This window comes from Pan paniscus, chromosome 4 (assembly GCF_029289425.2).
Source record: "Pan paniscus chromosome 4, NHGRI_mPanPan1-v2.0_pri, whole genome shotgun sequence".
Lineage (NCBI taxonomy): Eukaryota > Metazoa > Chordata > Mammalia > Primates > Hominidae > Pan > Pan paniscus.
Genome location: NC_073253.2, coordinates 49,943,768 through 50,087,946, shown reverse-complemented (window position 1 = coordinate 50,087,946; position 144,179 = coordinate 49,943,768). Strand labels below are relative to the sequence as shown.

General features: G+C 36.5%; 1 protein-coding gene and 1 long non-coding RNA gene across 3 annotated transcripts; one reads left to right on the top strand and one right to left on the bottom strand.

Annotated features, from left to right (window-relative positions):
- The first annotated feature begins 70,617 nt into the window (after positions 1-70,617).
- LOC117980283 (uncharacterized) lies at positions 70,618-122,825 on the top strand. The gene is made up of 3 exons (XR_004671541.3): positions 70,618-70,735; positions 112,136-112,259; positions 114,924-122,825. It is a non-coding gene; the product is annotated as an uncharacterized LOC117980283 (long non-coding RNA).
- Positions 122,826-123,162: 337 nt separating this feature from the next.
- HTR1A (5-hydroxytryptamine receptor 1A) lies at positions 123,163-126,999 on the bottom strand. Of its 2 annotated transcripts, none has more exons than XM_034960040.3 (2): positions 124,984-126,999; positions 123,163-123,295 (listed from the first exon to the last, which is right to left on the bottom strand). In XM_034960040.3, exon 1 carries the CDS (start codon positions 126,997-126,999, stop codon positions 125,731-125,733), a length of 1,269 nt encoding a protein of 422 aa, XP_034815931.1. In that variant the 3' UTR covers positions 123,163-123,295; positions 124,984-125,730. The 2 variants fall into 2 exon arrangements, with proteins under 2 accessions (XP_034815931.1, XP_034815930.1); XM_034960039.3 differs by having other exon boundaries at positions 123,164-123,295; positions 123,934-126,999.
- Positions 127,000-144,179: the final 17,180 nt, after the last annotated feature.

Here is a 144,179-nt window from a genome sequence, read left to right as displayed (position 1 = left end):
GTCTTGTAGGTTAAGGCACTTTTATGTACTATAAGAAGAGAAAAAGATGGATAAGCTGTGATTCCTGCCACTTAGAACTCTCTTCTACCTCCAATAGCTATGCCAGCACATGCATATATTAGGCCTTCAGATATGGTCTGGGTAATTGATACTGTGCTGACACACATGATTAAAAGGTTTTATTCTTCTTTGTCCTCATTTTTTATAATAAATATACCACAACCTGTCAATTTCTCTATGAATTTGATGGAGTTTGAGTATTTTAAGTACCTGAAAATTGTCATTGGAGATTGAAAAAGAGAATGAGGGTACAGGATGAAGGCAAATGTCAAATTTCCTCCTCGTACATCTAAAATAAGGAGAACTATGAATTGATAAGGGAATTCACAGGGGGACATAGTTGAAGTTAGGAATTGAGAGGAAAAAAAACTTTTTCTGGGTTTAATTTATAATGTCTACCTGCTACTTTCTCTATGACCCCAGCCTTCCATGAATACTCAGCAAAGTCTATATGCAGTAGTAAAGATAATTTCTCCATTATCGAGTGATCAAATAACAACTCTTACAATATTAATTTCTCCATAGAGTTATTTTAGAAAACTCAGATGTCATAAACACCATCCTAATTTATAATAACATGCAGAAGTTGCAATCTTGCACTGACCACTGTATGTTAGCCTCCCAAGGTTGATATGGTCCTCAATATACATACTCTTCCCTTGAGTTCATTTTTTTCCACCCAGATAAACAAAAAGGGCAGTCTTCTTCTAACTTCCTCTTACATTCTTTGTATTTAATAACAGGCTGGCTATCTCATCTGCTATTGAGAAAATCATAGGAGATCTTTGCCAATTTGCAGGAATTTCCATTAGCTTGTACAAACACCCACATACAGGTATATATATACAGTGTGCATATACATATAGAGTCCATCTTTTTTATTTGCTGATTCCACATTTGTGGAATTCACCTACTCGCTCAAATTTGTTTGCAAATCCAAAATCATTATCTATGGCACTTTCAGTCATTTGTAGACATATGCATTCACAGAATGGTAAAAAATTTGAGTTCCCTGGGGCAAACATTCCCAATGAAGTGGAGGAAAGTGATGCTTGCCTTCTAGTTTCAGCTCTCATACTGGAAAAAAATAATGTCCTTTTTATGGTATATTTAATAACACATTCTTCACATTTTTGTGTTTTTTTTGTTGTTGTTGTTGTTTATTGGTGATTTCACTGTTTAACAGCCCCAAACATAGTGCTAAAGTACTGTTTAGTGTTCCTAAGCACAAAAAGGATGTGATATACTGCTATGGTTCGGATATAGCTTGTCTCCCCCAAAGCTCATTTTGAAATTTGATCCCCAGTGTAGTGGTATTAGAATGTGGGGCCTATTGGAAAATGTTCTGGCTATGGAGGCAGAACCCTCCGGAACAGCTTGGTGCTGTTCTTGTGGTAGGGAGTTCTCACCCTCACATGAGTCAATTAGCACTTGAAGGAATAAATTAGTTCCTGAGACAGTGGGCTGTTATAAAGCCAGGATGCTACTTAAGTTTGCTTCTCTTCACATGTGTCCACTTCCTCTTTGACCTTCTACACTGTGTATGATGCAGCACAAAAGTCCTTGCCAGGAGCCAGGGCCATGCCCTTGAACTTCTCAGCCTACAGAACCATGAGCTAAATAAACCCCTTTTCTTTATAAATTACTCAGTCTCAGGTACTCTTTCATAGCAAAACAAAATTGTCTAAAATATGTACCTTATGAAGAAAATATGTGTTCTAAATAAGCTTCATTCAGGCAAAAGTTCTAGTAGTTGGCTGTTAGTTTAATTTTTTTATTTTGAGATAAGGTCTCACTCTGTCACTCAGGCTGGAGTACAGTGGCACAATCATGGCTGACTCAAAAGACCCAGCCAGAAGGTACATACTAAAGGTACATACTAAAGCCAGCATCTTTGTTGTGTTCCTGATGTATGTACAGAACATCCAGAATGATACATGGCACAGAGTCTCCACAAGTGTTTGTTGAATGCTTAATGATCATTCCAATAGTGATTTACAAATGATCATCCTGAAATCCATGATTTACTGTTTTGCTTCTTATTTCTAGTCAGTGATAGAGCAACAGTCCTTTGTGGATCATGAGCATATCAGCAATTGGTAGATCTGAGAGTATTCAGTGATTTGGGGGTTTTATATATATATTCCCAAATCCAAGGACTAATCATCATGTCAACCTTTCTAGACACTAACGGCAAGACTTTGATTCTACATTTCCTAGGAGCCAAAGTGAAAAGGAGTCATGCCAGTTCCCCAGCTAGTTTTTGTTATTGTTATTGTTTTTATTCCAACAAGGATGAAACACTGCAATGTTTCTGGAGCAGCAAAACTTTCCAGCCCTTAACTCTAAAAAGAAATTTCTCACTCAGCATGCTTCAGATGGGGCATAATACTATATAGACATTGTCCTCAATAACATTTCTGTAGCAAGTATAGTAGTTCATTTCATGGAGTTCTTTCTTTTACTACCCTCAGTTAAAATCCAGATGTAACAATATAAAAATGCATCTCAATAAAATAAATCTTGCAGTGGGTGAAAAATAATACAGTCCAAGCATCTATAGCCTTCTCCTCATCAGAACCAATCCTCTGCCAGAACTTGGTCAGGCCAGAGAAATGGGTAGAATTCTTGGTGTTACAAACAAACTGCCTCTCCAATTGTTGGCTTTCGAAGCTCTCAATGCTTAAAAACTTTATGCCAATGATTAATTCAGCATCATTTTCCTACCTAATTGATTGATTAATTGGTTCTAGGTTTACCAGTTTGCTTCTCTGACTCCCAGATTGCTCTACTAAGAATCAAGACTATGACCATACCAGCGCTGGCCACGTGGAATTCTACTGCCCATACTACTTGAGCCACTGCCTGCACTGTCCTCCTTCCCAGGTAGGAGACATGTGAGCACAGGTCTCTAAAAATTATCTTTTCACAACCATACATCTTTATAAAAGTTGGAATTATAGAAAATTGAAGGCTGAAACATCTGTTGACAACCTGGAAAGCAGTTACTTTGAGTTGAAGGTAAATCTATAATATTTGACAATAATATAGTAATATAATTGATGTTCTTGGATATAACTGTATGCGCCAAAACAAAAATTCATCTGATTTGATTTTAGTTGCACTAAAGAATCTTGCCATTGCAGGAATTTCTTTTTTAATACAAATAAAATAAAAAATAAATGTACTTGTTTAATATAAAGCAAACAATTATTTTTCAACCAGAAAATCATTTCCATATGTGTTTGTTTTGCAGATTTTCTTAAGCAGGAAATACCCATACAGTAATTTATAAACATAGTTTAAAATAACTATTTTATGCTTTAATTAAAAAAAGAATAAGGCAAATTTGTACATGATTAAATCATTGAATACTCAGCCACTACCTCTAAGTCAACAGGCTCTTCTGGGAAGAAAAATTGCCAGCTCAATTGGAAGTAAAAACTATATACACACTTCAGAAATGCATCACACTCAGTGCAGGTCTATTGTCACACAGCACACGGTCCTAAGTAGCAATTAACCTTAACCCAAGCAAACATCAGCATTTTACATAGAAGGTGCTTACTGTTTTGCCCTGCTCAGATAAGGTCAACAAGCTGAGAGAGTCTTGTGTAGCACTGACCAATAGAGTTTTTCTGATGGAAATATTCTGTATTTGCTTGGTCTAATATAGCAACAACTAGCCATTTGTGGCTACTGAGCTCTTGAAGTGTGGTCAGTGTGAATGAGAGACTAACTTTTAAATCTTAATTTAACAAATACATTAAATTTAAGTAGCCACATATGGCTGGTGGCTACCATACTGTCAGCACAGGTCTAATGGGTAGAAACTTAGCCAAACTAGCCCAAGTATTAAACCATTACCTCTTGCTATCTCCATGCAATCTATCTTTTTCACCATCATGTCACAGTAGCTATCCTCTGTTTCAGATAGCATCTAAATAGTAAAAATCAACAAACCAATGTATTTGGTTCATGGTGTTTCATCTATCGTCTATGCAGGTAGAACAAAGACAAAAGCTTTATAAATCTATTAAATATGTTCTACTGGTAAAAGATATGGGTTAAAGTGCCACTTTCAGAAGTTATTATAGATGACATTAAATTCTCATCCTATCTACCCAGCATTTGAATAATGAGAAAGCTCTTTATGGCCTTTACAGTGGTTCCCCTTCCAGCAGCTTAGATACATTCATTAAAGGGCACCAACAAGAAAAAAAGCTTGTTAGAAAAGATTATTAATTTTCAGGCTCATTATTCCAACAGTAATTTTTCTCTGTTATGTTTCAATGAAATATGGAGACACGTCTAGAAGTGAGGAAGAACAAAAGCTAAGAGGAAAAAAATGTGGCAGCCACAGCAGTCATGTGTCAGGATCACAACAGAGCCAAGAGCCTCTTGCAGGCTGATGACAGATCACACATCAAGTAAGGTTGAAAGGCTGAATAATGATACGTGAAAGGTAGGATGCGTGGTGAGAAATTGTGTTTCCAAAAGCAGGGCAATAGGACTAGAATACCCACTAAATGTTCCTCATCTTAGAGCTTAGGAATGTCAGCCACATGATAAACATATTGTGTAAGGATTTTTAAAAAATGGGTTCAAAATATTTCGGGACAAAAATCTTTCTAAAATAAACCTTCCAAGATTAAAAAAAAAAACAGTTAGCTGTTACACTTAACTCCCAAGACAGCTTTAAATCCATAAATTTCCCATTCTTTGTTAATGACCACACTATAGGTTGGTGTTTCTCAAAGTGTGAATATGGACTAAAGGTATCAGAATTATTTGGGAGACTTGTTAAAAATACAGAGTCCTGAGACCTGTCCCAGTTGCACCAGATCAGAGTCTCTAGGGATGGGGACCAGAAACATATGTTTTCACAAGATCTCCAGGTGATACCTGTGCAAACAAAAATTTGATAAATTCTGTGAGAGATGACAAGGAAACCTGGAATCTCACAAAGCCCTCACCTATATAGTGGAAGACAAAAGAAAAAGGATTTTAAATGTATCCAATAGGTAGACACCAAAATTCCCAATGTTACCACATAGGCTGAAAAATAACCTATATTCAATATAGTAATTATGAATAACCTTATACTTTCAATAAAATCAGGGTACAAATCATTATTAGGGTGTCTGACCCTAAATGCTCTGAATAACTGCTTAAGCATCCATTTTCCTACTTGAACTTGTCTTTTTGTCAGGTAGCCTTCAATACTCCTTAAATAATACAATTAGGAGGTCTCATTACTGAATCATATGATTTGATTCTGTGTCTGTATTGGTTGGAACTCACATCAACACTCTATAAAGAAGGGTTATACTATTTAGGTAGGAATTGCAGGCTGGACAGCCCACCCCTGCTCCAATCCAACTCACTCCAGAATTAACTGTTTACTCTTCTGGGAAAGTTTCATTTAATAATGAGTCCATTGATTAAAATAAATTGTGAAAACCACTGAACTAGAAGTTTCCCAAAATGGTTTTTAATTCTAAAATCCAATCATTTGCCTGAAGGTGGTTTTGTTAGTCCATTGTAATTGCTATAAAAGAATATCTGAGACGGGATAATTTATTTTAAAAAAGAAGTATATTTGGCTCACGGTCTGCAGGCTATGTAAGAAGCATGGTATCAGCCTCTGCTCAGCTTCTCTTGAGGCCTCAAGAAGTTTTTATTCCTAGCAGAGGGGAAGGGGATCCAGGGTGTCACATAGCAAGAGATGGAGCAAGGAAGGAGGAGATGCTGCACTTTTGAATAACCAGCTCTTACATGAATTAGTAGAGCAAGAACTCACTCATTACTGCAAGGACAGCACCAAGCCAAAGAGGGATCTGCCCTCATTGCCCAAACACCTCCGATCAGGCCCAACCTTCAGCACTGGGGATCAAATTTTAACATGATATTTGGAGGAGACAAATATACAAATTATATCAATAGTGGTAATTTCTCATTAACAAAATATCAAGTGCATTATGGCATTCAAAAATAAACACAAGACCGGGTGCGGTGGCTTACGCCTATAATCTCAGCACTTTAGGAGGCCAAGGCAGGTGGATCATCTGAGGTCAGGAGCTTGAGATCAGCCTGGCCAACATGGTAAAACCCAATCTCTACTAAAAACACAAAAAATTAGCCAGACGTGGTGGCAGGCACCTGTAATCCCAGCTACTCAGGAGGCTGAGGCAGGAGAATCGCTTGAACCTGGGGAGGCAGAGGTTGCAGTGAGTCGAGATCGCACCATTGCAGTCCAATCTGGGCAACAAGAGCAAAACTCTGTCTCAAATACATAAATAAACACAATATAAAATTTCTTAAATGTCAATGCTTACTCTAAGTTGATAAGTCCAATGTATTCTGGATTAGTCAGACCATCTTGATCCACTATGACCAGATATGAGCACAAGATTTTAAGCAGATAATTAATAAACAACATAATCTGGAGAAAGTTAGTGAGAAGGGTGAGAATACTGTAAGCCACAAGGCTCTAGAGCGAGTTGTCCTTCAGAAACAGAAGACTGAAACTCAGACAATGCAGTGCCACTAAATACTTCAACAGTTGTCTCCTAGAAGAAAGTTTAAATAAAATTTAAATAAAGAAAAAAGAATTAAATTTGAGTAACACTAAAAATTCAGTTTCTTATCATACTAGCCACATTTCAAATGCTCAATAGCCTCATCTAATATGGTAGCTAATATGATAGCTGCTGGCTACCATATTAGATAATGCAAGATTTAGAACATTTCCATTACTGAAGAAAGCCCTGTGGACAGTGGTATTCTTAAGGGAAAAATTAGAACCAGTAAGGACTAAGAAGTTAAGAGAAGTCAGACTTTGAATCAATATAAGGAAGAATTTTTAAGTAGTTACAGTTATCCTACAATGGAATGGGTTGGACCCAACAACCTGAGGAGCTGCTCAAGCTGAGCAAAAACACGTGTATCATCCTAGCATTTTTGAAAGGTTGAGCAGAAAATTCCTGAAATGATAACCAAATTGATGGCTTTAATTATGAGGACTGCTTTATTATAGATATTTTTAGCTGATCAAAGGCTACTCTTTTCCCACTTGCAAGCTGCTGTTAACATATATCCCAGGGCCCATTAAGATTGAGAGCTTAATGCTTCCCATCATATCTACCACTTACGCACTAGGTTATTTACTGGCCTTTGAAAATATATTTCCTTGTTCTTGTTACAGAAATAATGTGCAGAAATAAAAACTCTTTTAAGATACAGAAACCAACTCACTCAAGTTACTTCTCAATCAGACACAACAGAGATATTACATGTTGCACTTGCAGGCAAGCTATGGTCAAAGTGTGAAATGACAACATCAGGCATAGGAGAAAGGACAAGGTATGACTAAAGCTTCAAAGTTATCATCTTACCAGGCTGGCAGGGTCTACTTGACTGATGGTGTTCTGTACAAAAATAATGTTCATGGGAACAAATATCCATGCATAGCCAAATGATGAAATTAGAAATATAGACATCTAATAGACATGTATTCATCTTCTCCTGATAAACTCAAACAGCAGCAAATGGACAAGTCAATAACTTGGGCAAAAATATTACCTTTGGATATTTTCTTGATATCCTAGAAATTTATAAGAGAGGGGAATGAGAGAGCAAATTCTTCATCTTAACTTTCCAGAATCAGAGACATTAGTCAAAAGGAAACAAACAGAAGAGCTCCTTCATATTTTGATGCATCAATAAGCCTCGATTATGTTAATATCATTCAGATTGAAATTTCCAGTTTCCTGCTTCAAGAAGGCAAATGTTTTCATTATGGCCCTGACAATAACTCTCTCTAATAATGGAAAAGATAAAGGCATACCACATTTTATTGCACTTCATTTTATTGTGCTTCAAATATACTATGTTTTTAACAAATGGAAGGTTTACGGAATCCTGCATTAAGCAGGTCTATTGCTGCCATTTTTCCAACAACATGTACTTGCTTCATGTCTCTGTGTCACATATTGGTTATTCTCACAGTATTTCAAACATTTTCATTACTATTATATCTGCTATGGTGATCTTTGATCAGTGGTCTTTGATGTTACTATGGTAATTGCCATATAAGATGACAAATTTAATCGATAAATGTTGTGTCTGTTCTGACCGCTCCACTGACCACCATTTCACCATCTCTCTCCTTCTACCTCCCTATTCCCTATGACACAAAAATATTAATATTAGACCAATTAATAACCCTATGATGACCTCTAAGTGTTCAAGTGAAAGAAGAATCACGTGTCTCTCACTTCAAAGCCAAAACTAGAAATGATTAAGCTTAGTGAAGAAGGCATGCTGAAAGCCAAGACAGACTGAAGGCTAGGCCTCTTGCACCAAATAGTTAGCTAAGTTGTGAATACAGAGGAAAAGTGCTTGAAAAAATTAAAGTGCTAATCCAGTGAACACAAGAATGATAAAGCCATACAGCCTTATTGATGATACAGAGAAAGTCTGAGTAGTCTGGATAAAAGATCAAACCAGCCACAATATTTCTTTAAGCCAAAGCCTAAACCAGAGCAATGGTCTAACTCCTCAATTATGTGAAGGCTGAGAGGTGAGGAAGCTGCAGAAGAAAACTTGGAATGTAGCAGAGGTTGGTTCATGAAGTTTAAGGAAAGAAGCCATCTGTCTCCATAACATAAAAGTGTAAGGTGAAGCAACAAGTGCTGATGGAGAAGCTGCAGCAAATGGTCTGAATAAGATAATTGATAATGGTGACTAAACTGAACAACAAATTTTTCAGTGTAGATGAACTGTCTTCTACTGGAAGAAGACGCTATCTAGGACTTTCATATCTAGGAAGAGAAGTCAATGCCTGACTTCAAATGATAAGTTGACCCTTTTGTTGGAAGCTAATGTAGCTAGATACCTTAAGTTGAAGTGAATGCTAATTTACCATTCCAAAAATCCTAAAGATGTTAAGAATTATAGGAAATCTACTCTGCCTGTGCTCTATAAATGGAGTAACAAAGCCTGAATGACAGCACATCTGTTTACAGCATCATTTACTGATGATTTAAGCCCACTGTTGAGATCTACTGCTCAGAAAAAAAGATTCCTTTCAAAACATGACTGTTCATTGACAATGCACCCAAGAGCTCTAATAGAGATGTAAAAGGAAATTAATGTTGTTTTCATTTCTGCTAAGATAACATCTATTCTGAAGCCTATAGACCAAAAAGTAATTTTAACTTTCAAGCCTTATTATGTAAGAAATACATTTTATAAGGCTATGGCTTTCATAGATATTGATCCCTTTGATGGATCTGGGTAAATTAAGTTGAAAACCTTTGGAAAAGGAGTCACCGTTTTAGATGTCATCAATAACATTCGTGATTCATAGAAGTCAAAATGTCAACATTAACAGGAGTTTGGAAGAAGGTGATTCCAACCTTCATGGATGATTTGACTTGGAGGGATCAAGACTTCAGTGGAGGAAGTAACTGCAAATGTGGTGAGAATAGCAAAAACCTAGAATTAGAAGTTGAGCCCGATGATGCAGCTGAATTACTACGGTCTCATGATAAAAGTTTAACAGATGAAATGTTCTTTTTTACAGATATGAAAAGAAAGGCATTTATTGAGATGAAATCTACTTCTGATGAAGATTTTGTGAACATTGTTGAAGTAATAACATATAATTTAGAATATTCCGTAAACTTAGTTGCAAACCAGCTCTAGGGAAAGATTGACTCCAAATCTGAAGGTAGCTCTAATTAGGTAAATGCTATTAAACGGTTACATGCTACAAAGATATTTTTCATGAAAAGAAGATTCAATAATGTGTCAAAATGTATTGTTATCTTATTTTAGAAAATTTCCAGAGGCACCTCAACCTTCAGCAGCCACCAGTCTGATTAGTCAGCAGCCATCAACATTGAAGCAAAACCTTCCACCAGCAAAAATATTACAAGTCACTGAAGGCTCAGGTGATTGTTAGTATTTTTTTAGCAATAAAGTATACGTACAGTTTTAGGTATAATGTTATTGCACACTTAGACTATATTATAGTGTAAATATGCATTTTATATACACTGGAAAAACAAAAAGCTATGTGACTTTCTTTATTGCACTATTTGCTTTTATTGCAGTAGTCTGGAATCCCACCCACAGTATCTCTGACGTATGCCTATTCTTCCATTTCCGGGAATGTATTATAAACCCAGGAATCTCAGTTTGGGCTTGGCGTAAGACATAAAATGCTGAGTGAAATTCTTGCTTCCAACTGGGGCTATAAAACAGACTAGGAAAAAAAATTTCCCACTGGCAAAAAATGATATCAGGATAGTTTTTCTGTCTTAGTCCAGTAACTATGCAAGGGAAAAAGTCTCCTCTGAAGACTCTGAACCAGAGTATTACTCTATAAGAGTTCAGGATTCAATTTTCACATCATCTTCAGGTGTCAAGAACCCAAAGATAATCCTTAGTATTACAAAGAAGTTCTGAAAATCCACTATTTTGAAAAAAAACGGTAGTTCTGGTCTCATAATAAGACTGTCTTAGTTTGGGTACTCCTGAAATAGTCTCTGAGTTGGTAAGTATTTGAGTGAGTAGGGGAGTATGTGAGTCAGAAGAGTAAAGGCAGCCAATAAAGGGTACATTATCCAGTGTGTTACCCCTGAGGGTAAGGAGATTTTATCCCCATGGGGGAAAACTGGGAGCTGATACCAGTCACTAACCTCAGAACTATTCCATCCAAGACACAAGAGAGCTATGGTATTTACACACCAACTCTGATCTTTCATTTGTTGAGGTAGGGAACATTAATTACCTTTCACTTTTGGCCTTCTGTGTACCTGGTAAGAGTGGTGGCCAGACAAAACTTTCAGGCAAAGAGACATGTATGCTGGCAAATAAAAGTTAGTCCTACATGCATAGAAATAATAAGGCATAAAAGAGTATTGGTAGGGCTACAACTCTATCTGCTATAATCTCTGAGGGACTTGCAGAGTCACAAAATAAACCTTGATAAAGTAACACATTCCAAGTTAGGCTGCACAGAATTATCAAGGGTGGCCACACCAAGCATGACATCCCAATCTGAAATTAGTAAGCACAGAAAACAAGTTATTATGAGCTGAGTCAACATAAAACATAAATAACAGAATTTGACTCCTAAGAATGTCAAGTGGTAGAGTTATAAAACATAGATTATGAACTCTATGTGTTTAAAATCATTAAATATATAAAAAATGAATCAGAAACATGAAAAAGCAAAATCAGGCAGATATAAAGAGAAATGATCATTGAATTTAAAAAATTCAGTGGGTTGGTTGACAGCAGATTAGACACAATTGGATATATAAGCACCAGAAGAGAGAGCTAAATAAGCCACCTAAAATGGAAAAAACATAGGGTGAAGTGTTAGTAAAGATACATGGAAAATAGAGGCATGGTCCATTATATTTCTCAAAAATCTTTCCAGAAACAAAGAGAGAATGCAGGGGAAGGAGAGAAGCATTTATTTAAAAGAATCAGGATTAGAATTTTAGAATTCTTCAGAGTTTGTTAAAGAATTCAATCCTTACATTTAGGGATCCTAGCACATTCCAAACACGACTTCTCAGTGTGGTGCAATCCTTTGAAACTGCTGTTGGTAAAGGCATCAGTAACCTCCACGTTGTTAAATCTTACAGTAAGTTTTAGTTTGCATCATTCTTGACTTATAAGCCATATTTACTTCAGTTGATCACTCTTTTCTCCTTGGTATGTTCTATTTACATAGCACACCTCACTCATTTGATTTTTTCTATCTTATAGATCACTTCTCAGTCCCTTTAGCTGATCTCTCATATCTGTCACCCTCTTAATGTTAAAAATTTCCTTAGTCCTCCTCTCTCTTCTTTCTACATACTATCAGTTATTGATTTCATCCAAACTCATGGCTTTAAATAGTACACAATTCCCAAATATATATTGGTAGCACACATTGTACTCCTGTAAATACAGACTCTTGAAACTGGACATGTTCAAAATGGAATTTATTCTTTTTCTTCCAAAAATGCTCCATCTATAACATTTCATATCTCAGTTCATGACAAGCTTATCTTTCCAGGTTCCCGTACTAGAAACTTTGAAATCATCCTTAACATCTCTCCATGACTCAGTAAATGTCTCTGGCTGTCCCTTCAAAATATATCCAGAATCCCACTACTTCTTCTCATTACCATAGTTCTGTGCATGGTCTGAACCCAAACCTCTTGTCTAAACTACTGCAAGAGACTTTCTGGTACATGGAATCACTAGCCTCACTTTTTTTCTCCTTTAACCATGCCTTCTATCGCCATGGAATTTTGCAGATCTTTTTAAAAAAGCAGAATTTATTTTCCTACCCCTTGATGTTGGCCATATGACTTGCTTTAGCTAATGGAATTTTAGAAAAAGTGACAAAAGAAGGAGCTTGTGCCTCTGACATTGCCAAGAGAATATACCTAGTTTGCTGGTCCCAAGAGGGGTATGAGAAAAATGTGGAGCTCAGCCACCACAGGCAAGTTCAACTTAAGTTTACAGATCCTCCAGCCAAACACTGCAGGTGAGTGATGAGAACATGAGCACAGTCAAGATCCACAGAGACACCTAGCCCACCCACAGATGTATGAAATATAAATGCCCTGTATGCTACTGAATTTCTATGATTTTTACTGTTATTCTAGAAATGGTAGATTGACACAGCTTCCTAACAGGTCTCCCAACTTCTCCCTTAGTCTCCTAAAATCTTGTCTAAGCATATGAGCCAGAATTTTTGTTGTTTTTGCTTTTAAATTATTTTTTTTCTAATTTTGTGTTACTTTAATTTCCCATAGCATATGGCAATCTTTACAGCAAAAATACAAATTTAAGGATGCATTTATTTTAATATTGTATCCATATGTCACCCATATTTTTGAACAGCTTTGACAACAAGCACAAACCTAAGCAATAGATATAATAGAAGCCAGATAACTGGTTTTGTTCCTCAACTCCTATCATTTAAGAGCGAGCAATCAAGGAACATCTTAATCAGATGAGGATCAAAGGATATGTGCATGTTTCTTTACATATATTAATTAGTGTTTTGTGTTTCGCAAAACTGAAAACAAAGCCATTTTTACACAGCGTGTTGATGTCTGAGTTGTACTTTTAGAAACTGTCAGAGATCTATAAAAAGGCTTTTCTTTAAAATCAAACTTTAAGTTTACTTATTAATAATTAGATGAACTTTTAAATAAGATGTACTCTCAATTGTATCTGAAAAAAATTATCCTTCAACTTCTTAAACTGTCCTTACTCAGATAAAGAAACCTCAAATGTCTACATATATTCTTGGAAGCTCAGACCAGGTATCTAACATACATCAGACAGATAAAGTTAATATTAACATTCACCAAATTATAAGGAAATATTAAAAATTAGGAATAAATACATCATATTTATCTGTTTACTGCGGCAATACATCCCTTCCTCTTTTGTATGATCTTTTTGTAAATAAACTGCTACATTTTAATATGCTTAATATGCCAACACAAATAGCAGACTTAATTCCATTGTTGCTCAACTGAATCAATGTAAAAGGGCATTTTACTATGTGCATTTAAGTCAGAAGATTAATGATCGAGGCCAAATTTAAAAAATAATAATGATAAATTAGAAAAAGTGTTTAGTAACTTTCTCTTTTTTTTTTTTTTTTTTTTTTTTTTGAGACGGAGTCTGGCTCTGTCGCCCAGGCTGGAGTGCAGTGGCTCGATCTCAGCTCACTGCAAGCTCCGCCTCCCGGGTTCACGCCATTCTCCTGCCTCAGCCTCCAGAGTATCTGGGACTACAGGCGCCTGCCACTACGCCGCGCTAATTTTTTGTATTTTTAGTAGAGATGGGGTTCCACCGTGTTAGCCAGGGTGGTCTTGATCTCCGGACTTCGTGATCCACCCGCCTCGGCCTCCCAAAGTGCTGGGATTACAGGCGTGAGCCACCGCGCCCGGCCGTGTTTAGTAACTTTTAAATGCTATTTAATACTATTGCTGTAACTGGCACAACCTACTACTTGTAATGTTTAGCTATTGTTTGATTGCTAATGTTTTCATCTTTTTCTGCCTTTTCTTATTTGTCTGCTTTAGGCAAAAGTAACCATTAAACACAAAGATGCATTTCTTCCATGGTCTCTGACCATGGTTAGAAGATCCCCTAATTCTGCTTTCCAGAAACATCTTTTTCAATGAAAACACCTACATTTCAGGATTTCACTGATTTTTCATGAGAGAGTTTGCCACTAAACCACGCTCTAGGAAAGTTACTCAGATCAAACAGTCATATCCAATGACAACTTCAGTCTGAATTTTTTTAGGAAAGAGACCCAAAAAGTAGGTACATGGGTTAAGACAACCTGAATCTGTACCTGCTGAGGAAGGATTCTCTCTTTGGCATCAACTCACTTTTACAATTATAATTTATCCTTACACCTTATACAAAAATTATATACCTAAAACCTAAAATTATACACCTAAAACCATAAAAACCCTGGAAGAAAACCTAGGCAATACCATTCAGGACACAGGCAAGGGCAAGGACTTCATGTCTAAAACACCAAAAGCAATGGCAACAAAAGCCAAAATTGACAAATGGGATCTAATTAAACTAAAGAGCTTCTGCACAGCAAAAGAAACTACCATCAGAGTGAACAGGCCACCTACAGAATGGGAGAAAATTTTTTCAATCTACTCATCTGACAAAGGGCTAATATCCAGAATCTACAAAGAGCTCAAACTTACAAGAGAAAGACAAACAACCCCATCAAAAAGTGGGCAAAGGATATGAACAGACACTTCTCAAAAGAAGACATTTATACAGCCAAAAGACACATGAAAATATTCTCATCATCACTGGCCATCAGAGAAATGCAAATCAAAACCACAATGAGAGACCATCTCATACCAGTTAGAATGGCAATCATTAAAAAGTCAGGAAACAACAGGTGCTGGAGAGGATGTGGAGAAATAGGAACACTTTTACACTGTTGGTGGGACTGTAAACTAGTTCAACCATTGTGGAAGACAGCGTGGCGATTCCTCAAGGATCTAGAACTAGAAATACCATTTGACCCAGCCATCCCATTACTGGGTATATATACCCAAAGGATTATAAATCATGCTGCTATAAAGACACATCCACACATATGTTTATTGTGGCACTATTCACAATAGCAAAGACTTGGAACCAATCCAAATGTCCAAAAATGATAGACTGAATTAAGAAAATGTGGCACATATATACCATGGAATACTATGCAGCCATAAAAAGGATGAGTTCACGTCTTTTGTAGGGATATGGATGAAGCTGGAAACCATCATTTATCAGCAAACTATTGCAAGGACAAAAAAAACAAAAACCACATGGTCTCACTCATAGGTGGGAATTGAACAATGAGAACACTTGGACACAGGAAGGGGAACATCACACACTGGGGCCTGTCATGGGCTGGGGAATGGGGGAGGGGTAGCATTAGGGGATATACCTAATGTAAATGACGAGTTAATGGGTGCAGCACACCAACATGGTACATGTATACCTATGTAACAAACCTGCACGTTGTGCACATGTACCCTAGAACTTAAAGTATAATAAAAATAAAAATAATAATTTTAGTGATTCTCAAACAACCTACATTTGAATCACCTGGGGTACTTTGCATTCAAAATAAAAGTTCCTGGGAGTCACCACAGACCACCTAAAGCAAAACAACTTGGTGGAGATTATGAATGTGTATTAAAAAAATTCTTACCAAGTGATTTGTGCTCACAAATAACTTCCCATTTAAAAGTCATTTCAATAGGGAAATTGATGCATTATTTGACAAGGAGGCCTAAAGGAGATAGCGTTGACTAAGGTAAGATCTACATCTGAACAGAAATAGACACTAAAGAATTGTTATAACTTGAAAACTAGGCACTGACGATAGAAGCTGATGCTTTTTGCCATGGTGTATAAAATGAAAATGGGGAGTTTGAACAGAAACTCTCCAGCTTTGGCTCATCCTGGGCTGCTGCCTCTAGAATTACATTTATACTCTTGTTCATGTTCCAGTAAAAATACAATCTATTTTACATGACTTGTTATTCTCTATAGTCTTGGCTGGCTTGCTCAGGCTAACTTTTTTTAATTGAAAAATTCAAGCATCTAACGTAAAATTATAAACTTGCATTGGCAACCAGTACAAAAGCAGACATCACATAAAACCTTTGAACATAAAAGCAATGAAGCAAATTTTTTAGAGTACGGAATTACTCCCCCATTCCTACAACCAAGGCAGCTCAGACTGTGTTTGCTGATGTTTTCTTTATTTCTCTTTTTGGCACATCAGTAAACACTAAGTAATTCATCCAGACACTATTGTGCATCTTTGAAATCAAATTTATTTGGCTTTTGTGAGCTAGTGTGAAGTCTCACCTTTAAAATGAGCAATGAGAGTTAATAAATAGCTATTGAACTGTACCCAATGGAAGAGGCAGAGCTGGGAGTTGATGGATGTCATTGTTTATCACTCAATAATTCATCTGAATGCCTATGACAGCGCCTTTAAGTATGGGAAAATAGCAATGTAGTTATTCAGAAACAGACCCAGTCTTTTTAGACTGGACTTCTGAAAGACAGACTCCGCTAAAAAAGCTGAAAAGAAGGGAATAGCATTCTGTCTCATTAAATGCCCAGCACACATGCAAAAACATAGATGCACACACAAGTTTTACACCCCACTTTCAAAATCAGATTTTATTTTATCTCCAAAACATGTAACTAAATAAAAGATAAATGAGTAACATATAGACTGAAATATATGAACATTTATTAAAATATTCATCAAGTAACCTCAAATATTTAATTTTGAAATGCTCCATCCATTGGTCTGTTGGATTAATAGCATGGTAATTCATGCAGAAGATGGTCAAAAATCATTGTAATCATGTGTGTGAGCTGTGTAAGCTACTTCATACTTCCCCTTCTACAAAATGGGAATAGTGGACTGGATTATAGTTTGATAATTTATAAAAAGAAACTATCAAAGTGAGATTCAGCTTAAAAATAAAAACTAATTATTTCTGCCTTTTTTATAAGTCAAAACATATAGATTCTGCATTTCCAGAGATTACTAAGTATACTTGAAAATATTTAAGATAAAATTATTTGGGTTATTATGATAAGAAATAGAAGGAAATGTAGCTGATTATATTTTACTGCTAATTTGTCAATATTGTATTCCAGAGGATGTATGTGTGTGCACATCTGTATTAACAGATAGAGACATATATAAATAGATCAATAGATGGAAAAATAGAAACAAATATAAATGTATAGATATAAATATGGAATCCTAGGTATATGTAGTAAAATAAAATTTTTATGGCAATATACATACATAATGAACACACATGTATCTATTTTATGGAATTAAGAGAAAATCAAATAATTATGAAAAATAATTGGCCAAGCCTGTAAGAGAACACCAGTGAAACTAAACAGCAATAACTTTTTAAATATTCAATAAACCAAAACAAGGAGGAGGTAGCATTACTGAATACAATGAAGAGAGACAGAAATAGGTATAATGGGGAAAACAAAGAGGAATAATTAACAGAAGCATAGAGTGGCTTTAAATGGTTATTTCCTTCACTTTTGTATTCAAAATTAAACTTTAGTGTTTGAATCGATACTTAATGTACTTCTTATATTTTTAGAAATCTCTACTCGATTATTTTTAACATGTGGAGCAGAGAATTGAGCAGAAGAAGTAGTAGGAGGAGCAGGGGTATGGTAAAAGTGAGGAAAGAAAAACAAAACACTCTGCCTTACTAACCTGAACTTCTCTGAAAACAAAGGGAAATAAATAACTTCTGATATAAAGACTGTGATAATATCCTCCCCTATCATTACCTCAACTACTCAGTGGAGTCCAAATTCTCTAAGCATTATTACCTTCAAAATAGATTTCGAAGCACCTTCAAAATGGACCATTGACTTTGAATCACTTCTGGTCAACACTGCAAGCCAGGGGATTTCTCCTCCATTCAGTAGACTACAAACACATTTCCAACAAAAAGTCTGCATCCCAGCCTTAAAGCCCATCCTTCCCTTTCCAAGTTAGTTTCCTCTTTAGGTAGTCACCTTCAGACCCAGAGTAGTTGTTAGAATCCTCTTTTATTCTCTCTTAGTTATAAATAATTGATTATTAGATAGATAAGAAAATATTTATAATTATCCACGTTAAACTTTCCTGTTTAAATTATTGTTTAGTTTTTGTCTCCTGATATGACCCTTGACTAATACAGTATTACAGGTACTAGTGGCAGAAACAGGTTAGCCTATTTCTAAGGATTAAAAAAACCCACCCAATCAAAATACTTCTATTAGAAGCAGAAATACATTAGTAATATTGAAAGTATGCCATAATCATTCTTTGTATTAAATATGGCTATAATTATCCATAAATTTAAAAAATTAAAAGTAATAAAATTTATTTTTAAGGTTTCAGTTATTTATTCCCACCAGTCATATCAGTAGGTCCACAAAGATGAATGTTCAGATGAAAGCATTTTCTTAACTCAGGAATAACTGTAAGGAAGCTCCTAGAATGTAATGCACTGTACATTATGCAATTTTTATGCATCATGTATGTTTCATGCACATTTTCCTTCATACATGTTGCCTAAATATAGCAAACACTCAATACAAATCCAGTTTAATAGGCATATTATAATGCAACCACAAAAATCAACCACTATACTACTTAAAGGGCTACCACTTCATTATCAAAGAACTCCAAAATGATCTATCAATTATACTAAACCAGATAAAACCACAAGGATGCTTTGTAGTAACCTTGAAATTTCTACATGTAAACAAAGCCATGCAATATTTTTTGCATGGTTTATTTTATTGTGATGAAAGCTACATTAATATTAAAGGTTTCCACCACATTTTCTCTGATGTCAGTCTAAATGCAGTAACTACTAATAATGTTATAGCAGAAAGCCATGCAGCTTAGCGTATGTTCCCGTAACATCTTCATATTTTTGTTAATTCCTTTAGCAAGTGATACCAGCTTCAAGGAAGATAAAATAAACAGTAATCCTTCCCTCAAGGAGACAAGATAATGAGAAGTCTTCATGTCATTTGAGCTGTCTTGAAGGCTTGTGGATGAGGACTATGAAAGGCCTTTAGGGAAATAATGAGAAATGTGATGGGGAGGGACTGATATGGCTTGGCTTTGTGTCCCCACCCAAATCTCAAATCAAAATCCCCACATGTCAAGGGAGAGACCTGATGGGAGGTGACTGGGTCATGGGGGCTCTATGCTGTTGTCATGATATTGAGTGAGTTCTCACAATATCTGATGGTTTTATGAGAAGCTCTTCCCCCTTCACTCACCACTCTCTCTCACCTGCCCCCATGTAAGATGTGCTTCTTCCCCTTCCGCCATGATTGTAAGTTTCCTGAGGCCTCCCCAGCCCTGTGGAACTGTGAGTCAATTAAACCTCCTTTATTTATAAATTACCCAGTCTCAGGTATGTCTTTATAGCAGTGTGAAAATGGACTAATACAGAAACTAACAGATAAATTGGCAACCAGTTGTGATATTCTTTACCCAGAATTTTTAGCAGATTCAATCATCATGAAAGAAAGCAGAAAAAATAATTTACTAGACTCATCTAGGATTGAGGAGGGCAAGGCAGGAGTTGCAGAAGTTCAAAGATTCTATAACACAAATAAGAGCACCATGAAAATTAGAAACAAAGATAAGATCCTTGCTGGGGAGAGACAGAGATGATGTCCAGAGAGAATTGATGGAAGAATAAAAGAAAAGAGTAAGTTTATATAAGTAAGAAATATATGGGGTTATGGAAGTGGTAGACAAGGGAGAGAAGATCTTAAGAGTTAAATGTCTTAGAAATCAAGCAGTGCTGAGTCATGACAAGGACCACGATGCACTCATCTTATGATTCCATTGCTTCAGCAAGTGGGCGGGTGGGGAGGAGGGCTGAGGTGCACGCAGTGGACCTACTATTCAATTGTTGTACTTAACCTGATAACAACCAGTATGTGGCCAAAATCCATCAATCGCCCTTGGGTTAGAAAAAGAAAAAAGGGTAGAGTTTGGAATTAGGCCAGAATAGCATAAATGTGATTTAGAATATTTAATGGAAGTTTGAGAAAAAAATATTCCATAGAGGAATTAAAATACAAGTTGTATCCCTCTCTTCAGAAATTCTTTTGTCACTTTAATTGCAGAATCTCTAGAACCAAGATCGTACCTCGAAGCAAAAACACATGGGGTTATGTGGTACAAGTTCATTTTATAGTTAACATACTAAATTCACCTCTAGTTGTTTTACAGAAAAATATGTTTTTCTTCCACAACCATATCATACACTCTGTAAAGAAAAAAGTCATATTCTCCTTTTCCTCTGGCCCATGGCTACTGAGGATAAAACTGTGTAGGGCACTATGAAGCAATGAAAAGAAAATGGGCTCAGAAGACAGAAAGTTCTCCATTCCAATCCCTGCACCTTTACTTCCTAGCCATGTGACCCTGAGAAAGTTACTACTTCTTTTGAAACTTAAATTTCTTCATCTAATGTAATGTTGATAATATTTATGCAATAGATCCTGTGAGCCTTTAGTGAGATAAGCACCTAGCAGAGTTCCAGGCATGAAGTAAATACTTTAAATGATTGTTAACTATTGCTGCTACCATACAAACAGACTAAGCTTAAGAAATATTTTTTAAATCAATGTAGTTCAATATAAGCACTAGTTTTTTAAAGAAAAATCCATATTATCTTATAAGGTCCTTATTGCCTTCAAATTTCCAGAATGTGTCTAAAAGGTGTAGCAGAAATGAATTATTTTTATGGACAGTATCATTGTAGAGCAAGTCAAGGCAAATCTTCCAGATGACAAAATCTGGAGATACCTGCAGAGCAACCTCCTGTCTCATAATGGCGTGATACGGTTGATTTCAGGATGAGGCTGTGAGCCAGTGTTGCCATTTGAAGTAGACAAGGCTGGTGAGCTGCTGACCACAACAAGAGGCTCTCTCTTGTACCCTGACTCCAGAAATACCCACTCTTTTTTCCAGCTTCTCTCTTGTGTTTTTCAAATATGCCTTAGCCCTGCTTCCTTCCATTCTGAAATATAAACCCTTGCCCTCAGAAAGGACACCAGCATATTTTGCCAGACAAATAAATTAAATTCAGTTGAACCTCCATCAGTGTGTTGACCCTGTACCATCCATGATTTAAAAAAAAGAGAGAAAGGAAAGTAACTATCTTAACATTCCAGAAGACAAATTGAAATATATAATAATATAAGAGTTTCTGGCACTCCCAGCAGCCAAATTCAAATGAAAGCATTTGTTTAACTGCATTTAGCAAAAAAAAAAAAAAAAAAAAAAAAAAAACACAAAAAGGAAGAGAGATGTGCAGAGTGTGTGTATTTCCATGGTTACTATATTTTGAGTAGCTTCAGGGTGGAATATATGAAATAATCAGTACACAGACTGTACTAAACCTATGACAGCTGAGCTTGAAAGTTAAAAAATATCCAAGAAACAGAATAATTATACAACTAAGATATCTCTACAGATATGTGTCTGGATTTACTATGCTATTAAGAAAGAAAAAGGTAGAGAAAAGGAAATAAACATTTACTTCCCTACAAATTAATAATTTTCTTGCCAGTATTACATGTACTAGAAGTAAAAGCAGATTAACCTGCTTTGTAGAGGTATTTTTAGAAACAAAATAACCAAAAAAAAAAAAAAACTCATCAAAGTACAAAAAATGCAACATTCATAGCAAGTAGCACAAAGAAAAGGGAATACCCCCTTTAGCTAATTAGTATTTAAAATGGACTCAATAGCAACAAAATATGACAATATGAGTCTAGACCCAGAAATTCAGTATTTTATCTAAAACTAAATCTTTTTATTTGAAATAGAAATGGCCTACTCTTATTACAAAAGATGAAATAATCATTTAATGCAGTAGAAGAGCATCAGAACTTAACCTAATAGGCAGTTTTTCACTTGGCCAAAGTCATCTTTTAATTTCTTAACATCATTTATTTGTATAATTCTTCTTGGTAATTACGAATGTACCTTACTTGTATGCAACAGATGTGGAGGATTTTTTAAAGCCGAGTAACTTTAAAAATGTATAAATTATATTATGTTTGCAATACCTCAGGAAGATTTCCTACTACTTAAAGAGATCCTTTTAGAATAAAAAATCATCTGTGGAATTAAAAACATAAAATAACCCCAATTCTGTCATTTATATAAATCATATAGTTTGGGAGGTTTTAAGTTGCATCTCTCAAGACTGCCAATTAGTAGAAGAATTTCAAATATTCAGATTTAATTATAGCTCTGAAGTATTCTCTGGAATATTTCTATTAAATATATACAAGATAAAATGTGTGAGAAAGCAGAAATGATAAAAGGATTTTTTAAATTTTAAAATGGCAATGTGTACAGGTGAGGCATGCAAACACATATATTACGAATAGTCTTAGAGAGAACAGACAGGTTATAATCATCACAGTGTCTGGGACAACATATGCATTCTACAGTTAAAACAACAGAGCAGGCCGGGCATGGCAGCTCACACGTATAATCCCAACACTTTTGGAGGCCAAGGGGGGTGGATTATTCGAACCCAGGAGTTTGAGACCACCCTGAGCAACATGGCAAAACCCCAGCTCTACAAAACATACAAAAATTACCTCGGTGTAGTGGCACGTGTCTGTAGTTCCAGCTACTTGGGAGACTGAGGTGAGAGGATGACCTGGGCCTGGGAGATCGAGGCTACAGTGAGCTGAAATTGTACCACTGCACTCAAACCCAGGTAATAGAGTGAGACTCTGTCTCAAAAACAATAAAACAACAGGAGGGGTACACAGTGACGAAAGCCATCTGGAGAAGGATATTGGGATGTGCCTAGACAAGGCAACCCAAATCTGGAAGAAATATAAACATCACAAAAATCACAAGCGGGTAAGATGAACAATGCACTATTTACGTCTGAATCAAATTGGCTTGTATATTTTTAGTTGATAATTCAAATCAGAAAAAAAAAGTTTTAAAAAAATCATCCAATGAATTATTGGTCAAATGGAGTTTTACAGCTGACCATGTTCTTTAAATAGAGAAATCATGTAAAACAGTTATTGAAATAATTGAAATCAAAGAATTTTTGAGATAGTTATTGATTGATTCCAAAATTTGTTTTATTGTATTGGAAAACCTACAAAACATTTTTTATTAAAAAGTTATTTCCAAAGAAATGCCTTCTAAAAACTAAAAATAGCATGTTTTTTACATTAAAGTGATATTTTGAAAAATTATATTGATTATTTGAAAGTGGCTTTGAAATTCTTAGCACATCACTTGCCCCAAGTGTAGCAGATAGAAAGAGGTGAGAAGACCAAGGAGGTCTTTCCTTCCTAAGTGACTGGAGATTTAAAAGAACCATTCAGAAAGCTTGCCACATGTTCCCTGGAGTTTGAGGACAGTTTCTGACCCATACCAGAAAAAGATAAAAGGTAAGAAGACAGCTAGGGTAATGTGTGGTAAGTATACTGGGAACAGCCTTTGCTTCCACAATTTGGAAAGCCAAGAAGTTTGTGTTCCATCAGCAAAAGAGGACCGTGAAAAATAGCCAAGTCTGAGTCATAGAAAAGTGTCTCAGATGAGAGCATTGATTCTGCAGTGGTGCGGGGTGCAGCTGGAGGACTAAGGGGAGAATCATAGGCAGCTGCTAGCTGGAGAAGATGTTGTCTGTCAGCAGACTGCAAGAGGAAGAGCCACTAGCAATGGGAATAGGGAAAAACCTCAGAAGAAATGACAGGAGTGTCCCACAGGAAAGAAACCTGCATTTGGAAATCTGCTATATACAGGGAGCAAAAACACTGATTCTTATTATCTCTAAACTTCACCCCTAGGCCTATCCGTGGATGAGACTAGAACCAGCATCTAGAAGGAGAACAGGAGATAAAGCAAGAAAAAAGATCTACCCTCCACACTTTTCATACAAGTTTTAAAGCCTGAGTCAAAGCAAAACTAAAGAATGTTTTAATTCAAAATTATTGAAGTTTTGGTAATAAAATTGTCTGGACTTTTTAATACCTGAAAATGACTAGAAAATCCATTGTCTCTGCCCAAGATTTTTTTTCTTTATTTCTTCTAAGAAAAAAAAAACAGCATACATGAGCAGAATGTGCAGGTTTGTTACATAGGTATCGTGAGCCATGGTGGCTTGCTACACCTATTGACCCATCCTCTAAGTTCCCTCCCCTCAACCCCTGCAACAGGCCCTGGTATGTGCTGTTGCCCTCTCTGTGTCCATGTGTTCTCAGTGTTCAACTCCCACTTATGAGAACATGTGGTGTTTGGTTTTCTGTTCCTGTGTTAGTTTGATGAGGATGATGGCTTCCAGCTTCATCCATGTCCTTGCAAAAGACATGATCTCATTCCTTTTCATGGCTGCATATATGTGTATATGTACTACATTTTCTTTATCCAGTGTATCATTGATGGGCATTTGGGTTGGTTCCATGTCTTTGTTATTGTAAATAGTGCTGCAGGAAACATATGTGTGCATGTGTCTCTATAGTAGAATGATTTATATTCCTTTGGGTATATACCCAGTAATGGGATTGCTGGGTCAAATGGTATTTTTGGTTCTATATCCTTGAGGAATTGCCATACTGTCTTCCACAATGGTTGAACTAATTTACATTCCCACCAACAGCGTAAAAGTGTTTCTATTTCTCCACAGCCTCGCCAGCATCTATTGTTTCCTGACTTTTTAATAATCACCATTCTGACTGGTATGAGATAGTATCTCATTGTGGTTATGATTTGCATTTCTCCGATGATCAGTGATATTGAGCTTTTCTTCAGATATTTGTTGGCTGCATAAATGTCTTCTTTTGAGAATGTCTTTTCATATCATTTGCCTACTTTTTGATGGGGTTGTTTGTTTTTTTCTTGTAAATATGTTTAAGTTCCTTATATATTCTGGGTATTAGACCTTTTTCAGATGAGTAGATTGCAAAAAATTCCTCCAATCCTGTAGGTTGCCTGTTCACTCTGATGACAGTTTCTTTTGCTGTTCTGCCCAAGATTTCATTTAGCAGCTGGGATGAACAATTCTGCATAATGGATTTAAAGATTAAGAAAGCAGTACTGAGATGACAATAAAAATAGTAAATTATTATTATTAAATGTTTATCTGGCTTCATACTGACTCATAGTCATTAAACCAATTATATATTAAAGTTTATTAAAATATTAAAGAGTTATTAATGACCAGGGCTTTTCCCCTCAAATCTTTTCTTAATATCACTATTTCTCAGATTGGGGCACTTGTTTCCCTAGGAAGTATGGCAGTATGTCAGAGTACACAAGCAAAGTCATAAGATTGTGACTTTGAAACAAAGAAATAATCATTTGTATCCAGGGAAGAATAGATTAGAAAAGAAACTCAGTGTTTGTCAGAGCCAAAGTGTGATAGAAGAAAAGTTTCTGAACATAATAGGAGAAACTAGTTCATGAAGCACTCCTGGCTAAGAATTTCACCAGTTCTTTGATGGAAATGTTTGGAAATTTAACATGAGAATCATATTATATATTATGACATTTCATGATGTCTATAAATATGTCACTTAGTTAAACTATTACACAACGCTAATTCCCGACTGTTTGTTTAGCCATTTTTATTTAATCTTTTTATTATCTATATAAAGTTGCAAACCAAAAAAATTTTCTCATATATTAATAAATAAACAATTATATTAAAGTCAAGATTCTAGTATCTTTTGTGGGCAAAGCCGATACAACACAACTCCTGAAAATGGCTTCTAAAAATACACCAATTAAGAGAGCTAAATGGGGGAGGGAGGCTCTGATAAAAATGTTGGTTATAAGTTTTGTCTTTGATTAATACCTTAGCTGCAAATCTTTGACAATGATAGACAAAATATCTCAAGAGCAATCTGAACATAGTCCAGCTCTGAAGCAAAATAAACATCTTTATGAAGCAGAAACAAACACAAAGTTGAAGGGACAAAGCCACAGGTCTGTGAGAGTTGGAAAATGGAAGCAGCAAGTGTTGGACAAGAGTTCACTGCTACACGACAACAGGCTAACTGGAGACAGGAGTTCTAAGTGAGATGAGGGGCAAGGACCAAGCTGACTGCATGAAGTCAGTGCTCCCTGACTTTGCCCAAGGGAAGATGGAAAAACTATTGCTAGTCCCTGCCTACACTAAGGTTTTTGAGAAGTGAAAGGACAAGGACATATAATTTTAATCAGAAACTAAATATATGCAATATCCTTAATATCACTAGACAATGTATGCTCTGAGCCACCATTATAAGTAAGACCTTGTTCGAGGCTGGGGACAGATGCCTGAGTGAAGTGACTGACTTCCAAACTACTTGACAGCCATTTAGTTTGACAAGCTGGGGGATAAATTTGGGATGGATTTGAGGAGGATAAGAACAGGGTAAAGGACTTGAGTTGTACCTAAAAACAACTGCAATGAGCCCATAAGCCTATTCAGTAATGTCTTAAATATATATTGTCTGTCTGTTTTCATTTTAGCCATTCTAGCATGTATGGAGTGTTACTTTATCTACAGTTCTGAATTTCATTCAAGTTTTGATGTTAAGCATCTTTTATTTTGATTGCTGAACACTTATTTGTACATCCTCTTTGGAGAAATGTTTATTCAAATCTTTTGTCCACCTGTTAATTCGATTATTTGTCTTTTTATAATCAAAGAGTTAACGTTAGTTTATATTCTGGAAACAGGTCCCTTATCAGATATATGATTTACAAATATTTTCTCTCATTCTGTGGGACATCTTTTCACTTTCTTAATAGCATCATTTTCCACAAAAAAGTTTTTAATTTTTCTGAAGTATAATTTATCTATTTTTCTGGTGACATACCAAAGAACAAACACATAAACAAACAAAAAACATTTTACTGTCTTTTATATTAATATTTACCTATATAGTTACCTTAACTAGATACAAGTTATGGAATATTGTGCTTTCATTTCAGCCTGAAGGAATGCTTCTATTTAGTATTTCTTGCAGAGCAGGCCTTCTAGTAATACATTCCTAATTTTTCTCTTTTTCGGAATTGTGTAATTTCTCTTTTATTTTTGATGGATAGTTTGCTGTACATAGAATGCTTGGTTGGTAGCTTTTTTCTCTCATAGCTTTGCATTTGTTATTCCACTACCTCTGACTTCCATTGTTTCTGATGAGAAGTCAGCTGTTTATCTTATTAAATATACCTTGTAAGTTATAAGTCATTTTTCTCTAAGTGCTTCAGGATTCTCTGTCTTTGTCTTACAATAGTTTGATTAAGATGTGCCTAGATGTGCCTCTCTTAAAGTTTGTCGTATTTGAATTTTGTTGGGCTGCTTGGATATGTAAGATAATGTTACTAATCTTATTTAGAAAGTTTTTGGCCATTTTTTTTCAAATATACTTTCTGCTCTCTTCTGTCCTCTAGGATTACCATAATGCACATGTTGTTTCATTTGATGGTATCTTATAGGTCTCTGAATGGTTCTTCATTTTTCTGCGTTTGTTTTTTATTCTTTATTTATTTTGTTTTTCAGACCTGTCTTCAAGCTGATTCTTTCTTCAGCTAGTTTAAATCTGCTGTTGAATCCCTCTAGTGAATATTTCATTTCAAGTGTAGTAATTTTTAACTCCAGATTATCTATTTTGGTTCCTTTTTTTATAATTTCTGTCACCTTAGTACTATTTCCTATTTAGTATGTAGTCTTTTCTCATACTTTAATTTTCCTAGACATAGTTTGCTTTTGTTCTTTGAGCATACTCATAATAGCTGCTTTGGAGTCTCTGTCTAGAAAGTTTTACATCTGAGATTTCTTAGGGGATGTTTCTATTGACTTTTTTTCTGTTTATGGGTCACACTTTCCTGTTTATATATGCATCTCATAACTTTTGTTGAAAATTGAAAATTTGAATAATATAATGTGGAAAGTTTGGAAATCAGATTTCCTCATTCCTTAAGGTTTGTTGTTGCTGCTGTTTGTTGTTGTTGCTGTTTATCTGTTTATTGATTTTCCTAGATTACTTTAATAAGACTCTATATTCTTTGTCATGTATAAACACAGAATTTTCTTCTTAGTTTAGTTGTCAGTTAATGATTGGACATAGGTTTACTTAAATGTCTTGAATCTTTAAGTACCCCACCCTTTGCCAAGGGGATCTGTGTGTGTGTTGGGGTATGCCTTTAATATTCCAGGCACTTAGCACTTTGAAATGACCTTTACTGTCTATTGCACAGAGCTTCAAGGTCAGTCATAAGGGAGAGATTGGGTCTTTTCAGGTCTTCTCTGAACATACACACATTCCTGCACATAACTGCATAAATCCCTAGAAATATATTGGAACTTTTCAAAGTCCCCTATGTACACCTCATTCCTAAATTTTTATGTTATGTTTTTTGGCAGCTTTTTGTTTTCCCCAATTTGTATTGCCACCACAAGTGGCTGCAATGTTAAACAATTGCTGCTGAATGTTTTTAACAAATTACTTGGGGATAGGATTTCCTCACTGATTGAGCTTTGAATCAGGTCAAATAAAGGCAAGACTGCTATCTTTTGTAAATGGGCTTTACCAAGAGCTACCAGATCGATCAAACTGTAATCATTCTCTGGAGATGGGGCTTTTTGGGGAGCTCCAAATCTTTTCTACCCCTACAGTGGTTATTAGATTGCTGATTTTTACATCTGCTTGGTACTGAGTCTGATGGTTTTTAAGGCTACAGAAGAGCTAGGGAGACGGGAATACAAAGGAAGCAAGTCAAAATGCCACAAAGCTCACAGATCTTACAAAGATTCAGACGTTTTTCCTATATAAATGTTTCTCATATTGTTGCAAGACTTTGGTTAATTTCCAGCATCCTAACAAATATTTTGACACCTTTTGCTAGTATTCTTATTGTTTTTATGGAAGAGTTTGCTTTTGGAAGTCCTTACTCTGTCATTAAAGAAGTGCTTCTCAGAGTATTTTTTAATTAAAAAAAGAATAAATTATATTATCTGACTCATAATTTTACGTAGTCACTTTGTATGTCTCTTAAATATTTTTCACTTCCAGAAAAGTTTTCTGTTTAAACAGTATTATCAACCTTTATGCTATTCCCCATGAGTCATTACATTGTTCACATTTAGAAACAGGAAAAGATTGACTAGCAAAACTTCATCTCACTGGAAAGCAAAAACTGTGATATTTGCAAAAATTTTACTCAACTCTTTCCAGAAATCCAATGTAATATATTAAAGCTATCACTTAAAATATTTAACACTAAGCTATTACTTTTAATATTTATTCTCTCATTCATACTTTTGTCAAAGCAATTTTAGAAGGCAATGGTTTCTCTGGAAACCTGCCACCTGTCTAAGATGAAGCATTTGCTATATAAATGAAAGGCTGTACAGAATATTATTTTAAAAAATTAATTACCATTCACATGGAGAAACTCTTGAGAAAAAAATAAAAGTATTATTACTACTTATTCTGTTTCAGTCTTGACTATGATTATTATCATGGCTAATGTTTGTTAAGCATTTATTTTGTGTAAGTAACTACACTGAGTGATTTATATTTAATCATCAAAGCATTAGGTGTTATTATTTGCATTTTACTGCTAAGGAAATTGATGTTTAGATGCCTTAAGTGACTTGCTTAAGGTCATAAAGGTGGTAAGCAAAAGAACCATCCCCATTTGCGGCTGAAGGCCACTACCGTCACCACTGCTGTAATTCTCAGTATACCTCCTTTTATGTAATTAATTCTAATTATCTTCATCTTAGAAAATCAATTCAAAAGTAAAAAATTAACATTGAAGTAAACAATTTTGGTTAGCCAATTTCAAATTAGATGTTTTCGAAAGACACCCTGGTAATAGTGGAATGGTTATTAAATTGACATGTTGCCTTTCTGAACAGGAAGCAGTAGCATTCACTGAATATTTTTTCATTCTAACATCCAATACAAATCTGAGTATTAACAGACAAAGCTTAAAAAGCATTGTAATTTTTGTCCAGACACTTATTTGGAAAAGTGGGCATAAAATAAGTTGGAGGAATTGTGTATCTGTCATATCAATTGTTACAATGATGTATTATAATTGTTCTTCTTTGGAAAACTGTAAATTATACCAGCTAAGATGTATCAAATATCAACATTGTGCTACTGATTATTATTGATGCCTACCCTTCTGCAAGACATTCAAGTATGAGCAAGAATAAAATGGCATAAGGAAATAATTATATATACAACAAATGTGTATATTATAGATACATGCATACGTACATACAGCCATATTCAGGCATACCTTAACCATAATCAGTTTCAGACTACTTCAATAAGGGAATATTACAATAAATCCAGTCACAAAAAATTGCATTAGAAGTGCATATAAAAGTTATATTTGCACTATTCTGTAGTATATTAAGTGTGCAATAGCAATGTCTAAAAAATTACATACTTTTAAATTCTTTATTGCTAAAAAATGCTAACAATCATCTAAGCCTTCAGCAAGTGATAATTTTTTGGCTGATATAGGGTCTTACCTTGATATTAGTGACTGCTGATCAGGGTAGTGGTTGTTGAAGTTTGGGGTGATGGTGGCAGTTTCCTAAAATAAGAAACAATGAAGCTGACCTCATAGATTGACTCTTCCTCTCATAAAAGGTTTCTTTGTAGCATGTGATGTTGTTTGATAGTATTTTACCCACAGTAGAACTTCTAAAATTGGAGTCAATCCTCTCAAAATCTATGGCTGTTTTACCAACTAAGTTTATGGAATATGCTAAATCCTTTGTTGTCATTTCAACAATGCTTACAGCATCTTCACCATGAATAGATTGCATTTCAAGAGACCACTTTTTTTTGCTCATCCATGAGAAGCAACTCATCAGTTCAAGTTTTATCATAAGACTGCAGGAATTAAGTAAACTCTTTAGGTTCCACTTTTAATCCTATTTTTTTTTTTCTATTTCCACCCCATCTGCATTTACTTTTGCCATTAAAGTATTGAATCCCTCAGTCATCCATGAAGGCTGGAATAATCTTCTTCAAAACTTCTGTTAATGTTGATATTTTGACCTCCTCCTGTGAATCATGAATGTACTTAATGGCATCTAGAATGATGAATCTTTTAGAAAAGGTTTTCAATTTACTTTGCACAGATTCATCAGAGATACCACTATCTTTTGTAGCTGTAACTTATGAAGCATATTTCTTAAATAATAATACTTGAAAATCAAACTTACTCCTTGATCCACGGGCTGCAGAATGGATGTTGTGTTAGCAGCATTAAAGAATAAACAATTAATCTTATATATCTCCATGAGAGCTCTTAGATGACTAGGTACATTGTCAACGTGCAGTAATAGTTTGAAAGACGTCTTTTCTTCTGAGCACTAGTTCTCAACAGTAGGCTTAAACGTAGTCAGCAAACCATGCTGTAAATAGATGTCCTGTCAGCCAGGCTTTGTTGTTCCATTTATAGAGTACAGGCAGAGTAGCAAATTTCTTAGGCGCCCTAGAATTTTTGGAATGGTAAATGAGCCTTGGCTTCAACTTAAAGTCACCAACTGCACTAGCCCCTCACAAGACAGTCAGCCTGTCCTTTGAAGATTTGAAGCCAAATATTGACTTCTCCTTTCTAGATATGAAAGTCCTAAATAGCATTATCATCCAATAAATGGTTATTTAGTCTTCATTTAAAATGTGATGTTTAATGTAGCCACCTTCATCCATAATTTTCTCTTGATCTTCTGGATAATTTATTATAGCTTCTCCATCAGCACTTGCTCCTCCACCTTGTAGTTTTATGTCATGGAGATGGCTTCTTTCCTTAAACTTCATGAACCAACCTCTGCTACCTTCAAACTTTTCTTCTGCAGCTTCCACACTTCTCTTAGTCTTCACAGAATTAAAGAGAGTTAGGACCTTGCTCTAGATGAGACTTTGATTCAAAGGAGTGTTGTGATTTGTTTGATTTTCTATTCAGATGACTAAAACTTTCTCCCTATCAGTAATAACGCTGTTTCTCTTTATTATGATTTGTGTGTTCACTGGAGAAGAACTTTTAATTTCCTTCAAAAACTTTTCCTTTTTATTTACAACTTGGCTAACTATTTGATGTAAGAGGCCTAATTTTTGGCCTGTCTCAGCAACTGACATGCCTCCCTCACAATGCTTAATTATTTCTAGCTTTTGATTTAAAGTGACAGACATATGACTCTTCCTTTCACTTGAATACTTTGAGACTATTGTAGGTATTGTAGACTTGTTATTGGCTTAATTTCAATTTTATTTTGTCTTAGGGAATATGGAGGCCCCTAAAGAGGTAGAGAGATGGGAAACAGCTAGTCTTTGGAGCAGTCAGAATATACTGAATATTTATCAGTTACATTTGCCATCTTTTATGGTTCGTGATGCCTCAAAATAGATACAATAGTAACGTCAAAGATCACTGATCGCAGATAAACATAACAGATATAATAATAATGTTTAAAACTTAAAATATTGCAAAAATTACTAAAATGTGAACCAAAAAAAATGAAGTGAGCACAAGCTTTTGGAAAAATGGTGCTTATAGAGTTGCTTAAAGCAGAGTTGCAACAAACCTTCAATTTATTAAAAAATGCACTATCTATAATGTACAATAAAGTGAAACACAATAACAAAAGTGCGATATAATGAGGTACGCTGGTATACTTTCTTTCTTTGATTTCATGGAACTGATTTCCACACTATCATATTGTCACTAATCTCCAGTTGTCTTCTTAGTATTTACCACAACACTTGGTATTAATCCTCTTTTTAAATGGAAATTTTTCAGAAAAGGAAATGAATTTTTTTAAGTATTCCTACCTGAATAATATGGTTTGATTAAGCTCCTTCTCTCTTTTCTCTAATCTCATCCCATGCCTAATATGACCCAAAATCTATCCAAAGGTAATTCCTAGTCCTAACCAAAGGACTTCTTTCTTAATCCTTTCTCAAAAATTCTTACTTTTTAAACTCATAGGCATTGACTCTTTATTTTAGGACTGTGAATTTGTTATTTTTTCTCATTTACATAGTGTACAATTTATTAGCTTTTATAAATAAATCTGGTGTGCCATTATTTCACCTTTAAACCATAAACTTGAAATAATCCAATGTTGAATAGTAGAATGTTTCCCAAATGTCTCTCTTCAGTCACCTTCACAATTTTTTCAAAATGTACATATTCCCTAGATTTAATAATTCTCTTTAAATAGGGTTACTTCTTTATATAAATATTATAAATGGAAACTGTAAGTAATTACCCAATATTACTTCCCATAAATAGAAAGTAACCACAAAAATAAGCACAATGAAAACAAATAAATTATTTAAGTCTACTTAGACACTGGTTATTTCCTGTAGTTTATTCTTCTCTTAAAAGGAGAGTTTAGCAAATGTTGGCAGGGGTTGCTGACTAGTACTAAACTCAACCTTTCTCTTTGATTTAATTTAAATAGAATTATTGAAAGAAAACTGAACAGAAAAGCACACATTTAGTAGTTCAATGCAATTTGATCTGTGGTTCAAATAGACTTAAATCATCTCCATTGCCAGTATGGTAGGCACACACCTTTTGCGGTCACTGATCTAACCTGCAAGTCTCAGTGTACAATTGAAGAACCATAGACCTATAGGCATTGAGAAACTTGCCCAGGGAATGCAGGTCATCTAATTCCCAGAGTGGAATTCTTTCCACTGCTTCATGCTTTCTCATCTAAGTGTCAAAACTTGAAGCTGGTCCAATACAAAACTGTATACCCTACATTTCAGTTTATTTTATTATATTGAATTGTATCACATGAAAAGAATATTCTTAAAATAGTAATAAGCAACATGTATTGAGTATTCTTGCTTTGCAGCCCTCACATAAACTCTACAGAGTAGTTGCTATCATTTTCTTCACCCACTAATGAGGCAACCAATACTTAAAAATAGATTAAATAACATGCTGAATTTTCTTAGCTCTTAGCTTTTGCTGCACAGTAAATGAACATTGAGGTTGGAGATACAGGGAGAAGAGATACATGGTTGAATACGTGTGTAAATCTCAGCACCCAAGTCTGAGTTCTTAACCACTACAATATACTTAGGACACGTTTTCATTTGGTTACTGGGATTTTTTTTAACTGAGGAATGACTATTTATGTTAGATTGCATTATTACAATCCACTTTGTGCTCTTCTTCAGTGTGTCATCTGAGGTTGAAGTTTAAAGTAGGAAAAAATAAACTAGGTTCTAGAATTTCCCATCAGTTACAACCATACCCATATTTCCCTTGGGACTTTTGAAGAGTAGTTCGACACAAACCATGGTCAGTCTCAGGAATCCTTGAGTGTGCCCCATTTATTGTTTGTTTGTTTGTTGTTTGTTTATTAGAGACAAAGTCTGGCTCTGATGCCCAGACTGCAGTGCAGTGGTGCAATCACAGAATCATAGCTCACTGAAATCCTCCCACCTCAGGCTTCCAAGTAGCTAGGACTACAAGTGTGCACCAACACACCCAGCTAATATATATATATATATATATATATATATATATATATATTTTTTTTTTTTTTTTTTTTTTTTTTTTTTTTGTGGTATACAGACAGGGTCCCAAACCCCTGGCTTCAGGCAATCCTCCTGCCTTTCTTCTAAAGTGCTGGCATTATAGATGTGAGGCACCACACTGGCACCATTCATTGTTTATTTGTTCCACCCAAGAACTCTTTCCCTACTGACAAAATCTCTCAAGTAACTCCAGAAATGCTCCCATTGCTCTGATTCTGCAGGTATGCAGGTATCTCACTATAGTGAGATAGTCCTTAAAATCAATCCTGTGCAGGACAAGTCCAACTTGCTTCCCACCCCTCTCAAGGCAACTCCAAGCTATAAACAGGCATTCACTTACTAACCAGGAAATGCAATTTCACAGAGACTAGCGCTGGATTAAACCCAGGGAAACACCCCTTTTCCTTATCCTAGGTGACTTCACATTCTGTAACTTCTCCCCTAACATAAGGAGAGGAACTTTGTCATTGAAAAATACTCAGTTCCATAGCAATGAGAAATCTAATCCCTAAGACCTCCTTACTTATTGTCCCAGGCCCCCAAATTCATTTGCAAATGACTTCTAGGCAAATACAAAAACATCTTATACTCTTTCTGGTATAATCATTAAAAGTATTTTGCATACTCTGTCCCTTTGGGGTCCTTCCATAGTAACCCTTACTCTGCTCTAAACGTGCCCCTCAAAATTCATGTGTTGGAAACTTAATTCCCAATGCAATAATGCCAGGAGGTGGGTTCTAATAGGAGATGTTTAGGTCATGAGAGCAGAAAAATGGAAGAGATTAATGCCACCATATAAAGAGTTTGGGAATGGGTTTGTCCCTTTACCCTTCTGTTATGTGAGGATCCAGCAAGAAGGGCTCCCCAGATGCCAGTGCCTTGATCTGGGACTTCCCCGCATCCAAAGCTGTGAGAAATAAATTTTTGTCCTTTATAAATTACCCAATCTGTGACACTCTGTTATAGCACCACAAGCAGAATAAGGCAACCCTGAAGCCCTAAGTGTGTGCTGCTTGTAAAACTCTAATTTTCTAAACTCTGTGCTCCTTGTAAGTAAGCATTCACTTAGAATATTCTCCTTCTTGGAAAAAAAAAAAGATGGATGCACTTTATGTCTGAATTACCATTTCTGATTTCTTCAAGAATTCCTTGGGGATTTTTAGCTAAGAATTTCTCCAAAAATGTTTTTAGCAGAAGTTTTACTAAGCCCCTTAATTTCCTAACTATATGTAGGTCACTGTCAAATATGCTTTGCTCTATGCTAGTTGGAAACTGAATAGACTAGGGGCCGTACTGACTTTTTAAATTGCTTGCAATGACCAGTTTAAATCTAGTAATTCTTGAATAAGGTCCAATCCTGCACACGGTAGAATCAACTCTTCCATTTAGTACTTTCTTTGTAAACCAGTGAAAATTGATCTGTTCTTAGTCCATGATCCAAAAGATTTATGACCAGGTTTTTGGGCTATTTGTATTCATTCAAAAATTCTTAATCTGCTAAATAAAAAGGGAGTTCCTAAAATCGAATAACAAAAAAAATTGCTATAAAACAAACTGCTTAAATAAGACTACAATAAAATAATCTCTTTTGCACAGGAGGTTTAAACACTTAGATTAAGCAAACTAAGCAACATGAATAGGAAAACCTTTGGTTAACTAGAGTGGCTATTACTCAATTATTTTAACAAATATTGACTGAGTACATGAGTATTATCTGCAAGGTACTATGTTAGAAATTATGGGTGAGAGATGGGTACAAAATAGGCTATTCTCTTAAAGAGTTTGCAGTCAAGTTAGAGATATATGAGCCCTTCATTAATGCCTGTAATACAAGGTGTCATTGCCTTAGACATGTGACCAGCTAATGGCTTTGAAAGCTTAGAGGAGAAAGGGATTATTTCTAGCTAGGGAAATAAAAAGGTACAGCAAAGCAGATAGCTTTGTGGTAGATAGGCCATGATGAATAAGGGTGGAAGGAAGTCTGTAACAAAACCAAAACAAAACATAGATACATAGTGCTATTTTAGGAAAATGGAATGTCATTTTAAGTCTAGAGATGGTGGAAGCAACACCACAGAAATGGAGTTTAAAATTTGTGTCAGAGGCAGTGTCAGTTAAAAGGTTATACCCAGATGGCAAAGGATATTCATTTAATTCATCTATCCATTCAAGATTTATGAGTTATGCAGTTCTTATATACCAGGCATTGTACTTGGGAATACAGCAACAAAAAGATTAAATGGCTCCATCCACAGAGCTGATAAACCAGAGAAAACAATCCTTAGAACATGCTATTTTTACTTAGATCTAAAGGATGTGTGGCAAAGGAAGGATGGGGTAGGGGACAGAATAGAGAGTGCCAGGCTGAGAAAATTGCTTGGAAAGGACCCAGAGCCTAAATATAATTTGGGACCCAAAATAAGATTTAAGATTATAGAGGCTCAATATTAAAATGGATTAAAATTAAGTTTTTCACCTACCTATTTATCATACTTTTCTTTCTAATTCTACCTGTTTATTTAACAACTCCCATATTTTCCTTGCTTATAACTTTTTAAAAACACTGATAGGAAACTTTATCATGAAAGTTTGGTAACTTGAAATCTCAGAGGAAAAAAAAAACGCAGCCAGCAAGCAAGCAAGCAAGAAACCCATCATGTCTCTAGAAAGGCTAAGATAGTAGGACATGAGAAAATCTGACCTAGTTGCAGGGTTTCTCAGGAAACAGAAAGAATGTAATATTCTGAAAAGGTTGAACATTAATAAAATCTCTTATTCTCATGCACATTGGGGGGAATGGGAAGTCATAAATCTGGATCAAAATATATTACTTTGAAATAAGATTAAGAGATGACTTTGATCTATTATTCAAATTCATTCTAAAAATATTTATTAAGTATGACTATTTTTGACCAAGAGCTGCCCAGGACTCCAGAAATAAAGTAGTTCAAAAAAATAGATCTAGCACTTCCTCTAACGAAGCTTACAGTATCATGGAGGAGACAGATACTATCCAAACAGTCAGAAAAATGCATGTAAAAGGTGTTACTGTGAAAAAGTGCCATGAAGAAGATGCACACAGAGGTGAAAGAGAGTACAGGAAGGGCATTCGATGTAGTCAGAGAGCTCAAGGAAGACTTTCCTGAGGAAGGCCTAAGTGACTTGAAACATAAAGGATGAAAATGAGGTAAGTAGGCATGAAGGGGAAGAAGCAGCCCTTGAGACAGAGTGATCAATAAATACAAAGTCTCCATGGTAGGAACAAGCATGACAAATGCATAGGACTGAAAGAAAACCAGGAGTAAGACAGGAGTGGATGTAGGTAGACCAAAGGGAAGGCATGTAGTTAAGATAAAAAATAATGGTGACTTGGACTAGGGTGTTGGTGGAGTCAGGATGCAGAGAAGCAGTCAGATTATGAATAGTTCTCTCTGCAGTCAAATCCCTTGGCTTTTGAGGATGGTACAAGTTCCCAGGTCACCATGAACTGGCTCTGTCTTCTCTACATTTCCTTAGGATCCTAAGTTTTAACCATGGAAAATTGTGGAGAAGGTCATAGCACTATATCAAAATCCAGGGCACCTGGGGTGTGTGAGAACAGAGACACCCACAGTTATAATGGTAATCAGGAATAGGTCAGAGAGAGCTAGATGGCCATGTTTTAAGGCATTCGGACTTTATTCTAAGGGTGATAGGGAGCCAAAAAGTTTGCTAAGCAGGGGACTGTCATAATAAAATTTTAACTTTTAATAAGTTTATAAGTTTTTACTGCTGGAGAGTGAGAATTACTGAATGTTTTTCAGCATGCAAGTAGCTAGTTCTTAGGAAAATTAACCTGACGACATTGTGCCAGGATGGTTTGAAGCTATAGAGAAGAATCTGGAAATAAGAAAATCAATTGAAAAGCTATTTTGATAGTCTAAGAGTGGGGCAATAAATGGTCAAAATTAAGCACTGAAAATGAAATTTTTTTTAAAGAATAAGGGATGAAGATTCAGGAAATAGATCACTAGTTTTTCTTTAGAAGCTTATATAACTGTTTGGCACAGTGTCTTACAATCGACTTGCTAAAATGTGATTCTGATAATTGAGGAAGTTTAAAGTCATATATTTAAATGAAACTTACATATCATTTCTTATAACTACATTAGTTTGTCAGCAAGTCCAAGAGTATGGAGTAAATTTGGCATCTACATACTTATTAATATTGATGTTGTATGGGTATGGAAATGGACTAGGGTAAGTTGAGATGGGTGGCAGAATAAGTTAGATTTCTGTGGATCCAGCACACTTCCTCCATGTCAGAGAAATGTGAGTCCATAATTCAAGAGTAAGGTGACTTAGTGACGTTACTTCATGAGTAAGAACAGCTTAATGAAGGGCAAAAGGTAAGTGCTTCAGAGCCTACAAAAGGACTGCCTTTTTTCCATCATGAGACCTGAGACAATCACCATTCAGCATTGCGTTGCACCGCCTTTCCACTGCCAGTCAAAAGGTACACTTGAAATTGGAGGTAAATGAGAAGTCCTTTCAAGTTTTAATTTTAGAAATGTAGGACTCCCTGTATACTACAGGAGTAGCAGAGAATCCAAGTCTCTTCATCCAGATATGTACAAAGTGTTGCGATAACACAGAATCATTTACTCACTGGGAATGTGAGACTTTGAAAAGGATAGCAAACTGAGTTGTCTTAAACAATCAAATCATCTTTGGATAATTTAAGCTTCTTCTTTTGTCAGGTAAGGATTAAAAACTTGACAGGAATAATGAGTTTGTGTTAGGATAATCAAATAAGAATTGTTATTCCCAGTATTCAGAGAAAAATAAAGCTGCTCCATGGCAATAGTGTTGCTCTAATTTATAGTTCAGGCTTCAAATGACATTGATTCGAAGATCTATATGATGCAAACTCCTCAAACAGTACCAAATGTTGACTCCAAGAAGTCATAGCCCCACCATTGTAGTGGGCTTCACATTCTTTCTTTTCCATAGCAGGTTGCCTCCTGAGAACCATGAGGTAACTTTACTGATGTTCTAAGGACAGAGGAACTTGCCTTTGACAAAGGTTCTTTGAGGAGTTCAATGTTGGACAGAAAATCCCAGCAGGACCCCTGGTCCTACTTTCCCATCCACTGTTGCACATCAAACAAGGATTTGCTTAAGATTATCTTGGCAGGCTTTCTCTTTGTTAGATATTTTTAAAATCTTCTTTAAAGAAATATAAAATTATATTTGTGTGGAGAAAATTGTTATACCACAGGTTCAGTAATTGCTACACATTTACAATGCTTTATTGCTACGGGAACTCATGATAAAAATGATGGGGTATTCATTTCCAGTGGAGAGTTGAGTGAATTTCCTTTGCACTCCCGTTTCACTAAACACTCAAACAAAGAATATTAAAGCAATATTTTAGGTGTAAGGTGGGACACTATCATACTAAACTGGGAAAGAAATTTCAAATGTCCAGAATGGAGACAAATCTTTGCCAAGAATTACATTTGCAGAGAAGTATGTGGTTTTCCATAGTCAAGAAATACTAAATAATATTGTTTGAGCCTGTTCTCTATATTAATGATATTCTAAAATAATATCTAGTTAAAATAGTTTTTAAATAATTAACATAGCAAATATATAGTCTTTACTAAATATATGATATAAAATATGCTTTCAGAGATATGCAATTAAAAATCAAGTTATAGTCATGCATTGCTACTTCTCCAGGCACAATCTAGTTTTATCAAGACATCAGTGTTCTTGTAGTGGGCACTACTCCTAGCAGATAGAATCCATTCAAAATTTCTCACAGCCAGATGTCCTATTAACCCTTCCCTATTTAAAAAGTGCTTTGATCAATTTTCTGATGATTTTGCCCACATAGAAATGGAACTATGTCCAATTTTATAACATAATTGTGATACAAAATTGAATTTCATATATGTAATTACATATGATTTAAATTTAACTTCAAAAATATATCAGTGTTAAAGTGATTGATAACTACATGAGATGAGAGTGATAGAAATGTTGCAGTCTCTAGGTGGGAAACAAATGTAAATGTAACTTCTGGTTTGTGGTAAAATGATTGATTAAAATCTCGCTTACAATAGACCTGTCCTTAATAAGACTGGATTAAATCAGCTTTGCCTTCTTCATATGGGGAATTGCTTTTGCTTTTCTTATGCAACAATTCTAATTAGAATAACCACCCTCAGATACCATTTGTTCAATAGCTTCCCTTTCATTGCAGTCACTAAAATATGCACCCTTTCATTAAATGGCTATGATATTTTTGAGCATTTATGATCCTAATTTAAAGCAGAAATATATTAAAACTGTTCCAAAACACTGAACATTTTTATTTACATTCTTTACAAAGGTGAGATTGGAAAGAAGATTTTACATTCTTTTATAAAAGGCTAACTAAAAACTGAACTGAAATTACAATGACACAAAACTTGAATATGTTATTCTTTCAAAAGGAGGACAGAAATTATATTTTTGGATGATTTCAGCTTCTTCTTTTGTCAGGTAAGGATTAAAAACTTGACAGGGATAATGAGTTTGTGTTAGGTTTTGTGTTAATTTTAATAGGATAATCAAATGAGAATTGTTATTCACAGTATTCAGAAAAAAACAAAGCTGCTCCATGGCAATACTGTTGCTCTAATTTATAGCTCAGGCTTCAAATGACATTGATTTAAAGATCTATATGATGCAAACTATTCAAACAGTACTAAATGTTGAGAAAAATTCATCCTAAGTCACCTCTATCCCTCTTAGTTTGGAAACCCAAGTCATCATTAATAGAATGGGCCATTTGTTCATTTGTTCATTCAAGCATTCGTTCATTCAGAAAGCAGCTCTCAAGGACCTACATGCAGTGATAGGCACTGGAACATTAAAATGGCAATCAGGAAACGGTTTCTACCCTCAAAGTCTATAGGAGAAGGTAGGCTTAGGGGAAAAAGCAACAACATATTATGAAAAGTACCTTCATCCAGATAGGTACAAAGCGTTGCCAGAACATAGAATCATTTACTCAGTGGGAATGTGAAACTTTAAAAAGGATAGCAAACTGAGCTGTCTTAAATAATTGCCTCTCAAAAAAGGTATGTTGTGCCTCTTTAGAATGTAACAGGGGTTATAAATTCAAGATTCTACAGTAAGCAGGTAATATAAATGAGTGAAGACCATATTCTGTCCTGAAGGGGCAGTGATATGATTATTGTGTAAGAATGTCACCCAAGCAATACTAGATCTTTCAGGTTTCCAAAAGAAACTTGAAATCCAGATTTTTAAATACCGATTAATGATCAATATTTTGAAAAGCCCTATTTTAGTTCAGGCTGCTAAAACAAACACCATATACTGGGTGTCTTATAAATAATCAAAATTTGTTTGTCACAGTTCTGGAGGCTGGAAGTCTGAGATCAAAGTGCCAGCACAGTCAGGTTCTGGCAAAGTCCCCTTCCAGGTTGCAGACTGCCCACTCCTCACTGTACCTTCACATAGTGGAAAGAGTGGGAGAGAGTTCTCTGGTGTTTCCTTTGTAAGAGCAATAATCCCATTTATGAGGGTGCCATTTGCATGGCCTAAATTACCTCCCAAAAGTCCCATCTCTACCTAATACCATCACCTTGGGGGTTTAGGATTTTAGGGACACAAACATTCAGTCCGTAACACCTTGTGTTAGACAAAGGAAATGACTATGGGACAGATGATCCTGCTGGCCAGTTGTTTGCAACCTCTAGTTTATCCCTTCTGACTAATAGCACCCTAAGGTGACACATGGATAAGAGTTCATGCACTGTTATTTGCAGACTGTTTCTTCCATAAAAGCTCTGAGTTATAAAAAAAAATTACTCATCTTTTCCATATTTGTGGGAACTTCCTACGAACAGCCAAGATGCTCCAGCAATGCAAATTTTGGAAATGCATGGCCCGGTGGAAAAGAATTATGACTCTTTTGGAGAAGCTTCAACCTTCTAATAGAGTACTATTTCATTTAAAAAATAATCTTTTAGTTGGTCTATACAGACTTCGGTAAGCATAAAGAATTAAAGTAACTCCTAAAGCTAAGCAATTGACTTATTTTAGAGCTACAACTGTGAGACCCACCGGGAGCTATTCATGGGCGCAGCAGGCCTGGCCTTTGTCAGTCCTACACGGCCACCTGATTCACTCTTCTTTTCTATGAAATAATCTCCCCATGGGAACTTAAGCATGGCTTCAGCACAGGAGTAAGCAAGAAACATGCCATTTATGAACAATGTGTCTTCATGAAGAAAAGAAATTACCTGAATTTTCACCGTTATAAGCAAAGCAGATGGAGTGCAATTCATAGTTGAGATGTTCTTAAGTGCCTAGCCAGACAAAGGGCCACAATTTTGTGGTTCCAACCTTACTGCTATTATTAGTTTTTCAGTTTTTAGAGAGTTAGCATAAGGGAAAAACAGAAGCAAAGAAGTGAAATGGTATCAAATGAAGCATAATTCTAATAATCCTATGAAGCACAATTCTGCAGTTCTTGCAGAATGTTCTAACATCCCACTCACACAGATGTCGCTGAAAGTAACCAGTCAACAAGTGGAGGTGGGTTCTGTGGTGAACCATATGATCAGCCAGAAACAAAATTATATTAATGCAAAAAACAATTTCAGATCCAGCTATCAAATTTTGGAAAGCTGTGAATATATTCAACATTGGCAGTGCGTGGAATTATTTTGTTTGCTTCTCCCATTAATTCTTAGGTTTTAAACCTGAAGAGCTATTCGGAAGGAAAGAAAAGAGGAAAGAGAAAAAGAAAAGAAAAAAATTATTATTCCATTCCATACCATTGGACTGTCTTATTTCTTGTTATGACCACTGGAAAGTAAACTGAAGTGTATCCCTTTGTGAATGAATAAGTACTTGATAGACAAATAATATTCACTAGATTTTGAAGTGTATCCCTTTGTGAATGAATAAGTACTTGATAGACAAATAATATTCACTAAATTTTTGACAATAAGGTGAGGAAAGAGGCCCTCTTTTTATTGCTAGTGCACATCGATACAAATTTTGGAAAGGAAATGTGGCATTGTATATCACAAAATCCTTTAAGTCCACACTTTGGATACAAGTTCACTGAGAATTTATCCTAAAGATATAATAAATTATTTATTATCACTAATGATGGAAAACAAACTGTCATAAATAATGAACTGGTTAGGTAAATCATAGTACATCCACACAATGATGTGTCCCTACAATGAGGTAGATCTTTACAGTTTGTAACATGAAGAGCTGATGATATGTTGTAAGATACCTATTGCATATAGTAAAGTAGTGAAGAAAGCAAATTTAGTATAGGATGTGCAGTATTTCATATATATATACACACACACATGTATATGCATGCATATATATACACACACATATATATACACGCATATATATACATGCATGTGTATATACATGTATATATAATGCATATTTTTAAAAAAATAAAAGGGAGAACAGAAGAATAATGTGAACAAGTAAAGCACAGCTTTCCAGAGGGCTGGGGAGAGAAAAAGAAGTGGTGAATTTTGGTTCTATTTTACTTAGGCAATGTTTGATTTTTTCTAAACCATGTGTAGTCAGCTTATTAGACATGCTGGATTTGAAAATTTGTGTCATTTTTCTCCCATCACCTCCTTCAAACATGACCTATGGGATTTTCTTCCCCGTGAGAGAAAATTGCATTGTTTTTCCCATCACTTTCATGTATTTGAATAATTTTGTTTTTAATTTTAAAAGTTTCTCTCCAATATAATTGCAAACCTTAATCTCTCATCATAATAAAGCCTCTCCCTCCCCTGGTGCAATTCTAATCTCAATGGTGGGGAACAGAAGTGACAAAGAAGGGACCTAGTCTGCCTTTTCATTCCCCTTGTCTTACCTCTTTCCCTCTCTTCCCTGAACTGCCTCTCTTTCCTCCAGGACCACCATAGTGGTAGAGGACTGAGGCAGAAAGGGACAAAATGGTTTTTCTCAGCTGGCACAGGCTGTCTCACTCTCTCAGCTGTCCTGTACGCTGCCAAAGCAGGCATTCGAATGCTGCTGTATCACGCTGAATGCATTTGTGCATTCCTCACACGCTCACAAGGCAAGGGCCGCCATATTGCCCTTAGTACTGAACCCTGGCTAGCCCTTGGGAGTCACCCTCAGCCTCAGCTCTCAGTGTGCACTTCTGGCCCCTTTCTGGTGATTTCCCTCACTCCTGAAGGGGGCAGCTCTCTTGAATGAGATCTTTAACAGACCATTCAGGCCCAGAATGACTGACCATACATCCTAGTTTTCTTAGCACGGCCTCAGTTTATACCTGTTGTCCTGGCATAATTTTTAATATCACTCTTTCACTTTCAAAATTGCCCTGATTTGAATAATAAACTATACAATTAACAATTGGTAACACATAAGTAGTCTGTCAATAGTAGTCATCTATTGATGTTAAGTTTCTTGATTTTGATAATTGTTTTGGGGTCATGTAGGTCAATGTCCTTGCTCATAAAAATAAATGATGAGGCAATAAGAGGTAAAAGACATGACACCTGTAACTTACTCTCAAATGGTTTGAAAAAAAAACAAAACTTTATACATAGAAAGAGAGCAGGGAATGGGGAGAATGATAAAGAAAAAACCCAAAAAACATAAGGCACATGTGGCAAATGTTAGCAGTTGATTAATCTCAGCAAAGGGAACACGGAAGTTCTCTAAGTTAGACTGCAGTTTTTTGGTAAGTTTTAAATTGTTTCCAAATAAAAAACCTTCAAAACCATTTTATGATTACCGTATTCATTCCTGGCTCTCTTCTGCAGTAACCATTTGGCCAGAGGAAACAAATGCAGCTGAACAGGCTGTCTTCAAAATTGCCCTCTCCTCACTCTGCCATCAAAGGCTGCTTTTTGACCTTGCCCATCAAGAGCCATCTGACTGTCCCCTTCCCCCCATCCTCAGGGAACACAAGTCAAGCCTTCCAAGTACTTACATGGCTAGCAGCACAAGCAAGGCCTAAAACTGCAGCCCACCAAGCAGCCAGCAGGAGAATGTGAGGCCAGCCCCTTTTGCTTGCAAGTACTGTCTCTTCAATGGATTTGCTTATTAAATCCAGGTGGTGGTGGGAGGGAGAGGAGGTGTTGAATAGTTGAATGCCACTACTCTCTCTTCTCTTACAATTTCCCCTCAGAGAATGAATTAAAATGCTCTTCTATAAGGCTTCTGGAAATGATGCACCCTGGAGCAATCTGGTTTTTCTCAGCAAAGCCTGCACAGATATATCTAACTCCTTTTCTCAGTTGGAGCTTCAATAAAAATTCAGCCAAAGTCAATAGGGAAACATCCCATTCTATGTCCTGCTCCATATATATGACTTCAGTGGCAGAAATATTTATGAAGATGTTTGTATTTTCTTTGCATCACTGAAGAAGGATGATGAATAAAGCTATCTGTTTTTACTTTGTATTTTATTTTCTTTCATTTCAGGAAGAAAGGTAAGTCTTGCCCTGATGTCAGTGATGTGAAGTGCACCTGTCTTTCTGGCTCTCATCTGGCTGAGCCTGATCTCACTGATGAGAATCAGAAAGAAACAGGCAGGGGAGGCATAGCTTTGATGGGGGCAAAGAAATGGAAACAGAAAGAGATACAGAGGATATTACTTCAAATTTGGAAAAATACGGATTTCTGAGGGTCCTAAGAGTGGCAGAGACCTATATCCTATTGCCTTGTTGACCCTTAGAACCAAACAAAAAAAAGTTGTATGATGCATCTATAGAGATTGGCCTCAAGGGATTCAATCTCCCAGCCTCATCTAAGAAAGCTTAATGTGCCCCCATTTTGGCACATAGAACATCAGAGTCATCTGCCTGACAGTGACTAAACAGGTTTGGATAAGAATAACAGTAGTAACCCTGAAAAGCTGGAAATTAAAGACACTTTATCACATAAAATTCTAGGGTGGCCTACGTTTATAAAACAAAGATGGCCAGGCGCCGTGGCTCACCTATGTAATCCTAGCACTTTGGGAGGCCGAGGTAGGTGGATTGCCTGAGCTCATGAGTTTGAGACCAGCCTGGGCAATACGGTGAAACCCTGTCTCTACTAAAATACAAAAGAAATTAGCCAGGTCTGGTGGTGTGCTTCTGTAGTCCCAGCTACTCAGGAGGCTGAGGCAGGAGAATTGCTTGAACCTGGGAGGTGGAGGTTGCAGTGAGCCAAGATCACGCCACTGCACTCCAGCTTGAGCAACAGAGCAAGATTCCATCTCTACAAAAAAAAAAAAAAAAAAAAAAAACAGACATTTTCTTCCATCACTCTCAGCAAACTATCGCAAGGACAGAAAACCAAACACCACATGTTCTCACTCATAGGTGGGAATTGAACAATGAGAACACATGGACACAGGAAGCAGAACATCAAACACCGGGGCCTGTTGTGGGGTGAGGGGAGGGGAGAGAGATAGCATTAGGAGATATACCTAATGTAAATGACGAGTTAATGGGTGCAGCACACCAACATGGCACGTGTATACATATGTAACAAACCTGCATGTTGTGCACATGTACCCTAGAACTTAAAGTATAATAATAAATAAATAAATATATATATATATATATAAAGACATTTTCTTTTTTGGTAACAAAATATTTATTAGTACTCAGTCACTTCAAATAGGCTTTCTTTTTACATTTGTCTTTGATAGATTTTTAAATTTTATTTTTAATTGAAAAACACAAATTGTATGCATTGGCCAGGCACCGTGGCTCACGCCTGTAATGCCACCCAGCATTTTGGGAGGCTGAGGTGGGCAGATCCCGAGGTAAAGAGATTGAGACCATCCTGGGCAACATGGTGAAGCCCCGTCTCTACTAAAAATACAAAAATTAGCTGGGTGTGGTGGCGCATGCCTGTAATCCCGGCTATTCAGAAGGCTGAGGCAGGAGAATGACTTGAACCCGGGAGGCAGAGGTTGCAGTGAGCCGAGATCACACCACTGCACTCCAGCCTGGCAACAGAGTGAGAATCCATCTCAAAAAAAAAAAAAAATTTATGTGAAACAATGTGATGCTATAATATATGTTTCACATTGTGCAATCATTAAATCAGGCTAATTATTAATAACATATCCATCACATCACATACTTATCATTTCTTTGTGGCAAGAACATTTAAAATCTACTCTTCAGATATATTGGCCACATCATTATACTAGCACTATAATAAAAGACTCCTTTGTAAAGGTGGCTTTTAAATTATAAATATAATTTATATTTTATATTTTAATTTATGATTCTCCATATAGCCATACCTTGGAGATATTGCCATTTTTGTTCCAGATTAACATAAGAAAGCAAATATCACAGCAAAATGAGTTACATGAATTTTTGTTTTCCCCCGAATACAAGAGTTATGTTTACATTATACTGTAGTCAAAGAGTGCAATAGCATTATGACTAAAAAGTGTATATGCCTTACTCAAAAATACTTTATTATTGAAAAAGGCTAACAATGATCTGAGCCTTCAGAAAGTCTTAAAACTTTTTGCTGATGGAGGGACTTGCCTTGACGGCTGCTGATTGATCAGGGTTGTGGTTGCTGAAATTTGGGATAGCTGTGGCAATTTTTTAAAATAAGACAACAATGTTAACTGGTGACATTGACTCCTTTTCACGAAATATTTCCCTGCAGCATGTGATACTGTTTGATAGCATTTTACCCATAGTAGAACTTCTTTCAAGATTGGAGTCAATCTTCTAAAATCCTGCTGCTGTTTTACCAACCAAGTTTATGAAATATTCTAAATCCCTTTTTTGTCATTTTAACAATATTCATAGCATCTTTACCCGTAGTCGAGTCCATCTCAAGAAACCACTTTCTTTGCTCATCCGTAAGAAGCAACTTCTCATCCATTCTAATTTTATCATGAGATTGCAGCAATTCAGTCACATCTTCAGGCTCCACTTCTAACTCTAGTTACATTGTTAATTCCACCACATCTACTGTTACTTTCTTGACCGAAGTCTTCAACCCCTCAAAGTCATACATAAGAGTTGGAATCGTCTTATTCTAAATTCCTGTTAATGCTTATCTTTCACTTCCTCCCATAAATCAGAAATGTTCTTAATGACATCTAGAATGATGAATCTTTTAGAAAAGGTTTTCAATTTACTTTGCACAGATCCATCAGAAATATCACTATCTTTGGCAGCTATAACCTTATTAAGCATATTTCTTAAATAATAATACATGAAAGTCAAACTTACTCCTTGATCTATGGGCTGCAGAATAGATGCTGTGTTAGCAGGAATAAAAGCAACATTAATCTCCTCAAACATCTCCATCAGAGCTCTTATGACTAGGTTCGTTGTCAATGAGGAGCAATATTTTGAAAGAAATCTTTTTTTTCTGAGCAGCAGGTCTCACAGTGGGATTAAAATATTCAATAAACCATGCTGTAAACAGGCTATCATCCAGGTTTTGTTATTCCATTTATAGAGTATAGGCAGAGTATATTTAGCATATTTCTTAAGGCCCTAAAATTTTTGAAATGATAAATGAGCATTGGCTTTATATAGAGTCACCAGCTGTATTATCTCCTAACAAGACAGTCAGCTGTCCATTGAAACTTGAAGCCAGGCATTGACATCCCCTGTCTAGAGATGGTAGATCTAGATAGAATCTTCTTCCAAGAAAAGGTTGTTTCATCTACATTGAAAATGTATTGTTTAGCATAGCCATCGTTATCCATCATCTTAACTAGATATTATGGATAATTTGCTGCAACTTCTACATCAACATTTGCTGCTTTATCTTAAACTTTTAAGTTATGAAGATGGTTTCTTTCCCTAAGCCTCATGAATGAACCTCTGCTGCCCTCAAACTTTTCATCTACAGCTTCTTCATCTCTCTTAGACTTCATAAAATGAAGACAGTCAGGGTCTTGCTATGGACTAGACTTTGGCTTAAAGGAATGTTGTGGCTGGTTTGATCTTCTATCCAGACCACGAAAGTTTCTCCATATCAGAAATAAAACTGTTTCACTTTATTATCATTCATGTGTTTACTGGAGTAACACTTGTAATTTCCTTTAAGAACTTTTCTTGGGCATTCACAACTTGGCTAATTGTTTGTTACAAGAGCCCTAGCTTTTGGTCTATCAGCTTTCGACATACCCTCCTCGCAAAGCTTAATTTCCTAGCTTTGGATTTAAAGTGAGAGATATGAAATTCCTCCTTTCACTTGAACACTTAAAGACCATTTTAGGGTTATTAATTGGTCTGATCTCAATATTGTGTGTCTCAGGGAATAAGGAGCCCAAGGAGGGGAAAAAGATGATGAAACAAGGCATCAGTGGAGCTGTCAGAACACACACAGGATTTATCAATTAAGTTTTCCATCTTATATGGGAGCAGTTTGTGGTGCCCCCAAACAATTACAATAGTAACTTCAAATATCATTGATCACAGATCACCATAACAGGCCTAATATTAATGAAAATGTTTTAAATATTGAGAGAATTACCAAAAATGTGATACAGAGACATTGAGCACATGCTGTTGAAAAAATGGCAGCAATAGACTTGCTTGCTTAAAGCAGTTGCCAGAAACCTTCAACCTGTAAAAAACAAACAAACAAAAACACAATATCTGCAAAACACAATTAAAGGAAAGCACAACAGAACAATATCTGCAAAGCACAATAAAGGAAAGCACAATAAAACAAGGTATGCCTGTGTATTGTTAAATGTGTTAAATCCTGTAATGAGTCTGTATGCCTAGACGTAGATGAATCAGCCTCCTAAGAACCTTAACTTAAATTTAACGACCATGAACAGGTAGCCTCTGTAGCAATTTGAGTCAGCACCAATGGCTAACCACCTTTGGTCTAGACATTAGCAGCCATCATCCACCTTGAAGGATTAGATGTTGGTCATCGGGGCAGGTATGGGGATGAGCTAAAGTTCTTATCTTCTGTAGGAAACCAGAGAAGGCTTAGGAAGCAATTGCCTTGTGATTATTGAAACTTGCTCTCAATTCTGTGTATAGTAAGTCTTCTACCTAAGTTTCAATGGTTTTTTTGTCCTTTGTTTTCTCATTAACTTTGCAATAATCAGACTACATGTTTTATGCAATTAATATTTTGGGCCCCATTTTGAGGATTATGTGGAGATTTAACTGTATCATGCTAGAAAAACTAGACCACTGAATTGAAGTACACTCTGTGCCTATGGTCACTAAGTAAACTTAACCAGATGATTGTTACACTAGCCTTCCCATTGGCCTGTCTGCATCTGCTCTTGCCTCTCATTTTATTCTTAACAGAGCATTCAGGGTAATGCTATTAAAATATAAATTCGATTTAATCTGCTTAAAACTCTCTAAAGGCATCTCATCTCACTCACACAATGATAATCACATAGTACCTGTAAGGTCTTCTGTGATGGTCACCTCCACCCCATCTCTGGGAACTTATTTCTTTTTTTTTTTTTTTTTTTTTTTTTTTTTTTTAGACAGAGTCTCCCTCTGTTGCCCAGGTTAGAGTGCAGTGGCATGATCTCAACTCACTGCAACTTCAACTTCTGCCCCCTGGATTCGAGTGATTCTCCTGCCTCAGCCTCCTCAGTAGCTGGGACTACAGGTACCCACCACCATGCCTGGCTAACTTTTTGTATTTTTAGTAGAGACAGGGTTTCACCATGTTGCCTAGGCTGGTTTTGAACTCCTGAGCTCAGGCAATCCACCCACCTTGGCCTCCCAAAGTGCTGGCATTACAGGTGTGAGCCACCATGCCCGGTGGGGCCTTATTTCTTATTATTCTCTTCTTCATCACTTTGTAAACCCATGCTGGAATTCTCTGACCATGCCAGGCTGTCTCTGGCCTCAGGCTTGGGTATTTCCTTTTTCTTTTGCTTTAAATGCTTTCCCCCAGACATTTTATGAACAAGGCTCTCACTTCCTTTAGGGTTTATTCAAAAATATCTTGTCAGGGCAAACTTATCTGACTCACCTTCTATCAAAACTTTGACATTATACCCAACACAGCACATATCTTTCACATCCTGTTTTTTTTTCTCCTTAGCGCTTACCACCAGTGTATTATATATTTTATTTGTTTATATTGTTTACTCTTTGTCTTCCTCAGTATAAAATGTTTGAGAATATAAATTTGTGTCCATTTTGTTGAATGCTGTGTCCCTAGCTCATAGAAGAGTCCCTGGCACACAGTAGGCACTAAGTAAATATTTGTAGCATGAATGTATAGATGGGGAAATGCTCTACTCACTGGTGTGGTAGCCAAATCAGAAACACTGGCATCACTGGGAACTTGTTAGAAATGCAAACTGTTAAGCCTCACCTAGACCTACTGAATCAGAAACTCTGGGAGTGGCACCCAAAAATCAGTGTTTAAACAAGTCATTCAGGTGATCTGGATGAATATTAAAATTTAAGAACAATTGCTCTAGATTTCTGCCTCATCTGTGCTGCCTTTGGTACTGGATACACACACGGCCTCTCTTCAAATGAAGTAAGACTGATGGCTTTTCAATAGCTAGATATTTACCTGTATATTTGAACTATTTTTCTAATAATCAGTTTCTTGAGAACCAAATCAGTTATTTTACTTTTATTTATAAAAGATGGAATGTATCTATTACTTTAGGATTCAACCAACTCAATAAAGTAATATATCTATAAAGAAAATGGAACAAACTCAGATGTCATTTGTAAGTGGTGAATCCTCAAGTTACCTACAACTTTCATCTGACTTGGCTACAAATCAGAGGTTTCCATGATGCCCTCCTTGGGTTTGAAAATTTGCTAAAACGGCTCACAGAATTCAGGAAGACACTTACTTACAGTTTCTGGGTTATTATATAATGAAGGCTATGATGAAGGATACAGATGAACAGCCAGATGAAGAGGTACGTAGAGTGAGGCTGAGAGGAGTCCCAGCCACAAGAGCTTTGTCCTATGGAGTGGGTTGAGGTACGCTATCTTCTGAGCACATAGCGGTGTTCATCAACCCAGAAGCTCTCTGAACTCTGTCATTTTGAATATGTATGGAGACTTCATTATATAGGAGTGATTAATTAAATTATTGGCCATTGGTGATCAACTTACCCTTCAACCCCTCCTCCCTGGAGGTCAGGGAGAGGTGCTGAAAGTTGCAAGCCTCTGATCATATGGTTGGTTCTTTTGGCAACTAGTCCCAATCCCAAGGCTATCCAGGAGCCCACAGTCATCAGGCAGCTCATCAGCACACAAAAAGACATTCCTCTGGAAATCCCAAGGGTTTTAAGAGTTATATGCCAGGAAAGAAGAGGATCAAATATATATTTATTGTTATAAATCACAATATCACAATTATATTTCAAAGAGATAGTTCCCAGGTCCCTGAGAAAGACACTCCTGGTTTGTAACAGTAGTAAGAGGATTATTGAGCTTTTGAAAGATTTACCTACATTCCAAAAAGATAGGGAAGAACTTACAAGTTTTCTAAAGTAAATGCTTGAAGAAAAGGAAGAAGTTTCTTCCCTAGAAAGAATTAGACCTCTTATGTTTAATTTGCATTTGCTTTTACATGTGCAAGTATAACTGTGACCATTTCAAAAATCTCAGGTTTGAACAATATTAAATATATTACAGGAGATTTTATTAAGGCTATAAACTTAAAGTGTGTTTTCAAAAAAATCCTTTATCCCTGATAAATGAAAATAATATTTAATTCTATCAATCTCTGTAGTTAACAATAGTAATGGTGATGACAATGATGATGATGATGATTGCTGGTGTTTTTGATCTCTGTGTTAAGTGCTAGGCACTGTGTGATGTACTTTACATGTTTTCATTCTATAAGGTAGGACCTATTATTATATTTACTCTACAGATGTATACTATTAGGAAATGTGCACAGAAAGAAGTAAGTTACTTGCCCTAAATCAACAAGTGGTTAAGTGTAACACTGAGGTAGTTTAAACTCCAGAGTCCATGCTTTTAACCCAAGTTCTGCTTCTTCTCACAGACTGTGTGTGTCTTAACAGTAATAGAGATAATGGAGGTCATTGATTTTTAATAACGGCTCATGAGAACTTGGTTTGATCACCAATGGATAACAACAGTAGCAAAAACCTGATGATCTGGTGTAAAAAGTAAAGTAGAGATTCCACTTCAAAGACTTTCCTCCCCATCTAATTAGGAATAAATAGTAACTTCTCTTAGAAGCAAATTTATTCAAAGACCTGTGCTAACATTCTTAAATATCTGCTAGCCATAACAAAGAAATCAAGGTACTTTATGTTCTTAGCTCCCACAATTTAGCCTAAATATTTGAACTGGCATGCTTATACTGGTCCAAGCAAGCATTAGGTCATAACCTGTTTCTCTTCCTTATTTGCAGGTGTTTTTACCTTTCTGAGCATTCCACAAGTTACTTCTTCCTTCCTTTGTTCTCCTCTGCCTTTGCCTCTTTTAAAAAGTTCTAAGTTGCTAGCCAACTGGGACAAATACAGAATGTGAGGTCCCATTCCAGCCAATGGAAACCGGACACAGCAGTAGGGTGGATGCGTCAGGTTATAAATGACCCTGTCTCCTTTGTTTGGTGTACTCTCGTGGCAAAACTGCTGACGGGTGTCCCCTTTCTGCAGAAAGTAGAAATGACATTGCTGAGGAAATTAAATTTATGTTCAAGTGCTATTTCTTTATGGCACCAGGGAACAAGCCTGGTCTAGCCCATACCCCAAGTCTTCAGTCAAGAAACACTACTGGCGGTGACAGCCAAGGACAAGGGAAGTCTACAAGGCTTGAGGAAGTGCTATTTTCCTTAGCTTAAGAGCTATACACTTATATGTTCTGAATGGAAACTAAGTAATTTAATTTTCACAACTAACTCACCCTTAGTGCAAAGTTTTATTTTTGAAAATCTAGATTAGAAAATGGAGTAAGGGATAGAAATCTTGGGATTTATTGATAAGATTGTTGTGCTTGCCTCAGAGTCCCTAGGTAGAAAGTGCATTGCTGAATTGTGTTAAGAACGAAACAGAGAAAGCAATAGTAAAGCTCCTTATTGCTGACAGCCAAATGCCTGCTGACAATGACAAACTATGGGAGAAGGAGTCTCGTGGCTCTTTTCTCTGGCAATATGATCAGCTACTGGATAAACAATATTAAAGGCAGAAGCCTACTTCCAGGGCTTCTCTAAGAGGACAGCTCGGGTCTCTGATTGTGTTTCCTTGCTCCTTTGGTGCCTGTGGTTAGATGGGGCTAGAGGCTGAACAGATTTAGTAGCCTTTTCTTTCTGAATACTGACAAAAGAAATAATATTTAAGAGGTTCACATTCTTATAGCTGCTTTTTTGGAACAATGTCGATGTGAAAAGTTTTGGCAAGAGAAGGGCCTTTGCCTTTTCAGGAGAAGAATTCATATGGCTATTATTCTTAATTTTAAGGGATAACAAGAATTTAGGAAGCACTTCCCCAGAGTCTCAACTGAATTTTTGAGCTCATCTCAAATAGTAATCAATCATTTTCCAGACTTAGTTTTTTCTGTTTCACTCGAGTCTCATGGATTTTATTTCCAAATGTGAGTTGGCCTGAAGAAATAGCCATACATTTGTGCTTACCTAGAACATGGCCCATTATACATTACCTTATGTGGGATGAAGAATGGTAGGCTGGGTTTCTAGGCTTTAGGGTCTTATAATATCTTTACTGCAGTAGGAAATATCTTTGCCTCTTAGTTTTTGGTTCAGGAAAGCTAGTGGGACTCTGATTTATGCATATGATGTCAAGTTCTACAACCTATATACGTATGCTTTGTGTGAGTTCAACAGTAATTCAGGGACTTCAGCAGGCATTGTTATTATCTCCATTTGCTAACTGGAAAATTGAGGTTTATAGAATTAAGGTGACTCAGTGACTTGGGCAAGATTGGTCTGTAAGTAAGTAGCAGGAATGAGAATCCATGGACTTCCCTGCCTGTGCCATTTCTGCATCACTGAACCAAAGTGCCTTAGGCCAGGGGTGCCCAACCCCCGGGGCTGAGGACTGGTACTGATCTGTGGACTGTTAGGAACTGAGCTGCACAACAGGAGGTGAGTTGTTGGGGAGTGAGCATTACCATCCGAGCTCCTCCTGTCAGATCAGCAGCAGCATTAGAATCTCATAGGAGTGTGAACCCTATTATGAACAGTGCATGAGAGGGATCTAGGTTGCACACTCCTTATGACTGTAATGCCTGATGATCTGAGGTGGACTAGTTCCATCATGAAACCATCTCCACACACGCCATCTGTGGCAAAATTGTCTTTCACAAAACCGGTTCCTGGAGCCAAAAAGTTGGGGACCACTGCCTTAGACAGAGGACATTAGACCTGTTGGTGAATGGTTCTTTTGCCCATAGCTACCAATTTCTTCAGACTTCTTCTGCAGCAGGAAACATAGGATGCTTTTCAATCCCACTCAGTCAGGGCAGAGGTCAGAAGCCAAACTGCCAATCATAGTATAGCCAAATTTACATTGGGACATTATCATGAAATAGCATTGCTTTTTAAAATCTTTAACTGATCAACGAATTCAATTTGTTTTTGGTATAGCAGGAACACTCAGCACAAATTGGTCTACATGTATAAAGCATTATCTTTTTTATTTTATTTTATTTTATTTTGAGACGGAGTCTCTCTCTGTCACCAGGCTGGAGTGCAGTGGCACAATCTCAGCTCACTGCAATCTCCACCTCCCCCAGGTTCAAGCGATTCTCCTGCCTCAGCCTCCCGAGTAGCTGGGACTAAAGGTAAACGCCACCACACCCAGCTAATAATTTTTTGTATTTCTTATGCTCTAAAACAATGCCTTCAACAAATTTGATAAAATCAATTGTTTTTGTAATTTTCAATGGTCACAGAGACATGTTTTTTTTTATCCTTTGCATATAAACTCCTAACTACAACAACGAACTTATCAAGAAAAACATCCTCTTTAAGAAAACTGTCTTTGATGTCCTCATCAATCTCCTGAATTATAAACTTACTTATCTCATGAATTGTCAGAAAAACATTATAAAGCTTCCACTGAGGATCTAATCCCAGTGTTATATTTTCCATTTCCAATGTACCTGTTTTTACTTATTTTTTGCCTATAAATGAGGCTTCTTTTCCTAATATGAAACTTAGGGAAAGTAAACCTGTAATAAGGCTTCACAAATATCACACACCTAAGATATCCAAGCTTCTATGTACACAGTAAGTGCTGTATGTGATTTATTACAGAACTTGATAGTTACAAGGATAGAGTGTATCTCCTTTCTTTGCTTGAATATATATAGGAATTTGGAATTGTTTTGCACTCACCTGTCTCTATTATCTCCCAAAGTCCTACCGAATGCCCAGTTAAATTTGAATTTCAGGTAAACAATGAATATTCTTCCAGTGGTAATGTGCCCCCAAATATTGTCTGGGATATATTTATACTTAACAAATTATCATGAGTTTAAGTTGAACTAGACATCTGTAGTTTTACTGGCTAAATCTGGATACTCCACAATTGAGTATGTTGCTGTCTCAACAGTTTCATAGTCTTTGGTCTGAACCTGCCTCTTAGCAGAAATAATGCAAACCGAATACCTTTCCACTGCCTATTCTCCCTTCCTTTCCATTAAAGCGTACCGGTCAATGAGCTTTCCTCTCTACTGTTTCTCATAGAAGATTCGCTTAGTTCTTATAAGAGTAAAAAGGATAGCTAAAGTTTAAAACTTGAGTTTAAGGCCTACTGCTGCCATTAATTTATTGTGAGACCTACAAAAAGCACTCTGCAAGTTCTTACTCACTTTATACTGACGAAAAACGGGTTGGGTTTGATCTGTGAACTCTTCCATTCCAAACATTTTTTGGATATGAGATGCATCTGTCCATTTCATAAGATTCAGAGAAAATCAAGTTTCTACAGTAATTACTTTAAAAAAAAAAAACCAAGGACCAGTTTGTATCACTTGTAAGGATACATAGGCATTTCATCATATTCCATAGAAACTATAAGGGCTCCAACTAGTCGAAAAGCGATAAAAATCAACAATAAGAAAGGACATAGTGAATTTGAGTAATAAAGTCAGCAAGCTATAATATATTACATTTTAACAAATGTCAGGTGCAAAGAGAAATTGCAACCGATGCTTGTTAAAATGACAAGAAAAACTTTATTCAACGCTATTGAAATAGGGGAGCAAGATTGAACTCAACTCCACTGAAACAAAAAGCGGGAGAGTTTTTAAGCACTAGAATGGGCTAGTGGAAAAGGGATAGGGGATATTAGGCAGAAGGTTAGTCAATGTGATTAGGCCATCTGTGTTTATTAATAAGTATTGATCCAAAATAGGCTCCTACTCTCTCACAGGAATTGAATTTCTTAATGATTACATTTCAATGGGATAGCTTATATATATATATATATATACATATATATACACACACACATATATATATAGTATATATATGTATATATATGAGAGTGAAAGAGAGTTTTGTATTTTTCAGATAATATACATTGTTTCCTTGTATTGATATAACATTTATAAGATTTATCTTGTAACAAAAAACTATGATATATTCTTCAAAATTTTAAACTTAAAGTTGTATTTCCTGATTATCACTCAAAGGAATTATAAATATACAATAAAAAGTGCAGTCAAAATATGCCAACTTAACCATGCGAAAATTATCACATCATCTCTTAAAACTCCTGGATAAAAGAGAAAATCAAAACAAAAGTAATCTAGAAAGTAATTTTAAAAGAGAATAGTTTAGACAATTACAGACACCCAAAAATGTTTTTATCACTTACAATAAAAACTGAAAATAAATAAGCTGAGTGTTCAAGAAAATAGGAAATGAAGAGCAAAATATATCAAAAGCAAGTAAGAAGACATACTTGAAGATAAAAGCTTAAAGAAAGTTTCAAAACTAAAAGGAAGTATAAATTAAACCAAAAGGAACTTATAAATAACTGATTTATAGTAAACTTAACAGCAAAACACCAAGAATAAAAAACATGCCAAAAGAGATGAATTACAGTATTATAACAAAGTGATATCAGCAATTCTATTGCAATGTAAACCAACATTTGAGTGCTTACTGTGTACTTACCATTCTAAGGCCTTAGCATATTACTCATTTAATTATCAGCACAATAAATATTCTTGAAATAGATAACCGTTTACACATAAGAAAACTGCAGTAGTTACACAATATATTTCCATAATAAATTGGAAAATCTAAAGAATAATTTCTATCAAATTGTAATTTTTTAATATTCTCTAGTAAGGGATTAAATATTAATAGACCAATATCCACAGAAGAAATTTATATGGTAATTAAGCACCAACAATAATATTTTTAAATACCAGGTACTGTTAGTTTTGTATAAGTATTATCTAACTTTTAAAGAAAAAAAGTTTTTCATTGTCGTTATGAAAGATAGAAAGTTTTTAACCTTCATTTTATATAGCTAATGAGTTCTTAATACCATAATCAATTAACCTAACACAAAAAAGAAAACAAGAACAGCTTTGAAAACAATTTTGAGAAAAAAAACAGTAGAGGCCTTACTACTTCTCAGTTCAAGACTTATTGTAAAGTCCCATGTAATAAAGAGTTCAACTCAATTTTTTTGATGTTTGACTGCTGACATTGTTTAAGTCTCTTTCTCTTCTGCTTCACATCTGGGCAAGCTGATAAGAAACCAGCTCCCTTATTTGGAAGGCACCACAAGGAGATTCAAACCAGCAAGTCCTTGCTAATCCCATCCCCTAACTACAATAAAAGTCCCAAGCCGGTCTCTTTTCTTGCTCTATTAAGGCATTTTTAGACAATCTTAGGCCAGTCTTGTTCTCCTCAGAAAGCCTCCTCATGTAAGTAATAAACATATTTATACTCTTTGTGGTGTATGCGTATGGCGTTATCATCTTGACATTTGAATCAAATCTTGAGTTGTGGTCCATCTATTTCAAATCAAGACACCTCAGTTTTGTCATAAGAACAGAAATAGATCAGAACAGACTTTTTAAATTTTAATTTTACTTGAAGTTCTGGTATACGTGTGCAGAACGTGCAGGTTTGTTACATAGGTATACATGTGCCATGGTGGTTTGCTGCACCTATCAACCCATCATCTAGGTTTTAAACTCTGTATGCATTAGGTATTTGTCCTAATGCCCTCCCTCCCCTTGGCCCCCATCCCCCAACAGGCCCCGGTGTGTGATGTTCCCTTCCCTGTGTCCATGTGTTCTCATTGTTCAACTCCCACTTATGAGTGAGAACATGCAGTGTTTGGTTTTCTAGAGCAGACATTTTTAATGAATTTAGTTTTCTGGCAAAAAGTTTCAAGGAAGTTCAACGGTAAAATGACTGTCTTTTTAAAAAATTGTGTTGTTACCATTGATTATCCATCAGTCCTTAGACCATGAAGAAGTTTATGGAGACTTGATGGAGAAGATTACACATAACTTGGAGACACTAGACTTCACATATAATGTGGAAAATAAATGAGAGGTGTCTTTTTTCCCCTTTGAGGCAAGGAATGAGTTATTTCATGGATGTATAGCTATTTACTAAAGTGTGTTATAGAATGCCACTTGAAAATAGATATTCAGTAGGCAACTACATTTATTACATGAATAGAGTGTCATGCCAATGTGAGAAAGAGAGAGACAGATTAAAAGAGAGAGAGAGAGAGAACCATGTGTTATAGATCTATATTTTTAGAAGAGTCTAGAGACCTATATGGAAAGACATATACCAGGCTGTAAATACTAGTTACCTCAAAAGGTGGGAATAGGGGCTTAAGTGGGGAGATTACTTACTTTTATACATTTTTGTTTGTAATTTTAAAAAGTTTTTATAATATGCATATGATACATTTTTATTTTAAAATAACTAATAAAGAAAATTATTAAATGCTTTCAGCCAGCAAAAAAGTTACAACTAAATGACTAATGAATTTCAAATATCTATTCAGAACTGTTCGAGAGACAAGAAGAAATGTCGGCATGCACATTCTAATCTCTCTCTATATAATGGAAATTCATGCTTTAACTGAAAGACAAAAACAAGATTATTGGCCAGCATACTAATGGTCTTCAACAAATGTGGAATCAACCTGCTGCCCATTAAAATAAAAAATCTAAGTTGCAAGTGACTTCCAAATATGTCCCAAGATGTTCTTTCTTGACTTCAAACTTTGTGCTCAATCCCCATCTTCACCCTCTAGGCTTTCCCTTTGTGGCAAAGGCATTAAGCAGTAACAGAGCCATTATTTTTGATGCTTAGGTCTAACATAATAATTTCAAATAGGAACTAACGTTAGTATAAGAGGTAGAAAGCCATTCTTCCCTGAAATCTCATTATCCAATTCCAGAGACAGAAACAACTACATTATCCCTCAAGTGAAAGTAAAATCCTATAGATGTACATCTCAGGTGAATCAGTGAAGACAACAGCTACCTTCTTCTTCCTAAGTGCTGAACAGGTTATATTTGGGTTCAGCTTCAGTTTTAATAGCTGGGATTTGTTTGATATTGAATATTAGTACAGCAGTAAAAACAAGAGGGGGAGATCTCACTCTGGCTAGAAGCAATCCATATATAGATGGTGATATCCTCAGCTCAATATATGGGTGATTATCTATTACTAAAAGCTGGTCTAAAAATGCTTTCTTCTCCTTTCCAAATGCCTCCATCATAAAGCAATTCACTTCATGTTACAAATGGGAAACATTTCAAGGTGATAGTGAGTGCTTCATCTCTGTAAAGAAAAAGCACTTTCCACCTAGATGCATCCTGTTCCCACCCTGGCAGCAAATGACCAGGTTATCAGGACAAAAAGGTCAGGGAAGAAAGAAAATGTTTTATATGCAATCAGTCACCAATTACAGTTTGACAACAGGAGAACAGATGTGAAATGAGTTTCCATCTATTGGTATTCCCTGGGTATAACCCAGTGAAACTGAACTCAGAATGAATGAATAAGTAAAAACCCTGCTATGCCATTCCTCTGCAACAGTTCAGCTGTTTGGTGACATGATCATTAAGGATCCTTTCCTTAAAAGAAAAAAAGGTTTGTAGTTTTTTTTCTAATAAGCCAAATTTCTTTCTCTGTGTTGTGGATCAAAGCTCAGGCTTTTATTCTGTTCTGCTGGCATTATTTCAAGATTTGTAAAGATTAATATCCTAGATGGGACCATATTTTCAACATCTGATGAGCTCATCACTGGGGAAAATCTGAATTCATCTTGGGAGTGCTGAAAGTAAGAACCAGGATACGACAACATACTTTAAGTATAGATTTTCACTAAAGTACAGTGAGATATGTTTTTAAAACAGTCTTGATTTATTGTACTTGGTAAGTACAAAAAGAGAGTTTGTTTTCTCTAAGTCTTGAATCCAATGTAGCCAGTCAGACACCAACAGATGGGTATCCATTTAATAAGGTAATTTTTCTTAAAGTCTAACCCTTGGTTAATAACAGGCCTTCCTAAGAGTCAGTACACAATCACCTGGAACACAGAAGGAGCTGTCACTGAAAATTAAAGATAAATATAATCCTCCAACGAAAACTTCTAGTCACTCCAGTGGCAATAATACTGGGAAAGTGTTCTCTCATCCCTCTGCCCCAGTGCTATATCTGTGTGTGCAAACATCTTCCATTAGAGCTCTTTCAGGCACCGAAGTCAGGGTCCCACAGCAAGGTGATTCCTGACAAGCTTTTGGCTGAGACACAGATCAGCTGTTATTTAAATAGTCAATATTTATTTCAATCTGTATCAGAAAAATAGATACAACTAGTACATGGTCATATCAATATTGTTGTTTAAGATAAACATTTATTTAAGTAACACAAGTGAATAAAGAAAAATATTCAGCAAATAATAATCCAGGTGGCTTTTAAGTATGGAATACATATAAGATGATATTCAGATGGCTAAGTTGAGAGAATCATGACCAAAGGTACACACATTCTGTACTTAGGCTACCAAATACCTCTGAACTTAAGAGTCAGTAATGTTGATACATCTTCTCTAACATCTCATAAAACTGTGATGGTTAATATTGAGTGTCAACTTGATTGGATTGAAGGATGCAAACTGTTGTTCCTGGCTGTGTCTGTGAGGGTGTTGCCAAAGAAGATTAACATTTGAGTCAGTGGACTGGGAAAGGCAGATCCACCCTCAAGCTGGGTGGGCACCATCTAATCAGTGGCCCACATGGCTAGAATAAAAGCAGACAGAGGAACATGGAAAGACTAGACTAGCTGAGTCTTCCGGTCTTCATCTTTCTCCCACGCTGGATGCTTCCTGACATCGAACATCAGACTCCAAGTTTTTCAGCTTTTGAACTCTTGGACTTACACCAGTGGTTTGCCAGGGGCTCACAGCCCTTCAGCCACAGACTGAAGGCTGCACTTTTGAGGTTTTGGGACTCAGACTGGCTTCCTTGCTCCTCAGCTTGCAGATGGCCTTGTGATCGTGTAAGTCAATTCTCTTTAATAAATTCCCCTTCATATATACATCTATCCAATTACTCTTACTCCTGTGCCTGTAGAGAACTCTGGCTAATACACTGTCCTTCATCATCTTGCCAACTTCAGTCTGGTAGACTGTGCTCCATACTTGATTCCGTGACTCGCTTACTATGTGATTTTTGGCAATTATTTAATTCCTCTGAAACACAATCATTTTATTAGGAAAATAATTCCAAAACCTACCTTATTGTCAGTGTGGTAAGGAGTAAATGCGACAGTGTAGGTAAAGGGTAAGTATAGTTCCTGCACATAGCAGGCATTCACAATCATTCAGTGTGTCGGGGATGAGGGGGTGTGGAAACCTTCATTTCTTATGCAGAGATAACACATCCCTGCTTCCGGTCCACTCCTTTGCAATTTGTTCAGAGGATGATAACTGAGATTATCTTTGTGCTATTACAAAAATTTTCTAATCAAAACCTTCACAGAAATTACTTCCACTTCTGGGAAAGTGGAATAGATGTATTTTTCTCTATTCCTACCCCTAAACACAACTACAATCTCTGGACATTATATATAAAAAATGATTTAAAAAATTTAAACGGTGGATAGAGACAGACTGGCTAGGGACCTCAAAATATGAAGAGCAACTTATGGTCCTTGGGTTTTTCTTTTCTTACATTAATATCTTAGACATAGAGTTTATGAAGCCAGCAACCTGGAAAGGCCAATGGGCATAGATAAAAACTGCCCCACACCCCCAAGTAAAAGTCTGCTCTCTCTAGGGAAAAATTCAGGAAAGAAGCATCCAAGAAGAGAAAAAAATTTTAGATAATAACTACTCAATTTAGCCAAACATTGGAAAGAAAAAACAAAGTATTCTGTCCCCTGCCCCACACCAGCAAAGACCATATGAGTAACCTAGAATTTCACCCACAGCAGCCTGAAATAATCTCCTCCAAGCCTCTTAGAGGTGGTATTAAAAAAAGTCCAAGTAGGAAAAAAAACGACTTTATCCTTCCTAGGTGGTAACAAGACCCCCTCCTGATGCAAGGTCAGTGGTGACAATTTAGGGAGTATGGGCTTCTATCCCCCACCCATCAGTAATAAGGTGCTCCTCCCCCTCCTCCCTGAAGTGGTGTGAGAGGAGGCACAGTGGAGAGACAGAACTTTTACCAACCACCCAGCAGTAATTAGGCCACATTCCCACCCCAGCCCTTCATGGTATCAGTGGAGGGTGTGTAGGGAGAAGTAACAAGGCACTCTTAACGCTCTCATCCAGTAAGGTCTAGGGAGAACCTGAAACTCCACCCACATCCAGCAGTAGTGATGAAAGGGACTACGTCCAAGTAGGAAACTTAGACTTCTGCCCCACAGGCAGCAATAAAATAGAGGTCCCTTTCCCCTGCCAGAGTGATGTCAAGTAAAGTCAACTAAAACAGAAGGTTTTAATATGTTTTAGAATCTAAAAACACAACACCCAAATGTTGAGGCTTTAATAGAAAACTACTTGTCATATCCAAATTATTCAAACTGAATGAAAAAGGCCATTAATAGGTAGACACACTGAGATAATAGATATGTTAGAATTATCTAACAAAGACTTTAAGCATTCATCATAAAAATGCTTCAAAGAGCCATCATAAGCACACTTAAAACAAATTAAAAATACAAGTCTCAGCATAGAAATAGAGGATGTAGAGAAGAACCAAATGAAAATTTTAGAAGTGAAAAAGACAATAGCCAAAAAAATAAAAAAAGAATAAGCTCAACAGCATGAGGGGAACACAGGAAAAAATCACTGGGCTAGAAGATATAACACAATTAACCAATTCGAACAATAGAAATACCAAATTGAAAAATAAAAGTGAACAAACCTTCAGGGACCTGTGGAAATGTTAGAAAATATCTAACATTCAAGTCATTGGATTACCAGATGGAGAGGAGAAAGAGAAAAAGGCTGAAGATATACTGAAGGAAATAATGGCTAATAACTCATAGAATTTAGCAAAAGACATAAACTGACAGATCCAAGGAGCTAAGAAAACTTAGAATAAATTCAAATAAATCTCCAAGACATACAATAGTCAAATTTCTGAAAACCAAAGGCAAAGAAAATACTTCAAATGAAGAGAAAACAGAACATCGTATCAATAGAAAAAAATGCATTATAGCATATATGTCATAAGAAATCACAGAAGACAGAAAGAAGTGCCACTACACTTTAAAAGTGCTAAAAGAACAGACCTATCAACCGAGAATGTTATCTCAAGTGTAAATATTCAAAAGAGATGAAAGGAAAATCAAAACATTCTCAGATGAAAGAACTCTAAATGAATCCTTCACCAAAAGATCTACCCTTAAAGAATGGATAAGTGAAATTATCTAAACAGAGGGGAAACAATAAAAGAAGGAATCTTAGAACAGCAGGAAAGAAGAAGGAACACAGTAAGCAAGCACAAAAAAAATGTATATGGATAAATATAATAGATGACCTTTAGCATCTAAAGTTTTTTTAAGTGTGTTTGATGGCTGAATCAAAAGTTATAACAATATCTGATATGGTTCTAAAGGTATATTTAGGAAATATTTAAGACAATTATAAAATGGCAAGTATAAAAGGGCCTAAAGGGGAGTAAAGTTTCTACACTAACTCAAGCTGGGAAAATGATACCGCTAGTATACTGTGATAGGTTATGTATATATAATACAGTACCTAGAGCAAATACTGAAAAAGCTATACAAAGAAATACACCAAAATCACTATAAATAAATCAAAGTGGAATTCTAAAGAAAAAAAAAGTTTAAGTAACCCACAAAATGTCAGAAAAAAGAAAATGGAGAAACAAAAAAACAGAAAAAAAGTCAGAAAACAAAAAATTCCAATGATAGACTTAAGTCTAACATATTAATAATTACATTAGTGTAAATGGTTTAAATGTAACACATAAAAGGCAGAAATTGGTAGATTTTATAAAAATATGACTCAACTATATGATACTATAAGAAGCTCAGTTTAAATATATGACATGGGCAGAGTGGATGTAAAAGGATATATTATGCAAACATTAATCAAAAGAAAAGAGTGGCTACATTAATATCAGTCAAAGTAGACTTCATTTCAGACCAAAAAAATTTACCAGATACAGAAAATGATATTATATAAAAATAAAAGGGTTATCTGCCAAGAAGACATAGTAATCATAAATATGTATGCATCAAACAACAGAGATGCAAAATAAATGAAGCAAAAGTTATTGAAATTAAGGCAAAAACAAATTCATAATTATAATTGGAAACTTCAATAACCCTCTCTCAACAATTGATAGAACTAGACAGATAATCAGAAAGGATATATCAATAGAACTCAACCACACTAACCAACAAGATCTAATTAACATTTACAGAAGATTACACCACAGAACAGCAGAGTATTCATTTTCTCCAACTGCCTACAGAACATGAAGCAAGATAAGCCAAATCCTAAACGTTAAAATAAATCTTGGCCGGGCACAGTCGCTCACGCCTGTAGTCCCTGCAGTTTGGGAGGCCGAGGCGGATGGATTACCTGGGGTCGGGAGTTCGAGACCAGCCTGACCAACATGGAGAAACCCCGTCTCTGCTAAAAATACAAAATTAGCCAGGCATGGTGGCATATGCTGTAATCTCAGGTACTTGAGAGGCTGAGGCAGGAGAATCTCTTGAACCTGGGAGGCAGAGGTTGCAGTGAGCCAAGATTGCACTATTGCACTCCAGCCTCGGCAACAAGAGTAAAATTCCATTTCAAAACAACAACAACAACAACAACAAACTTAGAAAGTTTGAAAGAATTGAAATAGAGTGTATTCTCTGCCCACAATGGAATCAAATTAGAAATAAATACCAGAAAGAAATAGAAAAATCTTCAAACATTTGGAAACTGAGTAATATATTTTTTCATAATCCGTGGGTCAAAGACAATTTCCAAGGGGAAATAAAAAACATACTCAACTGAATGAAAATAAAATCATGACATACCAAAATTTATGGAACACAACTAAAACAATGCTAAGAGGCAAACTTATGGCCCTAAATGCATATGGTACAAAATTGTAAATGTCTCAAACCATTAAACCAAATTCACTTCAAAGGAACCTAGAAAAAGAATAAGGACAACAACACATTCCACCAAACAGAAGGAAGAACATAGTAAAAATAAAAGCAGAAATCAATTAAATAATGAAAACAGAAAAACATTTAAGAAAAACGAATGAAACAAAGGGCTGATGAGCCAATTATTTGAAAACATTAATGCAATTAATAAATCTCTAGCATTACTGATAAAGAAAGTACAGAAGACACAAATTATCACTATCAGGAATACAATGGGAAATCACTATAGACCCTGCAGACATCAAAAGAATAATAAGATAATATTATGAAAAAATCTACACTCATAAATTTGACAGATTACATAAAATGGACCAATTTCCCCCAAAATTCAAACTACAATTCACCCAATATAAAATCAAGAATCAGGATAGCCCTATCATTATTAGGGAATTTGAATCCATAATTTAAAGATTCTTTTAAAAAAAGAGATCTCCCAGTCCAGATGATTCTACCAAATGTTTAAAGAAGTAACATTAATCCTACACAATATTTTCCAGAAAATAGAAGAGGAGGGAACACCTCCCAATGTACTTTATAAAGCTTATGTTACTGTGCTCTCAAAATCAGAAAAAAGAAGGTCCAAATAAAACATTAATTAAGCCTTTATTAAGTACCAGGCTCTGTACTCAGTACAGATAACTCTATTGCGAGTGAGAAAGTGGGGATTATGTTCAATATTTGTGGATAATGGTACAACTTTGAACTGGTTTCACTTTATAAAGGAATAATTAGAGAACTAAAAATTTCATGTGGCCCATGACCCTTCCCTTCCCTCAGGATCAGGCTTTAACTAGAATGTTAACTAAGCAGGGAAAATGCCCCACATGATGAAGGGCAATGATGAAAACCTTACAGCTAATACCAAATTGAATGTAGTTCCCCAATGTCAGGAATATGACAAGGATCCCTGCTATCATCATTTCTGGTCAACATTCTAGCTTAGAGAAATCAGGTAAGAAAATGAAATAAAAAGAGCCCAGAAGGAGACAAAACTGTCTTTCTCCCCATTTTAATCATCTATGCAGAAAATGTGATGGGATCCACAAATAAACTACTAGAAAAGCTAAATGAGTTTATCCAGGTTACAGGATACAAAATCAACACAGAAAAATAATTTTATTTTTATACACTAGCAAAGAACAATCAGACATGAAAACTTTAGAAAAAAATAACACTTAGAATGGCATTAGAAAATATTAAGTCCTTAGGGATTAATTTGATAATACGTGCCCAATATCTGAACACTAAAACTATAAAACATTACTGAGAGAAATTAAAGTAGATCTAAGTGAATGAAGAAATACATAGTTTTCATAAGTCAAAAGACTCAATATTTTTAAGACGTCAGTTATTCCCAAATTTATCTATATATATTCAATGCAATCCCAATCAAAACCACAGTGGGTTTCTTTTTTTAATTCACAGTTGATTCTAAGATTCATATGGAAATAGAAGGGCCTAGAATAGGACTTTTTTCCCCCCAGACAGTCTCCCTCTGTCACCCACTCTAGAGTGCAATGGCGCAATCTCGGCTCACTGCAACTTCCGCCTTCCAGGCTCAAGTGATTCCCATACCTCAGACCCCTGAGTAGCTGAGATCACAGGCATCAGCCACCACACCCAGTTAATTTCTGTATTTTTAGTACAGACAGGGTTTTACTATGTTGACAAGGCTAGTCTGGAACTCCTGGCCTCAAGTGATTTGCCTGCCTCAGCCTCCCAGACAACAATTTTTAAAAAAACAAAGTTGGTGCACTAACTCATGACCTGATTTTAAGACTTTTTACTCTTCAGTAATTAAGACATTGTGATATTGACATAAAAATAGACAAATAGGTCAATGAAGCATAATAAAGATGTGGAGGACCTAAAACTCTCTAAACTGTTAGTGGGAACATAAAATGGTACAACTACTTTGGAAAGCAGTTGGTCAGTTTCTTAAAAAGTTAGTCATTCATCTAATATTTGATCTAGCCATTCCATTCCTAAAGAAATGAAAGTATGTATCCATACAAAGACTTGTACATGAATAGTCATGGCGGCTTTATTTGTAACAGCCAAAAACTAGAAACAACTCAAAGGAATGTGTAAACATTTTGTGGGATTTCCCTGCAAAGGGATACTAATTTGCAACAAAAAAGAATGAACTACATGCAACAATATGGATAAATCTAAAAATTTCTATGCTGAGTGAACACAGTAGACAAAAAAAGAATACAAACTGTACTATTCCATTAATAAAAAACTCTATAAAATGCAACTAATCTATAATAAGAGAAAGAAGATCATGGTTGCTTAGAGAGGGAGTAAAGAGAAGTGGAGAGGGAGAAAGAGAGAGGGGATAAAGGGGCATGAGCAAAATTTTTGTGCTGATGTATACATTTACTATCTTGCCTCTGGTGATGGTTTCATGTGTGCACACATTTGTTGAACTTAGTAAATTGTACATTTTAATATATACTTTTTATCGTATGTCAGTTAGACTTCAATAAAGCTGTTTTTAAAAATACCGATCAAAAAATCCCAATATTATGGCCACACCTCAGACTAATTTAATTAGGATGTTTAGAAATGAGACTCATCCAAGCAGCCCCAAGCATTAATATTTTTTAAAGCTCCCTAAGCCATTCTAATGTGTGTCCAATGTTCAGAAACCCTACAATACCGTAAGGCTCTGGTAATTATTAAAGGGAGAATGTAATCTGCTGTGTACTATGTATTGGAGAATCCAAACAATGGGAAACTAAGAAGAATCCACATAATCACTTCAGGAAGAAATTAAATTGATCTTAGAAAGATAAGATGTTAAAAAAAAATTGAGCCACTATGTGATCTACAACATTAGCTACTCTGGGTTTAACTAATCCTTTATTTGGAGAAATACACAGAAAACCTTCAGGCAAGACTCGAAAGGGGAGGATTCTATTGACTCTGTGACATGGTGATGGATAACTTAGGTTCTGTAACAAATTTTCCAACTGGGAAAACATACACATACATACACTTTGTCTTTATTTTAGGTTTTTCCATGGAACTCTTACAAGAAAGGAAAATCACGGTTTAAGATTAAAATAGTTCCTTCACATAACTCAAGTTGCCATGGCTTTTAATTTTTTAATTAAAAATTATTGCAAAAAGCAAGCATTTTTATATCTCTTCTTCTGCTCCTACAAACTTAGTCATACATTTGCGGAGGCCAACGCACATATACAGATATCTTCTATTAAAAACCTTGGAATTTTGAAGGATGATAAATGCTCCCAAGACATCAAACAAGGTTAGTAGAGGCTTTCTCTCTGTGGTCTATGGGTGGGCTTCAGAAAATTACAGACAACTTTACATTGCATGCATATGTAAATTTTGCAAAATAAAGCAGACAGAGTTTTTATACAAAGGGCTTGCTGATCTAAAAGGATAAAGAACAATTACCTCAAAACAAACATATCTAAGCATATTTTTATCCACCAGACTATATTCTCCAATGGGAAAACAACTTCTCTAGAGTGTGTGGAGGTTTGGGTCTCAGGTCACAAGAGTGCTTTTATAGAAAATTGACTGCAATGTTAACCAAACCCACTGAACAGCTCTTATTACCTACTTGTATGAGTTCCATTTAACATATTGGCAAATCTTTCTTCCTCAATGGCAAGGTATATTTGAGGGATGATGACAGATCATCAGCTATTCTTACTGACTACCCCCTATGTATAGTTCTCTGCTGGAGTACTTGGATGAAAAGCCAGGAGTCACAAAGTTGGAAATTTTCTGAGTAATTTTAAGGGACCAAGTGTTTTAAAAGCCTTTTTCAGTCATTTTCCCACAGGGCTAATTCCTCTCTCAAGCAAATGGAAAATATACTTCAATGAGAAGGATTATGAAGTGATTATAAAGTAGGTTGCTCTGATTCCACTGAGCTCAGGGGGCATCACAGACAAGTACCTATGGAAGGAATGTGAGGGCTGGAAAAGACCACAGAGATGGTCAGCTAGTGAGAAAATGAAAACGTAAGGGTTTTGGAAGAAAGTTGAAAAAGCTAATCCCGCTTTGAAAGGAAAATATGAACATGCTATATTTTTAGAAATACTGTGCTTTCTGTCCATAAAATTCAAAACAGGAGAAATTTACAAAATATTTTTGATCCCCAAGCAACATATATTCTTTCTGTATAAGGAAACATTGAAGGTTGCAGTCAAGCTTGCATTTATTGTTCCAATTACAGGAGCCTCCATAACAAATAAATCTCTCTGCATCAACACTTTTATTCCATTTCCTTGTAAATTTCCTCTCTCTCTCTTCCTCAAGTTTCTCTGATTGGCTCAGCAAACACAGTAATTGTCCCACTGCACACAAGCTTTTTCTGTTAGTTCCACCTAAGTCACAAGTATTAAGACAATTTATGCTTTTCTGTTATGAAATCTGCTCCAACATTCATGGTCTTTACTTCTATATTTATTTTGGTTCTTTTATCAAATCCCCATAGGACAGCATTTTTTAAATTTTATTGAAGTTCCCTGTAATGAACACTAAATTCATGGAATTGTCTCACCAATATTGAGGTTCAGAAAAGGAAAATCACATTAAATAGGAGTGGTGAATTTCTAGGCTTGTGACTTATGATGATGATAAGTTGAATAAAAGAAGATGATAACAGATAAACCGTATAGTTCTTAAAGGGTTACAATTATAAATGTGCTAGACAGATTTAAAGAATTACTTGGATCTGTGGTTTTAAGGCAAAGATTAAATGATTTCTTGAGAATCACAGGGGCAACGTCTTAGGATTTAGGTAGAAAGAATCAAGGGTGATCTTACAAAAACAGAATCAGAATATGTAAGCTAAAATAAACCATGGCCTAGGCCAAGTTAAAATGTATTGGGGAAAAAATGTCTTCAGCGAATGGGAGTAAGACCCATCAGTTTAATTGCGTAACTCCCTTACTCACTACAGATCATGATAGAATGCCTCTACTCAAAACAGCCATATTGAAAACTATTGTTTAAAACAATGATCAAGGACAGTGGTTCTCAAAGTGTGGCCCTAGGATAAGCAGCGACAGTTTCACCTTGACCCTTGCTTGAAATGCAAAGTCTCAGGCCCCACCATACATTCACTGAGTCAGAAATTCTGGGGGTATGTGTTACCAATTGGTGTTTCAATACACTCTCAAGGTGATTCTGATATTCCCTAAAGTTGAGAACCCATGGCCTACAAAGATCTAAATCACTTTTCTGGTTTTCAGTTGATTTCCTTATTGGTTTTAGCCTAAAGTGGGGATTGAAGGTATGTAGAGACCGCATTTTACAAATGACTGTGCTTGAATACTATATTCTTTCCCCATATTCCCCTTCTTATTATAAGAAATTATAGCTATTGAAACCATATTGTCCATTCAATCCTTGTTATTTCTTTCTTGAAAACTGAGGAGCATCTGTCATTTTTGTCTTTGCTAACACTGACCTAATTCAGGCCTTCACTAACTTATTCAAATGTTCATTCCCACCAACTGATCTAAGCCCTTTCCCTTTTCTTCCCTCCTACTCCCTGATAATCAGAACAATGTATCTAAACATAAATCTCATCATTGCTTGATCCTCCAAAGGCTTTCTCTTCCCTGTTCTCTTATCTACAGGACAACCCAAACTCCCTGGCCTGTTTTCTAAGGGCTTTTATTACCTAGCTGCATCCTAAGTTTGGGGCTTAACTCTCACCTCACCTCATCAATTATCCTGTTCTTCAGGCACCATCAACATCCTAGTTATTTTCGGAGCCTCTCAAAATCCCTTAGGTGCCAAAGCCTATGGTTACCCTCCCTGGCCTGGACAAGTGGAGTAATAACTAATACACACTCGTGAACTTAGGGTTCCACTGATTCTCTCCACCTTGCAGTTCTCTCCTGTATCTCTCTCCTTGCATTCAGGAACTAAAGCTGGATCAGCTAATCAGATATACTGAACTGGGCCAAAGAGAAAAGGCCACAGGAAACCTCTCTAAATCATATGTATACTTTAAGAAAGACCTTCTGAAAGAACTGTTTCTGCTCCTCTGCTAATCCATCCATGACCCAGCAAATTAAAATTTCAAGTTCTTGAGGCAGAAAAGTTAGTAGTATAATAGCATGCTAGACAAGTGGGGAATATTTGAAGCTCCAAGCATAAACTTTAGGATAACATCATGTCAGCAGAATACAGATAACACCTCCTGAATACAGGTGCATTGATCATGTTTTCTAAACTACCTGGAACAGTTCCAATTTCAGAATTTTTTTCACTGTCCCCCTAAGTTACTAATTTCAACATTCCATCATATAAAACATATCCTAGGCCTCTTATGTCACCTAAAAAAAGGTATCAAAGTTTTCTGACCTATTGTTTTAATTTTCCATTAGGAAAATGTGCTATCTAAATCAAAGGTCATTTGCCCAACACATAAATAACTCTGACCCAAATCTGAGATCCACATAATGTCAGAATTAGACATCTTAATTTCTCCATTGAGAATAATCTCTCTGTGACCTTTTTGTAATATAACCACAATTTGGACAGAATAACTCTTATTTGCAGCTGACCAACCAATACTAAATATGCTGAAAGAGGGACTTTTTAATTTGCAACTAAAAAGAAACCAGTGCTAAATTCAATGATTAGTGTCACTTCCTTTCATTCTGCCTCATGTAAATATGGAAGTTGGCAAGGGTTTTATTTCCTGCTACAAGCATTTAGACTTTTCAATTTCACAGTGATTTTACTGACACAGTCTAATGCCAATTCTACAAGTTCAGAAGAGCCTAGTGAAATAACAGTGGTGTCTGAAAACCACCATGATTGAAAGGATGTTTCCTCTGCCCACTAAGTTCCTTTCTTGCCTGGACAATTATTGTTGATATCCATCAAACCAATGATAATAGTTCTTGGGTCAATGGCCATTGTTTATTGGCCATTGCTTTTGAGTCTAATTGGACTTTTAATATAAAAGGAAGTTTTCTAAAGAGGAAAATTAAAATGATGACAGAGGAAGTATTGAAAAGAGATTATGAAGAATACATTCTCAGTATTCCTAAACCTATTTGAATTTCTGGGCCTGAATTTAGAGACCTTCTGATATAATTAGAGTTTAAAGTAATAGTCCAAATTAATAGTCTGGATTCTATGAACCAAGCATTTCTCATCAGAAGAAATCATAATTTCAGAAACTTAAAACATCACCGTCACTTGTTCGGAAATCTACTATGTAAAGTGAAGAACTATGTCAAATACATTTCACAATTTGTGATGATTTCTCACACATAAAAGCTTTTCTGTTGCCATTCCAGAGAGTATTAAAAACTTTTAGGTATGCATAAAGATCAAAAAGGAATACAGCTGTAACAGCTCTGTAATGCATGAAAAAGACTGTGCATATATCATGTGATTAACATATTTCTCCAACGTAGGTGATAGAGATGATATAAAAAGAGGAGGTAGCCTTATGCTTCTGAAGGCATAATGCTTGTGAAGCCTGTGGATCTACAATGAAGATCTAATGAAGGCTTGTGAAGCATGTGGATCTAATGAAGGCTTACGACCCTCATATACATGATATTATACCAAGACACCTAGCAACATCTTAGTCAAAGAAAAAAAGTCAGCAAGAAAAAAATAATAATAATAATTTTTAAATAACTCAAAACTTTACTGGCATTTCTCAAAAAATTATAGCTATGCGTTGATGAGGCCCACACTTTTTAAAACCCCTTTCCTTTTTTTCTTGCCCACCCATATCCCACAAATACCTCACTCAGCTTCTCCCTCATCCTTCTCTCCTACTCTTCCCTAAATTAATTTTGCAAGTTATCACCCACACATTTATTCTTCTTCACTGCTTTTCTCCTGATTATGTCTGTATAAACAAAAACTCAGAAGATCTAATCTGGCAAGCCAAGAAAGACCCTTTTTAAAGAAGGAGGTAAGAAAGGAGAACAAATCAGGCCAAGCCCAAATCTTCTTCAGAGGTTCAGAGATTTGTGTTACTCATTTCCCTTCCATATGGATCTAACAAATTATCCAAAATACCCTATCACTGCTTAATTTGACACTCTTCAGCTTAATTTCATCTGTAACAGAGGAAGTTTACAAAGTTACTAAAATGAGGCTACTTTTTGCTCATTTTTGGTTAAGAATATAGGTCAAACCACTTTTAGAAATGGAGGAAAAGGTATTTCCAATTTAAACAATCAGAAATGTTTTACAATTGAAAAATTTTAGGAAATTATTTGGCAGATATTTCCCTTTTTCCCTCAATGCCTTGCACATAATAGTTTCTCAATAAATATTTCTTGGTTAATTAAACTTTTGGAGTAGTTTTCTTTTCTAATTTCTCTTAAGGATCCAATCTTGTTAAATTTATAAGATTTAATAAACTTGGAATTATTTATTAGCTCTACTTCCTTTCTATGGTGCCTGGGTATTTCAAAGGAGATTTTCTGAGACATAAACATTGGCAATAGTATTTCTAGTGCATCCTTACCATAGGAAGTAGAGCAGTTATCCAACAAATCCATTAATGACACATCAGCTGAGAGTTGATCAGGTGCTGTCAGAACATCATGTTAGTAAACACATTCTATTCTACTCTGACTCTTCAGAGAACTCATCCATACTTTAACTTCTACTGCCCTTCTCAGGTGTGCCTGCTTTCCTGTTCCCACCCAGACACAAAATGACTTACTGATTTTCATTTGTCCAAAACTGAGTATATAGTATAGCACATAAAAGGAAAATCTCAAAGCTATAAAGCATTTTGTTACACAGTCATAAGGGGAATCCACTTCCATTATTCAGAGGAATACATTCAAGCTGTTAATGACTAATGCAACAAATTTCTTTTTAATGTGGAAAAGAGGAGGTGTTGACATCATATCTTGATGAAGTTTCAAGTTCTCTTTCTCCCCTTCCCTTTTCTGTGACTTGTCCCATGTCCCCCTCTTCATATTGATATGGACATTTGTTTCTAAAATATAATCAGACTAAATGTGAATGTCTGCTTTTTCTGTGTGTGGAGAGTAAGATGCACTGTTGCCTGCCATTCCTTCATACAACAGGAATGTTCCAAATGACTCTTATGTGCCAGGATCTGTGTTGTACCCTGAGGATACATAAAAAAGTAACCAAAATTCATAGCACTTATAGTCTCATCGAAGAGTTAGACCAGAGGTTGACAAACCCTGTCCCATGGATTAAATCTGGCCCACCACCTCTTTTAGAAGTGAAATTTTATTGGAACACAGCCATATTTGTTTGCTTGTAATAGCAGGGTGGAACAGTTGCAATAGAGAGCGTATGACCCACAGTGCCTACAATTTCTACTCTGTGGCCCTTAACAGAAAATGTTTACCAACCTTTTAGATAGAGAATAAACAATATATGATTGCAAATAGTGAGGTAGGCACTATAAAGAAAACAAACAGTTATGATGAAAGACAGTAAGGGCTGAGTGGATACAGTGATCTCTCTCAAAGGGGGATGTTTAAGCTGGGATTAAATGGTGAAAGGACTGACAACATGAAACACAACAGGAAAGAGCTGATATTTAGGGACCATGATGCTTAAACAAGCAAGTGGCTCTGGAACAGATCTCCTGACTTCCAATCTTGGTTCCAACAGTTACTAGAAAATGACCTCGGGTATCTCTTTGTGTTTTGGGTTTCTATCTATACAACGGACACAGCATATATGTCTATATTTCACCGTGAATAGTCTATATTTCACCGTGAACACTAAATGAATTAATATGTGTACTAAATCAACAGGGCCAGGTACAGAGTAAACATTCAATAAAAGTTATTGATATTTTTGTTAATTGTGTTATTGCTATTACAATTGTTTCAAAACCCTGTGACTAAAAATATCTCGGCGCATTCAAGGAAGAAGTAGAAGAAAAATATTACAGACTGAAGCAGACAAGAAAGAGAGTGACAAGAGATAGCATACACAAAATAGACATGGTAATGTCTATTTTTTAAAGCGTAATGGGAAGTCATTGAAGGTATTTTGGTCTGATAGTGATTGATACTTATGGTTTACACAGAACTCCTGGTTGCTTGTGGAGAATACCCTGGGAAAAGACAGGAGTTGAAGTGGAAACACCAATTAGCAATCTACTCCAGTAGTCCATGAAGAAGTGATGATGTTCTAGGTTGGGAGCTGTGCAGATAGAGAAAACTGTGTGGATTCAAGGTGTTTTTAAGAGGGAGATTCAACAAAACTTGCCAATGGATTTAATATGGCAGGTGAGGTACAGTAAAGAATCAAGAATGCTCTCAGTCTTCTAGTTGAGCCATCAGGCAGATTACACTGTGAATGTGTACTGCTGTACTATTCAGTCCTATTAAGATAGGAAAGAATGGGAATAAAAGGCTATGGGGGTGAAGTCAAGTTTTCAGCTTTGGACATTTTAACTTTTGAGTTGCTTGTGAGGCATCCAAATGGAAACATTAACACCTTAATTGGATATATAAATCCTAGTGTCTTATCACAACAGGTTGACTTCATGCTCATAGTGTACATCTAATGTGGGATGGCAGGGGCTTTGCTCATTGTGTTCACTCAGAGTATTAGTCAGCTAAGGCTGCCGTAACAAAATACCATGGACTGAGTGGCTTAAACAACAGAAACTTATTTTCTCACATTTCTGGAGGCTGAATGTTTGAGATCAGGGTGCCAGCAAGGTTGGATTCTGGTGAGGACTTCTTTCCTAGCTGCAGATAGCTGCCTTCTTAAGGTATCTTCACATGGTAGACAGAGAGAGAAAAAGTAAATTCTCTAGTGTCTCTTATAAAGACACTAATCTTGTCAGATAAGGACCCCACACTATAACCTCATTTAACTTTAATTACTTTCTTACTCCAAATACAGGCACATTGGAGGTTAGGGCTATGATATGTGAATTTTGTGGGGGACTCATTTCAGTCCATAGTACTCAGGGGATGTGTCTATTAAAGCTTAATTTCAATGTGTGTTTGTACAATCATGCCAGCCATGAAAGAAGAATGTAGCCATTCCCACATTAGCATATAAAGCTTGTGCTAAGAAGTCATGGATGCCAATTCTACTCACACATCATTGGTCAAAATACATTACATAGTCATTCTTAATTTCATAATCAATGAGAAAATAAAATCCTATCATATGCCTGGAAGATGAAGAGAAGATTCTATGCACATCACTAGTGTATACCATGTTCTATCTTTCCAGACACTAATTATTTGGTTAACTCTTCTTCCCACTCATAAAATACATTTATCTTACCCCCAAAGGATACAGTCTCATAGTCCAGTACATTGCATGGCAGGTGCACCTGACAGCAATAACTTAACTTAAGGATAACTTGAGGATGACCCTATGGTCTAAGAAGAATGTGTTTTCAGAGTTCCAAGCTAAGGAATCCAAGAGTGGCCAACCCAGAGATTCACTTCTTATCTGTGAAGGAAATCTGAACTCCTGACTCATCCCTTGGAATGCAGGCCATACAGGGGATTTAGGCCCTTTCTAGGGGGGTAAATGGAGGTTGCTAGGTAGACATGCTAAGTGAAGGTGCTATACACACTGCATGCTTTTTACAACCAGTAGCGGTTCTCCTGCCCAGCCCACCATGCAGACCATCCCTGTATGTAAGCTCCCTTAATAAACCCTATGTGTTGCTTGCTGTCTCTGGATCTCTTCTTTGGCCTCTTAAAGATAGTGCCATCCCTATTGGAGTCAGGAGGCATCTGGCATGACATCTACAACTAGCACCAAACTCAAAATTTAAGATCTAGGGTGATGTCATTTTACATCAAGTCCATATATGACTCCTCTTGATCTGGAGACATATACTTAAAAGAAAATTTATCTGTCCCAATGCAATCGATATAAGATGGTATGAAGGGGACAGAAAAAACTCAATAAGCATTTCTATACAGAGAAAAATTAGAAAACACACAGGAAATATAATGTACAAGTTATTATATATGATGTTCTTTTTAATGGATGTATAGTATTCCATGGTATAGAGCTATCATAATTTTTAATCATTCATATATAGATAATTTTTCAGTATTTTCTATTGCATGTAAAAATTGTTAAATATATTTTATAGTTATTTTTGTCCACATTCCAGTTTTTTTTTACTTTGATTTAAGCTTCAGGGGTGCAGGTTTCTTATATAGGTAATTTGCATATTGCAGGGGTTTGCTGTACAGATTATTTCATCACCCAGGTAATAATCATGGTACCCATTAGGTAGTTTTATGATCCTCTCCTTTCTCCCACGTTCCACCCTCAAGTAGGCCTCAATGTCTGTCATTTTCATTTTTGTGTCCATATATTCTCAATGCTTAGCTCCCACTTATAAATGAGAACATGTGGTGTTTGTTTTTTTTGTCCTTAGATTAGTTTACTAAAAATAATGGCCTCCAGCTCCAACCATGTTGCTCCCAAAATACATAATTTCATTCTTTTTTATGACTGCATAGTACTCCATGGCATAGACGTACCACATTTTCTTTGTCTAATCTACCATTGACAGGCATTTAGGTTGATTCTATGTCTTTGCTATTGTGAATAGTGCTGCAATAAGCATACAAGTGCATGTGTCTTTATAGAAGAATGATTTATAGTCTTTTGAGTATATACCCAATAATGAGATTGCTGGGTTGAATGGTAATTCTATTTTAAGATCTTTGAGAAATCACCCTACTGCTTTCTACAATGGCTGAAACAATTTACATTCCCACCAGCAGTGTATAAGCATTCACTTTTCTCCACAACCTTGCTGCATCTTATTTTTTATAATAGCCATTCTGACCTTTGTGAGAGGGTATGTAATTGTGGTTTTGATTTGCATTTCTCTAATGATTAGCAAAGCTGAACACTTTCTCATATGTTTGTTGGTCATGTGTGTGTTCTGAGAAGAACTTTTAATTTTGTTTTAATCAAACTTTCTGCCTTTGGTAATGGATTTTTTTTCAGTGATTCATAGTCATTATGCTAACAGAAGTATTAATTGCATCATATAGAAAATGTAGAAGATTGGGCTGAATGTGTATTGATTTCCTATAACCTGAAACTTGTGCTTTAAAAAAGCTTTCATTTTCACACAGTATTTTGTACATAGTAAATTAGTATTTGTTTTTAATTTATAAACTTATTTTCTTGAGTAAAATCTAAGTCATTTTAATTTGGTAATTTTGTTATTTAGCATATGATTTTAAAATATTAATTATTTCTAACCCACACTTCAAATATATGCACTAAAAATTTTGTGCAATATACAGAATTGTTAGAGGGCTGCTGGAACGATTGAAATGACCAAAGCCTCATGAATTTTAAGAAATTTCTAATTGTAAGCTCTTTGAAGTCAGGAGCTGTATACTATTCACTTTATTCACTTTTTTCTTTTTTGCCTTATTCTATTTTTAATTGTTAAAAACTTGGAAATTTTTTAAATTTATAAAGTTTCACATTATATATATGCATTACAGTTAATTTGATTCTTACAGAGTGGCTAATATATAGTCTTGCACATAACAAGAATCTAACAAATGTTTGTTAGGCTTAATTCTAAAGAAAGTTTAGAAAGATGGAGGTACAGTTCATTGGACAGGGCTAAGAGTAAGACATGAGATATATTCTGATAACGAGCATAAGTTTTATATAATCACTGGCAATCAGAGATTAAGGAGCTTGGGTTTTGTTTATGCCAACCACCCATCTCATACTTGAATCCCCTCTACAAAATCCCTACAATTCAATGCCCCTGTAGTAGGAAAACCCTTCACCTCTAGTCCATCCTTTCTATCTCCAGAAACCTGTTACCTGACAAGAAAACAGAAATGAAAATACTAGATTTTGAAGCACACAGGGAAAGTGTAAAAAAGAAGTAATTAATCAACACAAATCCAAAATTAGGAGTTAATATCTATGGATACAAATTTTGTGATGTATTTCACCTTTGTTTTTCCTCTTATTTTAAGAAAGAGAAAGAAATAGTGTGTTATAATTCAACTCATAGGTACAGCAAAGAAAACATAAGAAAATTTTAGAAGAATGTTCTCATATTATAAACTAAGGAAGAAAAAATAATTTCAAGATTTAACACAATTAATACTAATATAATAAGAGAGTTGTTGCATACATAAAATGAATGTATGTTTCCATGGAAAGACAAATTCCTATTTATTATCAATTATGTTCCAGTTTTTGTCATTACTCTAATTAAACCACTATCCATAAACAGAATGTTCAGTTTAATTTTCCAAAATGATACACAATCTAATAGAAAAACATTTGCCAGGTAAAAATTTTTCCCCTATTAGAGTACTATCAAATGTGAAGAAAAACCTACAGCATCACTAGTCTACATTGTATTTGTGTTCTCCTACTGCACTGACTTGCTTGTGGTGATACTAAGGAAACTACTGTTTAAGTAAGCCTGAGCTGAAGCTGTGCAAGATTTATTAAAACCTCTGGCAGTTGCTGTCTTTCTTACCTAAATTTAGGACCAGGTGCTGGGAGAAGCAGCGATACCATCTAAGAGCACGTCTTGCTGCAGGCTAGTATCCTAAAGTTGCCCGCAAAAGGGACTCCAGATGTCTTCTCAATGGAAAACAAAAAGGCAAATTTCATAAGCTTGAAAGTAAATGGATGTTGCAGCTCAAAAATTTGAGAATTTGTCATCATTTTTCCCCTCATAAATCAGCATAGTAAGCAAACAAGTTATTCAGCATAGCCACTACTATTGACATATATTAATAAATAGTAATTTTCCAACATATACAAAGTTGTAACTCACCACTTCCCTCAGAAGTTTCATCATCTTGGTTTTGCCATCTGGGCATCTCAAACACATGCCTATACCCCTTTATGAGCAGCCAGACACCCACCTTAGGTGATAGAAAAGAGTAAGGAGCCAGGGGAATGGTATAGAGGAAGAAGTTGCATCTAAAGGTTGGGGCAAATATTTTTGTTCCTCTAAAGACTGGGGCAAATGTTTTTGTTCATTTGCTAAAACAAGAAGACATTAATTGAATGTTCACCTTGTACCATGAAATCCATATATATTACTGTATTCAGTCTTCAAAATAATCAAGTAAAGCAGGAGTATTTTTTAACCTCTTTTTTTTTTTAACAAAAAGAACTATGGTGATTAAAGAACAGGAATTAAAGCCAGGTTTTAATACTGATTCCAATCGCAGGCCTCTTGTTCCATTGTCTCCAGCCACTAAAGTCATAGCTGACAGTCTCAGAGGGAAAGATACAGATTAACCTTCCCAATAAGAGAGTAACTGGATACAAAAATGAAGTTTCATATATAGTGGCAAAAAGCTGAAATCTGGTAATGACAATTAATCAGGCTTCATGGTGAGTCCATGGTAAACAAATTGACTAAAGGTTTTGCATCTCCAAGAACTACTTCACTTTATGAAGACATCAGTTTTTAGAGAAGAGGATGCTAAACTGTATGCTCTCGATGATGGCAATAATAAATTATTCTCTTTATTCTCTCAGTTTACCCCCAATTGATATTCCCAGTTTCTTTCATGTTCTTAGATAATGGTAATGTTGATGTCAAGGGTATTACTGCACCCTTAGCCTAGCCACACACTTAAAAATGAATGTTTTTGCTAACAAGAGAATCAAGCAAGAGAGTGTAGATATATTGAGTGAAACTCTATCACCTGGACTAGATTACAAACATGTTTTCTATGGATGGTAATTGAAAGTACAACCCTGTTTCCTGATGAAGTTTCCAATGATGTTAATCTATAATGTGCAATTTTCCTTCCATTTGCTCTTTTAAAAAGTCTTGCCTATTAGCACTATATGACTTAATAAGAGTTTAATAGGTGATATGGTTTGGCTGTGGCTCCACCCTAATCTCATCTTGAATTGTAGCTCCCACAATTCCCATATGTTGTGGGAGGGACCCGGTGGGATGTAATTGAATAATGGGGGTGGGTCTTTCCCACACTATTCTCATGATAGTGAGTAAGTCTCACGATATCTGATGGTTTTATAAAGGGGAATTTCCTTGCACAAGCTCTCTTCTCTTGTCTGCTTGCCATGTGAGATGTTCCTTTCACCTTCTACCATGTGAGGCCTCCCCAGCCACATGGAACTATGAGTCCATTAAACCTCTTTCTTTTGTAAATTGCCCAGTCTTGGGTATGTCTTTTTCAGGAGAATGAAAATGGGCTAATACAATAGGTTTTGATTTGAAATGAGAGCATTTCTTAAAGCATCTACAATGGCCGTGTTTAAAATAACTTCTGTATTGTGGGCAGCCATGGGAATGCATTGCTCAGATCTCCCTTCAGGAGAGCCTGTCATGAGGAATGTAGCTGAATGACAGCCAACAGCAACCACATCTTTGGATCCACTGCCACATTCATGCTAAAGTTCACTCCCCCAGGCTGTGCTCAGCCAATGACTAATAATCTAGTATCCTAAGCACATCAGGATACTAAAGCCAGACTTTTTCTGACCAACACATTTCTCTGCTATCTCTCCTCTGAGACTCCACTGGACATGAGTTTCTCAGAGCTGCACAGCAGACCAAGGCCCTTCCTCCCCCATCCTCCCCCTTCCTACTCTCCTTTCACTGGTGTCAGACCTGTTTACTAGTCTGAAGGCTCTCCACTGCCTCCTCCTGCTTCCTCTCCTCTCTGTCCTTCACAGATGTTTCTTTCAATAAATCTACTGTATGTCTAATGCATGTCTTTTTCTTGGAGGACCTAAATGAACACTTGAAACTATTAATAGTTTTGTATTTTTGTTTTTATCTAAATTTTCACTGATTTTAAGCTTTAAATTTGTTGCACTTGAAATTTACAAGTTTCACCTCTGACTTGGATGGTATACCAATGAGACTTATGTTAGAATTCCTTCCCTATAAACTGACTACGCTTTAAAGATATTAGTCATCCAAGTGAGACAAGAAAGAATAAAAACTTCTGTTCAGTCAAACTCTTCCTTCCACTGGGAATTGATGGTTTTAGTTTTGATCTCCTGTTGGCATTTTTGCTTTGGCTTGCAGTTTCTTAAGCTCTTTTCCTGAATGGCTCTGTAAGCACCGAAGTGCACAATTTGTAGTAATTTAGACCTTGCTGTTGCAGATGAAAGAACTGGTAATAGAGGGACCAGTAGGAGATCAACCACAAAATACAGAAGAACAGGCCTTTAATGGTAGGCTCAGACATTCTTTTAAAAAACCGTTGGCCAGGACAAACTCTAAATGTGAGCTTAATATTACCCCTCACAAATAGAAATGTGAATATCCTTCAAAAACCCTAGCTGTAAGACTTTTAAAACTCTTGGACATCTTGATATTTACATATTAGTTAGGGCCATTTTCTGTGGGTATTTTTTTCTATTTATTCTATGAATCTAAGATCTATAAATACAAGACATTTGGGGATGGAGGATGATTCCATTTCCTGATTTAGTAAATATTACTCTATCTATACCCATACATACTCAGCCCCAGACTATCACTGGTCTGCTTTCTACCATCATAGATTAGATTTCCCCTTTCTAGAATATTACGTAAACGGATTATACTGTCTGCAGTATTTTGTGTCTGTCTTCTTTGGTTTGCTTTAATGTTTTTGAGATTTATCCATGCTATAGCATGCATCAGTAGTTTGCTCCTTTTAATTGCTGACTAGAACTTCATTCTATGAATATGCCGTAAATTGTTCATCCATTCACCTGCTGATGAACATCTGGCTATTATATTTTTGGCTATTAGGAATAATGCTGCTGTATATGTGTGCAAGTCGTTATGAGAAATATGTTTTTATTTATCTTGAATAAATTTCTAGACGTAGAATTTCTGGGGCTTTTTATTTTATTAAACAATCAAGTAGACCAAATTATTTACTTTTGTAGGTGCCCTAGGTCATTCTACATTTATTTTATCAGTTGTTAGAATAGTTCTTTGAAGTGTGTTTCCAGAGAAGCTATTTAGCATGGTAGGTCTTCTGAGGCCTTATATACCAGTGAATATATTTATTGTGCCAACAAATTTTAATTATTTTTGCTGAATATAAAATTCTAGATTCAAATTTTTCTTCAACATTTTAAAATTATTACTCTACGCTGTCTTGCCATCACTGTTGAGAAGTCAGCTGTTGCCCTAATTCTTATATTTTTTGAGGCTGTCTGCACTTTCCTTCTGGAAAGGTGTAGTATGTTCTTGTGTGTTTCTGTGTTCTTAAATTTTACTACTTAAATGAATAGTGTGTTCAGCTGTAGCTTTTCCTTTATCTTTCCTGCTTTACACTCTTTGAGATATTTTCAATCAATCTTCTATTCTCTTAGCATTCCTTTAATATATTACATATCTAATTTCCCCCAAATATTTTCTAAGAGTTCCTCAGTTATATTCATTCTGCTATTTATTATATCCTTTGCATTTTTTATTTTTACTATTATATTTGTCATTCCCCATGCTTCCTTTTGGCTCTTTCTTACAAATACATATTTCTGCTTTACTTTACCAATCTTCACTTTCATATCTTCCAGGATATTGACTACACTCATTATAAAACTTATAATGTATATAATCTCAAGCATGTATAATGCACACAGTCAATACCCTAGGAGACAGAAAAGCAGCTGTGTTGTTCAGATTTTTTTTTTGTCCCATGTGTGCTAATTTTGAGAGTATTAGAAACTTTGATTAATAATATCTAACAAAGGGGTGGTTCAAAGACCAGTCTTCTGTCATGTGCCATGCCTGGTGGGTTTTAGGGATGGCACATATTTCAGGGTTCACCCACGCCTCATTCTGGATTTGACCACTATGCCCTTACCAGACAAATCAGCTTTACATTATACATACATCCCTATATGTCTATCATGGCATCATCCTAGGTATTTTTTCTCTCTTCATTACAGCCACCTAACCTCAGGGGTATAACGGGAAGGATGTGAGGAAGGAGAAAATTCTCAAGATCTGACCAATAACTTTGCCTTTGTTATTCATTCTTTGCCCCAGCCAAGGTATCTAATTCCTTCCTAATATTGCCAGTATAGTCCCTATGACATTGAGCTGGTGCTGGTGCTTTTCTGATTTGCAGTAATCATGGTGCAGACAAAGAAATCTGGAGGAAAAAAAATTGGCAAACCCAAAGCTTTCTCAAGAGAAATCTCTATTTCTCACAAACTTATCTGTAATGAGTTTAACTAATATTTACTAATCTCTAAGGGAGAAGTCACTCAGAGAAAAAAAAAGACATTGGGCTCCATCTGACCCAATTCGATTTAGAAGAGAATTGAAGACCATCTCCCCTGTGTCTGCCACCCACCCTCCCCCTTTTGAAATGCAGCAAGCTTGAGGCAGGATGATGACAGCAGTTTGTGGGAAGCGGCCATCTCTGAGAGTGGGGAAAAAAATAAGGTTACCTAGGAAGAGCCTAAGGTAAGGGACATTTATTTTCCTACTTAGAGACAAGGTAAGACTTCCAAAGAGGACATTGAAAATATCTGAAGGGATAGAGTGAGGACATAGGCAGGTGCATGAAGATAAAGAGGAAGCTCAGGCCATTGCTGGTATTTTGATGATTAAGAACTGGCACAAATTAGTACCACACTCACAGTGAAAAAGGCAGGGCAGTGAACAGGGAAATGAGCCTTCCTGCTGCACTCTGCAGGGCTGATGCAAGAGGCCTTATAAATCTGGCCTGGAAAAATTTGGCCGCCAGGCTGTGAATGACCTTGGTGTTACTCTCTCCGGAATACCAACATGGGGCCGGGGTTCGGGTACGTTGGATACTGTGGGGTTCCTGCAGGTATTCTTCAAAATTTCTCAACCAAATAATGATGTAGATATTATTTACTTGTTCATAAATTATTTTCTAGACTATGGTACTGAATCTGTTTGCCAGTTGGGAATTTGGGGCAGTCCAGCAATGGTTATTTCCCATTCTACCATGACGGCTTCTGGCTGGAGCTTCAGGCTATATTAAAGCATAATTTCCTCTTCAATTTTAGTGAAAAGACCTGGGTCTTTCATTCCAAAGTCATTTCTGACATCAGAATTATCTCACAAGTAAAGAAAGGGATGGTCATATTAGAATTGCTTCCTCTGCTTTTTATTCTGCCACCCTCACCATCCATCTCAGAACTCAAGCTCTGAGCATATTTTAATTTCCTTCCGCATTGCCTATGGGCATGAAGCACCAAATCAGCCTGACTTATGGGAGGGGCATATCCTCTTTTCACTAAAGCCCAGCTCTCAGTCCTTCGGCAACTGAAAGTCAGTGGCAATGCAACCTTGGTGCTGCTGTGCTGCTATTGATCTCTTTGATGAAAAGTCACTACTTCCAGATCATATATCTCTTCTACTCTCTGGCATACCACATTAATTTACAGAATACAAATAAATTTTCACCCCACTGACAAAGAAATCTCCATGGAGAGGGTCTAAACTGTTCTGAGAAATCCACATTCTGTTGGCCACAATGATGTTCTAATTTCACCACTAACCTGCTTTGCTTTCCTCTTTTCCTAGCTTTATTCTAGTCTTTAATTTTCATATACTTCACAACTTTCCAATCCTCTTCCCTGCAGTATAAGCGTAAAAGTTTGCCTTGTCCATAGATGGTATAAGATGTGGACACTTGGATCAGACCTATTTCAGAATCTCCCCTTAACCTGATTATCACACACACACACCACCTTTACAAAGGCACTTCTTTGTTTTCACATGCCTAGATTAGACAGAAGAAAAGGTAAAAGTAACAAAACACAAAGTAAGAAAAGACTCTGAGTTGCAAATTTTGGAAATTAACCATAGGGTCTCTATGCTTCTGACCAAAATTCCTAAATGATAAACACCCTGTTAAGAAATGTTTTGTAAATTGCAGTTTTTCCAATAACTAAATATTCCTACATTCCTGACTACATGCTGGTAAGTTTTCTTTACAGTGTCTGAGGTGTGGGGAACAATGTGGAGAACGGTCTGGAGAAGAGGGGGAACACAATGTTATGGAGGAACAGAAATTTCAGTAGAGCCAGAACACAGAGTAGAAGGTGGAAGTGGTAAGAGGTGATGTTAGAGGGGAAAGCGGGGCCAAATTATGATAGACCTGAAAACCATTATAGAAAGCCTTCAGGCAATGTAAAACCTCTGAGGGATTGCCAGTATGAAAATATCATGATAATCTTTGAATTTGGGAAAGATCACTGTGCCTTAAGTACAGAGTCTAGACTGGAAAGGGGAAGAACTGTGGCTAGGAAGCCTATTAGGAGGCGATAAAAGGGGCCCACACAAGTGGTAATGGTGGCCTGAACTAAGTATTAACAGTGGAGATGGATAGAGGTGAGCTGGTTTGAGACAAATAAGCAGGAAAAATTGAAAGGACCTTGTTATTGTGTTTCGTGTAAAGAAAGGAAAAGAGAGAAAAATCGAGGAATTCGCCCAGTTTTCTGGCTCAGAAACTAGATAAATAATGGTCCCATTTATTAAGTTAAGGCACACAAAAAAGAAATAATGTAGATGAAAGCACTTGGCCAGTTGAGTTTGTGGCATTTTTTAGTTTAAAATGCCTTTAAAGAGAAACTACAAGGCCTGTGGCAAAGCTTTCCCTGTAGTGGAACAGGGAACCAACAGCATTCCCTGTAGTGGTCTTTCTTCCTGAATTGAACAGGAGCATATTTGCTGGTCCCAGAACTTAAAGCACCCCACCACTGTCACCAGAAACCCACACTGTACAGAAATACTGGCTACTAAGAGGACCGCCACACTGCATAACTTCAGGAGGCATTACAGTCTTGTTGCCACAATGTACCTCTGTCTTTAAGAAAATTATTTTTAACGGAATCTCCAACTAGGAGACCTCTGAGGCCATGTGACAGAATTCGTGTAGTGTCACCCTGCTCTTGCTGCCCTCTTCTTTAAATCTTTGTGGTGGAGGAAATAAAACCAACCAGAAAATTCTTACTTGAATACTGGAAGGAAAAGCAAATATATTGGGTTTTTTAAAAAATAAAAATCGGGTTTTTTGGGATAAAATTTGTGAATTCCAAACACAAGTCTGGTTTTCAGCAGGATTTCTCCATTCTGTTAGGCCAGCTGTAGCCAAATTGGAATATTCCTTTAATTTATTTGTCAGACCTCCTTAAGGCTGCATTTAAAACAACCAGGCTCTGATTAGTGATACTTGAGATTTATGTATGGAAAGGAAATCAAAAGGTCCAGGAATTAACTGGGAAAGGTATGACATTTATTGCCATATTGTAATTGAATAAGCAGCTACACTGTCACAAACTACAATGTTCTCATAAAGAAATAATTTGCCATATGATTTATTCAGTATTTGGACCTTAAAATCATTAGTTATTAAAGCAGAAAGGGACTTGGAGATTATCTGACCCAATTTCCTCATTTGGCAAATAATGAAACTGAGGCCCAAATAGTCTAAATGTGTCATTGAGTAATGGCAATGCTTTGCTGAGAAACGACAATGTTGTGTGTAGGAGTAAAGTCACCTAACTCCAGGCCTGTGCTCTTACCACTGACCTACACGCTTCTCCATGAAATAACTCATAGGCTAATCTACAGAACCCACCACAAAGAACCTGGAAAGCTGACAGTACATCTACCTAATTTCCTATTGTATGTATGTTCCAAGTAATGCAATCATCAATTTAACAATATGAAAACAAGAGGTTCCCGCAACCACGAATTCATTGGCCAGCTGGCTTTGTCAGTATTATTAAGTGTCCAAAGTGCTTCACATGATACCAAAAAAAAAAAAAAAAGGCTTATTATCAACCCACTGTCAAAATCTAGCTTAGTGGTTCTCAGCCAAGGATAATTTTGCCCCTCGAAGACATTTCATAATTTCTAGAGACATTTTTAGTTGCCACAACTGGAGAGTTGCTACTGGCATCTTGTGAGTAGAGGCCAGGATGGTTTAAAACATGCTATAATGCCCATGGCAGCCCGCACGAAGAGAATTATCCAGACCAAAATAGTGATAGTGCTGAAGTAGACAAACTTTGTTTCTATTCATTTTGCAAGCAGTAACTCAAAACCCCTCCATGCCGGGTGCAGTAGCTTACACCTGTAATCCCAGCACTTTGGGAGGTCAACGCAGGATTGCCTGAGCCCAAGAATCTGAGACCAGCCTGGGCAATATAGTGAGACCCTATCACTACAAAAAAATTTAAAAATTAGCTGGACATGGTGGTGCATGCCTGTAGTCCCCACTTACTAGGGAGGCTGAGGTAGGAGGATAACTTGCACCCAGGATATTGAGGCTACAGTGAGCCCTGATCACTGTACAGTGAGCCTGATCCCAGGCTACTGCACTCCAGCCCGGGAAACAGAGCGATACTCTGTCTCAAAACAAAAAAACAAAACAAAATAAAATCCCTCCATCACTGGATACAGGTAATGGTGCTGCTTCACAAGAACTGAAAAGGGAAGAGTGGTGGACAGCTGTCTGGGAACAGAACAAATGCATTCCATAAAGCCAGTGTAACAACTCAGCTGAGCAAACACCCTTAGGAGGAAGTATGGGGCATTGGCTGGAGTCCAAGGGACTGTGTTCATATTCTAGTTGTGTGTCCTTGGGAAGTAACTGGTTGTTGATTTTTTATTTCCTTTCCACACATAAATCTCAAATATCACTAATCCGAGACTTGTTGTTTTAAATTGTTCCCAAGGACAAATATATCCCTAAGTCCTGGTTTTCTCAGATGTAAAATGAGGGTAAAAAATAGGACACTCTTCCCAGGGTGGTTGTGAAGATTACATGAGATGATGTATATAAAGTTCCTCATATGGTGCTTTCATCTAGTAAATGCTTAATAAGTGGCTATTGCCACCAAATTTAGAGCTTGACAGAATTAGTTGTGGAATCTAATTTTCCCATTTTATAGATGACAAAACTAAGTCCCAGAGATTTGTAAATATTATTTCTTATATTCTCACTAGTGTTCCATTTGAGGCCTAGAGAGTAGACATTCAATAAATATTATGTTAGTTTTATTTGTTACAAAATTCTCAGCATCTCAGGAAAGAAATAATAAAAATGTGGTGATATGGTTTGGCTGTGTCCCCATCCAAATGTCAACTTGACTTATAGCTCTAAGAATTCTCACCTAATCCGGGAGGGACCCAGGTAAAGGTAATTGAATCATGGTGGCCAGTCTTTGCCATGCTATTCTCATGATTGTAAGTAAGTCTCATGAATCTGATGGGCTTATCAGGGGTTTCTGCTTTTGCTTCTTTCACATTTTCTCTTGTGGCCACCATGTAAGAAGTGCCTTTCACCTCCTGCCATGATTCTGAGGCTTCCCCAGCCATGCGGAAGTGTAAGTCCAATTAAACCTCTTTTTCTTCCCAGTCTCGGGTATGTCTTTATCAGCAGCATGAAAATGGACTAATACATGTGGGTATTATTGTCCCCTTTCACAAATGGACAATTGAAGCCAAACATTATGTATCTTACCTGAGGCTACCTTTTGGCAAGTAAGAACCCTGATCTTCAATGGAATACTCAAGTGCTCATTTGCTAATTTCACAGCAAGGCAAGTTTCAGATCATTTATACTTCCTTTTTTCAAGGGTTTGGCCCTAATTTTATCATTTAGATATATCCATGTTTCCCTCAAAGGTGGAAGTTTCCAAAGGGAAGATGATCGATCAATTGCTGACAGCATAAATCATCCATAGGCAGTGTCTGAGACAGGGCCCATTTCATTTTTCATCTTCTTGACAATAAAGCAAATTAATCCACCATCACTAATAAACCTTGCATCAATTTATCTAAATTGGTCAAGAATAAGAAAATATCAGTGGTTACAATGCTAATGAGCAAACTTTTTTTTTTCTCATAAGAATTCTGGGCCAGTGGTGATTTTGAAAGGGAATCTGTGAAGGAGTTCAAGATCCTCTATACGGGTGATGTGTTCTGTGTAGTTTTCCAAACTCTCAGTGAGTCAAGAGTTTATCTGAAACCCACAGAGAGAAGGCCAGACCAAGTAATAAAGCCTTCAATCCTAAGAGCAAATACAAAGACTTCCTGTCCTGCTCTACCCCAAGCATACAGAGAAATGTCAGAATTGGATAATACCAGGCAGTCATTAAGATATTAAAAAATAATAATAGTAAGGTAAAAGCCGCTACACATATAATTGTCAAGCATGTCCAGTGTTAAAATCCACTGATGTGGCCCAAATTTGTAAGTGTATTCCTTACTTCCCCATTTCATTAGTATTATCTTCCAGATGTTTTCAGATCTGGAATGTCTGGTGTCTGGGACACCAAGGGTCAGGTACAAGATCTCTTTGTCAAACTGCCATTTATGCTGCAGACCCTGAGCCCTCCCCCATCCAACCCCTCATCACTGGAGGAAAACAGAAGGGTAGGTAAGGCCATAGCAGCAAATCACTTGGCAGGTTTCTTTGTTATTATGTTTTAAAGATTCCTGTTTCCTAATTCTAGATTCTGCTTTTCTTAATTTTTTTTTAACTAGATGAATTTTTTGGAAATCAAAATGTTCTCTGTAGTTTGGAACTACAGCTTAGGTGGGAAATCATGATTAAAGCTTTTCCAATCCTAAGCAAAATAAATAAAAAAAGATGTACAGAATTTTATTGTAATGCAGGCTAGAACACACGATCTACATTGCCATGCCATGTGAATTTCATGTCTTTGTGGTTTGGCTCTCTTGTCTAATTGTTTATTTGGTCCACTCGACCCTTTTGGATATAGACAGGATGAATGTGTTATTATTTTTTGTATCCTAGTCATGTTTCCTACCCCATAGTAGAGCAGATGTTTGTGAGAACAAATAATGTGAATGATCCAGAGAGAGAAAATCAAGTGAAAAAACCACTGCTAACTTTTCTTTATGCATGTGGGATGTAAAAACACCAACGTATGTTAAAGTTGCTTTATTATTCAGAGGGAGTTGAAGTTCATTTTCTTTCCTTGAAGTCTTACTCTTTCTTTAGCCTTGTGGGTGTGCCTTTTGTGGGACCCTGTTAAAATTTAAAAGATAAAAACTTTAATCTTTCACAAAAAGTTGTGAAACAAAGAAATTGCATGATTAAATGAATCATTTATATTTAGTAGGACAATTAAAGATAAAAAAACTTTGATTTTTTTATCTTTAATTGTCCTACTAAATATAAATGATTTATTTAAACAAATTAAAGTTTTTATCTTTAATTATCCTACTAAATATAGTTCCCAATTGAATGTTTAACTCATAAATTCTGTATGATAATAAAGCCATTTAGCCATCTGTCAGTTAATTATCCATGGTTTGCCTCATCTTACAATTTTGAGGATCAAACAATTAAGACCTTAAAAGTCTGCCTGTTGGAAATTTTAATTCCAATGGAGAAAGTCTAAAGTTTCCAAGTACCTTACCTTCTGGTGATTCAAAATACTCAATTAAGAGTAATGAAACACATTTCTGTGTTAAATGACTATGTGAAAAGTCTAATTGTATACATAAATTGGTTAATATTTTAATAACTATGTTACCATATTAACTGTTTCCAAAATGAAGATTTTTAGTAAAAATTCTAGTCAACCCACATTTTGCACTAGCCCCAATAATTTTCTTTCTGAAGCCACACTTCTCCTTCCAACTAATCCAATGCCCCTAAATGATGTTGTTTCAATTAGTATACAATGCCAGATATTTAGAAGATTCTGCTTTATATAGTCCAAATCAAATCACATAAATCAGTTAAAATTAACTTAGTTACAGGCAATTTTATTGCATATAACAATTTTTTTGTTATCTAATTATGGGAAATAATAAATAATTTTAATATTTTATATTTTGGCCATCACTTTTTTTTTAATTTGGGGGGTTTTATTTTATTTTATTTTATTTTTAAGGTTGTATAGACATAAAAATGATTCTTACAGTAAACATTAAAAATTTGTTTTTGCTATCTTATTTATTATTTTGTTTATACCCTTACTGTGTTCAAAGATACATTTGAGGCAGCTCTTAGAAATATATGTAATAGAATATAAGGAAAAATTTTTGAATACAGTAATTCAAGAGGACAGAAAAATAAAATCAAGAAAAGAAATAAAGTCACGAAGTAAAGTTAAAATAGAAACATCATTGCTCAGAGACAGATCATGAACTAGGCTCTGACCTTTCTATTATCCAAAACAAGAAGAAGAAAAATCATCACTTACATGACCCACAGTGTCCATAGATTAAAAAAACAACAACATAGTTGCTCAAACACACACAAGTATTCCTCAAACTAAGGCCTGAGAAACATTCTTCCCGTTAGTCTGCATATAGAAGATTGTGTGAAATGTAAATAACAGCATTCTCAACAATATCTCAGTAGTAAATACAAAAATGAGAACATTCAGGGTTGTTTCTACCAATGTCTCTCAATGAAGGTCAACAAAAACACAATGCAAAAACAAAATCAAAAACAAAAATCCAGTTGAATGAATGCACCCGAGAAAGAAAAATGCTAAAATGATGCAGTATAAGGCAGCAGCTCCCTCTTGTCTGACAACCCATTGAAGATATTTTAGAGGATCTGGAAGAGTACTTGGACTGTATATTCTCAGGTAATACTCTATAAACTTGTAATAAACACTGAGTACTAGTAAATTCAAAGTATTATTTTCATAAAGAAATAAAAAATCACAGTTTCTCAATGGATACATAACTGGATTTTATTTAAAGTTCCTATTTATCTAAAGTGTTCCTAGATATAACTAATGTTCTTTTCAAGGGTTACCAGAGTAAAGTCCTTAAATGGGCCCCTCCACCACTCTCTGCCCACCTGCCCACCCCAGGTGTGTGAAATGACGTGGTCTTTAATTCCTAACCTCTTCCCTTTCCCATCCTTCTCATTTAGAAGAAAGATAAGACTTCCTGAAGCATTAATACAAAACAAACAAAGTTCTCATTTTTTTATTTGGAATTAATCCAGAAATTAAGAGAAAAGCAACGCCATAGACTGAAGTGCTAACCTCTACTATTCCTCCATCTCCCGGCTGTTTGGTGCCAAACCTGTCACGTATCATAGTTCACAAAGCTCTGAGGCCAGATGGTAAGGGCATGGATTGCTTTGCAAATCACTAGAAAGCACTTGGAATTAGCCTGGTGTTCAATCAGCTATCCAACATTTGACCTTTCTACAGACACAGACAGAAGCCCTGCTCATCAACAGCTCCTAAAATGGGCCACTATTATTTTTTTGGCCTTTCTCGCAGGCCTAAGTCTAGATCCTAATTTGACCCAGTACAAATAATTAGGCCTAAACTCACTGGGCAAGTACTACTTTCATAATGAACCAGAGGAAGAGTGCCAGTTTGTGCAGTCTGTTTTTGTAATCCACATCCTTTTCACTAAGTTCACTCTCTTCAAGCTCATAATAAACAGGCTCAATAGCCTAAGACTTTCTCTTTGAAAGGGGATGCCAATCGATACTAAAAATATTTTATAAAATTACCATTTATATCCAAGAAGGAATCTGTAAAGACCTCTAGGCTTAGAATAGTTCCAAAAGTCTATGCCCTCAACCCATCATCCTGGTATTTGGAGAAAAACCTTAGTGCTTTAGCACTAATGTATCCATTTTCTTAGCACTAAAAAAGACATGCTGGGATTTTGAAGTTAAATTCATAGAGAGACTATTAGTTTACAGAGGTGAGGCAAGAATTAAGAAAATTAACAAGGGATGCAGAAGCAGCCAGGGACCACACCAGCAAGAAACAGTTTCCACCTTCAGGCCTAAAAGAGACAAGGGGAGCAAAGCAGTGTAACCAAAGGCATGTCAGAATTGATCGGAGAGGCCAGGCACGGTGGCTCATGCTTGTAATCCCAGCACTTTGGGAGGCTGAGGTGGGCAGATCACAAAGTCAGGAGTTCGAGACCAGCCTGGCCAACATAGTGAAACCCCATCTCTACTAAAAATACAAAAAAAAAAAAAAAAAATTTAGCCAGGCATGGTGGTGCACACCTGTAGTCCCAGCTACTCAGGAGGCTGAGGCAGGAGAATCGATTGAACCTGGGAGGCGGAGGCTGGGGTAAGCCGAGATTGTGCCACTACACTCCAGCCGGGGCAACAGAGCGAGACGATGTCTCAAAAAAAGAAAAAAAAATTGACCGGAGTTGTAATCTGAAAAGGAAAAAGCCATTTCTGCAATTGCAACACAGAAGTCAAAGTGAAGTAGAGGAGACCAAGAAACACTAGGCCCTCTTTCTCCTCTGTGTTAGAAATAACGCTCAAAAGCCTAAAGAAATCGAACACTCGAAAAAAGGATTCCTGGCAAAGCAATTTTACTTCTGCGCAGAGTGGTGTCTCCTTGGCCAGTCGCCATGAGAGCACACCTGAACAAAGGGCACGAGAGCCTTTATTTCTGATGCAAGTCCTGCCCCTGTACCCTTTCCCCATTGGCTGGGGTCGGGTCGTACAGTCTAAACTAATCCGGTTGGCTAAACATTTGATTTTTTTTTAGATAAGGTGGGCATGTAAAAGAAAGTGGAGAGGAAGGGGAAGGGGTGTCCGTTATGAGCTAGAAAGTTAGTCTTCCTTCCAAATAAGGAAAGGAATGTGAGCTGGTACTGATAACGCCTGGTATTATAGTGTGCCTGAGCATCTAACAAAGTCAAAAAGGAAAAACGGAGAAAAAGGAAAAGTTGGGGGGGGGGTACTATTAATTAAAGAATAAAAGATTAATCAGATTATCTGAAGAGAAACCTCATCATATCCCACAGCTGGCTCTCTCATCTGCTGTAGAAACCTCCCATTGGCTGAACCTAAGTAGAAGTCAAGGCAAGGGAGCCTGCTGGCATAGCCCACAACAGAGAAGAAAGGAAAATGAGGCAGAGGGTGGAGAATAATGAGTGCAATGACCTTGCAAAACAATGGCATTTCTGGACCTTCCATGAAGTACTAATGACCATCTTGGAACTCACGTGAATGCAATTATTGTGGGATCTGAGGCACTCAGCTAACTGGTGCTGTGTAGAGGCAGGTCTCTCCATGAGAAGAGCTCATAATCATTCTTGGTTTCATCCTCTCAAGGGAAAAAAAATACCTTTATACTATCGAACAAATAGAACTTTTCACTTATGTTTTTAAAATATTTGCTGATTTCATAAAATTTTGCCTGATTAATGGCATTTCCAAAGGCAGCATTTTTATTTTTCTCCTACAATGACAGAGCATTATGTGGAGATAGTGGAGATGTGTGGCTATCCAGCAACGTGTCCCCCAACCCTATGCTTATGTAAGAGAAAGAGAGAAGCTTTCTTTCTTTCTTTCTTTCTTTCTTTTTTTTTTTTGAGACAGGGTCTTTTTCTGTTGCCTAAGCTCTAAGCTGGACTGCAAGTGGCATGATCATAGCTCACTGCTGCCGCAACCTTCTGGGCTCAAGCAATCCTCCCAACCTCAGCCTCTCTAGTAGCTGGGACTACAGGCACAGAACCACCACATCCAGCTAATTTTCATATTTTTTGTAGAGACAGGATTTCACCATGTTGCCCAGACTGGGTGTATTTAATCCACCTGTACCCTGATCTTCATTATAGACTCAAGTTTCAACTCCTTTATAATTGACAATGCACAGAGAATCTCATTTCCTAATTGTGGGAGAGAGAATATAACGACGATATAAGAGAATACAAAGACAAAGGAAAGAGAAGCTTGATGGCAAAGTGCTAGCAAGAACCCTTCACATATGGCTATTTTCACATCTTAAATGTAATTTGCACATATTCAACAAGTAAACGTTTCAAAAGGTAATTTAATCTTAAGCTAAACACCTCGTCTAAGTCAAAAGACAGACGTCAAGCTTTTTTTATGTTAAATGTAAAGCTTGGAAGAATACTTCCTAAAATACTCCCACGACACATATTTCTCATGAAAATTATACCTTGCAATGAAAATGGTGACATAGACTAGCATGTGTTCACTCAATACTGCTCCATACAGAGAAAAGGGAAACTGAGGTCATCAACAATAATTTAAAGTTTCTGAATTATTCCAGAAAGTTTGGCATTCCCAGACTGAAATTTTGACTGGAAGCTGGAATGTTCCACTTGCCAGCAGATGGCCTATTAGATGAGAATACCTTATGATCTGTGTAAGAACCTCTTAACCCTGGGAAGTCCTGATGGATATAACTGCAGAAAACAAAATCATAATTACACGAGGCTTAGATTGCTCTGTAACATACAAGGTCCAGGTTATATTACAATCCTTTAATTTTCTTCAAATTTAATTAGAAGTAGCTCAAGTCCCTTCCCACTAATATTAGCAAGAACACTGATATTAGTCAGTTTGTGCTCTGCACACTCCTTAGAATCACTGAGATAGATAGATTGACAGATTAATAAAAACTGACCTTCCAGCTTTCCAGTTCTTGAGCAGGGAAGAGCCCCAGTCTGTGGCTGCCACCACTGCCATTTGCTCTTTGAGGCCATACCAAGCTACTGTGGAGCACTTGTCTCTCACCATCTGTCCAAGCTGTTGTGCCATCTGTGGTCTAAGCCAACAAGCACTATTTGTTGATGGGCAGCTCCCTAGCAGCTTCACTCATTTTTGGGCAAAGTCTGGCAATGGAGAGGCTTTTCCTGACCGTAAGGCCATAGCTCTGTCCTCACAGGCATCTCATCAGGCTCCTGACCCTCAGAGTTGCAGCGTCTAAGTGAGTTCAGACCTTTACCTTCCAAGAGACTTACAACCCTTTCCTCTTCCCACTCTGTGGATAAAACCAAGGTTACACATTTATTCTCCTTTCAACACTGTAAACTTGGATTGGCTCCTTCTTCTCTCTTTTGAGAAAATTAGATCTCATTGCTTCAATTGCCTTAAATGGGCACGCAAATACACACACACACACACACACACACACACACACACACACTAGGCACACAAGACTTTTTAATGGCTTTTTCTTTTAAAAGGTTACATGTCAGCCTGCCAATATCATCAAAGTGGAAAACATCTATGAGTAAGAAAACCTCAGCCTAGACACCCTCTGAGAGAGGAAAAATCCCATTTCCTTCCTTCCCAATGAGGTTGCTATAAAGGAAAATGAAGCACATAATTTCTCAGAAGATGACCCTCATATACAAAATGTGTAACAAATTTATTTGTTCGTGTATTAATTCAAAAAGTATTTTTGAGCTCCAGCTGTCTCAAGCAGTTCAAATGTCACTGGAGATAGAATAATGAGGAAAAATGTATTGTCCCTGCTCTTATGGCATTCAGTCTGGCCATCACCAACAAAAAGTGATCAACAGACTACAATGGTGCAAACCACTGCCCTTACCCCTGGAGAAACAGGAAAAGCACAAGACTCTAGCCCTGTATTTGAAGGGTATTTAGATATAGCTAAGTACATAAAATGATTAAACACCATGCCTCATGCTAAAAACCAAAAGTACAAATGATAGTTTCCATACACAATCCTAAAAATGACTGAACAACTGCCAGATTTAGGGAAAACAGAAATAACTTTAGGAGGTGTAAGCACTTTAGCCAGGACCCAAGGAAGGTAAAGGACACTGACAAATGGTAAAGAGGAAAAAGAAAATTCCCAAGTCACATTAGAAAGTGAGAAAATGTTTGAAATCTTAAGGAACTCAAATAACTTTTAAGAGGACCAAAAATGCTTAGTTTAGTTTTATTTTTAAGTGAATGTTTAAAATAATGCAGACTCTCAAATCTTATCTATCATTTTACTCATAAAGCTGCTGTCAGCTGTGTTTTCAACTAGGAATTATCTGACAGACTCAAAACCCATAAAACTGTCCCTCAATCTTCTTTTTCTCACAAAAAGTATTTCTCTCTGTTACTTCTTCCTCTAGCCTCCTTTATGATGGTGAAGAATTAGGTAGAGAAACTTTCCTTTCAGAAACAGAAACTTTGTGTAATCTCAATGGAAAAGTAAATCACATGATCTTTCTGAAAGATTATTTAGCAATAAGCATCAAAAGTCTAAAACTGAGCAAACCATCTGGCCTCATAAATCTACTTTCTAGGAATTTATCTAGAGACATAATCATAAATTTGCACAAAGAGTTTGATGAAAGATGTTTATTGTAATGATATTTGTAGTAGTAAAATATATTTAAGGCAACTTAGCTACATAAACTATAGTATAGGCATATAAAAGAATTATCTTGAAAATATTTAAGGATATTAAAAAATGCTCAGAAGGTGAAGAAAATCATGTCACGAACTATGAACATATGATCCCAAGTATATAAAGCATTACATAGGAGAAAAAGATATTAAAATGTTAAGACCTGTTATCTCTGGGTGGTAGTATTATGAGTGAAATGTACCCTTTCCTTATGCTTTCTGGTATTTCAAATTTTTACAATAGAGATACACGCATACTCACACACACACTCACACTCACACATACAAACACATATAAACAGCTAGTTCTAAAAGGTATTAATCTCGTGTTTTTTAACTGTCAGGGGAGTATTTTGAGACCCTGAACCCAGTTTCTAGTCAATTTTGGATTTATTAATATTAACCATCTTCAATAACCCTCCTGCTTCATTATCCATTTACCAAATGACATGGAAAGTAAGCCGTGTACACTAAGCCTGCCTAAGATGAGAAGAAAACACTGGCTTCCGCCAGTAACATTGTTTTTCTTTCATGTCCACTAAGCCTTACTCAGCCACTAACCTCCATGCCTTGGGCAGGGAAGCCCATTTAGAATTTTACACTCATTTTTAAATCCTAGATTTTCTCTACACCACTAAAGAAAGTATGGCTTCCAACTTCAGGAGCCCATGCCCATCACTCAAACCAAAATCAGCTGGGGGGACTGACTACCCTGCTCTCCTGCTATGCTGTGACTCTGAGGCAGCCTCTCTAACCTGACTCTGAGGCCAGAGTGAACCAGGTTGGGAGCACAACTTAGAGAACTGGCTCCATTATAGCAAGATTATCCTGGAAGGAAATCTTTCCATTCCACATGAGGATACAGACAGCCACAAAGAGCATCGCTCTCACACTCACACCAGCAACAAAAAAGTAAGGTAAGCTATAATCATACGTCCTTTCTTAAATCCATAAAAAAGCTTAAGTCATAAGGCAGTCAACTAGCCTAAAATCTAAGGAGAGACAAACGCATGTAAGGGAAGGAGAGAACATAAATATTTTATTACGCAGAGCAGATGCAGCTGAACACCTGTATGAAGAAGTAGCTAGAATAGTTAATAAATCGTTGGAGGCAGATTGTGACCTGGCAAGAGTATGTAGAACCCATGGAGGCCACAAATTTGGGGGAATTTTGTACCATATTGCAGGCTTTTTATACACAGACCTCAACAAACACTTATTAAAAAAAAATTAACGCCTGTAATCCCAGCACTTTGGGAGGCTGAGGCATGCGGATCACGAGGTCAGGAGTTCAAGGCCAGCCTGACCAATATGGTGAAATCCTGTCTCTACTAAAAATACAAAAACTAGCCAGGCATGGTGGTGCACGCCTGTAGTCCCAGCTACTCCAGAGGCTGAGGCAGGAGAATTGCTTGAATCCAGGAGGCAGAGGTTGCAGTGAACTGGGATCGCACCACTGCGCTACAGCCTGGGCAACAGAGCAAGACTCCATCTCAAAAAAGAAAAAAAAAATTAGTGAGACTACGGAGAAAGCATCCCTACAGTGCAAGCACTGCAATACTGCCTTCACAGTTACAAGAGGGAAGACAGATCCTCCCCATGGAACAGCACAGTGGGAACACCCAAAGCTGAGAGTTAAGCAGCACTGAAACAAATCCATTGGCAAATGAACCCCACCCTAAACACAAGGTATTGTATTGCTAAAGGCATTTGAAGCCTGTAGCGCATAAAGAATATCTATAGCAACAACAAATCTCAAACTAACTTAATTTGTAATCAGATTAATGGAAATCCTCCTGCTAAAGCTACAGCAGAAGGAAAATCATCATCATTTCCAGACACAAAAACTGTTGACCACAATCACTGCTGTCCTACACAAGGTGTCCAGTTTTCAGAAAAAAAAAAAAAAAAAAAAACCCTACGAAGCATGTGAGAAGACAAAAAAAAAAAATCATGCTGACAAGAGACAAAGCTATCAACAGAACCAGACTCAGACTCAGACACAGATGCTGGAATTATCATGTAGGGAATTTAAAATAACTCAGATGTTAAATATTCTAAAACAGGGTTTCTCAACAATATTGACATTTTGCGAGGGATTATTCTATGTTGTAGGGGCTGTTCCGTGCATTGTAGGATGTTTGGCAGAATCCCTAGCCTACACCCATTAGATGCCAATAGCTCTTTCTCTAATCATGACAACCAAAAATGACCCTGACATTGGCAAATGTCCGCAGGGAGACACTCCCAGTTGAGAACCACTGATCCAATGGAAAATGCAGACAACATGCAATCAAATTTCAGCAGTGAGAGGGAAACAATCAAATGGAAATGCAAGAAATAAAAGACACAGTTACATAAATGCAAATGCAATAAATGAGATCATGAGTAGATGCTACATAGGTGATGCTATAACATATAAACTTGAAGACATGTCAAGGGAAATTAACCATACTGAAACACAAAGAGGAAAAAAGTGGGAAGTAAAAAGCCATAGAACCCATGAGCTGTGAAACAATATCAAATATTTTAACATATGTATATTTGAAATCTAGCAAAAAATAGAGAAGAGAAAGCAGAAGAAATATTTGAGGAAATAATGGCCAAGAATATTCCCAAATTAATGACAGAAAAGCCCACAGATGCAAGAAACAAAAAAAAAACAAAGCAGGATAAATGAAGAAGGAGGAGGAGGGGGTAGAATGTAGAAGAGGAGAAGGTGGGGAGAAAACAGAGAGAGTAGGAGGAAGGAGAGAAGGAGAAGAAGGAATAAAGGGAGGAAAAATAAACCTAAACATATTGTATATAAACTGCTAAAATGCAAAGAAAAATCTTCAAGGTGGTGATAAGAAAAAAACACACTGAGAAACAAAGACGAAAATCACAACAGACTTTTGCCAGAAGACAATAAAGTGACATACCAAAAGAAAAAAACTTTCAAACAGAATTCTATATCCAGCAAAAATAAATTTCAAAAATAAAAGAGAAATAAAACTTTCTCAGAAAAACAAAACCAGAAATAATTCATTGTCAGAAGACTTAGAAGAATTGTTAAAAGAAGTTTCTCAGGCAGAAGAAATATAATGCTTGACAGAAACTTGGATCCACACAAAAAATAAAAGATGCTAGTAATGGACTAAGGTATCAAAAATTCACTTGTTCTTATTTTTAATTATTATAAAAGGTAACTGATTATCTAAAGCAAAGATATTAACAATGTATTATGTGTTTATAGTATATGCAAAAGTAAAATTATGAAAAAATGGCACGAAGGATGAGAGGAAAGAATTGGAAATAAATTGTTGTAAGGTTCTCCCACTACACATAAAGCAGAATATTATTTAAAGGTAAGATGTGATCAGCTAGATTTGCATATTGTAAATCCCAGACACTCACTAAAACACTTTAACCAGGAGTTATAAGTAATAACTGAATAGTGAAGGTAAACTATAATCATTAATGAAAAGCTCAATTAACCCTAGAGAAAAGAGAAAAAAAGGGAAAAAAGAAACAAAGTACAGATGGAAAAATTAGAAAACAGCTAGAGAGGCAGTAAATTTTAATTCAACTGTTTCAAGAAACACAAAAATATAAGTGGTCTAAAAACATTAATTAAAAGAAAACTTTAGATTGTGTATAAAATAAGATCTAACAGCTGTGTACAATAAACCTATTTTAAATGTAAAGGTATAGTAAATGGATGGAAAATGATGCATATTACTATCACTAGCCAAAATAAAGCTTCAATAGTTTTATTAATATGAGAAAAAATATTCTTACAGAACAAAGACTATGATCAGGAATAAAGACAGATATCTAATAAAAATGGAAACTTTAATTCTTAAAAAAGATATAGCAATCCTAATTGTGTAAGCATATAACACAGAACTTCAAATTACATAAAGCAAAAAGTGACAGAACTGACAAATCAACAATTATAGCTGGAAAGTTCAAGATCACTCTTTCAGTAATTGATAGAATAGGCAGTAAGAAAATCAGTAAGGATATGCAAGACCTGAACAACACTATCAAATAACTCAACACGATTGACATTTATAGAATATTTCACTGTACAACAGCAACATACACATTCTTTTTAAGTGCATATGAAACAGCCACCAAGATATATGATATTAAGGGCAATACATCAAATGTCAACAGATTCAACAGAATGGAAATAGTAAAAAATATGTTCTCAGAATATAATGAAATTAAATTAGAAATCAATAACAGAAAAATATCTAAAAAGTCTTCAGATAGTGGGAAACTAAACAAGATACTTATAAAGACCAATGGGTATAACAAAACAAAAATCAAAGGAAATTTACAAATACTTTTAACTGAATGAAATAAAGTAAAACACATTAAAATTTGTGGGATAAAATTCTACCCGTCTCTAGAGGGAAATGTATGGCATTATGTGTTTATATTAGAAGAGAATAGTATCAAATCAGTAATCTAAGCTACTTCCTTAAGAAACTAGAAAAATAAGAGCAAATAACACAAATCAAGCAGAAAGAAGGAAACAATAAAGAACAGAAATTAATGAAGGTAAAAACACAAATCTATAGGGAAAAATCAATTAAAGCAGAACTAATTATTTTAAAAGATCCATAAAATTGGTATACCTCTAACCAGATCGATGAAGAAAAAGAAGAAACAAATTGCTAATATTAGGTATGAAACAGGGTACATCAGTACAGACCCCACAGACATGAAAAAGGGAAATAATGAAATACTATGAACACTATTACCATAAATGAAGCAACCTAGTTGATACTAACCAATTTGTGGAAAGACACAAGCTGCCAAAAAAAAAAATAAAGATAACCTGAATAGGTCAGTAGCCATTAAATAAATTGGAGTCATTGTTAAAAACCTTTCAACAAAGAAAAACCTAGGCCCAGATGATTTCCCTGGTGAGTTCCTCCAAACGTTTAAGTATAATAAAAATATTAATACAAATTCTATACAAACTCTTCCAGAAAATATTTTAAAAAGAAACTTTTCAATTTATTTTATGAAGATAGTATTATCTTGATACTAAAACCAAAGACTGTAAAAACGAAAACTATAGACCTACATCTTTCATAAACATAAGTGCAAAAATAAACTAGTTCAACCATTGTGGAAGTCAGTGTGGTGATTCCTCAGGGATCTAGAACTGGAAATACCATTTGACCCAGCCATCCCATTACTGGGTATATACCCAAATAACTATAAATCATGCTACTATAAAGACACATGCACACGTATGTTTATTGCAGCATTACTCACAATAGCAAAGACTTGGAACCAACCCAAATGTCCAACAATGATAGACTGGATTAAGAAAATGTGGCACATATACACCATGGAATACTATGCAGCCATAAAAAATGATGAGTTCATGTCCTGTGTAGGGACATGGATGAAATTGGAAATCATCATTCTCAGTAAACTATCGCAAGAACAAAAAACCAAACACCGCATATTCTCACTCATAGGTGGGAATTGAACTATGAGAACACATGGACACAGGAAGGGGAATATCACACTCTGGGGACTGTGGTGGGGTCGGGGGAGGGGGGAGGGATAGCACTGGGAGATATACCTAATGCTAGATGACGAGTTAGTGGGTGCAGCGCATCAGCATGGCACATGTATACATATGTAACTAACCTGCACAATGTGCACATGTACCCTAAAACTTAAAGTATAATTAAAAAAAGGAAAAAAAATCCTCAATAAATATATTAAAAAATTGAATCAAGAAATGTATAAAAAGAACAACTGTCTATGACCAAGTGAAATTTATCCCAGTAATACAAAGCTGTTTCAATGTTTGAAAAATCAAATAACATAATTTGCCATATTATTAGATTAAAAAGGAAAAGCTACGTGAGCATCTCAATAGATGCAGGAAAAAAATGACAAATTTTGACACCAATTGTGAAAACGTGCTTCACATCATTAATCATCAGGAAAATGAAATTAAAACCACAGTAAGATACAATTTCACATTTGTTAGAATGGTAAACAAACAAACAAAAATTCTGACTACACTAAGTGGTAGCGGGCTATGAAGAAACTGGAGCTCTAATATACTGCTGATAAGAAGTCAAATGTAAAAACACTTTTTAAAAACAGTTTGGCAATTTCTTATAATAAACTTCAACATACACTTATCAAATGAACTAGCAATCCCCAATCTAGGGCATTTACCCAAGAAACATGAAAATTTACGTTCAAGCAAGAATCTGTAAATAAATATTTATATCAGTTCTATTCTCAACTGTAACAAACTAGAAACGATTTAGATGTTCCTTCACCAGTGAATGGGGTGGCAAACTGGTTCACACATTCAGTGGAATGCTACCAAGTAATATAAAGAAACAGCTTATTGATTCCTGAAACAGCATGAATGCATTTCACATAAATTTTGCTAATTGAAGAAAGCCACACCCCCATCACATGCCCTGTGAGGGGGACCAGAAAACTTTTCCAATTTCAATAAAATATATCATCATCATATGCATCCTGACCTACACCAAGAAGGGCACAACAACACTTTTTTGGTATTCTGGCCAAAAATTGATAACTTTGATTTAATCATGAAAATATGAGAGATGAATTCAAATTGAGGGACATTTAACAAAATAACTGATTGTTCTTTGAAAGTGTCATGGTCATAAACTACATAGAAAGACTGAGAAAGTGTCACAAATGAAGGAGACTCAGGAGAAATGACAGCTAACTGCAAATGGAATTCTGGATTAGATTCCGTAACAGACAGCAGTGGAAATACTGATGAAATGGGAATAAAGTCTGTAGTTTAATTAATAGTATTGTACCAGTGTTAATTTCTTTATTTTGTTATTGTGTTTATATGAGATGCTAACTTTAGAGAATGCTGGGTGAAAGTTTTAAAAGAATTCTCTGTACTATTTTTGCAACTTTTCCATAAGTCGAGTTATTTAGGAATATATATATATTGAGGTGAGTGCAAAAGTAATTGTGGTTTTTGCATTGTTGGAATTTGCCATTTGATATTGGAATATATTCTTAAATAAATGTGGTTAGGTTATACATCATTTTAATGGGCATTTCTTACTTTATGTTATACATCATTTTAATGGGCATTTCTCACTTTATTTTTTTTTTGCTAATGATTTATTACTTGCTATTTATTTTATGTTTATTTTAGACTATGGAAATAATGTTAGACAAAAAGTAAATTTGAGCAATTTTCTTATTTGAGTTCAAATGTGTTGTAAAGCAGCAGAAACAACTCACTACATCAACAACACATCGGCCCAGGAACTGCTAACGAATGTACCATGCACTGGTGGTTCAAGAAGTTTTGCAAGGGAGACAAGAGCCTTGAAGATGAGGAGCATAGTGGCTGGCCATCAGAAGTTGACCATGACCAATTGACAGCAATCATCAAAGCTGATCCTCTTACAACTGCATGAGAAGTTGCCATAGAATTCAAAGTTGACCATTTTACGGTCGTTCAGCATGAAGCAAACTGAAAAGGTGAAAAAGCTAGATAAGTTGGTGCCTCATGACCTGACGAAAAATAAAAAAAAATCACCGTTTTGAAGTGTCATCTTCTCTTACTCTACACAACAACAAACCATTTCTCTATTGGATTGTGACATACGACAAGAAGTGGATTTTATACGAGAACCAGTGATGACCAGCCCAGTGGTTGGACAGAGAAGAAGATCCAAAACACTTCCCAAAACCAAACTTGGACCAAAAAAGGTGATGGTCACTGTTTAGTGGTCTGCCGCTGGTCTGACCCACTATAGCTTTCAGAATCCCAGAAAAACCATTATATCTAAGAAGTATGCTCAGCAAATTGATGAAATGAACCAAAAACTGCAACTGGCACTGGTCAACAGAAAGGGCTGAATTCTTCTCCATGACAACACCTGAACGCATGTCACACCACCAATGCTTCAAAAGTTGAACGGATTTGGGCTACAAAGCTTTGCCTCATCTGCCATTTCACCTGACCTCTCACCAACTGACTACCATTTCTTCACTTCTTCAGACATCTCAACAACTTTTTGCAGGGAAAATGCCTCCACAACCAGCCGGATGCAGAAAATGTTTTCTAAGAGTCTGTTGAATCCCGAAGCATGAATTTTACACTACAGGAATAAACAAACTTGTTTCTCATTGGCAAAAATGTCTTCATTGTAATGGTTCCTGCTTTGATTAATAAAGATGTGTTTGACCGGGTGCGGTAGCTTACGCCTGTAATCCTAGCACTTTGGGAGGCCAAGGTGGGCAGACTGCCTGAGCTCAGGAGTTCGAAACCAGCCTGGGCTACACGGTGAAACCCTGTCTCTACTAAAATACAAAAGAAATTAGCTGGGCATGGTGGTGTGTGCCTGTAGTCCCAGCTACTTGGGAGGCTGAGGCAGGAGAATTGCTCGATCCCAGGAGGCAGAGGTTGGAGTGAGCCGAGATTGCACCACTGCACTCCAGCCTGGGCAGCAGAGCGAGACTCTGTCTCTATAAAAAATAAAATAAAATAATAATAATAATAAAATAAAGATGTGTTTGAGCATAGTTATAATGATTTAAAATTCACATTCCAAAACTGCAATTATTTTTGCACCAATCCAATAAAACTGGGAAGTAAATGATCCCGGGTAGCGTAGTCCCCGAATCCAGAAAGGAGACAGCATCTTCGGTCACAGTAGCCACATTTGCACCTTGCTGGATAACCTTGTTCATGAAAAGTGAAGGCCAAGTTAAAGAAGGATATCAAATAACATATAGTGAATTCTGTGACTCAGATCACCAAACTAAGGCGTAGGGAATGAGGGACAATAAGCGCGTGAGTGATCTGTGATTTAACCTAGTAACATAAAATGTATGCCAATGAGTTGACTCCCCAGATAGCTTTAAAATATCCCTTTACTGATCTCCTGATGCGAATTGTAACACCTATATGACTTATATTGGGTGATTTGTTTTCATTTCATTCCATCTGATTGTTTCCTGTGTATATACTCTTGTCTCTACAGCTAACATATTACGGATATAAAATTTTAATGAATTATAGCTGCATATAAAATGTATTCCACATGGCAAAAATATTTGCTTCATATTCTCAAAGACTAAAACAAACACTGTATGAATTTTCTATAGAAATAAGAGATTTCATACCACCAATTAAATTTTTCATTTTTTATCACACAAGTTATTAAAATTCATGGGATAATTTTTTTAAAAATAAAGAAATCATCCTTAGTTCACCACAGAGAAATAATAACTGCTAATGTGTAGGTAGATATTCAAGACTTCTTCTTTATAGATGGACAAATATTTATTTTATATGAATGTTTTGTAACTTGCTTTTCTCATTAACAATATATTTCTACTATAATTCAAAGACAAAACATATGTGCTTATATATCATTTTGAAATACTAAGTAGTATTCCATTGTATGGATTGCCACAATAAATTCACCCAAACCCCTAATATTGAACATTTGACCTCTACCTAGTTTTTCTGTATTAAAAGTGCTGTAATGAATATCTTCATAAATGCATCATTGATAGATGATAGTAATCATCATTCTGTGATTACTTTCACAGAATTTTCTGAAAGTAAAATTAGTAAACCAAAGATATCAAACATTTGAAAGTCCATGACACATGACAACAATTTTCTTTAAGGAAACTTTGTACCAATTTACATTTATCAACTGTATGTATGAGTGTTCATTGTTATAACACTTTCACTAATAAAGAATATTATCATTCTTTTTTAAAAATCTTATCAGCCTTTTATGTTGTGGTTTCATTCACTGATGCATTTTTCAGATTCATAAGGAGGACTAAAATTCCACTTCCACTTTGCCCACTTCTTACCCAAGACTTCAGTTTGGATGTGGAAGGCTGTTTTTTAGAGCTGCTGTTCAGGTTTTTCACAGATCCCCTTCTTTCCACCTCCACTGCTGAAATAATAATCTTTGATGGTCTTTTGTTTTTCTTCAGTTTTCCTATTTCTTAGCAATTTTGAAAGGTGAGAATTAAATGTGGGAACTCAAATGACCATTGGAAACTCAAAAATTATTTTACAGTTTTAAGGTTTTCCATTTTAATTTTAATCAATTAGATTTTAGGCATGATAGAAACCATCTATAAAAACTTTTAACAGCAAATGTATTCATGTGGATAAAAGAGAAAGGGCAGTTACACTTCAACAAAATTATCATCATCATACAGTTCTTGCTCTAATCATCTAACTCCTTTAAAACTAGTCTTCAAACTTTTTCAAAAAATGTAGCTTTGTCAAATAGTTCACATATCTAAGTATATTACTATTAAAATGATGGCAGATTAAATAAAATGTCTCACTTATGTGAGCTCAGTGATTAAAGATATATTTATCAAAGATTTAGGACAGCAAGAGATCAAAACTGAACTTGCCAAAATAATGACTGTCCTATCTTCCAGCTACTTGTGAATATTCCCTTTGTGTTCTTGAGTTATTACATAGATCAATCATCTTCTTTATTCCATACACCCAGGATTGTAGTTTATCCCTTATAAACTCGGATTTGAAAACGTTTTTACCATGCTGTAAATGTGATCTCTGCTGCGTGTGTGTGTGTGTGTGTGTGTGTGTGTGTGTGTGTGTATCCTTCCTGAACAGTGAATGTGCTGTCATTGATAGAACCTTGTTCTGGTTGCCGAGGACAGCATCTACCATTGTATTTTAAGTCCATTTGCAGTTAGTTTCTATTTATGCTGAGTTCTAACTTGTTGCCTCAAAAATACGTTAGTCAAGAGTATTCCCTAAAGGTGATGCAGTAAATTAGGGAGCAGTGCGACTGGCTCTTTATTGTTAACACTCTATGTCTTTCTTAATCACTAGGTCCCATAGGGCTCCCTGGGATAAGTAGGAGACCAAGAGTAAACAAAGTTTGATTGGCTTTTTCTTATTCTTTCTCACAGGGTAGGCTATAGCCCAAATGTCATATATCTCTTTGTAAAGTCTCAGACCCATATAGTTATTACCATCAAGCATATACCACATTTCCTATGATGAGGTTCACGAGATGCCATCAGATATATTCTAACCCCTTTGGATCCCTAGTTTCCTGTATTTTAGAAAACTCAGGGAGTTTTCTTTGTTTGCTTTGTTAACAGCAATTTCTTAGGCCTAACTCTAGACTCAATGAATCAGAATCTCTAGATGGGAGTACAGCCTTCCATGTGTTTAAAAGCTCCCCCTGGTAATTCTAATGTGCAACCAGGATTGAGAACAATTGTTGTAAGTGTTTACAAATAATTCCTAAATGTTCAACACACTACTTCAGTAGGTAATGTAGGAGTTTTGATCGCAACTCACTTTTTAGTCATTCAACTAAATAACAAGCTTTGAAATACTGCTTTGGGATAATTTCACCCCCTGATCTTTCTCTCAGCTTTCTGCCCACCTACTACTAAGCTGTAAATTCCTAAGACTGTCTTCTTTATATTTGGTTACTGATCAATGACAGTCCTCTCACTCTGCTGCTGTGCCGTCTTCATCTCCCCAGGTTTACTCCAGAATTTACCACAATCTACTGCCTACCTAAAAAAAAGTTTAACTGCAGAAAACATGTATGAAGCCACTGTGACTCTTTGGTGTGTTCCCAGTGCTAGACATTTAGCAGAAACTCGGTAAGTATATTGAGAAAAAATCTTAACTCTAATCCTTGGACACCAAGTTTCAGAAAATCCTTGATTGACAGGTTGGGAAAATGTTCAGGTAGGATGGATGGCTTTGTAACTTGTCCTTATGCATTCACTTTCAAAGGTTTGTACAAGTTGTTGGAAGACATTTAAATAGAATTTATTCATACAAAGATAGCTTAAATGATCACTTACTTTCTTTAAAATTAATTACCTCAACCATTAAAACAGAATAAATTATTTCATAATATTAACAGTCTCCAAGTAGAGCTTAAGGATCTTAGTGCCTGGCCAAAATAGTAGCACGGAAAAAAGAAATTTGGGGATGGAAATACCAGTAAATTTCTCCTCTCAGTTAACTATTCTGAAAATCACTGACAACAAGGTTAACACTGCAGTAATTAAGTACCAATATTTGTCCCATTTCTAATTTAAATCTCTATCCTGGTTATTGGCATTCTCTCATAAACTCATTTATTGTTCAACAGCTAAAAGAGGAGGCATGAATTAGAACTTTCAGAGGAAGAACATGGAAACTCCATATTGCTTGACATGTTTCAGTTTCACAACCTGATTAGCAGAACTTATAGAATCAATTCGAGGTTTAATTTCCTCCCATATTATGATTAATGCTAAATGTAAATTTCAAGTTAACATAACTAAATTTATTCTATATCAATAAAGAAATATGCTCTAATTGAAATGATGATATGAGATTATTCAGTGTTTAGTAATAGAATGGTGAAATTATTCGCCTAGGATTTTTACATTACTGAGGAGGTGGAAAAGAAGGAGAAAAGATAGAGCAAGGCTTTTTGAACACTGGCGTTATCATCCTGTTTCTCTCTGAGGAACATATAAGTCAGCCTTTTATGCTTTTACCGTCAGAAAAGGAACTGTGATCACTAATCAACCATGTAACCTTAAGATAATCACTTAAATTCTGTGTATGTTTTGCATCTGTAAAAAAAAGCATATTTATTTGGCAAATCTTCCATTTCTATATCCCAGAAATAACATAAGAAGTATATTAAATTCTATATGTGAAAGTCCCTGGGGAAGTTAACAGACATTACAAAAACAAGGTGGAATTTATAGCAATTTTTGTTTTTGAAGTCTTCCTAAATGCATGCATTATTCCTTTGCTAGTCATAAAAGTACCTAAAAATTTTTCATTCCAAAACATGAGAAGGCAATTTATCTAGAGAATTTTTTAACCTCAACACTATTGATATTTTGGGCCAGATAATTATTTGTTGTAGGGGTTGTCCTGTGCATTGAAGATGTTGAGTGACACCTCTGGCATATACCCACTAGATGCCAGTAGCACCCATCCAACTGTGATGACAAAAAATGATTCCAGACATTGCCAATGTTCCTTGGGGTGGAGGTCACAAAATTATCCCTGAGAACCACTGATATATTGCTTATTTTATACATATGAACATAAAAACTATTTTGCTGAGTGCATCAAACTTTATAAAGATACACCTAAGTATGTAAAATATGTCATATTGTATACATATGTAAATGTTCATGAAAAATCAGATAAAATGATCAATCCCGTTATTAGCACATTATATGTTTTTAAAGTATGACTAAATGGGTAAGAGGCACATTAAACCAAGCATCATGGAAAGTTACACATCAGAAAGCCAACAAGGTAAGAACACATTATTAAAAATTCACACCAATTGAATAAACAAATATGATCAGATACTGTATCATCAAAACATAAATGCAAGATAAGAAACAAAGTCAATTTAATATTATTATATTTCTAATTTGTTAAAGCAAAAATTGCAGTGCCATCAAATGACACCAATCAAGTGTGTGTATTTGAGATGATCTAGGCTTAATTATTTAACAATGAAGAATGAGAACAATGGCCCAGACTCTTAATAATTTGTGAATTTCACAGTGAGCTTTTGAGGTTCTCATTATTTAATGACACTGTCAGGATTGAAATACAATAAAAAAAAGAAAATATCTTTTCTCCACATTTTATGGGTTTTATTGCTACTGTTTTGGCAACTCAAATATAGCAGCCATCTGGTTCTTCTGGTAAGGCTTACAAGTGGTAACAGGGTGGTCCACTGTGAAAATCATTACGAACTGAAAGCAATGAACTGAAAGCATTGATAAGCTCTCCCCCACACACTAGAAGCATAGATTAGTGGGTGTGAATGGGTGTGCACATACACTTGACTGAGAGAGAGAGAGAGCCACACAAGGTCACAGGTAAAACAAAGACAAGAAGAGAGAAATGTGAATTTCTAAAGTACATTTATTAGTATTTTACCACTTATCAAGTTCATTCCTCATTTTTATGTCTTATTTTAATTTCCTTAAAATTAAAGTTTTATCATGTGGACAATGCTAGTTTGTAAATGTCCTCTTATTTCTTTCTGAGGCATTCTACTTAACTGTTGAAATGCTTTGGTTGTGTCTTCACCCAAATCTCAACTTGATTAGTTCCCATAATCCCCATATGTCAAGGGAGAGACCTGGTGGGAGGTAATTGAATCATGGGAGTGGTTTACCCCATGCTATTCTCATGATAGTGAGTGAGTTCTCACAAGATTTGATGGTTTTATAAGGGGCTTTTTCCTCACTGCACTGTGTACTTTTCTTTCATGCCATCATGTGAAGAAGGACATGTTTGCTTCCCCTTCTGCCATGATTGTAAGTTTCCTGAGGACTTCCCAGCCATGCTGAACTGGGAGTCAATTAAACTTCTTCCTTTATAAATTACCCGTTCTCAGGTTTGTCTTTATTAGCAGTGTGAGAACAGACTAATACATCTGTCTTCTGTTTTATATGATTAAAAAATCAGGAATGATATTTAATATTCGATGTAACTTTTCTCCTTGCTCTGCAACTACACAACCAATGAAAATCCAATTACAGGTGCTTCCTTGAGCAAATATTAAATAACATTTGTTAAGTAGTTAGTATATAGCAGAGTTTTTGCTAAATATTCCCTGAAATTATTTCATTTAATCTTAAAAAATCACAAAAAGCACATAATCATCTCAATTGACATACAGAAAACATTTGATCAACTTCAACATCCTTTCACAATGAAAACACCTAATAAACTAGGAAAATAAAGAAACTTTCTCAATCTGATAAAGAGCAGCCGTGAAAAACCCACCATTAACTTAACACTCAAATGGTGAAGAACTGAATACTTTTCCCATAAAATCAGGAACAAGACAGGATGTCCACTCTCATCACTTTTATTGCCCCTGATGGTAGAAGTTATAGCAAGGGAACTGGTCAAAAAAAATATAAGACATCCATTTTTTAAAGTAAAACTATATTTGCAGATGGCATAATATATGTAAAATATCTTACGAAATTCACTTAAATACCTACTAAAATAATTTTAGCAAGACTGCAGAATACAAGATCAATATACAAGAATTAATCATATTTTTATACACTAATAATGAACTATTTGAAAATGAAATTTTAAAGCAATCTCATTTACAATAGTGACTAAAAGAAAAAAAATGCCTACAAATAAGTTTAACAAAATAAGTGTAAAACTTGCACCCTAAAAACCACAAAATGGTGTTAAGATAAATTAAATCACACTTAAATAAATGGAAAGGCATTCCATGTCCCTGAATCAGAAGATTTAATATTGGTAAGATGATAATAGATAATACTTTCCATGTGGATATACAGATCCAATGCAATCCCTATTAAAATTCCAGTTACGTTTTTTTCTGAAATTGACAAGCTTATGTCAAAATTTATATGAAAATGCAAGGGATCTAGAATACTTGAAGTGATCTTGAATAAAAGAACAAAGTCAGAGGAATCACATTGCCTGATTTCAAAACTTACTACAAAGGTACAATAATCAAGACTCTGGTACTGCTATAACAATTGACAAATAGTTTAGAGAAATAGAATTGAGAATCCAGAAATAATCCTTTACATTTATGCTTAATTGATCTTCATCAAGGGCATAAAAAACTCAGTGGAGAAATAATATTCTTTTCAACAAATAGTATTGAAAATGGCATTGGCAAAAAACTGAATTTGAGCCCCTTCTATGTATCATACATAAAATAACTCACAAATAAATCAATTACCTAAATGTAAAAACTAAAACTGTAAAACCCTTAAAAGAAAACATCGGAGTAAATCTCCCATGACTTTCTTAGATACAACTCCAAAACACAAGCAAAAAAAAAAAAAAAAAATTGCTGTGATGCAAATGATAATGTTAAGAAAGTGAAAAGATAACAGAATTGGAGAAAAGATTTGTAATTCATAAGCTGATAAGAATCCAGAATAAGGAACTCTTACAACTCAATAATAAAAAGACCTAGTTTAAAAATGAGCAAAGAATTAAAATAGATATTTCTCTAAAGAAGATATGCAAACAGTCAATAAGCATATAACAAGATGCTCAACATCATTAGTCATTAGGAAAATGCAAGTCAAAACCACAATGAGATAATACTTCAGATTCACTAGGATAGCTATAATCAAGAAGACAGATAATAACAAGCATTGGGGAGGATGTGGAAAAATTGGAACCCTCTTACGTTGTTGGTGGGAATTTCAAATGATATAACCATTATGGAAAACAGCTTGGAAGTCCTTCAAAAAGTTAAACATACAGTTATCATATCATCCGGCAATTCCATCTCTAGTTTTATACCCTAGATTAATGAAAATGTACAGTTAGGTAGAAATTTATAAACAAGTGTTCACAACAGCATTATTTATAATAGCCAAAAAGTGGAAACAACCACAATGATCAATTAATGGATAAATTAAATATGATAGAGCCTTAAAACGGAATATTATTTGGCAATAAAAAGACATAAAGTATTGATACATGCTACAACATAAATGAACCTTGAAAACATTATGCTAGATAAAAGGATCTGGTTACAAAAGACCACATGTTAATTGATTCTATTTCGATAAAATGTCCAGAATGGGCACATTTATAAAGATAGAAAGTAGATTGGTGATTGCCTAGGGCTCAAGGATTAGTGGGAAATAAGGAGTGACTGATAAAGAGTACAGGGTTTATTTTGGGAGTGAAGAATATGTTCCAAAAATTGGTTATAATGATGACTGCACAATTCTGTGAGTGTATTTATAACCTTTGAATTATACACTTTAAATGGGTTAATTGTAAGTATGTGAATGAAACCTCAGTAAAGCTGTTTTCAAAATAAAATGATACCATATACCAAGATGACAGTGGTAGCATAGTCAGAAGTAAAATTCAGTAACATTGACCTGGCTTGCCAAGGCAGCTTCTTTTTTCACCATGTAGAGCAGTGGTCCCCAACCTTTCAAAAGCCAGGGACTGATTTTGTGGAAGACAATTTTTCCACTGACTGCAGTGGGCAGGGGTATGGTTTTGGGATGATTCAAGCACATTACATGTATCATTACATTCTCATAAGAAGCGTGCAACCTAGATCCCTCACATGCACTGTTCACAATAGTGTTCGCACTCCTATGAAAATCTAATGCCACAGCTGATCTGACAGGAGACAAGGCTCAGGTGGGAATGCTGGCTCATATAACTGTGCGGCCCAGTTTCTAACAGGCCATGGACAGAACAGATCCATGACCCAGGGGTTGGGGACCCCTGATGTAGATTATATGCCAGAGTTTCAGGGTCATAGCAATACCTACGATTTGGTAAGATCCCACTCGGTGTTTCCCATTAGCTGGCTGAGTCTTATCCTGAGCAAGTTGAATATTAATACCTTCAACCTAATAGGTCTCCAGTCAGGAAGTGGGAAGGCCTTAGAAATTGAACACACAAATTTCCAAATCTGCAATTTCCTGCCATTTCCTTTGTTGGAAATACATCCTTTGTAGTTTCACAGTAAATTGCCCGAGATTTCTTAAGATATATTTATCTGAGGGCTCATTTTCACCAAGCTCCAAACAGTTGCCTCTGATAACTCTTTCGAGGTCACTATCCAAATGTCACCTTATCAGTGAGCAGTCACCTAAACACCAATAAAAAATAGCAACATCCTTTCCCCTTCACCTTAGCACCCCCTATACATCTTACTTCAGCGTATTTCATTTTCCAGATTGCCATCTGATATACTACATACGTATATGATTTTGTTATTGTTGCTTATTTTCTCTGTTCTCTCTGTTGTAAATTCCTTAAGATCTGAGACTGTATTAGTTAGCTTTTCCAATATAACAAATTATTCCAAATTTTAGTGCCTTAAAATAACAACCATTTATTTAGTTCAAAAGTCTGTGCTTTGATAATTTAGATTGAATGAAGCTGAGAGTTTCTTCTGGTCTAGGCTGCCCTCACTCTTGTGTCTACAGTCACTGCCAAGTCTGTCGGGCTCTAGCTGATCCAGAATGGCCTCAGCTGGGATGACTCCTCTGCTCCATCTGGTCTCCTTGTCTCCAGCAAGTGAGCACAGGGTTGTTCACATGACAGTTGGGCAGGGTTACAAGGAAGCAAGTGGAAGAGGACAGAGCCTCTTGAGTTCCATGTTCAGAACTGGTACCACATCAATGCTGCCCCATCGTACTCATCAAAGCAAGGCATAAGGCCAGCCCAGATTCAAGGTATAAGAAAATAGCCTCCATATCTTTTTAAAACATATTCATTACTTCAAATACTTATCATTTTTTGTGTGTGTTGGGCACACGTAAAATCTATTCTGTTAGCAATTTGCAATCACATTGTAAAAGAGGTGAACACATGGAGAAAAATAATGGTGGCCATTTTTGCAAACAACCTGCCAAAAGATTTTACCTAGTTTTTTCACTGCTGTATCCCAAGTATGTAAAACAGTCACTGGCCCATCAGCATTCCAGAAATCTTAGTTGAATGAACAAATGAATTTTATGCCCATTACTCTTGAGTCAGAGCCTCTCCCATAAATTGCTCCTTCTCTGCAGTAAATACTTAGAATAAACTATATTTTTGGTGAATATTTGCAATTGAAGTCCTGTATCTACTGTTCTTTTAAAGTTAAAAATCAGCTTTCACCATTTGATTTCTATCTTCTTTAGTTATTGCAAAGTCAGGCTAATTATTTCCAAAGACTACGAAGCACACCATATTTCACAGGATACTTCCTCTCCAAGGACTTTGGAGGAGTTTGAAAACACTTTCTCATCTCCGCAGCTATATAACAAAAGTGTGTCCTGTTATCTCCCCTGTCTTTTCCTCTCCCTTCTGCTCCCAGCCAGCTTTTTTCCCTTGCATTTCTTCAAAGATGAAACTAGCTTAGACACAACAGAACAACCACTTTCCAATACAAAACAGCTCCTTGAATTACTGGCCTGGACAACGTTCTGAAAGGCAGGGCAATTGCACAGGGTTATAGGCAGTTGGCATGATAATGCTTGGGATAGTGTCAGATATGGAAATGTCTGTGGATTCTGCTCATTTCTCTATTCTTGCCATTGCCACATAAGCAAAGTTGATGGAAAAATAAAAGAAATTCACTGGATACATTAGCCTCACTGCTATGGTCTGAAAGTTTGTGTCCCCCTAAAATGCAAGTGTTGAAACCTAATCACCAATGTAAAATTATTACCAGGTGCAGTATTGGGGAGGTGATTAGGTCAGAAGGAAAGAGGCTTCATGAATGAGATTCACGCACTTATAAAAGAGGCTTCAGAGAGGTTCCTGTCCCTCTTGCCATGGGAGGTTACAGAGAAAAGACAGCCATCTGTGAACAAGTTAGCAGTCCCTCACCAGACAACAAACCTGCTAGTGCCTTGATTTTGGACTTCCCAGCCTCTAGTACTGTCAAATACATTTCTGTTGTCTGTAAACTACCCAATTTATGGTATTTTGTTATAGCAGCCTGAACAGACTAAGACACTAATGGATCTAGATTTTCTAGTAATATAAGGATCAAATAGGTCTCTTATGGTTCTTAAGAAGTGAACTCAAACAGCAAAACTGATTTCCTCTGCTCTCCACTTACTTAACTAGACAGACACAACCTTTAGGCTTCATGTACCATTCTTAATACACTACTTAACATAGTATTTTTGGGTTGCTCTTCCTGAAAGGCTGTTCTCTCTTGGAATTGTGCCCTCTTAAAAAAACATTAACATCCCCTACTAAAAAAGAAATTAATATTAATCAGGGAATTGATCCAATCATTATGTAGTAGCATTCCTCATATACTCATCCAAATGGCAGATTGTTCTAATGCTGTGATATGTATTAATACCTTTTCCAGCAGGCCCCTGCCATCTGGATTGGGAATTCTTTTAGCAGAAGACAAAGCCTTTTCACATTTACCAATGAAGCTGCAAAAGGAAAGACCCACAGGAAAAACAATCCCTGACTTTCCCTTTCTGTCATTCGCCCAAATCTCCCTGGCTCAAAACCTCATCAGCATCTTCTACTCCCTCTCTCTTCACATCCAGACACCAAGTCCTGCCAGTTCCTTCTTTGATGCATTTTTCATCATCTTACTTGTTTTCCATTCCTTCTGCCAGCTTCCCACATTCAGGCCTTTATTGCTCTACACCTGCCTCATTGAAATCACCTCCAAAGAGAACACATCTGCTTTCGTTATTAGTGGTCTCCACTGGCTAAAACCACAGTTTCAGCTTTTTAACCTGGCATAAGTACCTCCATATACAATCTCTAGCACCTTTTTCTGTACTTAACACTACTCTGTGAACCTTCTACTTTAGCTAAAATGTTCTAATTGGTATTTCTAACCAGATCTGCTACTTCAAATTTAAGTGGCACATTATGTGTAAAAACCAGGTGGCAAAATTATAAACATTATATAAGTTTGAATTTTTTGCCTTGTACCTACCCTTGGCCACCCTGTTGCAACTCTTTAATGGTTAATGATTCTCTCCTCATTCTGATGCTCTCCTCCTTACTCTGCTCAAAACTTTCTTCCTCTCATCTAGCCATTCCTTTGGCTTTAGACTCATCTTTTCCTCTCTCTTCCCAGACCCTTTCGGGTTAATACAACACATGGGAGGTTTAGAGTCTGCATCTTTCTCAAGGATCAACATTTGCATAATCAACCCAGGCAATTATCAACATCCAGCAATCAGATAGAAATTTCATACTAGGCCCTCACTTGCCAGGAAGAAGGGATCAGGGTGTTTCCTGTCACCTCATAAGGAATGTCTGCCTTTTCATATTACCTCCCGTCGGCCCAGAGCTCAATCCTACATACAATATACAGCAATATACAGTGTTCTCTACCCACTCTTCCCTTCCCACTATGAGCCCACAGTGATCTTTGTCTTCTGAATTCTTATAGAGCCAAACTCCTGTGATTCATCCTGTTTATATGACACTTTGACCCTGTCATGAGTAGTTACTTGGCCTTATCAGTTTATTTTTATATATTCAAATTGGTTGAAAACTACTTTAAGGTAACAACAGCATCTTATATTAATTTATAGTTTTATATTTCAATATTATCAAGCAGTAGCTGACACATGATCACCGAAAATGGGTTAGTAGGGCTTCTTAGTCACACTGGAAGTGATTAGTAACTAACAATTCCTTCACTTAGTTGAGGTGTTGATAGAGGCCACAGGAAGGCCTGTAGAAAACAGAAAGCCATTGTCCCTAGAGGAAGAGATGCCAGAGGAAGGAGCAAGGGTCGAGAACAGTAATAGCCAAAATTCAACTGAAAAATGTGTCCAATTCAGCATTTTACTCAACATCAGGAACACATTTAGGTAACATGTTGAAAATGACAAACTTCAGATAGTTCTTATTCTATCGATTCCTCTAATTTTACTCTTTTTTTCTTTTTTGGAGATAGTCTTGCTCTGTCACCCAACCTGGAGTGTAGTGGCGTGATCATAGCTCACTGTAACCTTGAACTCCTGGCGATCCTCCTGCTTCCCCTAGGCCTCAAAAAGTGTTGGGTTACAGGTAAGAGCCACCACTAGCACCCTGATTTTATTTTTCACTCTTGGGATAATATGTGTATGTACATACATCGCCTGAACCAAGCTTCATGAGCTTCAGAGTGCTCTCTGCTCTGGCAATAATGGCCCTGACCTTTGTTTACTGGAGGTTTACCCATGCTCACTTTGCCCTGCAGCCATCATTCTGACACCAGAAAGCAGTAGAATGAACAAATATAACAACAGAAACAAGAGGTGTTTTTGACTACTTAAGTAGGGAAATAATAGAGCATAATAATTAATTTTAACATAGTAATACGTCATATATACAAAACCCTACTATGGAAGAAGACCCAGCCAGAAAATAAAATGCCCCTCTACTTTTAATTGATGAACCCCAAAACAATCAACTGTTTCTTTTGAAACAGGGGAGGTTATTTTCCTCCAGCTGAATGTTGCAGGGTAGACAGAGGAGGGATCTCAGCACCACCCACTGTTTTAAAAAGGCAGATTGGACCCCTGTTGCTTTCCCCAGAGACTGTAGTTTTCCTCCACATATCTTCAATTCTGTCCATGTTAGAAAGAAACCTATATGTTACCTGCAGGTGCCAGTCATAGAAAATGCATGGTTTTATGCCTAAATGATATGTGACTTTCTTTTTCCAGAGGCAGATTTTTTTTGAAAGAAATCACCTATCTAGAATGAGTTTTACTGTTGAAAACTACACTTATTTCCCTAAGTCAGATCCCTGACCTGTAAAGAAGGATCTTCTTTTAATCACTGTATTTTTTAACTTTAATTTTAAAATTATACAAATAAATACAAGTAGGTAGAGATTTTGAGTGAAATAAAGATGCATGTGTTGCTGATATCAGTTAATTCTAGCATTACCATTATTAAAGTCTTTTATTGTCACGAGGAAAAGTGAAGGCAATTTTGATGCATCAGCACTTTACCTTAGTATAAATACTTTAAAGTAAAAAGAAAGCATCAGGCACTGTTTTGAGATATGCAGCTATTTTATTTCTCTAAATTCTCTATTGCCGTGACAATTATGCTCCAGTTGGATGTTCCTTCTCCATTCTTGTGTAAATATTCCAAAGCAGAACAAATGTCCAAAAGTCATTGTCATACAATTCTGTAAAAGACACAAATAAATGGAAGTCTCAAAACTTCTAATGTAAAACTTGCTGGCCAAGACATAATTTGGATGAGCAAATTTGGCATTTGGATTATTTTAAATATAGACTTTGTTCTTAAAATTTAGTGTAACATACAGAAAATCTTGGTTTCTGATATAGCTCTACTTAGATTATGTGAGCAAAAATGAAACTGAATTATCAAATGAGTAATAGTTGTGCTGGAGAAGTCTATCTTATCTTCTTCACTGCAGACCCTTCTCAGCATTATACATACATAGACAAACTATTCCCAAAGTTCTAAAACTTTCCCTGTTTAGCTGGGATATGATGTCTACTTCCAGTTTAGAATACAGAAGCAGACACCAAAGGAAAGCTTTGTTCAGTCTGACAAACAATAAAATGGCTTCAAGTGACAGAGCTGTCCTTTCACTTTCTTAATTATAAACAAATTAACTTTTCACTGGCAATTTTTGCAATCTGTAAATGTAATACGGTTCTCAAAACAGCAAATGAAAACATTCGAAAGGTACAGCTGAAGAGAGAAGAGAGTAGGGATCAATTACTTTGTGAATTTTCTGGAAAACAAGACCATTATTCATAAGAAAATTGGAGGCTAGATCAAACAATGACAAACCTCTAGATCTCCATCATGTAGTTGGAAATTTACATCCAGAGTACCTAAATAACTTCCCTTTCTGGGGCAGCAAAGATTTTAACCAGTTTCTCGGCAGGAGTGGCAAGGCTTCAAGAATAACTGAAGGAGAGAAAGCCTGGTATGCTGCACAATTCAAAGGGCAAAAAGGTGGTTTCCGCAGACCCTCGGTACAGCAGAATGGTCACGCTAGGGAGCAATTAATCCCATAAAAGACTCAGCCTCCCCAGGAAGACCACCTCCTAACTAGTCCTTTAGGACCCTGCTATTTAAACTATCTGCCTGTTGTCACAGATAGTGCTAACCTATGGACTATCTGGGCATTCCATTGAAAGCCCAGAATTCCTATTTGGAAAACAAAGTTCTGCTAACTTTGTGTCTTGGATGTCCTGTAAAGCAAATGCAGCGAGTGTTGGGACACGCTAAACAGAATTATTCCCCGATCCAAAAAGGACAAGAGCGTGAATTAGGAGGAAAAATTCTACATCGTAAGGATAAAATTGCTCTTTCAGGTTTTACTGGGGGATCCAGCTGGAGCCTTGGGCACGCGCGCCCTGGGGAACCTTTCCTCTTTGCCGCCCCTGCGTGTCGCCCCTTTAAAGCCTTCTTGGTCTCTCGAATCCCAAGAGTTCTGCGGCATCTTGCGCCACTGGCTAAGGCAAAAACCTCAGGTGTCTACCCGCGCTTCAGGGCGCCCCAGAGCGTAGGCGGAGGAACCCAGATCCTGTAAGTCAGCAGCCGGGAGCGCCTAGCGCGCTGCGAAAGCACAGATGGCTGGGGAGGCGCGCGGATTCCAGGCCTCTCAGCTTCCCCAGAGCGCAAACAGCAGCCGGCTGGCGCCTCCCGCAGTAAGTAAGTGGCGATGTCAGGACGTACACACTCACCAGCTACCTGTACAAACAGCGTCCGCTCTCTCCACTGTATGATTGTCAGTTTCTTTGGTGAGTGCTGACACCAAGGCAAGCATAAACAAAGTGGTCTGCACACCCTCCTCCTCCTTGCTCTCCCCCACTGGCCCGGCCTTGTACTTACAAGTCCACTCTAAGAGATACCTTCTAGCCACTTGCTTTGAGTCCAAGGAAACAAAGGAAATAGGGGTTGTGCACTGCACGAGAGAGTTAATCTCAAGTCTGCGCGAAGACGGGGAATCCCGGGGGCACCGCTGGCACGGGGAAAAGCAGCCTCTTCCGCCTCTCCGGACCAGCAGATTCGTGCATAAGGATGGGCGAGGGCAGAGAGGGAAGCAATGAAAAAAAGAAAAGATGAAAATGGGGAGAAAAAGGTGAATATTTCAAGGGCCACAGAGGGGGAGAGATGGAGCAAATTCCCGAACCTCAAGTCCAAGTTCTAGAAGTTGGGTGATGGGGTGGAGCCCCTTAGTGGGCGCGGCGGCTGTGTGTACAGTTTATTTATTTTTTGAATTTTCTGCCTTGAACTAAGCATTAAACATCCACCGCAAAGATTTAGGAGATAGAAGAGAGAAGAGGCAATTGCCGGGATCGAAACTGATGCTACAGGCAAAGTCTGAGCCAATGTCGCTTCTCACAAACTCTCTGAATTTCCTGGGCTCTCAACGCTCCTCCGCTGGGTCTCCTTTGCACAAAGGGCCCTGCCGTGGAGCAGGAAGTGGGGAGGGGACCAGGTCTGCAAGCCGTGAGCGGAGCAGAGAGAAAGAGGAGAAGTGGCGAATTATCTTAAGTGTTGATTCCCTAGGGTTGGGGGAAGCATAGTGAATGGGACGGATCCTGTAGCCTCGACTGGCCGGCTACTCCTCCGTCATCACTGGCGGCAGAACTTACACTTAATGATCTTCTTAAACGCGTTTTGAAAGTCCTTGTTGAAGTATGCGTAAATGACGGGGTTAAGCAGAGAGTTGGAGTAGCCCAGCCAATTGATTATGGCGCCCAACAGGGTGGGCATGTGGCAGCTGCTCTCGCAGAAGGGCAGAACAAGAGCCACGATGAAGAAGGGCAGCCAGCAGAGGATGAAGGTCCCCATGATGATGCCCAGCGTCTTCACTGTCTTCCTCTCTCGGGCCAGGGCCATCTTGCGCTTCGCCTCGGCGTTGCGCTCATTTTTCCTCTCGAAAGAGGCGGGGGCACAAGGGGTAGGACCAGCCTCGCTGGGCAGAGGCAAGTGCTCTTTGGAGTTGCCCACTCGGTAAACCTCGATCACCTCCAGGGCGGCGCCATCGTCACCTTGCCTCACCGCGCCATTGGCGCACAGAGCACCCCCAGCCTTGCTGTCCACGCCCAGCCTCCAGTTCCTGCTCCCCGACTCTCCATTCACACTCTTCTTGGGCTGCTGGGCGGGAGATGCTCCATGGCGGGTGTCCGCTCCGGTCTTCTCCACCTTTTTGACCGTCTTGCGGATGCGGAAGCGCGCAGCTCGGAATATGCGCCCATAGAGAACCAGCATGAGCAGCAGCGGGATGTAGAAAGCTCCAAAGGTGGAATAGATAGTGTAGCCATGATCCTTGCTAATGGTGCATGCGTCGGGGTCCGAGCGGTCTTCCGGGGTGCGCCAGCCCAGCATGGGCGGGATAGAGATGAGGAAGCCAATAAGCCAAGTGAGCGAGATGAGCGCAGCGGCGCGCCGGGGCGTCCTCTTGTTCACGTAGTCGATGGGGTCCGTGATGGCCCAGTACCTGTCCAGCGCGATGGCGCACAGGTGCAAGATGGATGAGGTGCAGCACAGCACGTCGAGGGCGATGAACAGGTCGCAGGTGACCTGGCCCAGTGTCCACTTGTTGAGCACCTGATACAGCGCGGCCATGGGCAGCACCAACACCGACACCATGAGGTCGGTGACCGCCAAAGAGCCAATAAGATAATTGGCCACGTTCTGCAGGGAGCGCTCCAAGGCGATGGCAGCCACCACGCACGCATTGCCCAGCACCGCGCAGAAGATGAGCGTGCCCAGCAGCAGAGAGGTGATCACTTGGTAGCTGAAGGTCACGTCGGAGATACCACTAGTGTTGCCGCCGGTCTCAAAGGGAGCCGGTGGTGATGTGGTGTTGTTGCCCTGACCAGGGCTGAGCACATCCATGCCTGCGCGCCCGGCGCGGGAAGGGGGAGGGAAGAAAAAGCAGCGCGAAGATTCGCTTCGCCCCTTCCCCTGGGGTCTTCCGCCCTTCTCCTGGGAAGTTTCGGAGGAAGGGAATGCAGAGACCCAAGCAGGAAGTTCTTACTGCTTCGGCGAAGGGTATCTCCGAGGAGCAGCTTTCAGGCGCTCCCTGGGCTCTCGCAGTCCAGCGCGTTCAGAGGCTCCAGCTGGGAAACTGGAGTTGGCCTGAAAGCAGCTCCAGGATCTCCCGGCGGCGGAGAGGTGGCTGGAACGTCTGTCTGTCGCTGTCCATTTTACTTTGCCGCTCCCGAACTGGCTGCCGGAGCTGGAGTCTCCCCACTAGCAAACAGTCTCCAATCCCAGAAATATCTAGAACCGAGAAGCCCCATCCTCCACGGTCACTCTGTGACCCTCCTCTCCCTATTTCCTTCCTTCCCTCTCTCCCCCTCTCTCCTCCTCTCTTCTCTCTCTTCTGCCTCTTTCGTCCCCCTTCTCCCCACCTGCCTTCCCTTTCAGTCTCCCTCTTCCTCCTCACTTCCCTTTATCCCTCTGTGAGTCGCTTCGAAAGCCAGGCTCCTTCCCTCCCACTCTAACCCTCCCCTCCTAATACTTCCCCAACCCCGAGGAGTGCCTCTTTCCTCTGGGTCCCCGCCCTCCTCTCCCTCTAGCTCAGCGTCTTTGCATTCGAGTCTCTTTTTGTCAACAGAGACTCAGAACTCACTTACACACACCAGATCCCTGCCGGTCAGACCAAGGTTGTAACAAATAAACTCCGCCTCCAACCCAGCAAAACTGGGGTTGGAAAAACTTGGGGGAGGGAATTCCAACTACTCCTTGCCTCATATTATCTGCCAAATTCTTAAATCGTGTCAGCATCCCAGAGTGGCAATAGGAGATGAGAAAAGGAAGCATAGGGAGCCTGCATGGGAAGGTGAACAGTCCTGGGTCAGTCTCCCAATTATTGCTAATTGATGGAAGAAGACCGAGTGTGTCTTCGTTTTTAAAAAGCTACCTCCGTTCTCGCGCCGTTGCACTCCAGCCTGGGCGACAGAGCGAGACTCTGTCTCTAAAAACAAACGAACAACGACGACAACAACAACAAAACGGTACCTCCGTTATCATCTAACAGTCCAGCCTTACTCCCTCAGGGAGAATATTGCCTGTGACTTTTTTTTTAACCCTGGGGAACTGGGAGAGAACGAAATTATAAAGGACGTGTCAAAGGACAAGGAGAGGTAAACAACTGCATCTCGAAATGAAGAACAAAACTCAGTGTGATATATATTCTAAACACACACACACTTTTCCATCACTACTACACTTGTAATTTCAGTGACACTGCCACTTCCCATAGCTTTGTGGCTAGTAAATTCAGGGATGGAAATATTTTGCATATGTGTTCTAAGTGAAGCCTGGCATTTTACATGGCCTTTTGCACTTCTTACCAGAGCCTGCAAACCTCTGGGGGAAACTTGGTGGAATCCCGGTTCGCTAGCCGGCTAGCCTCTCTTAATCTCAGAAACTGGGTTCAGCACCTGGGACAGTTCTAAGCAATGAGGGTTTATGTCGCCACCTTCTGGCAAATGTTTTAGAGTGCCATCTGGAAACCCTTATGCAGAAATGAAGCAAGTATTGAGGAAATACAACAACTTCTAGAAAGAGGAAGACAGTTATTAAAAGACAAGGTAGTATTGAGTTTTGTCTCCTTCCTATTTTCTTTAAAAATTTATTTTAGTGCCCTCTTTCGCTCTGAACCTTATATATCCGGCCTATTATATGTTTTAGCTTCCTTCGAAAGCCTGAAGTATCTGTCATTCACAAGTTCTAACTGGGAATGCCATTTTAATAAAGCTAGGCAAACACTTTCACCTGTGTTGGTTTTGTGCTGTCATAACCTGAACTTTGGAACTGACATAAATTTACCTTTTGTTGGAGAAACAAATAGTATTGCATTTTCCAAATGATTTAACATTTGGAAATGTTAAATCACTGAAAATAAAGATACTTACAAGGGTTTGTTCTAAGCTGTTTCCTTTAACAAGAAAAACAAATTTAATCACATTTGAGCATTGATAAAGAATGGGACTTCTAAGCAACTACAGTAAACATACCACACAACATTTCACTTATACATCCTGATTGCATGCCTGAGGTGAAAGGAATGCAATCTCAAAAGCAGTTGACACTGGATAACATGAACAGATTCACTACAGATTGCAATAATCTTAATATTGTGTTCAAATCTGAGCTCTGAATTTCATAGCTCTGAATTCTCCAAGCCCAAACAAAAGAGCAATCACCAAAGCATCAAAAAGAATCCAGTTGGGCCAATGCATTACAATACAGGACAGTGTGTTTGGATAAGGTTTTTTTTTTTTTTTTTTTTTTTATAGTTCAGTGCTGGGCACAGTTCCCACTCAATCATTTCAGCATGCCACCACAATGAGCCTGCCATTTGTGATGATTCATGGCATTGAAAAGAAAGAGATAAGTATACATGGTAATGCTGTTTACAGACTCTGAAGAAGTCTTTTAAGATTTGTGAAGGTATCTATTTCCACTTCTAAAGTCTCTTCACAAATATAGAACTATATTTACAGTTAAAATAGAGTTAGAGGTCCAAAAATTATAATGGGAAAATATTTAAAAGCTGAATTATCTAAAATTAAACTTTGAAATTATAGTTGAGACTATAAACAAAGTAAAATAAAGGAAACTTAAAATTTAAGAAGCAAATATATGCATATCAAGAACATAATTAAGAATTGTGTCAAACAACACATGTAAATATGTAAATCACAAATAAATCAATAAATATGTTAGTTAGAATTCTGCTTTCATCTGTTGGATCCCAAATAGTTTAATAACGGACAAATTTATTTTTTCTCATCAAGAAAGTTAAAATGCTGTAAAATCTGGAATTAATATTCCTGAGGTATAGCATTTGTTATTCTGCTTCAATATGCTATGATGTAGAATTTATCAAAGTTTTTAAAAATCCAAAGTAATTCAAGTTTTTTCTTAGTAATAATATACATAATATATCAAACATTTTATTTCTTACAATTTAAAAGTTTTTAAAGGCACACTTATGAATACTAGGAGGGAAATAGAAGTATGAAAGTATGCAGCACTGACTATGGTTCCATAGTCTGCAAGTGACTAATAGATATTTATGTTTAACTTTTTAAAACTAATAATACTGTGATATATAATAAATGATATATGCAGAATGATATTGCATTTCTTCATTTTCACTTAGCCAATTCTTCTATGTTTAACTCTTAAAGATACAGAATACCAAATATTTCTTAAGTAAATGCTGCAAACCAAAGCTCCTGCATAAAGAGATGAGCTCTTATTCTTCAAGGCCTCTAAAGTTAACCTAAAGAAAAGCAAGCTTTATAACGGATATTATTGATGATATCATTTGAAAAGAAAAATTCTAGTCATTCTGCCTTTATTCCTTTTTGAATTTACTAGATGCCAGCATAAACTTGTCAGGTTATGAATTTAGGGTATGATATATCATCCATCATGTGAAATTTCTCTAAAATAGTTTTAAAAAGATAAATATTTTTAACATTTTCACAGGAAATTTGATACACACCCAGCATTTCAATGTAATTCCTTGACCAGGGACACAAACTAAAAAGATTTAAGCTGAAGTTTTGCTGTGAACCTTGAAGCCCTATCATTACTGAAGGCTGATGGTTGGAGTTTCTCAGTAATTGGTATGTTTGTCCATTATCCCCAAACTATGGCTGAATTGTTTTTATTACTGAAGAAAGAATCTATACAGTAAAGAGTTGAATATTTGCTTATGAGATTATAAAAGTTGTTTCTAAAAGCTCCTATGGAAAAAAATTTTTTACTTTTTTTTCATGTAATTGAAACTAGAATCAATTATTTTGTTAGGTTAAAAATATTATTCTAAATTTAATTCTTCCCAATCCCCAAATACTGTAGCAGTAGGGCAATTGTGTTTTGTTCAGAACTATGAATTTTGATTGGAAATGACTAGGAGAAACAACTTATAGGAAATTTTCCTTACATAATTTGGGAAATGTGGTCTTCTGATTATCAGTGAAAAGATTCAAGAAATGCAACCAAAATGCCAAGAAAATAATTTTTCTTTAAAACAACACGGTTTGTTTTTGTATTGTTTTCTTGACTTTTTTGTTGTGTTTTGCTTTTTTCTTATCTAATCCTCACCATTTACCTTCTCTAATAATATCATTTCTTCACTGCTTTTTATCCCTGTCAGGCACTTGCAGGCCTGGAATTGCACTGGGTTTTCAATGATAAAACACAAACAGTGGAAGCCTCAATCTCTGCTTTTGAGAATTGTATGGTTGACTTAGTGCATTGAGTACACATACTAAAAGCACAGTACATAAAGAGTGAAAAATATAACATGTGTTCACTATGTGTGTGACTTGAACAAATTAATTAACCCTCTTATTTCCTCAGTAATAAAACGAGTGTAATAATAGACTTGTGAAGATTAAACCATTTAACACATTTCACTGGCTCATAATAAACACACAATAATGATTAAACAATAATAGTAATAAGACAGATGCAAAGTAAAAATATTAATTCTCTCTCTACTGATAATCGCTCTAAAGTATGGAAAAAGAGAGCTGGATGGCCTTAGAGAGTGAAGACTGAAAAAAAAGTCTCTTTCATGGGAGGATATATTAGGAAAGAAATTTGCATGTGGATGTTACATTCTCCCCATTCTTTAAAGTATTTGGTAAGCTTCCAGTTCTCTGGGAAATTCTGAGTAAAAGACAAGTAGAAAACAAGATGTGATTGCTGCATTCTGAGACTTCTTTACATAATCAGAAGTCAGTGAAGGGAATAAAAGAACATGCCAATGAAAGTTCAATGATCAGTATTGAAAACGACCCTACTCTTTCCCTGGAAGTTCATGCATTTGTTCAAAAGCATAAAATAAGTATTTGAAATTTGTAAGTCCTAATAAAATGTTTAAAGTTCAGTCAAAACCCAAAAAGAGTATTTTTATTGTGAGAAATTATCAGATTTATACTGACAAGCATTAATAAATGTACTTTTACAATGCTATCCTTCTGTCAATATTTTTATTGTTCACTTTTGAAAGAGTAAGAGCATAGTCGGGGTGAGAAAAATGCTTGGAATGTTAGTTCAAAATTTCCTATTAATCTAAAGATAATTGGAAATTAAATTCAGTCTAACAATTATTGAAGCAAAATGCAGTTATTCTGATTAACTTAACAGGTGGAAATGCCCACATTTTTATTTTCTTTGGCAAGTGACATTTTTGTGTAAAACTTAAATCAGTGCTTAATATTATACAGTATTTTAATGTTTCTATACAACATGCTATTATACAAATGCAATAATTGTGATTATAAAATACTGGTCTAAAACTGCGTCATTTGGTGTATTGAAGCAGTAATGTGTTGGTTGAGTATAGCCACTCAGGGCCACAGTTCTATATTCAAATAACTACTCTGCAACGTACTAGCCTTGAATTATTTCCTTAATTTTTTTACATTTTATTATATATTAAATAGGATTTATTAAAAATATAAAGAATAATATAATAAATGCCTATGTGCTTAAGAAAAGCTTTTAAAAATAGCATTGATTCAATTGAAGTTCCTGTTTACTCTTGAATTTAGTGTTTATTATTCCCATGAATGTCTTTGTATTCTTATACGATATGTATGTTTCCCTAAGCAATTGAGAAATGGTATCATTCTATATACAGTCTTTTGCAACTTTTTTTTTTTTGCTCAACATTATCCTTGTGAAATTTGTCTGTATTGATACAAGCTACTTCATATAATTCTACTTCATTTATTGTCACTGTTCTGTGGATTTAAATTGTATGAATAGTGCCACAGTTACATATCCATTCTCTGGTTAGATTCTGCTCTTATAAATAACACTTCTATGCACATTCTCATGTATATCTTTTTGCATCCATGTATCTTAGACTAGATTAGCATGTTTCAAATAAATTACATGGGGATCTTGTTTGAAATGCAGATTTCCACACAGTAAGTCTGGGGTGCAACCCAAGACCCTGCATCTCTACTAAGCTCCCAGATGACACTGATATTGCTGCTTTATAGACTATATTTAGAGTAGCAAGGATCTAAATATACCAAGTGGAATATCGAGTCCTAAGGTATGACCAAATTCTGCTTGACTAGATAAAACCTAATTCTTCTCCAAACTGGTTATATAAAATTTCATAACCACTGCTGTGGGTTGAATTGTGTCCCCCAGGAGGATAAAGGATTCACATTGTCTGTGAATATGACCTTATTTAGAAATAGGGTCTTGGCAGATGTAGCCAAGTTAAGAAGAAGTCATACTGGATCAGTGGGTGTTCTAATCCAATGGTTGGTGTCCTTATAAAATGATGGAAATTTGAACATAGAGAAGAAATACCATGTGAAGACACAGAGACACACAGACACAAAGGAAAGAATGCCATGTGAAAACAGAGGCAAAGATTAGAGTTATGCTACCACAAGCCAACGAAGACCAGGGACTGTTGGCAACCACCAGAAGCTAGGACAGGTGCATACAGCGGATTCTCCCTTAGAGTTGTCAGTTTGGGCTGTAACACTTTCGTGTCAGATTTACAACTTCCAGAAATGTAAAACAATGCATTCCTGTTGATTTAAGCCATCTGGTTTGTGGTGCTTCCTTGTGTTCCTAGCCCTTGGAAACTAATACAACCATTAAAAAATGGTTTACATTCCCATTGCTTCATCAGGGTTGACTGTTTTTTCATGTTTCTTCACAGTGGACTATCATATATTCTAATATATGATCATATATTTTGATCACATATTTTGCTTATTTTTAAATTGGTTCTTTTGTTGTTTGTTGTTTTGTTTGTCTTAACTTACTGAAGTCCATTATCTATTATGGATATTAACAACTTCTCCCTGTAGTTCTGTCTATATTTGTTTAACATACTTTGAGGACATGATAGTAGGTACATACAATGTTAGAATTAGTCTATCACCCTGCTGCTTTAAATAGTTATCCTCTTTATCCCTAATAACATCTGTTGTCTTAAAGTCTACTTTGTCTATACTAATTATTTTTTGTTATTTTTTGCCTACTATATATTTTTCTATATTTTAAATTTTGTCTTTTCAGTATCTTCAAGTTTTAGGTTAATTTCTTATACAAATACAAATATGATAGTTACTTTCTTTTCAAATCTGAAAATCTTAGTTTTTAACTGGTAAGTTTAGTTTTAATTTTATTATGACTATTCCTGTATTATAAATTATTTTTAGGCCAGGTACGGTGACTCACACCTGTAATCCTAGCACTTTGGGAAGCCAAGGTGGGCGGATCACTTGAGTCCAGGAGTTCAATAAATACTTTTAACCATGTTATTTTATGTTAAAAAAACATGAACATACTGTGTATTTGGTGCTTCTCTTATACTTACTCTTTCCTTCTAGTCTACCCAATAAGTTTTAAAATTAATTTTCTTCCTCTATTGCATTATTATAGAAATTCTACACCCTATTTCTGGATTATCTTATAATTTTAACATACATAAACAAATTAAAGTATAAAGATTATTTATACTTTTCACTACTTTCAAGCTATACAAATGCCTTTAAATACTTTAACTCAGATCACCCCCATCTTCTAGGGTATTGTGAAATAATTAGTTACCTTGATTTTGACTTTTACTTCATTAATTAAATATGATTATTTCATTATTTATTTCAGTATGAATATTTGCTTTTACTTGCCCACATGTTTACTAATTTATTTGATTATCATTTCTTCTTGTAGCTCAGCTATTTCTTCTGAAATTATTTTCTTTCTGCCTTAAGAATATCCTTTGGAATTTCTTTTATAAGGGTCTGTTACAAATATTAATAAGTTCTATTTTTTATTGACTGACATTTTTATTTCCCCCTCATTTAACTAACTACACAATTTTAGATTGATAGCTTGTGTGTGTATATATATATGTATATATATATATATGCTCTCAGAACTGGAAAATATTATATAAATATTATTCACTTTGTGTTGTCATTGATAAAAAATCAACTCTCAGTTGTCAGTTATGTATAAGAAATCTTCCTTTTACTCCAGCCGCATTTAATATCTTTTCTGGTATTTATTTTGTTCTGAAATTTCACCTTAATATGTCAAGATGTGGATTTTTTTTTCTTAGTTTTCCCGGGATTCATTTTACTTGTTGAAACTGAGGATTTACACTTTTCATAAATACTGATTCGCTCATTCACAATTAATTCAACAGATATTGCCTTTCCCTCATTCTTCTATTCTCTGCTTATGCAATTGTAAATATACTAAGAAAAAGAAAACTTCTCCTGTCCTCCATGTCTCTTAATCTCTCTGTCATATTTTGTTTTATTTTTCTTTCTTTTTTTTTTTTTCTGAGAGAGTATCTCATCCTATCACCCAGGCTAGAGTGCAGTGGTGTGATCACAGCTCACTGCAGCCTCCACCTGCCAGGCTCAAGCAATCCTCCCACTTCAGCCTCCTAAGTAGCTGGGGACCACAGGCATGTGCCACCAGGCCCAGCTAATTTTTTTTTTTTTTTTTTTGAGACCGAGTCTTGCTCTGTTGCCCAGGCTGGAGTGCAGTGGCGCAATCTCAGATCACTGCAACTTTCACTTCCCAGGTTCAAGCAATTCTCCTGCCTCTGCCTCCAGAGTGGGTGGGACTACAGGCACCTACAACAATGCCCAGCTAATTTTCTGTATTTTAGTAGAGACAGGGTTTCACTGTGTTGCCCAGGCCGTTCTCAAACTCCTGAGCTCAGGCAGTCTGCCTGCCTCAGCCTTCCAAAGTGCTAGGATTACAGGTATGTGCCAGCATGCCCTGTCAATTTTTTTTTTTTTAACTTTAAGTTGAGGGATACATGTGCAGAATATGTAAGTTTGTTACATAGGTATAGGTGTGCCATGGTGGTTTGCTGCACCTATCAATCTGTCATCTAGGTTTTAAACCCCACATTCATTAGCTATTTGTCCTGATGCTCTCCCTCTCCTTGCCCCTACCCCTCACAGGTCCCAGTGTGTGTTGTTCCCCTCCCTAAGTCCATGTATTCTCATTGTTCAACTCCCACTGATGAATGAGAACATGCAGTGTTTGGTTTTCTGTTCCTGTGTTAGTTTGCTAAGGATGATGGCTTCCAGCTTCATCCATGTCCCTGCAAAGGACATGATCTCATCCCTCTTTGTGGCTGCATAGTATTCCATGGTGTATATGTACCACATTTTCTTTATCCAGTCTATCATTGATGTGCACTTTGATTGGATCCATGTCTTTGCCATTGTGAATAGTGCTGCAGTAAGCATATGTGTGCATATATCTTTATAATATAATGATTTATATCTCTTTGGGTGTATACCCAGTAATGGGATTGCTGGGTCAAATGGTATTTCTGATTCTAGATCCTTGAGGAATTGTCATACTATCTTCCACAATGGTTGAAGTAATTGACATTCCTACCAACAATGTAAAAGCATTCCTATTTCTCCGCAGCCTCTCCAGCATCTATTGTTTCTTGACTTTTTAATAATCATCATTCTGACTGGTGTGAGATAGTATCTCATTGTGGTTTTGATTTGCATTTCTCTAATAATCAGTGATGTTGAGCTTTTTTATAATAAGTTTGTTGGCTACATAAATCTCTTCTTTTGAGAAGTGTCTGTTCATATCCTTTGCCCACATTTTGATGGAGTTGTTTTTTTCTTGTAAATTTGTTTAAGCTCCTTGTAGATTCTGGATATTAGACCTTTGTCAGATGGGTATATTGCAAAATTTTTTTCCCATTCCGTAAGCTGCCTGATCACTCTGATGATAGTTTATTTTGCTGTGCAGAGCTCTTTATTTAATTGGATTCCATTTGTCAATTTTAGCTTTTGTTGCAATTGCTTTTGGTTATTTTAACATAAAAATTTTGCCCATGCCTATGTCCTGCTGTATTAAAGAGACCCGTGTCATGTGCAAAGACACATATAGGCTCAAAATAAAGAAATGCAGAAAAATTTACCAAGCAAATGTAAAGCAGAAAAAAAGCAGGGGTTGCAATCCCAGTCTCTGACAAAACAGACTTTAAACCAACAAAGATAAAAAAAGACAAAGAAGAGCATTACAGAATGGTAAAGGGATCAATTCAACAAAAAGAGCTAACTATCCTAAATATATATGCAATCAATACAGGAGCACTCAGATTTAAAAAACAAGTTCTTACAGACCTACAAAGAGACTAAGACTCCAACACAGTAGTAGTAGGAGACTTTAACACCCCACTGTCAATATTAGACAGATCAATGACACAGAAAATTAACAAGGATATTCAGGACGTGAACTCAGCTCTGGATCAAGTCGACCTAATAGATATCTACAGATCTCCACATGCCAAAACAACAGAATATACATTCTTCTCAGTGCCACATGGCACTAAATTACACTAAAATTGACCACATAATTTGGAAGTAAAACACTCCTCAGCAAATGAAAAAGAACTGAAATTATAACAAACAGTCTCTCAGACCACAGTGCAATCAAATTAGAACTCAGGATTAAGAAACTCACTCAAAATCACACACCTACACGGAAATTGAAAAACCTGCTCCTGAATGACTCCTGGGTAAATAATGAAATTAAGGCAGAAATCAAGTTCTTTGAAACCAATGAGAACAAAGAGACACCATACCAGAATCTCTGGGATGCAGCTAAAGCAGTGTTGAGAGGGAAATTTATAGCACTAAAATGCCCACATCAGAAAGTTAGAAAGATCTCAAATCAACACCCTAACATTGCAATTAAAAGAACTAGAGAAGCAAGAGCAAACAAATTCAAAATCTAGCAGAAGACAAGAAGTAATTAAGATCAGAGTGGAACTGAAGGAGGTAGAGACACGAAAAACCCTTCAAAAAATAAAAGAATCCAGGAGCTGGTTTTTTGAAAAAATTAATAAAATAGATAGACCACTTGTTAGACTAATAAAGAAGAAAAGAGAGAAGAATCAAGTAGACACAATTAAAAATGATAAAGGAGATATCACCACTGACCCCACAGAAATACAAACTACCATCAGAGAATACTATAAACATCTCTATGCAAATAAACTAGAAAATCTAGAAGAAATGGACAAATTCCTGGACACATACACCCTCCAAAGACTAAACTAGGAAGAATTCGAATCCCTGAATAGACCAATAACAAGTTATGAAATTGAGACAGTAATAAATAGCTTACCAACCAAGTAAAGCCCAGGACCAGATGGATTCACAGCCACATTCTACCAGAGGTACAAAGAGGAGCTGGTACCATTCCTTCTGAAAGTATTCCAAACAATTGAAAAGGAGAGACTCCTCCCTAACTCATTTTATGAGGCCAGCATTATCCTGATACCAAAACCTGGCAGAGACACAACAAAAAAAGAAAACTTCAGGCCAATATCCCTTAAGAACATCAATGCAAAAATCCTCAATAAAATACTGGCAAACCAAATCCAGCAGCACATTCAAAAGTTTATCTGTCATGATCAAGGATAGCTTCATCCCTGGAATGCAAGGCTGGTTCAACACACGCAAATCAATAAGTGTAATCCATCACATAAACGCAACCAAAAGCAAAAACCATATGATTATCTCAATAGATACAGAAAAGGCTTTTGATAAAATTCAGCATCCTTCATGTTAAAAACTCTCAATAAACTAGGTATTTCTGGAACATATCTCAAAATAATAACAGCTATTTATGACAAACCCACAGCCAGTGTCACACTGAATGGGCAAAAGCTGGAAGCATTTCCTTTAAAAACTGGCACCTGACAAGGAAGCCCTGTCTCACCACTCCTATTCAACATAGTACTGGAAGTTCTGGCCAGAGCAATCAGGCAGGAGAAAGAAATACAGGGTATTCAAATAGCAAGAGAGGAAGTCAAATTGTCTCTGCAGATGAAATGATCCTATATTTAGAAAACTCCATTGTCTTAGGCAAAAGTTTCCTTAAGCTGATAACTTTTTTTATTTTTAGTAGAAACAGAGTGTTGCTATGTTGTCCAAGCTATCTCTGTCATATTTTCCATTTTTCTTTCTGTACTGTATTCTGATTTATTCCTTCATATTTATCTTCCAATCTATTAATTCTGTCTTCAATTACGGCTGATCTTCTATTTAACGAATCCTCTAGGTTTTCAATTTTAACTATTTATTTTATTTTTAGAAATTTGATTTATTTTTTCAAATATACCTAGTTACTGTAGTAGACTTCTGTTTCTTTCTCATGTGTATGATTCTATTATTTCTGTTAATATTTTAAACATGCTGATTTTATATTCAGTCTCTAATTATTCCAATGTTTGTGTCCCTGGATGTCTATTTGTCTGGTGATTGTTTCTGCTGAGTCTCACTCCTGGAAGCTTGCTTTCTATTGGGTGTGGTGATTTTATATCATTAGCTCATATTTGGCCAGTCTCTGTTTATGGAAATCCTGAGGATGTGGTTTAAGAGAAAATTCTTCCAGGAAGATTTGTTTTTCCTTACATTACATAAAACAGTATGCTACTAACCTGTGTAAAGGTATCTTCTCTGACTAGGTATTATCAGAGGAGATTTTATCCCTGTGTAGGATTCAAGCCAGAGAAACCCATTGTTTTTCTGGCCTACCCTTCACTGAAGATCTTTTACAGTTCTCGTTTTATGTAGCTGCTTCCATTACAATCCCCATCTCGTATATGATCAAGGATTTGTTCTGGTTCATTGAAGAGGCATTAAAACTTCAGCATTTAGGCCTCTCTGAACAGCAAATGTCCTCCAAGATATTTAAAGCTTCAGTGCTGGCTTATTACTCTGGTTTTTGTTTCCATCATTTTGAGACTACTAAAGATTTTCCTTAACTTCTAGGAAGCTCAGCTATACCTGTTACTGATAATTTATCCCTAATTTTTTGACATTTTGTAGTGAGAAAAAGTGTAGAGCAGAGAGTTTGCAATATTTATCAGAAGCAGAAGATTTAAAAATTTCTACCTTATTAGGTTGCATCAAGATTAAATAAAAAAGTCAACTAAAGAATTTAGTAGAGTTATTTGCATCATGTACTCAACAAATGTTAGTAAAATAAAAATCTTTTTTTATTACTGTGCTTTAAGTTCTAGGGTACATGTGCACAATGTGCAGGTTTGTTACATAGGTATACATGTGCCATATTAGTTTGCTGGACCCATTAACGCATCATTTACATTAGGTATTTCTCCTAATGCTATCCCTCCCCCTGCCCACCACCCCACGACAGGCCCCCGTGTGTGATGTTCCCCGCCCTGTGTCCAAATGTTCTCATTGTTCAATTCCCACCTATGACTGGGAACATGCAGTGTTTGGTTTTCTGTCATTGTGGTAGTTTGCTCAGAATGATGTTTCCAGCTTCATCCATGTCCCTGCAGAGGACATGAACTCATATTTTTTATGGCTGCATAGTATTCCATGGTGTATATGTGCCACATTTTCTTAATCCAGTCTATTATTGATGGACATTTGGGTTGGTTCCAAGTTTTTGCTATTGTGAATAGTGCTGCAATAAACATACATATGTGTTTGTCTTTATAGTAGAATGATTTATAATCCTTTAGGTATATACCCAGTAATGGGATCACTGGCTCAATGGTATTTCTAACTCTAGATCCTTGAGGAATCGCCACACTGTCCTCCACAATGGCTAAACTAGTTTACACTCCCACAAACAGTGTAAAAGTGTTCCTATTTCTCCACATCCTCTCCAGCATCTGTTGTTTCCTGACTTTTTAATGATCGCCATTCTAACTGGTGTGAGATGGTGTCTCATTGTGGTTTTGATTTGCATTTCTCTGATGACCAGTGATGATGAGCATTTTTTCATGTGTCTGTTGGCTGCATAAATGTCTTCTTTTGAGAAGTGTCTGTTCATATCCTTTGCCCACTTTTTGATGGAGTTGATTTTTTTTCTTGTAAATTTGTTTAAGTTCTTTGTAGATTCTGGATATTAGCCCTGTGTCAGATGGGTAGATTGCAAAATTTTTCTCCCATGCTGTAGGTGACCTGTTCAGTCTGATAGTAGTTTCTTTTGCTGTGCAGAAGCTCTTTAGTTTAATTAGATCTCATTTTTCTATTTTGGCTTTTGTTTCCATTGCTTTTGGTGTTTTGGTCATGAAGTCCTTGCCCATGCCTATGTCCTGAATGGTATTGCCTAGGTTTTCTTCTAGGGTTTTTGTGGTTTTAGGTCTAAGATTTAGGTCTTTAATCCATCTTGAATTAATTTTTATATAAGGTGTAAGGAAGGGATCCAGTTTCAGCTTTCTACATATGGCTAGCCAGTTTTCCCAGCACCGTTTATTAAATAGGGAATCCTTTCCCCATTGCTTGTTTTTCTCAGGTTTGTCAAAGATCAGGTGGTTGTAGATGTGTGGTGTTATTTCTGGGGCCTCTGTTCTGTTCCATTGGTGTATATATCTGTTTTGGTACCAGTACCATGCTGTTTTGGTTACTATAACCTTGTAGTATAGTTTAAAGTCAGGTAGTGTGATGCCTCCAGCTTTGTTCTTTTGGCTTAGGGTTGTCTTTGTAATGTGGGCTCTTTTTTGGTTCCATATGAACTTTCAAGTAGTTTTTCCCAATTCTATGAAGAAAGTCATTGGTAGATTGATGGGGATGGCATTGAATCTATAAATTACCTTGGGCAGTATGGCCAATTTCACGATATTAATTCTTCCTATCCATGAGCATGGAATGTTCTTCCATTTGTTTGTATCCTCTTTTATTTTATTGAGCAGTGGTTTGTAGTTCCCCTTGAAGAGATTTTTCACATCCCTTGTAAGTTGGATTTCTAGGTATTTTATTCTCTTTCTAGCAATTGTGAATGGGAGTTTACTCACGATTTGGCTCTCTGTTTTTCTGTTATTGGTGTATAGCAATGTTTGTGATTTTTGCACATTGATTTTGTATCCTGAGATTTTGCTGAAGTTGCTTACCAGCTTAAGGAGATTTTGGGCTGAGATGATGGGGTTCTCTAAATATGCAATCCTGTCATCTACAAATAGACAATTTGACTTCCTTTTTTCCTAATTGAATACCCTTTATTTCTTTCTCTTGCCAGATCACCCTGGCCAGAACTTCCAACACTACATTGAATAGGAGTGGTGAGAGAGGGCATCCCTGTCTTGTTCCAGTTTTCAAAAGGAATGCTTCCAGTTTTTGCCCATTCAGTATGATATTGCTGTAGGTTTGTCATAAATAGTTCTTATTATTTTGAGATATGTTCCATCAATACCTAGTTTACTGAGAGTTTTTAGCATGAAGTGCTGTTGAATTGTATCTGCATCTACTGAGATAATCATGTGGTTTTTGTCATTGGTTTTGTTTATGTGATGGATTACATTTATTGATTTGTATATGTTGAACCAGCCTTGCATCCCAAGGATGAAGCCCACTTGATCGTGGTGGATAAGCTTTTTGATGTGCTGCTGGATTCGGTTTGCCAGTATTTTATTGAGGATTTTTGCATCAATGCTCATCAGGGATATTGGTCTAAAATTATCTTTTTTGTTGTTGTGTCTCTGCCAGGCTTTGGTATCAGGATGATGCTGGCCTCATAAAATGAGTTAGGGAGGATTCCCTCTTTTTCTACAGATTGGAATCGTTTCAGAAGGAATGGTACCAGCTCCTCTTTGTACCTCTGGTAGAATTCGGCTGTGAATCCATCTGGTCCTGGACTTTTTTTGGTTGGTAGGCTATTAATTATTGCCTCAATTTCAGAACCTGTTATTGGTCTATTCAGAGATTCACCTTCCTAGTTTAGACTTGGGAGAGTGTATGTGTCCAGGAATTTATCCATTTCTTCTGGATTTTCTAGTTTATTTGCGTAGAGGTATTTATAGCATTCTCTGATGGTAGTTTGTATTTCTGTGGGATCAGTGGAGATATCCCCTTTATCATTTTTTATTGCGTCTATTTGATTCTTCTCTCTTTTCTTCTTTATTAGTCTTGCTGGTGGTCTATCTATTTGTTGATCTTTAAAAAACAAACAGCTACTGGATTTATTGATTTTCTGAAGGGATTTTGTTTCTCTGTCTCCTTCAGTTCTGCTCTGATCTTAGTTATTTCTTGCCTTCTGCTAGCTTTTGAATTTGTTTGCCTTTGCTTCTCTAGTTCTTTTAATTGTGATGTTAGGGTGTTGATTTTAGATCTTTTGTGCTTTCTCTTGTGGGCATTTAGTGCTGTAAATTTCCCTCCACACACTGCTTTAAATGTGTCCCAGAGATTCTGGTACGTTGTGTCTTGGTTCAAAGAACATCTTTATTTCTGCCTTCATTTCGTTATTTACCCAGGAGTCATTCAGGAGCAGGTTGTTCACTTTCCATGTAGTTGTGAGATTTTGAGTGAGTTTCTTAATTCTGAGTTCTAATTTGATTGTACTGTGGTCTGAGAGACAGTTTGTTGTGATTTCTGCTCTTTTACATTTGCTAAGGAGTGCTTTACTTCCAATTATGTGGTCAATTTTGGATTAAGTGCAATGAGATGCTGAGAAGAATGTATATTATTTTGATTTGGGGTGGAGAGTTCTGTAGATGTCTATTAGGTCTGCTTGGTGCAGAGCTGAGTTCAAATCCTGGATATCCTTGTTAACCTTCTGTCACGTTGATCGGCCTAATATTGACAATGGGGTGATAAAGTCTCCCATTATTATTGTGTGGGAGTGTAAGTCTCTTTGTAGTCTCTAAGAGCTTGCTTTATGAATCTGGATGCTCCTGTATTGGGTGCAGATATATTTAGGACAGTTAGCTCCTCTTGACGAATTGATCACTTTACCATTACATAATGGCCTTCTTTGTCTCTTTTGATCTTTGTTGGTTTAAAGTCTGTTTTATCAGAGACTAGGATTGCAACCCCTGCTTTATTTTTTGCTTTCCATTTGCTTGGTAGATCTTCCTCCATCTCTTTATTTTGAGCCTATGTGTGTCTACACATGAGATGGGTCTCCTGAATCCTGACAGGTCTTGACTCTTTATCCAGTTTGCCAGCCTGTGTCTCTTAGTTGGGGCATTTAGCCCATTGACATTTAAGGTTAATATTGTTATGTGTGAATTCGATCCTGTCATTATG

Bases quoted from the DNA above. Each gene is read 5' to 3' on its own strand.
- HTR1A (XM_034960040.3), bottom strand. From the start codon at position 126,999: ATGGATGTGCTCAGCCCTGGTCAGGGCAACAACACCACATCACCACCG.